A 144,179-nucleotide genomic window follows, 5' to 3' on the forward strand; every position below is an offset into this window, starting at 1 on the left:
CGGGCTTAACTTTCTGGGTGCTGCTCCCCAACACCTGCTTCCTTTTGGCCATGGTAGTGACTCGGAGGCATGATCAATGTCACATCCTTTCACCTCTGGACACCTTTGTTCTGGCTCTTCTCTTTGTCTGGAATGCTCTTTCTCGTCTGCCATGTGGAAAATTTTTTCTGGTCCTTCAAGGCCCCGCTCAAATGTCACCTCCTTCATAAAGTGTTCCTTGATTCCTTCGGTTCTGACCCTTCTAAGTCCATTTGAACTCCAATTGTACATGTAGACGGGGCTCCAGAGTTCACCAAGTTCATCCTTCATATGCCTGTGTGTCGCGAGGACCTACTGTTTATTCGGCGCCTACTATGCTCGGAGCACGTGGTGGGGTCAGTGCTACTTATGAAAGGCCTGCGTCAGGCACTCAACCGTGTTACGCGATGTAAAAGGAGCAAGGGCTCAGATCAGCCCGTCCACACCCCTGGGAGCTTAGAAATGGGGGATCTTGGCCCCACCTTGGGCCTGGGGAATCGGAGTCTGCATTTCTGTGCCATTCTCAGGGGACTCTGTTCATTCCCATCCGACAGGAGCTGGCGTACAGCACCCAGCATAGGGCCAGGGCTCTGATACTCCTGGGTTTGAGTCCTGGACTTGTCCTTTCCAGCTCTGCCCTCTCCTACCCCCACCCCCGCCCATGAGGGCCATCCATTCTTGATCATTCTAGAACTCTCACAAGCCCTCCCACCTTGCTGACCCTCCTAAGGGAAAACTCCTGTCTCCTGCAGGCCACAGAGGAGGTACTGGGTGGGGTGTCTCTGCCACCCCGGCCCCTGGCCCTGGCTGGGGTCTCAGGGCCCCCCACTCAGTTCAGCAGGTCACATTCTCTGCCTGCCTCCCCGTCCCCCAGCGCCCCCGGGAGGTCCCGCTTCCCAGCAGCAGGGACCCCCCGAGGGAGGCACTGGGGGTGCGGGGGAGCGGGCGTGAGGTCAGCCCCACGTCAGCCTCTCTCACTTTCCCCGCCGTGGCTGGGAAGAGGCCGCTGAGCGGGTGCCAGCCATGGGGGAGGTCTGTCCCCTGCTCCCGGGCCAGACCACAGGCAGCCACGCTGGGCTGCAGCCAGGCCTGGGGGGAGGTGTTCTCAGCTCCCAAGTTCCTCTCTGTCTGGCCCTCGGGACCCCTCCCCGACCCCAGATCCAAGCAGCCGCCAAGGGCTCTTCCAAGCAGGTGAGGTCATTGTCTCCACCAGACCAGCCTGACGCAAAGAACTCAGCCACCCACGTGGCAGCCTTCGTGCACCCCAAGTCCCCTCTCCAAACCACCTCCTTTCTGCGGGCAGCCCCGGGAGCCCCAATTCTCTCCACTTAATTCTCTCCGAGGGGCCTCCAGGAATTGGCCCCAAACACCTGCTGGGGGGACAGAGCAGGGCAGGGTGAGGAAGAACACAGAAAAGACAGATTCCGGGACCGGCCCCCCGAGTCCACTTGGGTCCATGGGGAGAGGCCCCAGAACATGTCCCGGGCGGATTCGGTCACAGACAGATCCAGGGAAGCCCTGGCCAAGTGTCACTGGCTGCCTGTGGGACACAGGCTGCAGGACTGGCGTTTCGTCTGTGCTCACGGCGACTTTTGCTGCAGCTTGGCCAAGACAAACCTCACTTCTGCCTTCTGGGATCTCCCACATAGCACCTGGCAGCATTCCGGATGCCCAGAACGTTTCTGCCAACGGCTCGAGGAGGTTCCTGGGCTTCTGGAGGGGAGGATGAGTCCCTTGAGGAGGTTCCAACCTCAGGGGTTCACGATCAGTAGTTCTCAGTCGGAAGCGATTTTTCCTCCCGGAGGGCTCTTGCAACGTCTGGAGACAGTTCTGGTTGTCCCACGTGACTGACTGCTGGGTTCCTGCCCGCATCTCGCGGGTGGAGGTCAGGGACGCTGCTGAACACACTACGATGCACAGGACAGGCCCCATGACACAGATTCACTTGGCCCCAAATGTCCACAGTGCTGAGGTCAAGAAGCCCTGGTCAAAGTGAACCCATCAATCAAGCCACCATCTGTCAGCACCTAATCTGCTGCCAGACTATGGTGACATCTGAGGCACAATCCAGACGCCCTCAAAATTGACAGTCTGGTTCCTTGGCTTCGGGTTTGTGTGTGTGCGCGTGCGCGCGAGGGTGTGCACGTGTGTCCGCACGTGCACGTGACCTACGAGGTCAAAAACAATGCAAGTTCACACACAGAAGCACTGGGCGGTCCCTGGGAAGCTCCAGGGATGGAGAGCTAGGAGGTCTTCCGTCCTGGTCCCAGGCAGGGCTCCCCATTGCTGTGCGGCCTGCACATGTCACTTGACCTCTCTGAGCCTCGGTTTTCCCATCATGAAGTGAGGCTGGTGTAAGGGAGTACAGGCGTTAGAGCCAGACGGCTCTGGGTTTGGAATCTGACTCTGTCCCTGACGAGCTGTGGGAACTGGGACCCCTGACTTTTCTTCTCCAAGTCCCCATTTCCTTGTATGCACAAGGGGGACCCTATGTCTCACCTTACAGGCCTGAGATAATGCACGGAGGGCGCCCGGCCCAGTGCCCCGTGCGGTGGGCATTTCACAATGGTCTTTGCAAGGTTCACACCAACGCAGAGTTCATGCCAAGGGGTCAGCAAACCAAGACCCACCAGCCTAGGGTTACGGATAAAACACAGGACACCAAAATTCAAATTTAACTGGGTGTCCTGAATTTTGATTTGCTAGATCTGGCCCACGGCCTGTTTTTGTAAATAAAGCTTTATTGGAACACGGCCACGCCCATTCTTTGGGTTTTTTTTTTTTTTTTTTAATTTTTTTGGTGCTGTAACAGAATAGAGTAGTCATGACAGAGACCTAATGGTCCATGAAGCCTCAGATAGGTAGTATCTGACCCTTTGCAGAAAAAGTTTGCGGAGCCCTGGTCCGTGTCTAGAAACCACTGCCTGACGGTGGAGGGGGCGTGTGTCTGGGGACCGTGGAATAACTGCCCTGTGTTTGGGGTGGTGGATAGAGGAGATGTGTGCAGAGGAAGGTGGCACTTCAGTCACCCTGGGGACACAGCCTGGAAGAGCCCTGGCCTGGGAGTCCAGGGGCCTGGGTTCTCAAGCCAGCCCTTTGCTGACTTTTAAATGACCTTGGCAATGTCTTTTCCCGTCTCTGGGCCACAGTTCTTACTTCCTTCGTGTGTTCGCCAAATACCTACCAAATGCCTACGACGTGCTAGGTACCGGCTCGACGCGGGTCATTGCTCTTGTTAGGGCGAGAGGTGATGAGCAAGTCCATAAATACACAAGACGGTGCCGCTGGTGACAAGACGCCCTGGCAGAAATGATGAGGATGGTTTCCCAGAGCCTGGGGGTGGGGGCCTGGGTGCCGATTCAGCTGCATTGTTGTGGAAGTGACATTTGAGCAGGGACCTGATGAAGGAGGAGCCTCAGTTTCCCCATCTGCTGCCTCCTCTGGGCAGCCGGGGCCGCTTAGGGCCGGAATGTGGCTCTGTGGAGAGGCAGCGTTTCTTCCTAACCCCTGGGGTTAAGACCCCACGAGAGGTGCCTGTCATCTCACTCTCTGGTCCAAGAGGAGGGGCCACTGGCCAGCGAGGCTGCCACCTGGTGGGGGACGAGGGTGGGGGTGTGGGGGGAAGGGGCGGGGAAGGGGATGGGGAGGAGGGGCCCAGTCCTGACCGAGGCCCGCAGCTACCTCCCTTCCTGTTTGCCCAGAGGGAGCGTCCTGTCCCGAGCCCAAGCTGGCCAGGCTGGCCTGACCCCAGCAGGAGGGTCGTGCTGGTGGGCTTCCTGCAGACCCCTGTGCCACCAGCTGCTCCTGGCAAAATGGGCCAGAGGCCACTCCCAACCATAAGGGACGGCCCTGGCTGGTGCCATTCAAGCCCCCGACTCAGGTGCCCCTGGAGGTAGGAGACAGGGCCCAGGCCTGTCAGTTGAGGGGGGGGGTGTGACAGTGGTCTAGCCCTGCTCCCTGGGGCCCCCAGAACGCGCACCCGTCATCCCATACCCCGCATTCCCTCTCCCGCGTAGGGGCTCTCGGCTCTGAGTCATCCCAGCTGGACCCCTCCTCCGCCCCATGAATCTGGCGGACAAATTGCCAACAATGACGACAGGAGGCCTTGTCAGGGATGCCGGTGGTGGAGCCACCACCATGTCGCACATTTACATTTTAATTGGGGACTTTAGTGCCCTAAGGCGAGCTAGTGACTAATGGTGGAATTTCAGACCCCTGGCAAGACGGTGGGGGGTAAGTCCCCTTGAAACACGACATATATATGAAACAATTGTCCCTTACAGGTGAACAGGGCCTTAAAGTTTACAAACATAAAACTCGTCTCACAGGCATTCACCTACTGAATTCCACCGCAGCCCTACTGGAGAAGCAGTCCTCATTCTGGACTTCCATTCACGTATTCCTGCGGTGCCTGGCCCGGCGACAGCTACTAGTACCTCAGGGTGGAAACGCAAGATTCCTTTTCCAGGGAGGCCGAGAGGCCTGGTCTGGAACTTTCTGCACTGATATTGCCCAAAGTGAGCTCTGCTTTCTCCATTCGCAAGGGAGTTCATCCATGTTCAAAGACAAAAAAAAAAGGCTTTGCATCAAAAAAGTTTGGGCAACACTGGGTTGAATAAAACCAAAACGATGTCTTTGTTGCGAGACTTGTCAGAGCCTTTAGACAGTCAGGTGGGGACTGAGTGTGCAGTGTGTGCAAGGACTCTTCCAGCAGTGCTCTCAGGACGTGCTTCAATCCTCCATGGGTCCCTAGTACCCTTGGGATCAAGTCCAAAGCCTCAGCCTGTGCTCTGCCACCCCTCAGCCTCCTTCCTCCCACTTCTGGCTTTACGTGCCAGCAAAACCGAACTGCTTGTGGTCTCTGGGACATGGCTCGTTGCTGCTTCCTTGCCCATGCCTAGAACATCTTTCCTGGGCTTTGTTCCTCCCCAGAGGGGGTTCAACTCAGGCCTCTTCCCTGCGAGATTTTCCTCCGCACCCCCAGGCTGGCCCTCTCCACCCCCCACCCCCGTGTAATGATCCTGTGTGTGTCTCCCCAGCTAGACAGTGGGCTCCTCTTGTATCCTCCCAAGGCCTCAGGGGCATGCAGAACTCACACACGTGGGGTTCCCAGGGGACAGCACAGGCCCATAGATTGCCTGTGTGACCTTGGGCAAATTCCTAGACCTCTCTGTGCCTCTCTTCCTCCTCTGTAGAATGGGGCTACTCTGATTTGACAGATGTCCAACACAGAACAACGTCTGGCCTGTGCTCAGCGATATGTGCGTTGTGCTTTGATGACAATGGTGGCTTCAGGACAAGGCTCCTGGGGAACCTGGGGAATCCCTGTGTCACCAACTGCAGAATGAGGTTGTTGAACGGTTGGTCCCTGCAGTGGGTTGAAGGGTGGTCCCCTACAAGACATGTCTATATCCTGGAGCCTGTGAATGTGACCTCATTTGGAAAAAGAGGCTTTGTGGGTGTGATTAAGGACCTCTAGATGCCGTCACCCTGGATCATCCAGGTGGGCCCCAGACCCGATGACAAGTGTCCTGACAAGGGAAAGGGAGAAGGAGATTTGAGACACACAGAGGCCGCACGAAAACAGAGGCAGAACCGAGTGATGCAGCCATAGCTCAGGAATGCCTGGAGCACCTTCTGGAAGCCACTTGGAAGAGACGAGGAGGATCCGCCCCTGGAGCCTTGGATGGGTGTGGCCCTGCTGACACCTTGATTTCAGACTTCTGGCCTCGAGAACTGTGAGTGAATAAATGTCTGTTATTTTAAGCCACCCAGTTTGTGGTGATTTATTATGGCAACCACAGGAAACTAATGTAATCTCTAAAAGGCTCTCCCAGCTCCAGCAAGAACTGATTCAGAGATTCTCACAAATGTTAGGAACACTTTCCACGGTCAGCCCCAGCGTCCATGAAGCCTGAGAATTTGACTCTGGAAGGAGAACCCTTATTCCTCCTCTGCGATATTGATCTTGGGACACTCAGTCTTCCTTCCTCCTCATCCCTTAATGGCCCACCAGCACCCTGGGCAGTTAGCTGGAAGAATCCTTCAAAAGGGTTCCTCATGCCTCTTCCCCTTAGCACAGACTGTTTGCTCTGGGGGAAATGCTGTTCCCTGTTGTCTCCTTCTGTTACTTGACTACTCAGCCTCTAGATTGGCTCAGGCATCTCCTTCTCGGCAAAACCTTCTCCAAATAGCCCCGATTTCCAGGTTAGGAGACCAAGCTCAGATTTGCTCGGGCCACTTGGCGGTTGGCCTGGGAGTGCCATGAGGGTGACACTGAGAACTCTGGTCTCAGCCACTTGCGAGCGACTCCACCTCCCCGAGCCTCAGTTTCTTAATCAGTAAAAAAGGGAAAAGGATGCGGTAAACCTCGAAGGGAAGAGAAAATGCTTGTGAGGCCTTTCAGAGCTCCAGCCTTGGGCCAGCTGCTCTCTTGGGGCTGTGGCCACCGCTGTCCCGCTGGGACCAAACACAGCAGCGCCTGCCCGCCTGCCCGAGCGGGCTCACGTCCCTGGTGCGTAACCCTTTCTGGGGTAACGAGTTCCATACGTTTATCTTTGCTGGGTGCTGTAGATTCTTGTCTGCCCAGGGACCCGCAGAAATAAACAGAATGCTCGGATGACCAGAATTTTCCATCTCAGCATGTTCAAGGATAACCCAAGTGACTGCTATCACCCTCAGCCTTGCAAGACCCCGAGGGGCCAATGTTGGGGTGCGTTTCACCATAGATGGGGTCGGTTACAGGATCGCAGGCCACAGCAGCTAGAAGAGCCTCCGAGAAACCCTGGGAGTTTCCAAATGGGCCCTGAGGAGCCCTGTGGGGCCGGGAGGGGACCCGGGGTCACTTCGGGGTGGCGTTTTACATATTGGCATATTACGTGAGATTTTTTTTCTTTAAGAAGCAGAGGCTTCTTTTGCTTAAAAACAAAATAAAAACACCCACGAAAGTTTGGAAACCACCAATGTGGTTCAAATCTTCCTCACTTTACAAAAGAAACCCACGAAGACAGCCCCACGGCTGACCGTGCCCCGGCTGGGACTTCCCTCGATTCTCCTGAAGTGCCCTCCTTCCCGCTTTGCGGAAAGGGACCGGCTATCTGGGGTCTGGAGGACAAGGCTGTGGCCGCCGTCCCTATCCAGGTCATTTCCTCCTCCAGGGGAGGGTCCTGCCCACACGGCCTGTCCCTCGTCCTTCCTGTGGACACTCAGCGGCGTCTGGGTCAGAGACCTGTGCTGTGTGCAGAGGAGCCCAGGCCCCGCCGGGCAGCCGGCTGCTTCCCGAGGGCACGTTCAGGGGACGCGAGCGCTGCACAGTCGGGCGGGGGCACTGACACCGCTGAGCCGATGTCTCTGCCCCGGCCCCTCAGTGCCCGTGTGTCAAGTCCCTGCGACGTGGGGACCCAGAGCTGAGCAAGAGCCAGGCCGCCCCCCAGGAGCCTGACGCCCGGCGGGAAGGCAGACGGGGAGGCACACGGCACACGGACGCCGTGCTGCTTAGGGGAGCGAAGCGGCGCTAGACTATGATAAAAGAGGGGGCTGAGAACGAGATGAGGGACGGGAGGGCCTGCAGCAGCGGTGACACTTAGTCTGGGGTGTCAGGAGGAGCAGGAGAGGCGGCTGAGGAGCCAGGGAGAAGACGCAAGACTAGACCCATCCCAAAGTCTCAGCATCAGACGAGACGAGGCACGCAAGACACTTAGCAGCGTGCACGCCACACGGACCCCCAGAATGACAGTCATTCTTGTGGTTCCTTGTGTAGAATGACAGATTCATAGGCTCTCAGGGAATCCGAAAGGTCATCTAAGCCAGTAGTTCTCAATCAGGGGCGATTCTGCCCCACGGTACCCGTGACAATGTCTGGAAGCCTTTTTGGTGGTCACAGCGGGAGATGCTACTTGACGTCTAGTGGGTAGAGACCAGGGAGGCTGCTCGACGTCCTCCGGTGCAAGGACAGGCCCCAGCTCGGAGTGGCAATCGCGCTGAGGCTGAGGAGCCTGGCCCTCAACTAACCTCTGAGCTACCTCTGCCAAGTAACTGCCAGGCCTGCCCTCGAACACCCCCAGTGACGGGGAGCTCACCACTCCTCAGGCAGCCCGTTCTCTCTGGAACCAGATCAGTGTGTTCAGAATGTCCCTCTCATAATGTTCCTATGACCTCCTAGGGCTGTTGTCCTCATTCTGTCCTTGGGACCACCCAGAACAGGCTTAGTTCAGCTTCTACCTAAGAGGCTTTCAAATATTTGAGGACACCTTTGTGACTCTTCCCTGCCGCAGACTGAACACCCTCCATGTGACCCAGGGAAGTCGGACTTGGGGCGTGGAGTGGTCTCCTGCCTGTGAAAACCGCAAGGATCGCGTCACCCCAGCTTGGGGGCCAACAGGGCCAGAGGGGGTGGCGTCCAGGCCCCAGCCTGGTGCTCCTGCCCGCCGCGTGGTGCCGCTTCTCTGAGCCGCAGTTTTCTGTCCCGGCAGACGGGCATGAGGACACCAGCCTGGCCTCCCTCCCTCGGTGCTGTGCATCTCAGAGGCGGGAACAGACGGGAAGATGCTTTGGAAAGGTGAAGACACTGCGGAAAGCCACACAAGAGGTGAACGTCACGCCCATGATGTGCCCGTCCCTTGGATCTGCGTCGCTGACCGACTGTCCCCATGAACGTTCCTCTCCCTCCTCCAGCGAGTGTGCGGTGCCCGCCGACAGCAGAGGCAGAGCAGCCGTGGTGGCCCCACCTTGCCACTGAGCAGACGGGGCTCAGAGGCCGCCCCTCGGACACGGCAGGGCCACAGCTGAGCCAGATCCTGTGGCTTCAGACTCAGGGCCCATAAATGCCGGCGCCACGGCGACTCAGGGAGGCCATGCAGGGACAAAGAGAGGACAGGGGCTGGGAGGACGGGAGGCTGACGGAGCCATCCGGGACTGTGACCAGGGCCTGCCCCTTCTCCACACACACTGCTTCTGCCCCTCGAAGCCACCTGTCGTTGGGTTCACCGACCCCGACGGGGGAGGTGGCCGTGGGCCGTGGCCGGCGTGGCCTCGCGGGGGCCCCTGTTTCTCTCTCACGCCTACCCTCTTCTTTCGCTTCCTCTCGCGGCTTGGGTTTCCTTCCTCCCTTCAAAGCTCACACGTTTTCTCCTTTAGAGCCACTTTCTTTTCTTTCTTGGAATCTGCCCAGGGAAAGACACCTGTGTCTCTGTTTCGATTTCTCCTCAGTCGCTGTGTTTCCTGGGGAGGCCTGAGGCGAGGGGCACATGGCCCGTCCCCTCCTGATTCCGTCTGCCACCCGTTTGGAAGGGTTCTGTCGGAACCCCGGCCCAGAGAGGGACAGGGGCTTGCTCGAGAGAACACAGGAGAGTAGAGGCAGATGGGGGGCTGCCCTTCCTCTGTACCGGGCAGGAACCCCCTCTCTGTTTCTGCCCCACTCTAGCCCTGCCCCTCAGAACATTCCCTGAGTGGGTTTCCACCCCCTACCCCACTGGGAACATCTTTTTCTGCCTCTTACTTTCTTGCCTGACTTATTCTCTGGGACTCAGCCCAATGCCACCTGCTCCAGGAAGCCCTCCTGGGTTGCCTCTCCCTTCACCCCAGCTCCCTAGGCTGAGCGGTGTCCCCATCTCTTCCCATGGCAAGAGACGTACTAATGTGGCCTCTCACAGGAAACTTATTTTCACACCAGAACACAGACACCTGTCCTCAGCCAGCCCCACTCCCCAGGCCACCACCTGCCCTTCCCCCACATGAGCTTGTGGCTGTGGCGGGAACTGTTGCTTCTCTGTCCTTCCTCACCTGGAAATTCCTTAAAGGCTGCACCTGAATCCTTTTTAAAACAGCGTTATTGAGATTGCATTCACACATCATAAAATTCATGCACTTTAAAATGTACAACTCCATGGTTTCTAGCGTACTCACAGACAGGTGCCACCATCACCCCGGTCAATTTTAGAACATTTTTTGTTTGCTTGTTTTTGAGACAGAGTCTCGCTCTGTCACCCAGGATGGAGTACAGTGGCCTCATCATAGCTCACTGCAGTCTCCAACTCCTGGGCTCAAGTGATCCTCCTGCCTCAGCCTCCCAAGTAGCTGGGACTACAGGTGCGTACCACTATGCCCAGCTAATTTTTCTATTTTTTTGTAGAGAAGAGGTCTCCTTTTTGCTCAGGCTAGTCTTGAACTCCTGGCCTCAAGAGATCCTCCCGCCTTGGTCTCCCTGAGTGCTAGGATTACAGGCGTGAGGCACCGCACCCGGCCTTATCTGGCTTTTTGATTCTAGCCATCCTAGTAGGTATGAAGGGGTGAGGCTTCCATTTTTTATTTGCTGGGCAGTGAGGCCTGGCAGGGGGGCCCTGTGGCAGACCCAGGGCTGGAAGCCCATCTCTCCACTGCTGCTGGGGGACTCCACACATGGGCCTCTCACCTCAGGAGCCATATCGCTCTCTTTTGCAGAACGGGATGGTGGTAGGTGGCTGGGAGATAGTGAATGTTAAGTAGTCAGCAGGTCACTGGCCTGCAACGTGTGCCCGTGAACATGAACTGCAGTCGACGGCTGTGATGATCGCTCCAAAAGCCTCGCATGGGTCCTAGCGCCCAGTGGGCCCTCGTGGGTGTGGGTGGTACGTATGGCCACCAGTGTGGCCCAGCTGAGGGCCTAGGCTGGACAGGAGGGGGCCTGGGGAGGGGCTCCCAGCCTCCCGTGCAGGGGCCCCTCGGCCAAAGCACTGTCCAGGCCAGCTCTTGTCTGGCTTGGGAAGCAGTTTTCTTTCTACGGGTGTTTTGAGACTCAGCACATGTGAGCCTTCTCCTGATGGTTCAAATTAGAAAGCAGCTGATGCATTCTAGAAAACCCAGGGAAAAACATTATTGTTGGAGGCCAGGCTCCTCACTGGCAGAGCTGACTGCCCTGGCCTGGCATTCCAGAGCACAAAAGCCTTCGCTGGCAAAATCGGAGCCTCCCCATCGGGGGCACCCCTCCTCCCCTCCCCTCCTCCCTCCGTCCCACCCGGCCTCCCCCGGGCCTGGCAAACGCTGGCTGCCGGATGGGAGTCGGGACGAGACTCCTCTGGCTGTCTGGGCCCGTCCACCCGGCGGCATGTTGGGAGACCGAGGTCTGACTCAACTCCGGCCTGGCCAGGGCCGGGGTGTCTGGCACGGTGCAAAGGTGGCGTCCTGTGGAGAAAGGGGAGGGCCGGGAGGAAGGTGGCAACAGGCTGGACACGGAGCTCAGAGAAGGACAGATGGTGTCCCGGTTGTCATTTTACAGACGAGGCGCTGTCACCTGCCCACAGTCACGCAGCCAGCAAGCGGTGGCTCAAGGACCTCAGGCTGGCTCTGCGGCCCCACCTTTCTTTGTCACACGGAGAATGGGAGTAAAAGTGCTTCACGACCCAAACGGCACAGCATAAATATTCGGGGGTTTAGAAATCATTGTTGCTGCTGTTTTTCTCGCTGGGCCTACACTTTCCCCCCGACCCCCGCCCCCCCCCGCCCGGAGCAGCCTGGGGACGGAGGCAGAGGACGCCGGAGAGCCTCCCCAGCAGCTGGCCGCGGCCTTGTTAGAGCCCCATGACCGGGGATGCCTTATCTCGGGCCTCCAGGGCGGCAGGCCACGCTCCGAGAAGCCCAGCTTTAGATGGGCCGTGGCGATTGTCCAGGTCTGCAGTGCCCCGATAAAGCCCCTTTGGCACGGGACAGGGACAGGCTAAGTCCCCTCACGCCCCCTCCTTCACCCCTGCAGCCTGGCTTCGTCCTTGGAAGGACGGGCCCCTGAGGGCCCAGGCCACCCGAGCGCAGGGGCCCTGTCCCCAATGTTACCTGTCCCCATCCCAGGCAGCCCCCCTTCCCTTGGGAATGAGCCGGTCCTGGGTCCGAACCTCAGCCCCAGCACGGCCCAGGGGTGCAGGCGCCTCAGTCTCCGCACGCTGAAATGAGGTCACTCTTGTCTCTGCCCCAGGGGTTGTTGGGAAGATCAGGTGACAGAGGCCGCCCGTGGGTAGGTGCTCCGCAAAAGCTCACCGGCCTCGTTCCCCTCCCCAGCCCCCGTGCCCTAGCTGTGCTGTCCCCTCGTCCAAGACCCCTCTCCTTTCCCGGTGGTCTTTTCAAACCCTGCCCCTCTTTGAAGGCCGAGTCTCAATGCCACCTTCTCTCCAAAGCCACCCCGGACCTCCCTGGGCTTCCCGACTGTCAGCACGTGGAACCAGCCTCTGGGGGGGATAAATAAAAGGCGGGAAGGAAGGGCTGCGACAGGCCAGCCGGGGCTGTGGGGGGACGGCTGTAAATGGCTTTCCCCCCATTGTGTGTGTGTGTGTGACATACACGTGTGCGCACGCACAGGTCCCACCTCTTCTGCATTCTGCACAATTTGCATCTCTAATTAGAAAGAAATTCCAAGCAAGTGCTACTGTCGAAGAGGATCCGCTGCAGCGGTGGAGGCTTCGTGAAATGACTCGGCCTTGAGTTTTGCGTCGCTGCGTTGATGGCGACCACCCCCGCAGCGTGTCCTGCCCCTGCCGGTGCAGGGGGACGCTGGCTCCCCGTTAGCCAGGGAGCTCCAACTCCGGCCCCATTGGAGGCGACCCTCACTACCTCGCCAGCCTCGCCCCGCCCGCTCCAGCCCTGGGGACGCCCACGACAAACCGTCCGAGGTGTCTGCAGCGTCCTCGCCCCCTTCTCCATGGCAGCAGTTCAAGCTGCTTTCCAAGGGCAGCTCCGATTCCAGCCCCTGCCGCGCCTGCCCTAGACACTCCCGGAGCCTTGGTCCTTCCTTGGCCCTTTGTTGGCCTCCTCCGGTCACTAATTAACTGCCTCCCCCGAGACTGCAAGTTCCTTAAGAGCAGGGGACGCATCCTATACCTCCCTACTTCCCTCCTGGCTCCTGGCATGGGGCCCAGCACAGTGAGTGTGGGAACCATAAGAACATGATTATGGTCATAATGACAATGACAGCTGCCACCATGTACTGAACCCTGACCTTGAGCCTTTACCTGAGCAGCTCTGCCTGCTTGGCACTTTACCCGGATTATGTCACCTAGCCCTCAGCAACAAAGAGACGAAGGTGCTGGTAAGTGTGTCTTACGGAGGAGAAGAGGCCACCGAGAAAGGAGAGCCTGGACCTCAGACGCTGCTGAGTCTGGCCTCAGTTTCCTCTTCTGTACAGGGGCTGACACCTGCTCTCTTCCCCCCTCTCCGGGTGGTTGTGAGGGTCACACGAGGCAGTGAGCACGTTGTCAAGTGCAAACAGCTGTGTAGACACGTGGTATGGTGGGATAAATGCTTATGGGAGGCCGGGCTCAGTGGCTCATGCCTGTAATCCTAGCACATTGGGAGGCTGAGATGGGAAGGTTGCGTGAGGCCAGGAGTTCCAGACCAGCCTGGGCAACATAGCAAGACCCTATCTCTAAAAAAAAAAAAAAAAAAACCCTTCCTGGATGCTCCACCGAAGCCCAGCCCAGCAACATGGGGAGGAATGAGAACCCTTAACATTGCCTTAGGCCCGGCGCAGTGGCTCGTGCCTATAATCCTAGCACTCTGGGAGGCTGAGGTGGGCGGATTGTTTGAGCTCAGGAGTTCAAGACCAACCTGAGCAAGAGCGAGACCCTGTCTCTACTAAAAATAGAAAGAAATTATATGGACAGTTAAAGATATATAGAAAAAAATTAGCCAGGCATGGTGGCACATGCCTATAGTCCCAGCTACTCGGGAGGCTGAGGCAGTTTGATTGCCTGAGCCCAGGAGTTTGAGGTTGCTGTGAGCTAGGCTGACGCCACGGCACTCTAGTCCGGGCAACAGAGTGAGACTCTGTCTCAAAACAAAACAAAAACAAAAACAAACAAACACATTGCCTTTCCCACTTGCTCTCTAAGGATAATGGTGAAAGTAAAGGTGACAAGGGTAGCCCCAGTTCTGTATGGGGGACTCAGGTACCAGGCAGGTCACTGATGGCCCCCAACCCTTTCCTCCTCTCTCACCAGCACCAACCACACCCACCGTCCTTGCATGCTATGGGACCCGCCCTTCTGCCCGGGCTGTGCCGTCTCTTGCAATGCTGTCCGTCTCTGGTCCTTGACTGCCATCCTCAGGCTCCAGCCCCTCAGCCCTCCCCAGGCCAACAGAGCCTTCACCCTCCCCGTGGCTCTCATCTGTGTGCTAATGAAACAGTGAACTGCATGATTATGTTGTCCTCTCCTGCCTGGCCAAAGGCTCCCCGGGGGCAGGAGGGGTCCTGTCCTGCTCTTGCTGTGTCCTGGGGCCAGACCTTTGGTGGAGCACACAGGTGGGTCTCAGCCAAGGCCAAGACTGAATGAAGGAGAGAATGAATGGATGCTTCCTTCAGCCCCTCCCTCACCAAAACTCAGCCCACCTGTGCCAGGAGTCTCTTGCAGAGGATGCTACTGGGACCTGTTTGCAGCACGTGGCTCATGGGCTCTAGAACCAGATGGAGCCCGAATCTCAGTTCTGTCACTTCTTAGCTGTGTGATGTTGAGGGAGTTACTCAGCCTCTCTGTCTAACAGCGCCCAGCTCGTTGGCGCATTGGTGCATTGGCACCATGGATACGGAGAGTACATGAGTTAAGGGATTATGATTGCGATTGTAATTATTATTATTGTTGCTGGTAATGACTCAAAGGGCTCCTCCTCCCAATTAATATCTTTGTCCTTTACCACCAGGAGCCAAGGTCTGCGTGACAGGATTGGAAAGGCCTGGGAGCGGAGCCAGCAGCCGGAGACTCCAGCTCAGCGGGCTCCGGCCGTGTGACCCGGAGGAAGTCACCCCATCTCGCCCGAGGGCCAGATGACTAAGGCCGGCAGCAACTGTATTTCCTAATGCGCTGCCTCACAGGAGCGTGGGGGAAGATGAAACAGAGACATGAATGAGAGTGATTCTCTCCGCAAATATCTGCGGAACACCTCGTGTGTTGCCGGGCTGGAGGGGGACCGGGCAGGGAACAAGACGACATAAGCCCTGTCCCTGGGAATGTGTAGTCAATGGGGAAGCCAGAGCTTCAGGGATTGCTGCGGAGCGTGCAGTGCCCCTGTGCTGAGGTGCGCATGGTGGCCGGGTGTCTCTGCACATCCCAGCAAGCTAACGGTTCCTCCCTCCTCCTACCTGTGTGATCCGGGCACCTCCTTTGCTCTGAGTCTTCATTTCTGAAATCGACCTGGAATTGGGCATAAAAACATACCTTCCGGCCGGGCGCGGTGGCTCACGCACCTGTAATCCTCGCACTCTGGGAGGCCGAGGCGGGCGGATTGCTTGAGCTCAGGAGTTTGAGACCAGCCTGACCAAGAGCGAGACCCCGTCTCTACTAAAATTAGAAAGAAATTATATGGGCAACTAAAAATACATATAGAAAAAATTAGCCGGGCATGGTGGCACATGCCTGTAGTCCCAGCTACTTGGGAGGCTGAGGCAGGAGGATCCCTTGAGCCCAGGAGTGTGAGGTTGCTGTGAGCTAGGCTGACACCACGGCATTCTAGCCTGGGCAACAGAGTGAGACTCTGTCTCAATGACAACAAAAAACATACCTTCCTCATGGCGCTGGGGTGAGGATTAAGTGAGTCCATGTGCCTAAGGGCTTAGCACTGAGCCTGACATGTCCATGACATCACTGGGTGGTGGCAATTGTCTATGTTCTGATCTTGTCGTGACATTGCCACCCGGCACCTGGGGACGCAGACATGACATTGTCCTTCAAAGAGACAGAGATGAGGAGCTTGGCTGGCACCTGGAGACCACGTTCCCTTCCTACCTCCTCCCTTCTTTCCAAAAACCATGTATGTGTTTTTGCTCACACATACATGATTAGATGGGAACATTAAAAGTTTCGAAAGGAAATATTCCAACCTGTTAATATTAACAACAGAGGGCGAGATTTTGAGCACATCTACTTTTTTGTTTTATATTTTACTTTTATATGCTGTTTGAACAATAGGTTACTTCTGTTTGTTTTCTCTTTATTTTGGTAAAATATACATAATGTAAAATGTTCATTTTAACCATTTTTAACTGTACAGGGTCGGGGGGTATTAAGCACATTAACAATATTGTGCAAACATCACCACCGTCCATCTCCAGAGCTTTTCCATCTTCCCCAGTGGAAAATTCTGCACCCATTAAACACTAACTTCCCCACTCCGGCCCCTGGTAACTTTTTTTTTTTTTTTTTGAGACGGGGTCTTGCTCTGTCACCCACACTACAGTGCAGTGGTGTCATCATAGCTCATTGCAACCTCAAACTCCTGGGCTCAAGCGATCCTCCTGCCTCAGCCTCCTGAGTAGCCGAGACTACAGGTGCTCGCCACTATGCCCAGCTAATTTTTCTACTTTTTGTTGAGATGGGGTCTTGCTATGTTGTCCAGGCTGGTCTCGAACTCCTGGGCTCATGCGATCTTCCCGCCTCAGCCTCATAAAGTGCAGGGATGACAGACATGAGCCACCATGCCTGCCCCCTGGTAACCTTTATTCTACTTTCTGTCTTTATGAATTTGACTACTCTTGGTAGCTCATATAAGTGAAATCATATATTTGGCTTTTTGTGTCGGGCTGATTTCATCTAGCATAATGTTCTCAAGTTCCCTCATGATGTGGCATATGTCAGAATTTTATTCCTTTTGAAGGCTGAATAATATTCAGTAGGTTACTTTTGGGATTGGAAAAAACACAACAACAAAAAGAGCAACCGTGTGAGTGGCTGGAGAAGGAAGGGACGGATGAATGCCTGGGTCTCCCAGGAGTGGCTGCGACGCCGTGGATTTCTGCAGGTCGGTGGGGGTGATGACTTGGGACAGGCACCCGTGACTCAGCCCTGGTCTCCTCGATCACAAGCGGAGGGGGTCAGGCCTCCCGCCAGGGCTCTGGCCCCACTGTCCCAGGGACAGGGGACAATGGGGCAGCTCAGCCGCGGGCCGTGAGTCACTGGCCGCCGAGGCTGGACAGGGCCCCCCGGGCTTGGCCCCCGAGGCCCCGGCCATTCAACCTGGGGAGTGAGTGGCGGGGTTCCCGGTCCCCTTCTGATACCAGGCCTGCTCCCCGGGCTCTGGGGACGACCCAGTTGGCCCGGTGAGTAAGGAGGCCGCACAATCCTCCTTTCATAAAGCTCCACTGCTGACTAATACCTTCCAGTCACACTGGCCCTTCCACCTTCCACCCCGAGACCTCGCCCTGCCCGAGCTGGCCCCTGGGGGTTTGAGGAAGGCCCCCTGTCCTCAGCACCCCCTTTGCCCCATGGGTGCTGCCCCCTTCCCCTCCCCCCCACCTCTGGCCACCGTGGGGCCCTCTGTCTCCTCCTTGCCTCCCGCCATCCCTGAGCCTCCCGAGCTGCACCAAGGGTCTTCCTGTACACGCCCCCCCCCATCCATCCCCAGCCTTTCCCTCATCACCCAAGCCTGGGGTCGCTGGGAGAGGATTTCAGGCACTTGGGCAGGCCGGTGGGGCGTCTCTTTCTGAGCATGTCTGCAGAGACGTCTTGAGCTGCCTCCAATTCCTTCGAGGCACATGGGGAAGCCTTGTGGAAAGAGACAGGCTCTGCGCTGAGAGCTGGGTTTGAATTCTGTCTCCACCACTCACTAGCTGGGTGACCATGTCCAGGTAATTTAATCTCTCTGAGCCTCCATTTCTGCATCTGTTAAAAAACAAATAAAAGGGTGGGGGCGGGGGTAATAATTGCTCCCTTCCAGAATGGATAGGAAGCGCCTTGCAGAGAGCCTGCCACCTCAGCCTGGGTGCGGGGTGACAGTCCCAACAGAGGGGCTCAGGACACGGGGTTGAGACGCCTTGGGGAGGCCCTGGCCAAGGAGAGGGTGGCTGGTCCGGGAAGAGTCGAGTTGCTCTGGATCCTTGGCACTCATGGTGGTTGTGACACCTCAGCTGAGAAATGGCCTCTTGTTCTCAGGGTTGACAGGAGGGTGAATGACATTCTTTCACGCACCATGTGACTGCAGGTGGCTGTGCCCCTGGTGAGGAGCCCTGTGTGGAACATACATCAGATGCCAGAAAAACGATCTCCACTTGGTCCTGGAATAGAATCTCTCTTTCCTTTCTGGGGGGCAGTGATGTCGGGGTGAGAAAGGGCCGCGTGGCCCCACGGAGGGCAACGTGGAAATGACTTGGTGTGACCCAAGAGGAAGCTTGGAAAACCAGGGACAGCTCCGGCCTGGGAGGCGACAGCCACGGTGGGGTCCCAGCTGGGCCCTCTCCCGGCTGTGTGGCCCTGGGCGAGTCACAGCCCGGGTGATCTGTCCCTTACCTACAAGGGAAGAGGGGGGACGGGAGAGCTTCGGAGGCCCCTTCCGGCCCTAAGTTTCTGTCACTCTGCAGCCATCTCTTTAGAGATGCGAGGCAGAGACGCTGAGCTGACAACGACAGGGCAGCTAAAGCCAAGATAATCAGCGCCGTGGTTTCTCTCTCCCCGGTGCCCTGTATCAGCAAGGCCTTGGGCGAGTTCCTGCACTGGCTCATTTTGATAGGTAATCAAGGCGACATCTGCGGGCCCAGGCTTCCGGGAGAAGGGCTGATCCAACAGTTTCTACCCTCAGCCCTTCTCCCTGCCTGAGCAACGTGAGTGTGACGTGGACCTCCCGATCCCCAGGGCCAGGCTGGCCCCCCACCGAGTGTTCCCTAAACATGGTTTCTTTGCTCGGACCCCCACGTCCTCCTGACCTTCCACAATCAGCCGGAGTCTGGGGACCTCATACCCTAAAGAAATATTTAAGGTGCGCCTCCCCCGCGCTTGGCACTGAAATAAAAGGTTCTGGGGCGGTTTGTGTCGGAGAGAATTCCCACGCGGGTTTGCAACCCCGAGAGAGGGGTAAGAAGATGATTCGGTACCCACAGGGCAAGGGGCGAGGCAGGGTCTGGATGGGGGGGGGGCGCACGGCTCCTGGAAGGGTGGGAGGGAAAGGGGACCCAGACGGGGAAATGACGTGTGCTTGGGTGGCGATGTGTCCAGTTGGCAGTCAGGTGACAAATTTAGGCAGCACACAGCTCTGAGGGTTTGATTTCATTTCAAAGGAGCCCATTCCCCAATTTTAGTGGTAGACCTGGTTTCTCGCCATCGCTCTGGTCACCTGCAATCACAGGCTCACTTGTTCGTTGTCCGAACCCCTCTCCAGAAGGAAAGTGCTGTCCCCATCTTCTTCACCACCTCTACCCGGCGCCCAGACAGAGCCCTGCACAGAGAAGGTGCTAGAAAAGCCCGTGGCAGGTGCATCCAGGGTGCTGAGCAGCAGACGGACAGACTCCAAGTCATGTTTCAGGATGGCAGGTGGGAAAGAGGTCGAACATTCTGACTTTTAAGAACCTGGGACATTTTTTTCCTCCTTGCCTGCTAATCAGTGGTTTCTTGGCCTTCAGCAGAGCCCGGGGCACGGGGCATCCAGGCCTGGAACGCGGCCGTGCGTGGGAGGGATGCGAAACTGCGCCCGCAGCCCCAGAAAAGAATCAGTCTTTGTCCTCATCTTCACATGCACCTGTCGTCCCAACCTCTTGACAAACATTGTGTCATTCACCTTCCAAACCCCGCCTGGTGGTGGTGGTGGGGGAGAACACAGAGCCACATTCTCCACATTCCTGCCTCCCGACAGCTCCTGGTACCACGGCCCGGCCGCAGGGCCTGGGATGTCCAGAAATTCCAGCTGACTCATCCACGGGGGAGCAAGGCCAACAGGAGGGGACGGGCAGAATCTCCTGGGGCCCTGTCTCTGTCAAAGTCCCCAATTCACAGAGGAAAGTGGGGCATGGGGTGCTGGCCGGGATCCGTAAGGGCCGTTTCTGCTCGAATGATGCTCGGGTGTCATTTGAGGCTCCAGGAAGGGGTGACAGGTGCAGCAGCACAGCATCGTGGGTGGAAGTCTGGGCTAGGACCTCAGATACCTGGATTTGCGTCCCGGTGCCGTTGTCATCACCCCCGGGGCCTCAGTGTCCCCGTGTGTAGATGGGGGTGGGTAACGGTTCCGTGCAGCGCAGTGGATGAGGCTGAAGCCAGAAAGTGCAGATGCTGAGCCCAGTCCCCGGCACGGGGACGTTGCTCAGCAATGGTGACTTGTGTTAGGACATCACCCCTTGGATGCAATGACGTGAGACTCGCTTCCGGGTGGGCAGGCGGGTGTGTGATCATCCCCGGGACAAAGGCTGCAAAACTGTACTCGGGGAATGTCCCTGCCCTGCCTTGGGATTCGGGGCAGAATTTCTCTCCGATTTCCCTGCCGGGCTGGCGTTGGGCAGTGGCGGAGCCTCCCACGCCCCGAGGACCGTAACCGCAGTCAGGGAACGAGACCAAACAGAGCGGGCAGCTGCCTTTCCGGCCCTGGTGCTGGCCGCCAGATGGTTCAGAGCCTGCTCGCTGCCAGATTCTCTCGCTCCTCCCCCCAGACTCAGCCGAGGCCAAAGCCTTTCTCAAAAGGGGGAAACACACTACTTTCGTCACCGTCACTGCCTCACCTCCTCATCACCGAGTCACAGGAGCCCCTGGCCTGGCCCTGCCTTCCAGCCGTCTTCCCAAGGGGATATCTCGGAAGGTTTTCCCCTAATTCTGCCCTGGGACTGGGGAATGAGGAGTCCGGGAATGAGGAGAGGATATAGGACGCAACGTGACCTTGGGCCGGTCGCGGGGCTACCCTTTTTGGTTCTCCCTATCCCCATCTGTGAAACAGGCCCCAGCTGACGTCATTCTCGCAGTTTCCGGCAGCCTGGTCCCTGGGAGTCCCGGCTCCCCTAGTGTGGGCAGAGCCACCAGGCAGATTGCTGTCCCTCCTCAGCAGGAGAGCACCGGGATTAGCAGGCAAACGGCTCTGGGTTCGAATCCTCACTCTGACCCCTTGCTGGCTCTGCGACCTTAGGCAAGGTGCACACCCTCTCTGAGCAGTTATCCTGTCTGTAAAATGGGCATAATCATTGTCACCTGCAGAGTTTTAAGGACGAAGTGAGTTGATGTGTGTGCAGAACTCGGCATGGTGTCTGAGACGCACCATGTTATATTTTTATTTTGTCCCTGAAGATATTTTGTCCTCAGTTCACCTTCACTGAACTGCCCACCTTACAGAGTGAGAAACTGAGGCCCAAACAGCAGTTGGTGGGAAGAGAATTCAGCCCCCGTGTCCGTGTTACAGGCTCCGCACTGGGCCGGCTCAGAGGAAGCTGCAGTAACTCAGGGAAAAGTCCCACAGTGTCTGTCGCAGCGGCCTGGCCGGCCCTCGGAGCGGTGCCAGGGGACGGCTTGGCGGCTGCTCCCTCCCCTCATGCCCGCAGAGCCATTCCAGATGTTTCAGGCAGCAGCCTGTGGAGCCCGTTTGGTCTCTGTTTCTTTGGCAGTTCTTTCCGGTAGCCTCTCTTCGCTTCTCCCCAACTGGCCGTCATAGCTTTATCTTTCCTGTCACTTTCGAAATCACACCGACCGCAGTTCCTTTCTCAGCAGAGCCCTGGACGTGCCTTGGCCAGCCAGGCCTCGCAAAGGGAGGGTGCGGATGGCCGGGACACACTTCCAGATGGTGCCTGCGAACAGCAGCCTCATGGGTTGCCTGTAGCACGTCACTAGTTCCCGTCCTCAGGGTGCCCGGGGCCCTGGAAAATGGTGGCCTGGGGAGTTCAGGTGACCCCGGGCAGCAAACTGGAATGAGCTCTGTCCTGAATGCCACTTCACCCGTGCCATCTGTCTTCTCAACGCCATGAAGGAAGCGTTAGCAGACCCCTTCTTTGGATGAAAAACTAAGACTCAGGCCGGGCGCGGTGGCTCACGCCTGTAATCCTAGCACTCTGGGAGGCCGAGGCGGGCGGATCATTTGAGCTCAGGAGTTCGAGACCAGCCTGAGCAAGAGCGAGACCCCCGTCTCTACTAAAAATAGAAAGAAATTATATGGACAGCTAAAAATATATATAGAAAAAACTAGCCGGGCATGGTGGCGCATGCCTGTAGTCCCAGCTACTCGGGAGGCTGAGGCAGGAAGATTGCTTGAGCCTAGGAGTTTGAGGTTGCTGTGAGCTAGGCTGATGCCACGGCACTCTAGCCTGGGCAACAGAGACTCTGTCTCAAAAAAAAAAAAAAAAAAAAGCAAGAAAGAAAAACTAAGACTCAGTGAGGCCATGTGACTTGTCCATGGTCACCAAGCCACTGTGAGGACCATACGGGGCCAGCTCCGAAGCCCTGGCTCTTTCCTGATAGGTGGCTGGCCCTTGGCTACCATCTCTCTGCCAAACCAGGTAGCAGCTGCAAGCCTCACTCTGAAAGCTGGCCCCGTCGTTGCCTTGTCACGGAGGACAGCCCCGTCGTTGCCTTGTCACGGAGGAGACAGTCAAATCAACTCTGGGAGAAGCATCAGCAAAAAGGGGTGTGCGTGTGTGTGTGTGTGTGTGTGTGTGTGTAGACGAGCGTGCATGCTTGTGTGAAGGTGTATGTTTGTGCAAGGATGTGTGTGTGCACATACGTGTGTATGCACGTGTGTGAGGGCACTATGTCGTGTGAGACTGCGCGGGCGGCTGTGCACACGTGTGAGGATGTGTGTGTGGGAAGGCAAATGTCTGCACACTGGTGTGTGTGCACATGTGTGTTCACGCGTGTGAGCGTGCTCGGAGAAGGTGCGGGCAAGCGGGGAGAGGGCGGGTGCTGGGGCGGGGACACTGTGGTCGCGACCAGATGGGTTCTTTGGATGTTCGAGACCTCCTTGGTGTTGAGTACCAGTCGTTTCCCAGCACCAGTGACAGATCTTTTAAAAAATGTCCGTATCTTCTCCAACAGTCAAAGGGCAGCATTCGAGCACACAGGGGCTTCCTTTCCTGGAGGACAGGACCTGCTTTCACCCGGGCTTCGCGGAGCAGGTTTACCTTGGCGGCAAGCACCTTGGCAGGCCCAGCTTCCTGGGCCAGACCGTGCCCTGGGCCCACGGCTGCTTCTCCACCTCAGGGAGTGGCCTCCCCTATCTCGGGGCAGATTAACCTCCCTGGCACCGGCTTTGTTTTGGCTCACTAAGGAGGAGCAGCGGCTGAGAGCGGAGGCCGCTCCCTCCACCCTGGGGCCTGGTTCTGCCGAAAACACTTGATTTAGAGCTTCTCCGGCAGCAGGGGAAGCACCTAGGGCCTGGGCTATTTTGTCTGCTGAGATTTGGGAGAAGGATTTGGTTTCCCCACTGTGTGGCCGGAGCAGCCTTTGTTTTGTTTGTTGAGTGTTTCTTACTCCAAGGGGGTAGCCTATGGCTGAGAACTCCGCAGTGGAAGTAGGAGAGTGAAATCTGAGCTTTGTGCAGATAAAGTTGTCTTGGGCCTGCTTTTTCGTATGTGTCTTGCCAGGGAAAGCCCCTGTGTTCATTTAAATCTGTTTTTTTTTTAATTCGTTCCACCCCCAGCCCTCACTCCACACCTCTGCTTTCGTTCACTTATTGCTTCTCAAGCATCACGAAGACCACGATGCCTTAGCTCTGAAACAATTCGAGCAACCTGCCACTCGGGGCCCGCTGGACTGCAAGCTTGCCGAGGGCAAGGCCTGCGTCTCTCGCAAGCCTGTTTTGCACTCATGTCTGGCTCCGTGCCTGCCGCCCGGTGCATACAGTCCTCGTGCATACTTTGCAGGTGAGTAAAGGATGAGGTAAGTCAGTCGCTACTGCTGTAGGCACGCAGCCCTTGGTAGGTGACCTCAATCCAAAGATCCTTTGGATCTCTCAGCCAAAATTATATTGAGCCAAAATCTACTTCCCTCTGAACGCCACCCTCGGAGACAACACAGAGTAGAGGCACCTATGGAAAGACAGACATTCTAGTCCTCCAAAGGCCTGGATTCAAGCTGAACATGGTTCCCATAACCATTCCTCACATTGCACAGATGCGAGATCCTTCACTCGGTGGTCAGTGTCACCTGCATCAGGACACAAGCAAGTTTTCAATGTACATCTTGAAACACGGTTCATGAGCTGGATCCAGAATTCTAGATGTAGCCTGGGCAGAGACAAGCACACTGGAGGTTGTAGGATTGTGTCCCTCAAAAAGATATGTTGAAGTCCTAAGCCCCAGTTCCTGTGAATATGACCTGATTTGGAAATAGGCTTTTTGCAGATATAATCAAGTCAAAATGAGGTCGTACTGGATTAGGGTGGGGCCTAAATCCAATGACTGATGTTTTTATAAGGAGAGAGACTTGGCGATATAGACACATGGGGGAGGAAGCCTTGTGAAGGCCATGGTAGGACAGGAGTGATGTGCCTACAAGCCAAGGATTGCTGGCAGCCACAGGACGCAGAGAGAGAGAGAGAGAGAGAGAGAGAGACAGGCATGGGACAGATTCTCCCTCACGCCCTCCAGACACCTTGATTTTGGACTTCTGGCCCCAGAACTGTGAGAGAATACATTTTTGTGGTTTTAAGTCACTCAGTTTGTGGTACTTTGTTACGGTAGCTGTAGGGACACTAACATAGTGGCCCACTATCCCCCTTGACCGGTGCATCAATGTAAAACAACATTCTTTGCAATCATATGGTTGCACCCTTAAAATACTTAAAGGAACCAGATGGAAACTGCTGAAATTAAAAAAAGGGTTTAGAAAAATGACTGGACACGAGATAAACGCACCAAGGTCAGGCTTTCGTCTTTACCAGGAAGCTACCGAGAACCGCGGTCGCGATACCCCCGTTTACAGTCGCATCCGGAGCCATGAGCCACTTAGCGATAAACCTGTGCAGATTCCCGATAAAGAACGCTACACAATTTGGGAAATTTTAAAAGAGATTTGAATAAAATAAGTATTGTTAAATGGGAAGATTAAATTTAAAACATTTCTTTAGCCCCACATGAATCTGCTGGTTCATTATGATTCCAATCAAAACCCCAGTAGGATTCATTGATTTTTTTTTAAAATCCATATTTCATGGATGAGAGAAAATGACAAAGACATTTCTGAAACAGAGGGGTGAGGTGGGGTTAGGAGAGTCCTGGCCCACCAGATATTAGAACACAGTAACTAAAAATACTTGAGTAGGATACAAAATGGTACCATAAACCGACAGGTGCCATCCAATGTCTATCACCTCCTTCCAGAAACAGGCTCAGGGGGGCTGAGATGGGCAAGACAGGACCCGAAGAAGATAAAACAGTACTGTTGAGAATTTGGGGGACCTTAGGTGTTTATACAGATTAAAGAAAATCCCCTGTTCACCATTTATAATCTACAACATGGAGCATCAACCTCACCCAGAGGGGTCCTGCTTTAAAACACCACCAGCTGAGTTGCTTTCTTGGTGGAAAGGAAGTCCCTGAGCCCTGTGTCTGCAATGACACTATAATGCTATTCCTCAGTGCAGCCATTTCAATTTCCAGAATCAAATCAGGTTGAGGAAGCATCCTGAATTTGCGGAAAACATTCTCGGTTTCATCAGAGGTTTGCTGAGCACCCGTGATGTGCCAAGCTCTGTGCCAGGCCCCAAAGGTTCCTGAAGGTTCTCGACACGTGGCTATTTGTGCCTTGCACAGGATGGATTTGCACCGACTTCTTACACAGACTCGCTGAGGACGGGTCCAGCCAAGCAGTCACACGTCACTGAACACGTCTTGGTTTTTCTCACCTCATTACGTGAGAATGACCAGATTCTTTATAAATACAATCATTTTTATTAAGAAGGAATAACTTAAAATGTTAATTACACCTGAGGGCATTTTAGGGAGAATTTTTTTGCCATGGTATAGTCATAGGAGAGGCCAAGTTCCAGATGCAGAAGTCTGGGGCGAAGCCAGGGTGAGGACCAGGGAGATGAGAGAACGCCAGTGCCCCAAGGAAGAGAGGATATTGCACAAGCAGCTTGCAAATGTGGCTCGATTTTACGAGCGAGTGGAGGGAGACTGGCCTAGTTCAGTGGATGGTGGCCCTGGACACATTATAATCACCTGAGGAGCTTTAAAAAAAAAAAAAAAAATCTGTGCCCAGATCCTAGGCCGGCCCAATTAAATCCTAATCTCTGGGGGACACGCTGGGGCATTCAGGCATCTGTGTGTCGTGGCTAAAGCTCTGTAGGTGATTCTGATGCGAAAGCAAGTCTGAGAACACAGCTATGGCCATGAGCAAGGTGACTACTTCTTGCTCAGTTGGACCCGACCTGGTGCAAATAAAACCACATACACATGCACATAAATACATAAGCAAGTGCAAAACTCTGGTCAACATTGCAATTTTAAAGAAATACATCTTTAGCACATCTGCGGTCAGGCACGATGGCTGATGACGAAGCTGTGTGTGGAAGACAGTCGTGTTGCTAATGCAACCTTACACTAATCTCTCGGTCTTATCCACAGCTTGACTTGATTCTTTCTTAAAAACAAAACAAAACAAAAAACCATTATTGATTTCTTTTCAGATGCGTAGGAAAAAAAGATTCTGAAGATACATACCAAATGAAACAGGGCTTCCTTATCTTACAAAGTTAGTGTCTCTGTTGTTTCCCTCCTAGCTGTCCTTATCTGGTTTCCTTTGACTAAAAGTGGTTTTATCTGAGACCCTTTCTTTGAAGGCTGGGGGCCTCAGCAAGGCGTTTACACTTGTGCTTTCTTTAGAGTGTGGCCTACAGAGTGTGCCTACAGAGTGTGGCGATGAGGAAGCCCATAAGACTTTTTCTAGAAGTTTCTATGCTCCTCAGGGATTTGCTCTAATGGAGGGTAGGGTCATGGTTCTGATTTAGCTGTCTTCTTGCTGGTGCTAGTTGGTCTGATGCATTTTGACTTCCCAAGTCCCAGCCTGATGTTTTCAACCTGGTCACCATGTGGCATATCCCAAGGGGGGGAAAAAAAGCATCATAAGGTTTAGGGAGTTGGGGCTTCTGTGTAATAAACAAACCTCTGTCCAGATCAGAAGGAAGAAACTGAAAAGAGGAAATCCAACCCTTTTCAGAAGATCTGACCCTGCCCTGTCCCTGGGTGGCCCTCACTTAACCCGTCACCCAGCGTCCACTCCAGGGCAAAGCCAGCCTGGAGCTCCGGTCACCTGAGGAAACCTCGACTCTGAGAAAGAAACCGGGCGGCTGCTGCTCTCAAGGAAGAAGCGAGAGTAGGAGCTAGACCAGGGCCGACAAGGCAGGCCTCTGTCAAAATCTTCCAAGGAGGTAAGGGGAAAAAAATAAAGATTCCTCATTTACATTGAGAGTAAACTTCCTGTCCTATTAAACAATGAGGCATTCAAAACCCGCCTGAGTAAAAGTCCCCTGATGCAATGCGAGGGTGAGCAATTTCATGTCAGGCTGTTGTTACGGGATTTATACATGTCCTAGCGAGGGCTTGAGGCGCAAATCAGAGCCAAAAACAATAGCCCTAAACCTCACATGCACACAGACCTCATTCCAGAGGAGTTTCCTTAAAGAGAGCACCGGGCAGACTCTTTGCAAACAAAGTGACTTCAAAGGTAGGCTTGCATCACTGCCCTCCCCCGACTTGACACTTCCCTTTCGCCCCGGACCTGGCCCCTGTCTCTCGGTTTACTTTATGAGGTTCTCACACACACATTGCAAAGCAATTATCCGAGCTCGGCGCAGGCCAACAGGAAAGCAATTGTAACTGAGTACTTCCTTTGTCAAGCGCTGACGCTGGCCTCGGCAACCGTGATGACGCTGGCGGTGGCAATGGTGATAGGAGGTGTGCGAGGCCAGTCAGCACCCAGTGACATGACAGCCGCCCCCCCCCCCCCACACACACAATGCTCTCAGAGCCAATTCCCCAGGGAGGAGGAGGCCGGTGGGACGGAGGAATGGGGGAATTTTCTTACATCACTTGCCGTGCCTGTTTCCCCTCACAAAACCCTGAGTCATGACTGGAGCCGCATCGCCTCGGGTCTCTGGGTGAAACCGGGAGGTTGGAGATTTGGAAAGCCGATTCTACGGCCTGACTCTCATCCAGTTCGTCAGGGGGAACTGTGTCTGATCTCAGGCGACCCTGTTCCAGTCGAAGTGCCTTCTGAGGGAAGGGATTACGTGAGGGAAGTGGCCCCGTAGTGGCTTAGTAAGCTGATGCCACGCTAGTGAACAATATCTGACATTCGGTGAGTTTACAAAAAGGGCAGTCTCTCTGTTTGTTTAAAGCAAGATTAAATGAAAGGAAAAGTTTTTCTTTCCCATCCCAAGACAAATGTGAAACACATGTTTTCCCTTTTGACTTTGCAAGTACAAGGCTCAAACAGTTCTCCCCACCCCCCTCAGCTGTGAGTTTTCAAGGATTGCGGAATGTTTCCTCTCTTTGGTGGCCAAAGCCAACATGAGCCTTTATGTTTCCAGACAGCGGAGCTGATGCTGATAGCCTAGTTGATTCTAGCTAATCGTGTGGGGTGTTCCGGGCCCTACTGTTTTATGGGTAGACAGGATGGTAAGATCTAGAACAAGGAATCCCAGGCCTGGGTTCGAGTCTTTTGATAGGCCTTTGCCCATGTGACCTCAATAAGCCTCATTTTTCTCATCTGCAAAATGAAATTGGTTGAACCTTAAACAAATGTCTTGGGTAATTTCCATCTCCAGAAAGAAGGTTCATTCAGGTTGGTTTTTCTGGCATGTGGGAGACGTTTCTGGCACGAGGGCACCCTTAGCGTGGGTTTGGGGCAGTGTGCAGGCCTGAGAGCTGGGAGACCTCAGTCAAGGAGGCTGCCCTGCCATTGACTCACCATGACCTTGAACAACTCACTTCCCCTCTCTGTGAGTCCTTCTTATCTGAGAGAGGAGGTTTGAAAGTCTTGCCCCTGACATAGCTGTTCAGATATGAGACAAGCCTGAATGAAACTAGGGTGTAAAAGTACTTTGAGTTCTTTGGAATGAAAAGATCATTCATCTTGGAAGATAAGTTAAAAAAAAAAATGCTAGCCCATAAATATTTTTCGGATTATCTCAAGAATAAAGTAAAGAAAATCAATATCCTCTACTCTTGGCTTTCCTTAAACTGCTACTGGTTCAGGGAATATAAGGACAAATGACCAACATGGGCTGTAAAAATCAGAACTTTTCCCCCTGTGTATTGGCCAAAACAATGTTCCTCGCAGATTGCTTTGATTAGGTTGCTATTCTGCTTAGAAACTGTCAAGATTCCACTTGCCTCCAGGATTTGGTCCAAACTGACATCCAGTTCCCATTATGACCTGGCTTCAACCTGCATTATTTACCACCTCTCCTACATAAAATCCTGGAATTCACTGGAATCTCCACAGTGATGTCACAATCACCCCTGCAACGGATCCTCACAAGTGGGTGGCCCATCTCCCTTTGGATGCAAAGCAATCTGGCCTTTTTCTAATCGCCCCTCGTTAGAAACTTTGTCCATATTTTATATATATATATATATATATATATATATTTCTTTCTTTCTTTTCTTTTTTTTTTCTTCTTTTTTTGTAAAGAGATGGTGTCTTGCTATGTTGCCCAGACTTGAACTCCTGGCCTCAAGTGAATCTCCTGCCTCAGTCTCTAGAATAGCAGGGACTATAGTCATGCACCATTATACCCAGCTTCCTTCCCAATATTGAGTCAGAATTTGCTTCCCCATAAATCTCAACCATCCATAGGTCCTACTGGAGCTACCCCAATTCAGTTTCAGGCCTCTCCTCAATGTTTGAAGACAGCTATCGTGTCACCCCCGGGAAATCTCTTCTCCAGGCTAAACAACTGTAATGTCTTTAACAGATTTTCATTGACTTGGTTTGCAGACTCCTAAATGTCATTGCTGTTACCTTTCCCTAGATAGACTTCAAATGGTCAATGTCTCTTTAAAAAAAAGACCCTTCTAACTAAATGCACAGTCCTAAATGTGGACTGCTTGGTGGCACTAGTATCTCCTTTGTTTCAATGACAGGTAAGAGATGTGACAATATTTAAGTGGCTTAAAGAATATAAATTTTTCTCTCCCAGGTCATTGGGGTGAGTGATCCAAGTTAGCAAGCGGTCCTACTCTCTCTGCTGTCATTCAGCGACCCAGGCCCCTTCCAACTGGGGCTCTGCTATTCCACAGGGTGTTCTGGTCCGAGTGGGGTTGCTGTGAAGTCCCAGATGCAGCAAGAAAAGGGAAGAGCATGAGGAAGGGGTTTGCCCATTTCTTAAGGCTCCCAGTTCCCAAAGCAGATCATGGCCGTATTTAACTGCAAGGGAAGCTGGGAAACAGTGCAGCCACGCAGCCTGTGTGGGAACCTCCACCCCCATGGAAGAAGGGACAGTGGATGTCGGGAGCCACGAGAGGGGCTTTTTCCCATCAACTGTGGTTAAGACGTTATTGCTCCACCTGCTTTACGAGAGGTTGGTTTTTTGACCCCAGATACAGTATTTCACTCTGATACCTAATTGTATTTCAGCTGCTTGTTTTTGTCTATCATGCTAGCCCCAAAAGATCTTTCTCGATATATCAATGAATACATTTTATTTATCCCTTCCAGGTTCATATTATCTGAAATTAATCTGTTTCCTTATGTCATTGGCAAACGGGAATGAAGATAGAAAAGAGAAATGGGTGAAACAGAGCCCTGTCATGGTGCTAGAGCCACCGTCCACCCTCCCATCAATCCACCGTTAGCTCTCTTTGGGGACGCATATTTACCTGTACAGACCACAGTCTTTCCAAGAAAGCCACAGAGCCCATGTCAGGTGCCCTGCTGAACTGTGTGGCATAAAGCTACCCAAGGCCTTCCATTCTACTCCCACAAGGACCACAGAAGCTTCGCATTAGAAAACACCAAAGTTCAGCCAATCACAAGAACATCCTCTAGTTTACCAGTCTAGTAACCTTATAAAAAACAGGAAATGACGAGTTCTCAGGTGAACCCATGTTTGACTCTTAACAATTACTGTTCTCTCACAAGTGTTTACAAACGTTTTAATCATAATTTGTTCTGAAACTTTTCCAGGATCTCTTTTCTGGAAATCCTGCTGCTGCACCGGTCCATTTTCTGTCACCAAACCCTCCTCCATCCTCATACCTCAGGGCAGTCGCTTCTCTATTCCTCCTAGGAGGACATGCCCTTCCTGCCCAACTCCAAAGTATCTAAACCCTGACTTCCCCTCCAGATCCAGCTTGACAGTCACCCCCTCTGCGAAGCTTTCCCTCACCCTGCCAGCCCTCTCTCTGCTCTGAGTCCCTGTGGCATTTGTCAACCTTATTCCTCCTCAGGGCTTGTAGGTGCCACCTGGGATGGATCATCTGAATGGCTCAGGCCTTCCTCTCATGGTACCCAGCCGGGGCCTCGTACAGAACTCTCTTCTAACAAGGTGTACGTGTTGAGTTAACCATGGAAAATCAGTATGAGCTGATGCTCAGGGCCTAGACCTTCATGAAAACTTCAGCCAAAGCTGTGTTCAAAGGCCAGATGATGCAATCTTCCAATGTGTTTGGAAAATTTAAAAAATTTTTTGTTCTTTTTTAAAAAAGGGGAAAAATGATATTTGCCTCCTCGTGTGTGCCCATAAAAAGAAAAAAAAAATGTAAAAAATTATAAAGGCCCAAGGAAGCTGCAGAATTATTGGATTTTTTTTATACTAAGGGAAACCAATCTGTTTGATATAACATTCTGGGAAATCAAGTTGGGTATGGACAGATGATTTATTTAAACGATGACATTTACACATCCTGAATGTTCCAGCAACAAGAGAGACACATCAAAATTCAGAGCTATAAGCAAAATGTTTTCAGAAATGTTTATTCACCTTTGAGAGGCACATTTAGATTTATAAAGGGTTTCAAATAGGTCTTCTTTAACGACTTTGTAGGTTGAAAACAATTTAATTTCCATATAACTTTGGAAGAATAAGTCCATGTAATAAAGTGAAGTCCACCTGCATTTAACTTCCCCTTGTAGCACCAGTATCTGGCAGAGATGCTGATGCCACACCATGCCATATTTGAGAGGAAAAAGTTAGCGCTATTAGATCATCGAGTCCAACTCCTTCCAAATGCAAATAAAAACTGTGTACGAGGGAGGGGACTCAGAAAGGACTGAGTCTCCACTGCTGCAGTCCTCCCTCCCCCATGGCATAGTGCTCACGAAAGGAGCCCCCTCCTCTTCCCAGGCTCCCAGGCCAGCCACCTCCTGCAGAAAGTTTCAGAGAGAAACTTTCCTACCAAAATGCTGATGACTCTATTTGCAAAATGTCTCGTTCTAAAAACCCTCTCTGCTGCTTGCTTTCTGAGCTTTAGTAAATCCTGGATTAGTACGAAAACCACCCAGACTCTCCACATTTCCCGACGAGCTGTCTGGAGTTGGTCGCTTCTTCATGAGTAACTTCCCCAAACATTTGGAAAATTGCCCGATGCCAGGAACTTGGGACCACCAGATAAACTTCTCGGAGCAGGAAAAGAAAACTCATTGTAATGGCAGTCCCCAAAGCTGGCACTGACCTCTCCTCCCTTGTTTCTCTCTTGCTCTTTCCTCGCTGTCCTTTCTTGCTCCTAGCGATTCACACAGGTGCCCCCACTTTTTGACGAAGGACAGCGTGCAGGTTCCCAGCTATTGCCTTGAATTTACAGCAGCGGGTTTTCAACCTGCTCTTAGCGTTGCTCTTTCTGACAACTTCTCTGTGACAGGACATTCAGAGCTCAGAAGGAAGCCTCTTTTCCAGTTATTTCCATTCAGTGCTCCACTGTCTTTAAATGTGTCCATCCAGATTTCTAGGAAATTGCAGGGCTACAGCTGTTCTCTCAAAAGGGCCACATTAAAGTTTCCGATCTCAACGCTTTTGCTGGCTTGCACTTCATGTGAGCTCAGGGCCACTTTCACAGTTTCCAAAGTGTCTTTCCAGCCTCCACCTTTCCTTCCCTCATTTCCTTCTGCTTTTCTTTCCCTCTCGGGGGAGCCTCCATGGGACGAGCGCCTCAACCTTACTAGAGCACGCTGCCCCGGTCACGCCCTAGCAGGGGTTAGGCGGAGGCACGAGCAGGTGCTGATGGGGACTGCATAGCGCCATCAAAAGGCAAAGACGGCGGCGGGTCACGGCAGGAGCTAACCATCCCAGGGGTGGCCCAAGTCGTAAGATTAAAGCAGCTGGGGGAACTGAACGTCCCCGAACGTCCAGAAGCCACATTCAGAGGCCAGCTGATTTGTAAATGTGTCTTCCCAACTACAAAATGGTAAATGGAATCTACTTGAACTGCAGAGAAAAATTTGATTCTGTTTTTTTTAATTGTAGTAAAATGCACATAACATACAATATGCCATTTTAACCATTTGTAAGCGTACAGTTCAGTGGTGTTAAGCACATTCATAGTGTTGTGCGTCATCACCACCATCCATCTCCGTAACTCTTCATCTTACAAAACCGACACTCCGTACCCATGCAACGCTAACTCCCCGTGCTCCCCTCCCCATAGCTCCTGGTAACCACCATCCCACCTTCGGTTTCTGAATTTGCCTATTATACATACTTGATGTAAGTGAAATCATACGATATTTGTCCTTTTGTGACTGGCTCATTTCAGTTAGCGTAATGGTTCATCCATGTTGTAGCATGTACAGAATTGTCTTCCTTTCTAAGGCTGAGTAGTGTTCCACTGTTTGGATAGACCACGGTTTGTTTATCCATTCATTGTCCGTTGATTCTGAGTGTTTAAAAATAGTACATGCCAGGAACTCAGCACAGGGGGCGCTGGCGAGGTGAGCAAGGGCCAGAGTGTGCAGGGCTGGTGGCCACACTAAGGCTTCTGGACTTGACCCGAGGCCCAGGGGAGCCGCTGGAAGTTTTAGGCAGGGGGAACCCCTGGCCATGCTTATACTCTAGAGAGATGTCCTTGGCTGGGGTGGAGAACACGTGGTGGGGGGCAGGGCTGGAGGCAGGGAGGCTGGTCAGGAGGCTGTTGAGTAATCTAGGCAGGAGAGAATGGTGCCTGGAAATCTACTTTAGGAGAGAAAGAAGGGTTTGAAGGGAGAGGAGGAATTCAGCTGATATACAGAGCATTCCAAATGATTTCACTTGGTCCTCACTTGTAAAGAGTTATTATCCCCATTTTCATCTCAGGCAGGCTGAATTTCTCACCCAGGCTTGCACAGCTAGTAAGTGGTCCTGAGGGGTTTGGGGTATTAGAATATTCTGCCATTGCCATCTCACTGTCTCTTAGCACAAATTGGCCCCCAAGTAGCACTCAGATGAGACATAGGGCAAGTGGGTTTCAGTGTGGACAAAAGGCCTAGATTCAAGTCACAAGTGGCTTTCCAGGAGAGGAGGGCTGAGCGGGCTGCGGCCTCAGGGAGTCTTGGGGGGTGGGAGGTACAGCGTGAGAGGGTGCAGATAGCAGGCAGCAGGGATGGAGACACGCGCCAAAACCAAACGTCGGTTATTTAACAGCTTCATTTAACCGATCAGTATGTCCTGGAGAAAGACAGACTTTGGCTACAGGACAAGGCGCTACAGCAGAGCTGGGCAAGGCGTGGAGGACGGAGACAAAGGGAGAGGAAAGCAAGGCCACCGGGCACGTGCTGTAGCGCTCAGAGCCGGGGTCCTCCGTGAACCGTGTGATACGGGGCAGCCGACACAGCCCCTCTAGGCTGTGGACAGTGGTCACTACCCACCTCACGAGATCATCGTGAACCTTCAGTGAAATGACCTGCGTTAGAAACACTCTGTAAATTCTAGCAGAGGTGAGCTCTGTACTATCTGGAGTTGTAGTTATTGCCGACTGAAGTCTCTTCTAGAGAAAGGTTGCTAGTCTGGTCCTCGGCACTGGCTGCTCCCCAAACCTTCAACCCCTCCCTCAAAGGAGCCTTGGAATAGCTGATTAGCTCCCTGTCCCAGTGCCTTGTCACTCCCTCAAGGCTAGAAGGGAAGACTCAGGCAGAATTAGAACCAGCTTTCAAAACACTTGAAACAGAAAGAGATTTGACCTTAGTTTTAGGGTGAAAGAAAAAATTCATTTTATCCACTTGATTGTTTGGTGCTATTAATACATCTTAAATTTTAAACAGCTCCTGCCTGCAATGGCTACAAGGGGACCTAGGACCAGTGACTGTGGGAAGTGGGGAAAAGTTATTTTAATGGAAAAAAAATAAAGGGATGGGATTTAGGGGCCTAAGTTAGTGAGTTTTGGTTTCTAAAAAAAAAAGCCAAGTTTGGCTTAGCAATGGAGATACACCTGATTTTCTGGTAACACAGCTCAAGTTAGAACATTGGACAAGAAGCCCAAAAGAAAGACTCAGTTGCATGCAAACTCCAGAAGGTATTTATTGTGGAAATTTATGTGCATATGAAAGCAATTCCCAGAGAGGGCCCTTGGCCTCCACTTCACAGCCTCACCTGAAAATGGGCAAAACAGCCCAGGGACAGAGTGAGGGTCAGTGCAGCCATGCTTCTAATGACTGGATGGTTTTTTTCCCAGAGATGGGGATCATTCTTTGACTTTCCCTTTTGAATATTGTTTTCCGTTTCTGCCTCTTTAATTAGAGACAGAGATTCAGTTAACAAGAAGGAAAAAAGAGAAAGTCTTTTCAAGCCAATTTCCTTGTGCTTCTGAGAGCTTTTGAGGTTAGGTCAGCGTATCTCTGTGCTGTTTACCTCTCTGGCCGTTGACAGGATGGCATGTGACTTGGCCAAGGGCTGTAGCTGCAGCAATGACCACTACTGTCTTGGCTTCAGAGACTGTTCTTTAATATCTTGGCTATAATAACAGTTCACTAGGTAAATTAAATATATACATGTTATTATTATTTTTGCAACACTTATCAAAGAAAGAGAAAGCAGCCCCGCCGAGGCACAAGTAGAGGCCACTGTGCTGTCTCAAGGACTTCGGGTTTCCTGTTGACTAGCTAGCCTACATTCTTCTCTGCGTCAAGACTCAGCCCCCACCCCAAACCCTGCCCCTAAGAAAACTGAACAACGTGAAGGGAAAAGTCGCACTACGATTTTAGGCCAAAACACTTTTTTGGCGGGGGTTGCTTAAAAGAAATTATATTTAGTCCATTTTCAGGGCAGCTCTTTGAGCTTGGGGAAATCAGGCGTTTGCTAAATCAGCAGCCCTGCACCCCACCCCATTCCACCAATCGTAAGTGCTTCCAAACTGGGCTGGGCCTGTGCTTACAAAGCATGCTAAGAAAATGGCTTGAACGTTCAATCAAACTAAGATGTTTCTATGGTAGAATATTCACAAGATATAGTTCATTAAAAAAAAATGAGTATATATGTGACTGTGTGTATAAAAATACACAGAGAGAGTCCATTAATGCTTTTATATACACATACACACACACACAAAGGAAATATGCTAAACTGGCTGGTGGGACTATGGGTAATTTTTTTCTTCTTTATGCTTTTCTTATTTTTACAAACTTTCTACCATAAGCAGATATTGAACTCATAGCAGAGCAGAGTGGTTAAAAGCACAGAATTTGGAACCAAGACTACTAGCTGGTTCAAATTCTGGCTTTACCACTTCCTGTGGTGACAGTACGCAAATTACTGAGTTTCTTTGTGCCTCAGTTTCCTCATCTGTAAAATGGGGGGATAAGGATTGCACCTACCTCAAAGGCTTGTTATAAGAATTAAAGAGATAATATATATAAAATGTTTAGAACACATCCAGCACATAGTAAGAACTAAATATTTGTTAAATGAAGAAAATATTAATTTTTAATTTAGTCAAATTGTGGTAAATTTTCTTTGAAATGCTCCTCGTCATTCTATGACATTCATATATTATGCTATGTGTCGCTGAGTAGAGGACACATATATCCCTAGGCCTACGTTTATCCTCAACTAACAGAGTTAGGGTGGGTGGCTAAAATTCTTAAAGTTATTTGCTAGGCCGGGACAAGGAACAGATGTTTCCCAAGGATATACCGTGACCACCCCTTCCCCAAAGCTGGTCATAGATGAATTATGGCAAACCTCATTCTCTCCTAAACCACAGGTTATAAAATTACAATTTGATTAATGACGTTCACAGAACTGGAAGGACACTTGACCTTTGGTAAATTTTATGCCCCTCGCCCAGGAGTTGAAAGGCCTTGGGTAAACCTGTGTTCAGTGGTACGTGCTCCACTTCCTCACGTAGGCCTGGGAGGAGCAGAGGGAAATGAGAACCGGCTTTGTGGTGGAGAGTCAAATAATTGTGAAATTGTTAATGACTGATAGAAAAATACGAAGGACGTAGCGATGAGACAGAATGAGTTCTGAAGGATCTTTTGCCATCATTAAGAGAATTTCCACCCAAAAGCAAATCCATAGCTTAAAAAATACTCTAATGTTGTGGAAAGCAAGAAACAGAGATACTTTATGTTGTCTTACAGATGAAAACACTGAATGATTAAGCTATTTTATCATTACATAATTTAAAAAATGTTATGTTGGTAAGAGGTAGCCCAAGAACCGACAGAAAGGAGGGAGGGAGAAGGGGTCTCCTGCCCAGGGGAGAGAAGACAAGACGCCACTGAAAAATCATACAAAATCACCACCGATGCTGTTTCCTTTCGGCCAACGGAAAAATATTCCAGAAAAAGGAAACTCCAAATCTCTTGTTTACCCAGCTGTCTGTACAAAGTGAATTATTCATGATTAAATGTGAATAATAAACCTATGCAAATATTTGTTGTATTCTCAATTTTGTGGAGGTTGGGGGAGCAGCAGGAAATGAAGTCACTTTAAAGTGATGTAGTTAACTATCTCCTTTAGAAATAAATCCAAAAAATAGATTTTGATTGTTATTTACATATATCCCCCCCCCAAAAAAACAGGTTGTTTTCCTTAGGAGTCTTATGTCCTATTGGAAATGACAATTTAAAGCATTTCTCTTAGTCATGACCTTTATATAATTTCCTTAGAAACTAATTGTGAAAGTTGGTTTTTTTTTTTTTTATTTTCTTGACTTTAGAGAGCTAAAAAGCTTACAGCAGAAGTTCTTCTATAATGGGAAACCTTAACGGACAAGTTTCCAAGTACCTGCTGATTACTGTAAATTCTTACCTATAAATTTCAGTTATAGGTTTTTGATAAAGGGAATATTACAATAATACTGATACCTGGCAGTTTTAAACTGTTTGTCCTTTTGGTTACAGAATTAACAGTTTCCATCAGAAGTGTTATGTCTTTTAGCTAGAACTATGTTAGATTTTATTTAGCTTATCCATTCTAAGAAGCACGTAAAATCCTGTAATTTTTCTGCCTCTTTACACAGTGTATCATCACCATAATCTCTCAGAGTTTCTAGCATGCAAAAGATTGTTTTATATCCTATAATCGTAAATTAATTTCATTAATAAAAACAACTTCCTCCTGAGCCCCATCCTCAAGGCTGAGTTGTTTCTGACTGAAGCCCATGTTTCAGTTAACCATAGACCAGCTTCTAATGAATTTTGTTTTTGCTCCAGTAACTCTAGTGCTTGCAGGAGGGGCCAGAGAACTGGTCTAGTCCCCCTGATTCCTAGGGATCAGGCTCTCTCTAGAACCACTGATGAATGGGCTGGCCCCACAAGGGAGCTCTCCACCCCTTCTCCAAACTATCCCAGAGCCCAGGCAGAGGGATCCTAGATATTGAGCCAGATTTAAAATAGCGTGTCATAACCCACTGCTTCTACCTCCTGGTTGTTAAAAACCGCAGGTGGGAGCACTCTATCAAAACCCATGTAGACTTCCAGAAAAGACACTGTGTCTCGAATCTGAATGCCACCTAATGCATCCTAAGTCTGTTTTCTTTTATTCTATGTTGACTGAAGATAACTATTTTCTTATTTTAAAAACCACAAAATATTAAAACTGCATTTTAAGTTTAATCAGCAATATTAATAAGTGGCAAACTTAGGCCTCAAATAATAACTTGTAGTTATTACTACTGTAGTATTATTATCAAATAATAACTTGTAGGTAATAACTTGAAGTGTTTGGAAAAATCTGATCTATTTTAATAAAATCCCATCAGTGAGTGAAAAGTGGTTTAATTATTAACATTTTCACTATCCTTTTTCTTATACGGTCTGCAGTTAGTGAATTTGTATTTCACTTTATAGGAACTTGTCTCCATTATGATTTAGTTCAATGGTTTCCTTCTCATACTATTATAGCTAGGGAGACATTTCATTATGCTGGGAAGTTTCTGAACATGCAATGTAATTAATTCCTTTAATAGTCTCCTCTTTAGTGAAGGCCCATTAGTAGACATCAGTATGAATTAACATCTTAGTCCAAGAGAAAAGCTCTTTGGAGGCAACAGTGAAACAGATAAATCTTTGTTGAGAGATGTGACCAGGGGACTTAACCACATTCCTTGTGGTTTCAGAATGACATGCATATTCTGAGACCCACAGATAGGCAGAGATAGTTGTTCTTAGTAATGCCCTGACCACACCAGTTCTTTAACGTAAACAGATAGTTCTAAATGTTATAATTTCTTAGAAGAAAGCAACGTGGCTTGTGTGCACATTGAAGGCAGGGGAACGGAGTGAATTCTGCTCACTGGCTAACGCCTATGAAGAGAGGCTACCAGCTGTTTAAAGCACACTTGAAGGCTGCTGGACAAGCCTTTCTCTATTATTTAATAATCTGCTAAGGATTGTTTTCCCCCCTCGATCTTGCTGAATAGTACTGAAGGCTTTCTGTTGGGGTTTGACTATTTTCTTTATTATTTTCACATATGGTCTCTGGAAGCAGATTGCTTTGGGTTTGAAATTCTGGCTTTGCTATTTATTAGCTGTGCGAACTTGGGCAAGTGATTTAACTGAAATATCTCATCTGAAATTGGGATAACGGCAGTACCTGCTTCAGTGGGGGGTGGAGAGTAAATCAATGAGCACACGTAGGTACTTAGTAGAGTGCCTGGCCCAGGGTAAGTGCCATCGATGTTGACTGACACTGTGATTAGCTCTGCTGAGTAGAAGTCCCACCAAGGGCACGTAGGTCTGTAACACAAAAGCTGAAAAACTCTGACAAAGCAAAGGCGTGGGTGCCTGGGCCTGGGCAGGGTGGACTGGCTGCAAAGGGACTCAAGGGATCTTCTGGGGGTGAGAGAAATGCTCTGTATCTTGATCATAGTGGTGGTTACCCTGGTGTAAGCTAAAAAACACTCAAACATTCAAGACCAGCCTGGGCAATAGCAAGACCCCATCTCTATAAAAAATTTTTAAAAATTAGCCGAGTGTGGTGGCACGCACCTGTAGTCCCAGCTACTTGGGAGCAAGTGGATCACTTGAGCCCAGGAGTTTGAGGCTGCAGTGAACTATGATGACACCACTGCACTCTAGCCCAGGGAACAGAGCAGGACCCTGTCTCAAAAAAACAAAACAAAACAAACAAACAAACAAACAAAAAACCCCACCAAATAAATCTTTCCCTGATAACCCCCTTTAATATACTAGTCCAGACACTAATTGCTTTACATCTGTCTTAAGGCAACAGTCTCCTGGTGATTTTTTGGTCTGTGAGCTCATTCTTCTCTAGTTCCTCCCTAGCATGCCCACGCTCACCCCCACTGCTGGGGTCACTTCAATAATCGTGCCTAGAACAGTGTATGAGCCATTTGTTTAAAAAGCAGGGAGAGAAATGAATGTGCGTAAGCAAGTATGTTTGCTTGTTTATGCCTGAAATAGCTCTGGAAAGACATATGAGAAAGTGGTTGTATTAGTTACCTATGGGGAAGGGAACGGGATGGCTGGGGCACAGGGTGGGAGGGCGCTTTTCTCTATATATCCCTTTGTTCCTTTTGAATTTTAAATCATGTGAACGTATTACCTAATCAAAAATAAATAAATAAAATGTAGGAAATAATAAGATCCCTGCCAAGTTCATCTATTCATCCAGCAAATATTTACTGGGTATCTACCTCTTGCCGGGCACAGAGCAGGGTTAGGGTGTCCACAACCAGGTTCGTGTTTCATTGGTGGGGATTCATAAACGGCACGTCACAGCCCCTGTCTGCTTGTTTAGCTTTAAAGCTTGCTCCTAGGAGATAGAAAGACCACTGGTTAATCACAGTGGCCATGGCTGGCATCTGATTTAGGATAAAACAAGGTCAGGGTCAATTATGCTTCAAGGACCTCCCTTCTCCACATACTGAAAAGACATAAAAAGTTGTAGCTGTGGCATAACTAATGCTTATAGAACATTAACTCTCTATGTGCCAGGCATTCTTCTAAGTGCTTTTCCTGTACTAACTCATTCGGCTCTCACAGCAACTCTGTGAGGAAGACACTACTATTGCCCCCATTTTACAGACGGGGAAACTGATGTCAGAGAGAGCAAATAATTTGCCCAGAGCCATACAGCTAGTGAGTAGGATGACCAGAGTTTGAATCCAGATAATGTCTAACTCGAAAACCCCCTAGTTTTAACCACTTACTACTGCCTTTTGGAAAAAGGATTTATAAAATGTTCGTTTGCTCCAAAATATCTGTTGAAATTCTACTATTAATAAAAAGTCATAGAATCTTGTATCTGGAAGAGGCTTCAGTATTCGGTTGGTTCAATTCTTCTTCAAATACACAACATCCTGGACGACAGGCTTGAACACCTCTGCTGATAAAGGGACTCATTACAGCCAGAAGCAGTCACCATCTGACGGACCTAATTGCTCATAAAATCAGTCAAATGTTGATTGCCTTTGTCTTGACAACCACTTTGCTAGAGCATGGAGCAAAAATGCTTTGATATGTTGAGGCCAAATCTGCCTCCCTGCAACTTCCTCCCACTGGTCCATGTTCTGTTCTTTGGAACACGGAATGTGTCTATGGTTCCCTGCATGCATGACAGCCCTTCATATATTTGAAGACAGCTACAGATTTCTTAAACTTTCTTCTTCCCCTGTTTACTCAATCTGTTCTCATACCAAAGTCCCTAGGTGAGATTCATTTTTCTTATTAACAAGCTTCTGTTTTAAAATGTAAATGTGGGAGGGCAGCACATTAAATGTAACCTGCTGCTTCCCTTCCATCAAACTGTCTTGAGGGAAGGGGAATTTAGATTTGGGGAAAGGAGTGGGGAGGGGGCTGAGAAGAGAGGCAATTGGGAGTGTGGTTCAAGTGCTGGCCCCAGGCTTGGAGAAGGTGTTAGTGTAGGAGCTCTGAGTAGGCAGAAAGCAGCACAGGAATCTTAAGCTCCTGGAGACTAAGGGAGTGGACATGCTAAGGGTTAAAAAGGAGCAATTCTGCTGAGCACTGACTATGTATGTGCTGGGCAGTTTGCTTGAATCCCCTCACTTAATCCTCATAACAATGTTATGAGGTAGGTACCATTATTATCCACGTTTGAGTAAACTGAGGGCCAGAGAGATGAAATAACTAACATAACATCTAGAAGATAACAGTCAGGTTTCGAATCCAGCAGCCTAGGCTTTTTATTAACTAACCTTCTTGGTAAAAGGAAGATGGAAAACTAACTTTGCCTGCTTACCCTTGAGTCAGATAGTCACTACCCAAATGGTTTCTAGATGCCCCCAGACTCCTCCAGCCTTCAGGAGTCCTGAAATACCCAAGTAACAACCTCCCAAATCCACTCTTAGACCAGGTTTCTGCCCATAGTATTTGAGACCCCAAAGAATGCTCCACTAGTGCTCCCTAGACGTTTCTGGCTGTCTCAACTAGCCTGCCTCTGCCCTCCTGCCACGGGGAAACTCCTGTACTGATGAACCTTGTGGCACAGATAAGACCAGACTAAAATGTTTAATGAGACTTTACTGAAGGCTCACAGATAACATAAGGAATTATGACATAGAAAAAAACTCTGAAGCCAAGTAAATCAGTCTATTCCTAGAACTGCTGGCCAAGCCCTTTCCCAGGGTCCTCTACTGAGCAAATCTCATGTGCAACTTCCAGCCAGGTTGCAGGGACCAGTTTACCCAAGTCCCACAGACAGCCAGTAGTACTTGTGAGCCATCACCTGCTACAAGACTGAGTTTGACCCCCGCCCTGCACCAGAGGATGAAACCCTATTTGCAGAGGTGTAGTGCACCCACAGGGATGTTATATGAGCAGATTAGCTCCTTAGGGCCTCAAGCCTCACCATTTCTGAATAGGAGCTTGACTTTACCATTGCATAACCAAGAGGCCCATTAATAAAAGCTTTTTTCCATTTAACCAATACAATGGTGCCCTCATCCTCTGCAGAAACTAAAAAAAAAAAAAAAAATGCATATCAAGTATCAGCCAGGACCTCAGTACAGAAATCAGTCACACTGAAAATATTACCTTTTTTAAAAAACAAACTAATAATTTCTAAAAAGGATACATTTAGACATTTTCTCACTTGTATATTAATAGAATCTAGAATCATACAGTGTGGAGGACCTTACCTTAACTCTTACAAGTACAGTGTGTTAAGTTTCATTTTATTATTTGCGACCTTCTTCTAAATGATGATGATTATAACTGAGAATTAATTTTACTATAAGAATCTGTGGAAGTCCCTAACAATTCAATGCATTCGATTTGAAACCATAAATTGACAGTTTTAAGATACATTGAAAATTGGTTCTAATGGTTAGTGGAATTTTAAAAACACATACACAACCCTGAACTTCTGTGAATGCAACTTTAATACTGATGAATATTTCCAGCCTCTTCCTGGCAGAGATGAGCTGGAGAACGAAAGAACCCAGACACCAGAAGGACCCGCGAGAGGGGAAATGAAGGTGCGGTTTCGGTCCCTGCCTTCAAAGGCTGGCGGCAATCACAAGCCTAACCCTTTCCAGCTAGACCAACTTTCTGTAAAGACAGAAAAACCCCAACCAGCTGAATTCACATTTCCTCTGCATAATTTTTAATTTAACAATGTCCCAGTTTCCAAGCTATCATCGTCTAATCTTTGCAATCACACTGATGACCCAAGCACAGTCGGGGCGAGGGAATGACTAGTCTGGTACAGCTCAGGCTTCCTAGCTTGGGGTCTAGGTTTGCATTCTTTTCACTGAAGCGCCAGCTTCTTGATGCATTTGTGTTTACTCATTCCATGATAATTAAGGACAGAATTGAATGGACTAAAAGGATTTCTTTCCTTCTAATAAATCATTCAGTAAACAGAACTGAATATCCTCTGATACTGACATCTGGTTGCATATATCAAGCTCTGCCGTGTAAAATCAGGTAGTTCACATTTTCATGGTTCTCAGATCCTCTTGATAACAGATCTCCTTCCCTGTGTGCTCAGCCAAGGGCACAAGCCCAGCAACTTCTTTCTGCTGCCTCTCACACACACTGCATCAGAAATACACATTCCAGCCTGTAATCCCAGCACTTTGGGAGGCTGAGGCAGGAGGATCACTTGAGCCCAGGAGTTGATCACTTGAGCTATGATCGTGCCACTGCCTCTTAAATAAATAAAATAAAAAGAAATATACATTTCACCTATTGGCAGTAACAGACTGTTCTAGTGGGGAAGAGGATTTAATAGAGACAAAATCACTATAGAAATTTTCTAGACAGATTTAGATTCTAGACTTTGACTAGGGCCGGGCGTGGTGGCTCACACCTGTAATCCTAGCACTGTGAGAGGCCGAGGCGGGAGGATCACTCGAGGTCAGGAGTTTGAGACCAGCCTGAGCAAGAGTGAGACCCCCGTCTCTACTAAAAAAGAAAAAAAAAAAAAAAAAAAAGAAAGAAATTAGCTGGACAACTAAAAATATATAGAAAAAATTAGCCGGGCATGGTGGCACATGCCTGTAGTCCCCAGCTATTCAGGAGTCTGAGGCAGGAGGATTTCTTGAGCCCAGGAGTTTGAGGTTGCTGTGAGCTAGGCTGATGCCACGGCACTCTAGCCTGGGCAACAGAGTGAGACTCTGTCTCAAAAAAAAAATAAGAAAAAAGAAAAAAAGAAATTTAAATAGACTTTGACTAAAAGGATCTATCAACCTTGGGCTAAGTTTATGAAAATTGTAAATATAGATTGAAGGCTAAATTCCCCTTTTAAACAAAATGGTTCCTTCTGAAATCCAGATTGACTAATTACTCAGTATAACTAATTTGCTTTAAGAGTCAAAGAGTCTTTGTGAAGCTCCTTTGTGTTCAGACACTTGCTGTGAAGGAAGCTCCTAACTCACAAGACAGCCCATTTCAAAATTTTGACAACCTCTGGAGTTAAAAATCTCTTCCTTATACTGAGCCAAATTAACCTCCTGTAGCTTTCACCAATTTGGTCTTAGCTCTGCTCTCTAGAGAGACACAAAATAAACCTAATCCCTCTACTAGACAGCTAATCTCTTTATGTGATTCTCTTAAAAGAAATTATGGTGACTCAGGCCACAATTCTATCAAGAATATAATAAACCCAGTACCCTTCCCCTCCTCCTTTCAGTGGCAGAGCAGGTTTATATCAGTCCAGTTAATATGCCAGAAGAAGGGAAAATGCTCCTCACTGGCAGGCCCTGGTGTCACAGCCCAACTCAAGGCCCCAATTGGTAGGCTGCCCTGGATGATCAGAAGTGGATGAGAGTCTGGCAAGGGACAGTGCTGGACAGGCAGGCTCCCTTGGATTCTCCCCTTTGTTACTGTAACACACAGCTTTCTGCTGGCTCACATGCACATCTGGCCTAGAGCCTCTCCTTAGTCTGCGTCAGAGGTCATGGGTTCTCCATCTGTGTGTGTCTGTTAGAATCTGGAGAGTTTTCCACAGTGTCCACATCCTGAGAGTTTGATTCTGTAGGGTAAGGCAGGCGGGGTAATCCATACCTTGATAAGCACTCCAGGTGCTGATGTCCTGACTAAACTTTACCTCTGGTGAAACACTGATGTAATTGAAGAAACTTTTCCTGGTGTGAAAAAAGATGAGCAAAAAAATATCTTGCATTTTGATTTTATTTAACCATAAAGCACACACACTTAACATTTAACTATTGGTTTTACCCATTTAAATTAAATTACAAAATCCCATGTTACATAAATAATAAAAATAACACTATAAGTCATTTATTATTCATCTCATACTAATCACTAAGCCTATCGAAATTCTACCAGAATAAGGAGGGATTAATAGCATCATCTGTGGGTTACAGACTAATAAACTAAGGTGCTTGCTGGGAAATAAACATAGGCCATAAAAGGGAGCCAGGCTCCTAAATTGCAGCATGTCCCCTGTCTTGGATTGGCTAACGGAATAGGGCCTGGGGCCAGAGTTAAGGAACTTTACAGGGAGAGCATATTTTGGTCCCATAATTAGCTGATCAACCTTGTGATTGAAGTTAACACATAAATCACACCTGGATAAGCACCTTCACACACATCCTATGCAACTCTGTGGGAATTTTAATAAAGCTATAGAGGGATTCCAGTAGACAGGTTACAACAAGTTAAATCATTTCACAGTAGTCTAAATACCTGAAGAGTTTAATTATACAAAAAAAAAAAAAATCCTCCTTTCCTTTGAGAACAACAGCTTATTTCTTTCAAAATAGCTGCCATGGTTCTTTTACAAATATTAACATAAAAGGTGTCTCATCTCTAACTCAGCTTTGAAGTAATGCTATCCCAAGGCAGCCCTGGTGACCTTGTTTTCTTGTGGCAAAGTGAATCTATGTCCTACTCAGTAATTCAGCACTTAGTAAATTGACTAAAAAAGTTGAGCAGTAAATTTAGAAAATGGTTTTGGTAATAGGCACTTGTCTTAATGTCTATTAAGACATTTCATGCATGTTTTTGCAAAATAAAATTATTTTAAAATAAATGTAGCAAAAGCATTGAACTTTCATTTTCTCTAAGGGATGAAGACTTTCACTGGTATGCTGAACTTCCTCTTCTTCCTGGAGCTCTCAGGATTTTGCTGATTGCACAGAAAATTCAATCTTTGAATCTGTGAGAATCACCAGAGAGGGCACAATTCAGCAGAGATTTTGACATCTGCACAAGACATATAAGACAGGTAGACCAAGCATTAATCCCTCAAGCTGCATAACGGATCCAAACCTGCTTTCCTATGGGCTGGTTTGGCCCTGCACAGAGGCCCTGCTGCCAGTATCAGAGTCTGCTATTCCAAGTTTCAGGAGCTGAGGTCCCCTGGAGGCAGTCAGTTTCTGGCTTTCTCTAGCGAATTCAGCACATCCAACTCTTGAGGGAACAGTTGTCAAGGTGTGGGGCCAACAAGGAGCAATTAAGGGTCAGGAGAGATCTAGGGCACTGATTGCTTTAAAGGCAAATATAGGTCCCAATTTCTGTTAGCAGAGACATACAGCCTTGTCCTTGCTATCATTATGTTCAGATTAATGAATTAAGAAGGACCATGACCCTTCTATTGAAGAGAGGTATATGTTATTGATTAAAGGATAGTTGATTAGTGAATCATCATAGATATGTATTTCTCCATTGGGCTTGCTTTGGTAAATATTTAGAACTCACTTTTGCTTAACTGAGTGAACAGTTGGATATATTATAATCTGTCAGACAATCCCTAATGCCTAGAATTCCAAGAAACACATTTCTATATTTTATAGCCACTAGATGGGAGGAAAGGTTTTTCCATGTCCTCTGTTCTTTCTTTGGAAGGAAAATGGAGTAAGATATATATTTCAAAGCAAGACTTGTCAGACTATATAGAAGTTTCAACATTATCCTTTCTTTCTTTTGTAGTAGATGCATGCTATTATTGATATGTTATCATCACAAAATAGTGGGAATGTCAATCAAGCATTTAACTACCATTTAGAAACAAAGATTGGGTCTAAAATGGCTAATTTAAGCAATAATTTATTCTTTAGTTTTAGAAAGCAGTTGAATTCCTGATCTCAGAAACCACAAATTCACTTTGGCTTAAACTAAAACATTAACTATATAAAACAGTAAAACTCTGAGAAAATAAATAAAGCAGTTCATCAAATAATTGGTTTGCTTATACATGTAAAAGTGTGAAATGGCCTTCTCTAAAGGAAAGGAAATAGCAACATAAAAACCCAAAGCACAAAAACCAACTTCTTTATGTAGGAGGTGAATTTGTTATCGTTCGGTTGTAAGAAAAAAAGTATTATACTTGGTAAAAGTCAGCTTGTCTAGAAATGTTGCTTGGGCATGCTTTCCATTAAAACCAAACTACCCTCACTTCTATCAAATCTGGTACAAATTCTCAAATGACCAGTTGACCTGATGCATTTAATAGTTTTGTTCTCTTTTACTTCTATTGTTCAAGTAAACCAGAGTTTTATTGCAAGTTGCAGAGCTTCAATTTTATTGCAGTAAGTTTGTCAAAACATCTTCATTAATGTACACAATCTGAAGGCAACTAGGGAGGCCTGGGAACTCTCAATGGTTTATAGAAAACTAGTGGGTTCAAAAGCAAGTACTCATCAGTCAGGGGACACTTCCAAACATAGACAAATAATCTATATGAATTATATGAACCCATAAGTTTATCCACCCAAAGGAACCTTTGAGAAACATTTTTCAGGTATATTCCAACTGGGTGAGTTTGCAGATTTGATGCCAAAGCCAACCAGCCAAGCAAAAGACTAGCAATCAGGCAGTCTAGAAAGATTATGTGGATGATTTGAGTAATATCAAGGTCATCATGAAATGCCTTCTAATGTATTTCATATTATATTTTAAACATATAGCTTTAAAGTGTTTCTTGACGGAGATGAACAAGAGGCTACTATAATCTGTTTACCAGCAGAGCCTCAGGAGTAGAGTATCCACATACATGTGTGAGAAGAAGCCCTGAAGATATACATTCTGCTGTATGACATGTCCCGACTATTTCCCCACTTTCCATTTTTGGTGTGGTAACATATTCTCCATTTGAGAAGCCAAAGAGCAGGCTTTGCCTGAAGCACAAAGAAGATAGCAGCTGATTTGGTAGCAGTATTTAGCACCGAAAGGGATCCCTTTTTAAAAATGATTGTCATTTATTTCTTTATTCATTCTCTTTAAAAAGTGCTTGTTATTTGAATGTTCTCCCAGAGTTCTGTCTCTGTCTTTTGTCCTTATTCTCCACACTCTCTCTGAGTGATCTCAACCACTCCCAGGAATCAATTACCATTCATAAGCAAAGACCCCTACATTTATGTGTTCAGCCTAGATCTTCCTTCTGAACTCTAGATCCATTTGTGTATTCAACTGCCAACTAAAAGTCTCCACATGGATGTTCCAAACACAACTCAAATGTAGTCTGTCCAAATTGGAATTCATCATCTGCTTCTCTAAGCCTGCTCCCAAGCTTTGTGCTCACTCATCCAAGGTGTCCAAGTTAAAAACTATCCATGAATACACCATCATTCTTTCCCTAACATCCAATTAATCACTAATTCCTGTTATCTTACCTCCTTAATATCTCTCAAATCCATCCACTTTTCTCTGTTCCCATTACCTCTACTGTATTACCGCAGGCCAACATCACCTCTCCCAGTCGCTGGCCTCCCCACCCCCACTATTACTACTTTTCTAATCCATTCTCCACTCTGGAGCACAAGTATTCTTATATGCAAATCTGACCACTTCATTCTTTTGCTTTGTCTTTCGTCCATTAATGACTTCCCATTGTCCTTAGGATAAAGTCTAGGTGCTTTATGGCATGGACCCATCTCTGCAGCTTCATCTTGCCCCATACTTACTTCATCACTTGCAGCTGCAGTCCTAGTGGGCCCTGCTTGCCCACCTCTGGACTTCGCCTGTAATGCCCACTCCCATGCTATGTTCCTCTCTCCTTCCCCTGCCCAGGTGCAGCCCAGGAATTTTCTGCCTGCTGGGCTTCCCTGAAACTCTTAGGGCTGTGTTCTGTTCTTATTCCTTTTATAGCATTTATTACATAGTATTATCAGGCCTACTTATTAGTATTCCCTTCCAGAGTGTAACCTCCTTGAGATTAGTGATGATATTATAATCATCTTTGAATTCTTAGTTCCTGGCATCTGGGAGATGCTCTGTAATTATTGGCTGAACGAATGAATGATAATTGAAACTGATTTTAAGCCAGGCACTGTGCTGAGCACTAATATCTTATCTCTAGTAACACAAAGATGAGTAAGACATAGTTGGTTTTCCATGATTGAGCCTTGCAATGGAGAGGCATTATGCAGATGACTATAACATCATGTAATACAATATAATGCCAAAATAGATACTCATTCATTCAGCAATCATTTATTGAGTGCCAGCTATGTGCATGGCACTGTTCTAGGAGCTTGGGATGTATCAGTGAACAAAAGAGGTAAAAATCCTGGCCCTGTGGATTTTACAATAAGACCATGTTACTTTTTGGCTTAATATTTTCCAATGGCATCCATTGCTTTTAGGACAAAGTCTAAAAATGGCCTTTCATACCCCAGCAGTGGTTCTTCACATTTTTAGGAGAAGGAAAGGCTGTAAGACCTTGATGAAAACTATGTACTCTCTCCTCAGAAAAATGTTCACACCTCCACTCACACACTCATCTACTTTGGCAGGCCTTTTGAGCAGCTACCAGACACTCTGAGTACCCCCCAATTAGATTTACGACTCTTCAGGGCCTGGCTGTGCCCAGTTTCATGACTTGTTTCTCATACCTTGCTTCTTCCTGATTCTGGACCTTTGCACATGATGTTCCTTCTGTCTAAAATGTTCTTTCTCCTGCACCAGCCCTTCCTTTTACCTAGTTGATTCATACTTATTCTTTAGATCTCAGATAAAAAATTATTTCCTCAAAGAAACTTCTCCTACTCCCATCCCAATTAAGTTAGATCTCCTAATCATTAAACTCTATAGAGTTCTAGGAGATCAGGAACATAAATTTCTTGGTCACATTTGTACCACCAACATCTAGCAAGTACCTTGCACATAGTAGGAGCTCAATAAATATTTTTTGAGGAATGAATGAGTGAATGAATGAATGAATCTTCAAAGAGCATTCTGCGGTGTAGAAATGTATCGGAGGCATCAAGTGGATATGGGGTGATGAGTCTGCTATAGTGGTAGTCAGGTGATGACTTGGGTGGCAGTGGAGGTGGAGAAAAGTCAACACTGAGAGAAATATTTAGGAGGTAGAATCAGAAAGATGGCCAATTGGATGCGATGGTAAGAAAGAGGTAGATGAGTTAGCAAGAACTCTTCAGTTTCTAGTTTGGCTAACTGCATGGTTGGTGGTGCTCTTCTCCGAGGTAGAAAACAATGGGAATTTTGAACCTGCTGAGTTTGGAGTTCCTGCAAAACCTCCACGTGGACATGTTGAATAGGCAGCTGTATATGGAAGTCTGAAGCTCAGGAGAGAAGTCTGGGTTGGAGGTGCAAATTTGACAGTCATAAGTATATGGAGGATAATTAATGCAATGGGTGTGGAAGAATTTTCTTATTGAGAGATCAGAGCATGAGAAGGGAAAGGGGCCAGGACATAGCCTTAAGGAACTCCAACATTTAGAGATTAGATAGAGGATGAAGTGGCAAAGGAGACTGAAAAAGAAAGAGAGATAAAAGAAGTCTAGCAGACTGTCATGTCAAGAAAGTTATGGGAGCCGGGGGTGGTGGCTCATGCCTGTAATCCTAGCTCTCTGGGAGACTGAGGCGGGTGGATCATTTGAGCTCAGGAGTTCGAGACCATCCTGAGCAAGAGCAAGACCCTGTCTCTACTAAAAAAAATAGGAAGAAATTAGCTGGACAACTAAAAAAAAAAAAAAAAAGTATATATATATATATATATATATATATATATATATATATATATATAAAATTAGCTGGGCATGGTGGCACATGCCTGTAGTCCCAGTTACTCAGGAAGCTGAGGCAGAAGGATTGCTTAGGCCCAGGAGCTTGAGGTTGCTGTGAGCTAGGCTGATGCCACGGCACCCTAGCCCGGGCAACAGAGCGAGACTCTGTCTCAGGAAAAAGAAAAAACAAAGTAAGTTATGGGAAGAGGGATTTAAGAAGAGAGAGTGGAGAAAATAAGAGGTGGTGGTCAATAGTGTCAAGTGTTGCCGAGATGTCCAGAAAGATGAGATCTGAAATACATCCACTTGACTGAGCCACATGGAGGTTACTGTGTGAATTGGATTAGTGAGGGCAGACGTCACCTTGAAGTCATTTAAGGAGTGCATAAAAGATAAAAGAAATTGAGACAACAAGTACACAAAGTTTATAAAAGTCAGGAGAGAGTGACTAACTCAGCCTGGGTAATTTAGAGAAGGCTTCTTAGAAGAGGGACATTGATCTGGGTCTTGAAGGATGAGTAGCAGTTTACCAGACGGTGGTGGGGGCGGGAGAGGTTATTCCAGGCAGAAAGTTCAGCATGTTTAAAGACAATGAATCATGAAAAGACATGGAAGGTATATGGGAAGTGAAATGACTTATCTGGTTCACACATTTAGTAAGTGCAAGTCTTGAACCCTGATTTCAAATTTAGTGCCCCTTATAATCTGCTTCTTGAACCCAAAGGGGAAAACAAAGGTAGCAAATTGTAAGAGAGGCCATCAGCCTTTGTAAAGCTCTTAGGCTTCTATCTGGGGTTGACCCTTTCTTGGGTATAGCCTAGTGGGACTTCAAACTAAACAAAGACAAAGCTGAATTCATTGTTTTTCCTTTATAACCAATTTTTCCTCATGACTCTACAATTTCTGTTAATCATCATTTCCCAGTCATCAAAGGCGGAAAACATAGTCACCTTAGATTCCTCCCTCATCTCCTAATGCCTACACAGTGTTCTTGTAATGAGTAAATGGAATAGCACAGAGAGAGAATATGGTACAACATCTCACATGTGCAAGTCATTCAGTGACTGACAATGTTATCATTCCTACTGCCACAGGATCCCCAACTCCAGCCAAACTGGATCCTTGAGGTAGGCTGAAAAATAAGCCCCCAAAAGATGTCCATGTCCTAAATCTGGGACCTGTGAATGTGACCTTATATGGCAAAATTAAAAAGGGGGGGGTTCTTTACAGATATAATAAAGGATCTTGAGATAGAGAAATTGCTCTTAATTTTCTAAGCGGGCCCTAAATATAATCATATGTGTCCTATAAGAAGGACACAGAGGGAGATTTGAACACAGAAGAGAAGACAATGTGACTACAGAGGCAGAGACTGGAGTTATGTGACCAGGAATGCTAGCAGCCACTAGAAGCTGGAAGAGGCAAAGAACAGAACCTCCCTTAGATTTCCCGGAGGGAGTATGGCTCTGCCGACACCTTGATTTTAGCCCAGTGATACTGAGTTTGGACTTCTGGCCTCTAGAACTGTGAAAGAAAACATTTCTGTTGTTTCAAGCTATCAAATTAGTGGTAATTTGTTATAGCAGCCAAGGGAACTAATATATTCACAATTCCCCAAACATACCACATTTTTCCCCCTCCACTCTCTTTCATCCACATTTAAGAAAACAGAAATCTTTCATTACTTTCTTTCAAATTTTGAATAGTTCCTTCAAGTTCAATTTCTTAATAGTGTTTCATCCACAAATCCTCTCCTGCTATTTTAATCTGATATGAGCTTTCTTTCTAACAAATACCAACAGCACATTTTTGTAATTGTATTTTTCTGACAACATGAATATTTATAAACAATTTGTCCTATAGCTGGGACTGGGTTTTAAGTTCTTGAGGAATCCATATGTCTTAATTTTATGGTGTTTAGCCTCTCTACAGTGTCTTTCACATAGTAGGTATCGGTAATTCTTTGCTGCCCTAGCTCTACTACTTACCAAAAGTGTTCAAACAGTTATTCATATTTCCAAAAGCTGCACTATCCAATGTGGTAGCTGTTAGCTACATGAGGCCATTTACATTTAAATTAATCAAAACTAAATAAAATTTAAAATTCAGTTCCTCAGTTGCATTAACCAAATTCAAGTGTTCAATAGCCACATGTGGTGAGTGGCAACCTATTAGGAATCACAGATAGAGAACATTTTCATCATCACGGAAAGTTCTACTGGGCAGAGCTGCTCTACAGAGGCAATCTGGGTATAATACAAGCAAATAGAAAATTTCCTAGGGATTATGTTGATAATAGAAATACAGATACTAGAAATAATGTCTCTTCAAAATGCAAAGACATTATTATAAAAAGGTCAATTTTCCCAAGATTAATTTATCAAATCAATGCCATCTCAATCAAAATTCTAATAATATGTCTTCTGGAACTTGTTAAGCTAATTCTCATAATAATCTGGAAGAGAAAATGTATGGGACAACCTTAAAAACACTGAGAAAGAAGAATGAGGGGAAAGAATTGCCCTTCCAGATATCAAAACCTGCTATAAAGTTACAGTAATTAAAACATGACAGCAATAATAATAGCAATAGATATATGGGTAAGTGAAACAGAATAGCAAGTCTAAAAATAAACCTATGAATACATGGGAATTTGGTTTATGACAAAGGTGACATTTCAATTTGCAGAGAACGGGCAGACTATTCAGGTGGTACCAATACAATGGGAAAAAGTTATCATACCAGAAAAAGAATCCCAGCTAGCTTAAGGAACAAAATATAGAAAGCAAAACTATAAACTTATTAGAAGAAAATATGGAAAAATTTGTTTATAACTTTAGCATTGGGAAGATCTTCATAAGCAGTATATAAAATAACAAAACCATGGAAAGACATCCCACATTCATTGATGAGAAAACTTAATATTGTTAAAAATTCAATACTACCCAAAGTAATCTATACATTCAATGCAATCTCTGTCAAAATCCCAATAATATTTTTTGCAGAAATATAAAAACCCTTTCTCAAATTCATATGGAATCTCAAGGATCTCCAACCAGCCAAAACAATCTTGAATAAGAAGCATAAAGTTAGAGGTCTCACATTTCCTGATTTCAAAACTTACTACAAAGCTACAGTAACCAAAACAGTGTGGTACTGGCATAAAGACAGACATATAGACCAATAGAATAGAATAGAGAGCTCAGAAATAAACCCTGACATACATGGCTAAATCATTTTCAACAAGGGTGCCAAGAACATTCAATGAGGAAAGGACAGTCTTTTCAACAAACGCTATTGAGAAAAGTGGATATTCATATGCATAGAATAGAGCTGGACTTGTAGATCATACACAAAAATTAACTCAAAATGGATCAAAGATCTAAACTTAACAGTCTAAACTTGTAAAAGAAAACATAGGGAAAATCTTCGTAACATTGAATTTGGCAAGGATTTCTTGGTTATGAAATCAAAAACACAGGCAACAAAAGAAAAAACAGGTAAATTGGACTTCATCAAGATTGAAAACTTTCGTGCATCAAAGGACACTATGAAAAGGCAACCCATGGAAAAGAAAAAAACATTTGCAAGTCATATATCTGATAAGGGATTAATATCTACAGTATATAAAGAACTCCTACAACTCAATAACAACAACTGAAACAACTTGGTTTTAAAATGGGCAAAGGACTTGAAGAGACATTTATCCAAAGAAGATATACAACTGGCCAATAAGCCCATGAAAATATGTTCAACATCACTAATTAGAGAAATGCAAATCAAAACCACAATGAAATACCATTTCACATCCATTAGGGTGGCTATTATCAAAAACAAAGACAAAAACAAAACACAACAAGTGTTGGGGATGATGTGGAGAAACTGGAACACTTGTGCATTGCTCATAAGAAGGTAAAATGGTGCAGCTGCTATGGAAAGTAGGACAGTTCCTCAAAAATTTAAAAATAGAATTATCATATGATCCAGCAATTCCTCTTCTGGGTATATACCCAAAAGGACTGAAAGCAGGAACTTGAAAAAAAAATACTTGTACACCCATGTTCATAGCAGCATTATTCACAATAGCCAAAAGGTGGAAACAACCCAAGTGTCCATCAGTGGACACTGTAGTATATACATACAATGGAATATTATTTGGCCTTAAAAAGGAGGGATATTCTGATACATGCTAAAACCATGGATAAACCTTAAGGACATTATGCTAAGTGAAATAAGACACAAAGAACAAATATTATACGATTTCACTTGTATGAGGTATTTAGAGTAGTCAGATTCATAGACAGAAAGTAGAATAATGGTTGCCAGGGGCCAGGGAAACACTCAAGCACATACTTGAAGCAATTATAAAAATGAAAAAGTTGCTTCTTGGTTTGTGGCATGAGTGCTGGAAATCTACAGGCAATGACATGATGGTGTTATTATATGTACTACAATTGACATAAGCTTGCTGATTCTTCAAAAAAGAGATGAACAGATAATAGATACAGAATTGGAAATGCAATACCCTGCTTCTCACAGTCTTGCTATGTAGGTCATTTGATTGAATCTAAGTCTCTATAAGTGCTTTAGTAGGTGTTGAAAGGAACATAGTATAACTGTAAGTACAGAAATGACTATAGAGATAGGTTCCATAAAACATACAGAAAAAGACCACTTTGGTATGATGATTGTCTGAGAGGGAAGATCTCTATTGGTGTGATATCCAAACCTCAGGTCAAAACTGCCTACTTTTTCTTCTAGGAAGGAGAAAGAGAAGTAGATAACACTTAGGAACTCTGGCATCCCCTAAAAAGTTCCTCCATACAAGGTGGAGCCACGGTTGCAAGATACAGTCACTAAGAAGTCAAATTTTCACTATAATTTGTGTCTAAATTCACTTGAATAGAAAAAGAAAATGAAAACTCCTTAAAGAGGGTAGTTGGGTTGAGTGTTCAGAGTGAGAATAAGTTTTACATGAGGGTCACACAAATATTTTTCCAGCAAATGATGAAACATTTTCAAAGTTTCTAACACAAAATGAAAATAATATTTCTCTCTTCTTGACCTACTTTTACTTTTTAAGGTATTTGAACACTTTCCTATAATGAACAGAATTTTCTACAGCATCAATTTAGTTTGAGTCTAGTTAATTGTCTGCTTCCATTTTTGTTTACTTGGTTATTTCAATAGCTTATAGTTACATAATATGCAATTCAAAAGGTAATATAAAGGTAAACTCTCCCTGCTATCCCTGAGCCACCTATGTCCCCTCCTAGAAGACAACCACTGTTACTGGTTTCTTGTACATCCTTGTAGAAACTGTCGTCTGTCCTGTATTCATTTTGAAATCAGTTGCACCACTAAAAACTTAAACTGCTACACAATTCATGATACCATTCTCTTCAAATTGTCTTATTAAAGCTGGACCAGGTCTGGCCACAGTAAGCGTAAACAAGGAAGTGTAGGCCTATCTTCAGGGCCACACTTGGTCTCGTACTGGAGGTGAGTTTTCTTCCCATTGCCTTCAGTTATTCTCGCCATCTACAGACTACAAGTTTTCCTCCTGACTAAAGGAAATGGGAGAGAACCAAAGAGTGGAAGGATAAAGGAGGAGCATCAGGAAAGCAGAAGCTTCAAGGTACCATGCTAAGTGCTGTGGTGGTGATGGGGCAGGGCACAGTGGCTGCAGGACAGCAGGGATGAGCAGAAGAGTATTTCAAGGTAGTGAGGGACACAGAGGTGTAAATAACAAACTCTAACTAACATCTAACACAGGTAAGGTGAAGTAAGGGCTAAATAAAGGTACAAGCAGTATGCTGTTGGAATGTAGAGGGAGAAGGAGAATGGAGGGAGGGACTTTATAAATTAGCCTTGGGCTGGTTAAGCACGTCTGACAAGCTTCTTCTCAGAGTGCACACATTTTCCCTTACTCATGAAAACCTAGAGCTGGGAGAATGCCAGACCAGTGTGCTGAAGCTCAGTTAGTAAGGAAGTCTTTCGGAACCAAGGTGGCCAGGAAAAAACTAAGGACCCTGCATACACACACACAAAGAGGAATAATAATAAAAGCCCTCCTGCGGCTCACAACTGGTCTTCAGTTGTGAATCACAGAAAAAAAATGAGCATTTTCAAAAGCTTTACTATTAAGTTAAAATCAGGGCTGCCAGGCATTGCTCAACTCCAGGGGGTGCCATTCACATTTTTGTCCCTGGAACTGTGCAGTGCACAATCAGCATAGCCATACGTGGCAACCCTGCTAGGGCAAATGTCCGATTTGACTAACACTTTCTACATTTCCCTATCACGAAACTTTTACTTGGGATACAGAGTATTCTTTTTGGCTAACATTTTCTATGACAAGAAAAAACAAACATTTGGAATGTTATGAATTTATTTTCTTAAAAACTCAAGGTTGTTGAGAATAAACTGAAGCAAAATTATGCTACAGACTATGGCTAGATTATATAGCTAAAGTATGACATACTATACATATTTTCCAAACCATAAAGATTTTCCATGATGTGGTAGAGCTGCTCAGTTTCAAATTAAACACTATTTATCTAGAAATGTAGGGCTATTTCCAATCTAGCTAGGCCAGAGAGCAGAGTAGAACAGTGTGGTCGCAGAGCATATGGCACATATTTACTGTGAGGCTTTCAGAATTTAATGATTAAAGGTTGAAAGTTTCTGCCTTGTTTTAACAAGAGCTCTTCTGATTTTTCCCCAGTATTTCACATTTCACTGCCATTATCTAATTCAGCAAAGTAAAATGTCCATCAATTTGAAAAACAACATTACAGTAGGTCACATAAAAGAATTTTAAAAATGAGATGTGAAATTTATTTTTGCTAGTGTTTAAAGTTATGCCATTATAGTTCATAATTCCGGGTTGTCATAATCCTGATTAGAAAGTATGTCACAACATGAAATCAAGATTTATTTGTCATCCTTAGGTATGACTGTGTTTAGCTCTTTTCTCTGTGCTTTGCATTAGTTGATTATGCAGGAACCAATCTTTTAAGTTTTTTTTTGACTTTGTGGGTATTGAGCTAATTCCTAGTGATTTTTAGAATTTACCCACATTTTCCCCTTTTGTGGAAATATTTACACTAGAGATTTCCAGTAAGGGAATCAGAATTAATTGAGGGAACTCTTTTTTTTTTGGATATAGCAGCTGAGGCCATATTTCTATTAGTGCCTCTTTTTCTCTTGCCCTACTCTGGGGGGGTGTTTCCATACACCTAGGACTTAAATCTAACAGGTTCACATGGAACACTATATATGTAAAATAAGATCGTGTATTTGAAAATGTTTGGCCCAATATCTGATACATTTTAATCATTCATACAAACTGATTGTATCTAGTTGAATATTACCCAATTTTGGTGAACATGTGATTGCTATAAATGAAATGTGTCCTGAGCTGGCATGGTGGTTAAAAAAAAAAAATCTAACTTCTTTTGGGGTATGAGAAGTGTAAAAGATCTCTGAGTGATAAGTGAAATGACATATTCTACACCAAAGTATTTCACTTCAAATTTCAGATACACACTTCTAGTGTTCCCATAAATGCAACAGGGGAAGATAGACAACATATCTTATGCCTGATATAATGAAGAAGGAAAAGAGGAGCTTCTTAAGTTAGAGACACTGAAAACTGAAATACATACAAACTGAGACATCCTCTCAAATCCCACCCAAGAAGCAATGAGTAAGCTTGAAAAAGTGTTAGTCTGGCTTTTTTCATGCTATAGTGCATAGACTAAGAACCAGGGGGCTGGGTTCCATCTCCGACTTGCAAGTTTCCATCACAGTAAAAAAAAAAAAGGGAGGGGGATAATATTTGCCATGTACCAAACAGGGATGCTTTGAGGATTAATGACATAATGTCTGTAAAGAGGTTGGAGTTCCTTGGAAAAAAGACACTACATAAATATAAAGTAGTATTAATATTTAGGCTTAGTCCACAATGTGAGACCTGGTTTCTTTGGCTCATGAGGTCATCAGCAGTTTTGTAAAATGTGCTCAAACACCCACAGAGGAGCCTTGTTAGCTTCCTCATAAGTGGACTGTAAAGCTAATCTGACCCACCTGGCTGGAGAAGTCACAGAGACCATTTTCCCTTTTCATGGTCTCTGAGAGGATACAGATGGAGAGTGTTGACTCCCTAACGGAGTGAGATGTGGCCAAGAGAGCACTTCAATCAACAGCGTTTAGGGCTTCCAAGGAATGCAGTGGGAGTTTGGGTATGTTCTGGCTTAGAATTAAACAAAAGTCTAATCAGATCATATCTTGATTTAAGGAAAAAGCTAAATTTGCCTCTCAGACAAAGAAAATTTGGAATAAGAGTAGGAATGAGAAAGCTACTACTTGGAATGGTTACTTTAAATGTTGAAAGGATTTGGAGGCAAACATGAATATTTTTGTCCTGGGAAAGTTGTAGTCTCCAGGAGTCTTGCTTCTTTTTTTTTTTTTTTTTTTTGAGACAGCGTCTCACTTTGTTGCCCAGGCTAGAGTGAGTGCCGTGGCGTCAGCCTAGCTCACAGCAACCTCAAACTCCTGAGCTCAAGCAATCCTCCTGTCTCAGCCTCCCAAGTAGCTGGGACTACAGGCATGCGCCACCATGCCCAGCTAATTTTTTTCTATATATATTTTTAGCTGTCCATATAATTTCTTTCTATTTTTAGTAGAGATGGGGTCTCGCTCTTGCTCAGGCTGGTCTTGAACTCCTGAGCTCAAACGATCCGCCCACCTCGGCCTCCCAGAGTGCTAGGATTACAGGCGTGAGCCACCGCGCCCGGCCGAGTCTTGCTTCTTGACAGCAATGTCCTGACTCCTCATCAGTGCCTCAGCTCTGTGAAAAGGTTATCAAGGGCGATCTTGCAGACGTTAAAAGTTCTAAAGTTCCAAGGTACAATCAATTCAATGTAGACATTGCCTTGCAAAATCTTGTGGTATAACCGAATAACAGTAATGTTACTGTTATTAAATATTTGCATTTCTCAGTTTTAAAAGATAAAATTAACTTTTTTTTTTTTTTGAGACAGAGTCTTGCTTTGTTGCCCGGGCTAGAGTGAGTGCCGTGGCGTCAGTCTAGCTCACAGCAACCTCAAACTCCTGGACTTAAGCGATCCTCCTGCCTCAGCCTCCCGAGTAGCTGGGACTACAGGCATGCGCCACCATGCCCGGCTAATTTTTTGTATATATATATATTTCAGTTGTCCATATAATTTCTTTCTATTTTTAGTAGAGACAGGGGTCTCACTCTTGCTCAGGCTGGTCTCGAACTCCTGACCTCGAGCGATCCACCCGCCTTGGCCTCCCAGAGTGCTAGGATTACAGGCGTGAGCCACCGCGCCCGGCCGATAAAATTAACTTTGATCCCAAGGGCATCACGCATCAGAAACCACCCTCTTGAAAATATAAGGTTCATGAACTTATCATTAATCATTATCATGCAATAGTGATTTTGAGACTTTGTCCATAATACCAAAGCATTTGAACAAAACATGAAAAAATATAAAGGAATCTTTCTTTTTTACATGGTTGTTTTGTTTCCCACTGATTTAAGGTAGGTGTTCTTTCAGAAATGATTTGGCTCCTTGTCCATTGTTTGTTTTTTAGGGCAAAGGGAACAGAAATGTTATAGCCATCTTAACTCACAGTCAAATCTACACTAAGAAAAAAGCATTTTCTAAATAAAATATTGACCTTAGTTCTTCTTCCTCTTCCCAACAGCACAGTCCTAAAGTCAGTATTAGGTGTGGCAGAGCACGGTAGGCATCTTCATGGAGGGGAATCAGAGCCTGAGCAAGGTAAGGAGGGCAGCCATGTGGAGGGCAAGCATGGCTTGAGGAGTCAGAGCCCAGATGGAGTAAGGAGGGCATCACAAGTGTGGGTGACACACAGTGGGATGTCAGTGCCTGAGCAGAGCGAGGAGGGCATTTATGTGGGGAAAAGGCCCAGGACGGAGTGTCAAAGCTTGAGCAGGGTGAGAAGGCAGTCTGGGGAGGAGAGTCAGAGTCCTAGAGGTGTGAGATGGGTACATACATGTGTGCAGGGAAGGTGGTGAAGATGGGAGTTTGGTTACATTTGAGGGAACTGATGAAATGAGTAAATATGTTAAGGATAATGGAAGCCAGGTTTCTCACTGATGGAGAAAGAAATTACAAATAAGAAAGTGAGAAAACTAGAATGACCTCTATAGTATTGGATTATAATTGGCGGTATAGAAGTAAACTCATGGATTTTCATACAGAGACATGAATATAGCTGTTTATGTATATATGTGTGTGTATGCCTACATACTTATATTCTCTAGCTCTGCCCACTGAAGGAACCACTAAAAAACCAGGGGTCCTCAGAGAAACGGCTGATTCCAGGACTGAAACAGAGAAAGTACAAGATGAGTCTGGAAGAGCCTGTTGTGACAAAATGTAAGGAAGTGCTCAAAGAATTAGAGGGACATGTCAAAGAACACAGAAGCCAACTTGAAGGGGTTCCCACCGGCAAAATCTTAGAGAATGTGAACATCAAAATAAATAATAACAGTAATGGATAAAATAAGGACTCCTGAGTCTATACTAATATAAATAAATAACAAATAAATGGAAAGTTTGCATATGATCAGGATAATTCACATAGTTTCAAAGTATTTTCCTATAAACTACTTAATAATTGCAAAGTGAAAAAAGAGTAACTTAACAGTAGAGAAGGCTGGCAGACACCACCTTAATCAAATGACCAAATAAACATAATCAGTAATGGGACAAATCAAAATAATGTGCCACTTGAAGGATGTAATGATTACTCAGCACTACTTCTAACTTCTGTTGTATTCTTTAAAAAGACGCATGCCCTGAAAGCCAGGTATGGTGGCAAGTGCCTTTAGTCCTATTTGGGAGGCTGAGGCAGGAGGATTGCTTGAGGCCAGGAGCTTGAGGCTAGCCTGGGCAACACAGCAAGACCCTATCTCTAACAAAAAAAAAAAAGAAAGAAAGAAAGAAAGAAAGAAAGAAAGCATACCCTGGATCTCTAATCAGACAAACACAAATTGAAGGACTTTCTACAAAATAACCAGCTTAGTCTGTTAATACATGTCAAGGTTATGAAAGTCAAGAAAAGACTGAGGACCTATTCTAAGCTAAAGGAGGTTAAAGAAATTTAACAACTCAATGCAACACGTGCTTCTGACCTGGATCCTTTCGCTATCATGGACATCATTGGGACAACTGGTAAAACTTGAATGGAGTCTAGGGGTTAAATGATAATAATGTATCAAAGTTAATTTCCCAGTTTTGATGGACTGTAATTATCTACGATAAAGTCCTTGTTTCTAGGAATCACATACGGCAGTATTCAGGGGTGATGAAGGAAGAAGTTCAGAAAAAACATGATTTGTGCTGTATTTGCAGCTTTTCTGTAAGCTTGAGATTATTTCAGAATAAAAATAAACATATATAAAAATATTGATTTTAGAAAAAAGTTTTTTCTGTTGAGATATATTTTACTGACAAATATTGTGGAAATGGAAGACATTTATGCTTTTCTAATCTATGTAGTGACTGTTTTGAAATATGTCTACATGTAAGTGCGGTGTCGATAAAGTTGGCTTATTCTATTAATAGAAATGAGAAGAAAAGCCAGAGAAACTAGACATGAGAAAATAAGGGGAAAAGAAAGAAGGTAAGGTCAGAGCCTTAGGCTAGAGTAGATCAGGTATGGCCTAAAGGTCACAGCTTGTTGAAGTGACATGAATTGATTCACATCTTTAAAGATGATTTATGACAAATAAACTGTGCAAGGGCAAAAATGAAAGCAGGGAGACCACTGTAGAGGAATTGTTTGCCTGGACTAAAGTAGCAACAGTGAAATAGTGAGAAGTGGTCACATTTGAAATATATTTTGGATGTAAAGTCACTGGACTTGCTGATAGACTGGATGTGGGTCATTTTTATTTTATTTTATTTATTTATTTTGTTTTTAAAATTTATTTATCTATCTACCTATCTATTTATTTAGAGACAGGGTCTCACTCTGTTGCCCAGGCTGGAGTGCAGCGGGACAATCATAGCTCACTGCAGCTTGGGCTCAAGCAATCTCCCTGCCTCAGCCTCCCAAAGTGCTGGGATTGCAGGCGTGAGCCACCACGCCCATCAGATGTAAATTATGAGGAAGAAGAACTAAGGATGGTTCCTAGGGTTTTGGCTGGAGAAAGTAGGTAAATGATAGCATCATTTATTGAGATGAGAAAGAATGAGGAAGTGACTAACAACAGGAAAATAATAAGAACTGTGGCTTTGACAGTGGAATGGTGGTGATAAAAGACTGATTAAAGTGGGTTAAAGAGAATAGAAAGCAGGGAAATAGACATAGGAAGCATAGACAATTCTCTTGCAAGACGGACATGATTTCAATGGAAAGAAGACATTCTAAATAAGAAAAATATGTATTTGTTACAACACAGGGGCAGAAATGAACTTGGCTTTTTCTTGTGACAGTGAGAAAACTGATCTAACCCAAGGAAGGGGAACATGTTGGGTAATAGTGGGAAATGAGACAGGTAAGGTGGAGCTAGATTATGAGCAGCCTGAAAGCCAGGAAAAGATGTTTAGACTTGATGTAGTAGGAAATCAGAGTCATGACATATTTTTGATTAAGGAAGTGATATGATGAAAGTTACATTTAAAGAAGATTAGATGGCAGTGGTATGCAGGACAGAGCAGGAGGCTGTGGGAGAGCCTGGAGGCTGTGGTTGTAATTCAAATGGGAGAGAAGGAAGGTCTGACTCCAGTTTTGGCAATAAGAACAGACTGGAAAGGAAAGGCTTGAGGGAATTCTGATACCTGACTAAATAAGGAGAATGTAGGAAAGCAATTTCAAGATTCTGAACTTAAGACATTGAGATAAAAGTGATGCTGATAGGCAAGGAAACTTGTTCTGTGTGTGGAACAGGGAGGGCAGTGGTGAAAAAAAGATGACCATACCTGATTTGACATGTTAGTGGGACATCAAGGTGGAAATGCCCAATAAAAGGTTGAAAATATAGAACTGGAGCTCTTGGGCATGGTCAGGGCTCAAGATAAAACATTTGGAAGTCAACAGTATACCTGTGATACATGTGAAGCCCTGAGAAAGGAAACCTCCAAAGAAAGCATGTAGAGAATGAAAAACATATGGTCAAAGACCTTGGAGATATTGGGAGATGCCCACAATCCAGGTGGGAGGAGGAACAAAAGCAAAACAGAGAAATGGATGCAGACAGATGGAAAAAGAATGAGAACAGTATAACATCATAAAAATAAGAAGGAATGTTTTAAGATGAGTATATAGTCAATATTATAAAGTAGATCAAGAAGACTGAAAAAGGAACAAAGACTGTGAGATCTATTACGAAGTTAATTAGTTTGGAAAATGAAGGTGGAGGAAGCCAGCTTTCTACATGGAAGAATGGCTAAGGAGGGGTACAGTAAATAGAAAGCATCTTGTGAGAAATTTGGCAAGGAAAGAAGGAAACAGGACAGTAAGTAGAGGGACAATCAAGATCATTTGAAGATTTTTTTCCTACCTTATGTTTAGACCAGCTTCGTTCAAATTTTTCTCCTCTCCTACTGTGACAATTTCAGTGTCTTACTTTTTAACAAAGTCAGAATTATGACACAAAGCATCCAAAAGGAAGTAGAAGAATTTGATCACTCTATGAATTCTTACAAATTAATAGGAAAGTATCTATGTCGACCTTCAAACTATCTTTTACCAATTTTTTGTTGTTGTTGTTGTTATTGAGACCAGAGATGTTCTGGCAAGCTCTGAAAAGATATAGTATGACTGAGAAATAAAAAACATGCAAGTATTTTCAGATAATGTTATTTATTATATTCAGTGGCCTTCTACCTAGCTGAGATATTTATTTCCAAGTGGAAGACTATGAGCTAATATTCTCTTCTTGAGATCATTTAGACTTATATTTTTAAATACATTTTTGTAGTACTATGAAGTTTTTCATGTTAAAATTCTTAAGCAATACTTTACCAAATCTCAGAAATCGTGTATGAAGCAAATAATAGTACCTTTACTCTTCAGACCAAAATGCTTAAAAAAATGCATTGCTTGTCCTATAAACTAACTCTTGACATATTTATATTTTTAGAAATATATTTACTGACTTCTGGATAAAGATGATAGATTGACATATACATTTATTTAATTTCCTCCCCAAACCTGACTAGAATGGCAATAAAGAGATTTCTTTAAAAGGCAGAAATCCAAAAGGACTGAAAGAATAAGAGAGAAGACAGCAGCAATGAAATGTTTATTTGTTTTTAAATTTTTTTTCCTAATGACACATTTCTCAGAAGCAATGACATTTCAGAAGCCAGAAAGCAGATGGAAGAGACATAACTAAGGTAGCAGACCTGAAAAACCTAAACCAGCAGTGGACCAAACCAAGGACCAACCAAATGTACATCATTCTAAGGAACTTCCAGCATTAGGCACTTTTGAAAGAGAGGATAAAGAGGGTGGGTAGAGAAGCTAAAACAAGGAAGACCTACTGGAAAACATTTGTGAAGCAGCTGGAATCCTGAGATCCCCACCCCAACTATGTGGACCATAGATGTTGTTCCTCTCCCACCCTCTCATAAAATCAGAGGTTTATTGTCTAGAGAGGGTGATAAAAAGTCTTTGGATAATGGAATAGAAACTACAGTTGATGCAGGGTTTTGGTACTGGAATCAGGGAATTAAGGGGAAGTATGCATACTGAATGCAGAGACCCTCAGCCCTCTATCTCTATTGGGGTCCCAAAACACTGGCGACCAGCCTAGATTTTGAGGGAACAGACCAAGAGGAAAGATTTAAATACAGATTTTGAGAATTCTCCCAAAGGCCTGGCCAGGTCATTCTGTAATAAAGGCCACAATCAGCAAGCTTCATCCACAAGCTCTGAGCTTCAAAGTCCCCCTACTCTTTAATGTGGGCAGACAACCAAGGACTATAGCCATCGGAGGACCTGTCAGTAGAATGAGGTAGAGGAGCTGAGTGGGGGAAGAGGAGGAAAGAGAGCAAACAGAAGAAACAAAACATATACATACAGAGAGAAAAAAATCTACACAGAGATAATTAATATCCTCTGAGATAAGAGACAATTCTGTAACCATGAACAAGAACAGGATGCGGTAAAAAGGAATGTTCAGAGAATAATAACAAAAGGCTCTTGGAAATGAAAATACAATAGCACAAATGAAAAATCAATAGAAGAGTAGGACTATGTTGAAGAGTTCTCAAGAACAGAATAAAGGCACAAACATATGGAAAACTGGAAAGAAAATATATATTTTTTAAAAAAATAGAGTACCTGTACAGGAGATTGAATATTTAAATACGGAGAGATCCAGAAATAAAAACCAGAGAAATCTGATGGTACATACTTTTCATCAAGGAAATAACTCAAGAAAATTTCCCAGAACTGAAGGAGTGCCTGAGGTACCAGATTGAAACTGGTCACTGAGTGCCTAGCACAAATAATGGATAAAAATAGACCTACATCAAGGCACACCATTACGAAATTTCAGAACCCTGAGGAAAAAGCTTCCAGACAGGAGAAAACAGATAATGCACAGAGACTCAGAATCAGAATGGCTTGGAAATTCTCAACAGCAACACTGGAAGATAGAAGACAGAAGAACAGTGCTTCAAAAATTATCATGAAAAATAACTGTCCTCCCAGCTTTTAATTTCCAGCCAGACTGTCAATCAAACGTAAGGGTAGAATAATGATATTTTTAGGGCATGTCAAATATAAAAAACTTACCTCTCATGCACGCCTCTCTAAGGAAGTTACCAGAGGATATGCTCCACAAAAATGAGGAAGCAAACCAAGAATAGGAAATAAGATCTAACACAGGAGAAGGGCAAAGAATTCCCCGGAAGTTTGTGAAGGAAGATTCTAGTTTGAGAGCCCAATACCAGGTAGAGAGATTTGACCAAAGGTGAAAATTTTCAGAAGAAATTTCTCAGTGAAGATGAAATTGTTGTTTCCGAATATCTGAGAGGCAATTTAGACGAGCATTGTCCATTAGAACTTTCTGCGATGATGGAAATATTCTATATCAGCACTAATACAGTTGCCACTGGCCAGAGCACTTGAAATGTGTCTAGTGTGACTGAAGAACTGAACTTATTGTTTTATTTAATTAAAATTAATTTTAATTTTAATAGCCACACGTGGTTAATGACTACTATTTTGGGCAGATTTAGATAATCAGCACTAAGTTTGGAGTTGAATCAGGAATAAGTAAAAAGAAAACAAAGCAAATGAAAAACAATTACTAACTGTAGGGAAAACAAAAACCTGTACCAGAAAGGAAAAGCAATCATGGCTTACTGCATGATTCAGCTCTGTATAGAATTATATAGTTATAATAATGTAAGTACCAGTTACTGACATAACCCAAATTATATTATACACTGGAAGGTTGTTAGGTGGCTTGTTTTACTTTTTCCTTCAATTACCAAAAAAAAGTACAAATATTTTTTGCCAGGCAGATAATGTTTTTGTCTGATACATTTTGTTTAGTTTGAGACAAGGTCTCACTCTGTCACCCAGTCTAGAGTGCAGTGGCATGATCATAGCTCACTGCAACCTTGAACTCTTGAGCTCAAGTGATCCTCCTGCCACAGCCTCCTGAGTTACTAGGACCATAGGTACGTGCCACCACACCTGGCTAATTTTTAAACTTTTGTAGAGATGGGCGTCTTACCATGTTGCCCGGGCTGGTCTCAAATCCCCAGCCTAAAGCAATCCTCCACCTTGGCCTCCCAAAGTGCTGGGATTACAGACATGATCCACCGCACCAAGCCTGTCTAATATGTTTTTAAAGGCTACATAGTACTTCCTGTTATTATTCTACCAAAATTTATTGAACCAATTCTTCACTGAAGGACATTTAGGTTGTTTCCAATTTGGGACAATTATCAACAGGACTTTAATAATTAACACTGTGGATCACTGCTTTTTTAAATTCAACTGCAATGAGACAATTTACACACAATAAAATGTACAAAATGTATCTAAGGGTATACTTCTTTGTGCTTTGATAAATGTATATATCCTTGTAACCACTACCACAATCAAGATATAAGGCCGGGCGTGGTGGCTCACGCCTGTAATCCTAGCACTCTGGGAGGCCGAGGCGGGTGGATCACTCGAAGTCAGGAGTTCGAGACCAGCCTGAGCAAGAGTGAGACCCCCGTCTCTACTAAAAACAGAAAGAAATGATCTGGCCAACTAAAAATATATATAGAAAAAATTAGCCGGGCCTGGTGGCACATGCCTGTAGTCCCAGCTACTCGGGAGGCTGAGGCAATAGGATCGCTTAAGCCCTGGAATTTGAGGTTGCTGTGAGGTAGGCTGACGCCATGGCCTCTAGGCTGGGCAACAGAGTGAGACTCTGTCTCAAAAAAAAAAAGAAAGATATAGAACATTTCATCACCCTAAAAAGTTCCCTTATGCCCCTTTGCATTAAATCCCTCTCCCCCAAGCAAACACTGATTTGTTTCCTCTCATTATAGATGTAGTTTGCTTCTTCTGGAATTTTATGTAAATGAAATTATATCAATACAATATTTACTCTTTTTGTGTCTGACTTTTTTCTGACTTTTATAATTTATTTTAAGAGCTAAAGATCCTATGACTTTTAAAAATTCATTCACATTTTTGCATGTATTGGTTTTGTTCTTTTTTTATTGCTAGTTATAATTCATTGTACAAAGATACCACAATTTGCTGATTATTCAGCCTACTGATGGACATATGGGTTGATTCCAGTTGGAACTATTATGAATAAAGTTGCTATGAACATTCGTGTACAAGTATTTTTGTGACTATATGTTTTCATTTCCCTTGCGTAAATGCCTAGGCGCGAAAATTGCCAGATCATATAGGAAGTGTACATTTAACTTTATAGGAAATTGATAAAATATTTTCCAAAGTAGTTGTACCATTCTACACACCCACTAGCAATGTATGAGAATCCCCAAAACTTTACATCCTTGACAACACTTAGTAATGTCAGTATTTTTAATTTTGTTCATTCTAGGGAGGTATGCTAGTATACCATTTTGATTTTAATTTGCATTTCCCTGATGACTAATGACACTGAACATCTTTTTCATGAACTTATTTACCCACCGATACATACTTTTTGTGCAGTGTCTTCAAATTCTTGACATTTTAAAAAATGAAGTTGTCTTGTTAGAGTTGTAAATATTCATTATATAGTCTGGGTACAAATTCTCTCCCAGTTTTTGGCTTGCCTTTTCGTTTTCTTAACAATGTCTTTGGGAGGGAAGTTTTTAATTTTAATGAACGCTAATTTATCAGTATTTCTTCTTTTATAGTTAGTGCTTTTAGATAGCTTCACCTCTGGATTTTACCAAACATTTAAGGAAGAATTAATACCAACTCTTCACAAACTCTTCCAAAAAGTAGAAGAGTAAACACTCTTCAACTCATTTTATGAAGCTAGTGTTACCCTGTCACCAAAACCAAAGATATCACAAGAAAACCACAGATCAAGAGTTTAGGAGGGAGGCAGAGCAAGATAGCCAAATAAAAACCTCCAGCAATTCTCCCTCTGCACAAACAACAAATTCAACAACTATGCATGCAACAAGCACCTTCAGAAGAACCAAAAATCAGGTGAGTGATCACAGTAGCTTGTGTGTGTGTTGTTTTTTTTTTGACACAGAGTCTTGCTCTGTTGCCCAGGCTAGAGTGCCATGGTGTCAGCTTAGCTCACATCAACCTCAAACTCCTGGGCTCAAGTGATCCTCCTGCCTCAGCCTCCTGATTAGGTGGGACTACAGGCGTGTGCCACCATGCCCAGCTAATTTTTTCTATTTTTTAGTAAAGACAGGGTCTCACTCTTGCTCAGGCTGGTCTCAAACTCCTGACCTCAAACGATCCTCCTGCCTTGGCCTCCCAGAGTGCTAGGACTATAGGCATGAGCCACCGCACCGGGCCCACAGTACCTGGTTTTAACATTATATCAAGGAAAGAGGCACTGAAGAGGGCAGAAAAGACAGTCTTGCATTGCCTACACTAGGCTTCCCCCATCCCTTGGCAGTGTCTCACCAGTGCCCCCAGTGGAGAGAGACAGAATCTGTGTGCCCCGGGGGAGGGAGAGTGAAGTGATTGTGGGACTTTGCATTGAAACTCAGGGCTGCCCTGGCACAGGGGAACACAACACAAGGCAGAATTTTGCCCGTGTCCACAGAGGGAGCATTTAGACCAGACTGGCCAGAGGGAAATCCTCCACCCCGAAACTTGAGTTTTAGCTAGTCCCACCACCAGCTGACAAAAAGCAGCCTGGGGCCTGGACTAACTTTGTAAAGCAGTCAGGTCACAAAGGCTGTATGTAGTCCATGGGCAATTCCTGTGGCTGTGCTGGCTCTGAGCCAGTGGACTTGGGGTGCGCATGAACTAGTGAGAACTAGCTGTGGTGGCCAAGCTAGTGACTATATCACCCCAGGCCCACAACTATAGGCAGTGCAGCTCAGGAGGTCTTCTTCCACTCAGGGAAAGGAAAGAGAAAAGTCCAGAGGACTTAGTTTTGCAACTTGGGTACCAGCTTAGCCACAGTAAAATAAAGTACCAAGCAGACTGCAGAAGCCTCTGAGTCCAGGCCTCAGTTCCTGGAAGGCATTTCTAGACCCATTCTGGGCCCTGAAGGAAAGGACCCAGTCCTGGTAGGATTCACCACCTACTGACTGAAGAGCTACCCTTTGAATAAACATCAGAGGTAGCCAGGCAACAGTCACCATGGGCTTTGGGTGAGACCGGGTTGGCTTCAGGCGTGACCTGGAGCTGGTTGCCATAGGGAGTGCCCACATCACACCTGCCCCAACTCCAGCAGCCCAGCAGAGAGTGAGGGAAGAGAGTGAGAGACATTGCCTAGGAATCCAGGGAATTCTCCCATATCATTCCCAAGTCCACCAAGGCGGTACCACCAGTAGTCTGCAAGAGTCACAGCATTACTGGACTTGGGGCACCCCCAGTGCAGATATAGCTGCAGTGACCAAAGACTTAGATCACAATACTCAATTCCCTTTGAATATCTGGAAAGCCTTCTCAAGAAGGATGGGTTCAACCAAGTTCAGACTGCAAAGATTAAAATAAATACCTAACTCTTTAATGCCCAGACATCGAAGAACATCCACAAGTGTCAAGAACACCCAGGAAAACATGACCTGACCAAACAAACTAAATAAGGTACCAGTGACCAATCCTGGAGCCATCGAGATATGTGACCTTTCAAACAAAGAATTCAAAATAGCTCTCCTGAAGAAGCTAAATGAAGTTCAAGACAATACAGAGAAGGAATTCAGAAGCCTATCAGAGAAATATAACAAAGAGATTGAAATAATAATAATAATAAAACTAAGCTGAAATTCTGGAGCTTCAGAATTCAGTTGACAGGCTGGGCACAGTGGCTCACGCCTGTAATCCTAGCACTCTGGGAAGCTGAGGCAGGATTGCTTGAGCTCAGGAGTTTGAAACTAGCCTAAGCAAGAGCAAGACCCTATCTCCACTAAAAACAGAAAAATTAGCCAGGCATGGTGGCGCATGCCTGTAGTCCCAGCTACTTGGGAGGCTGAGGCAAGAGGATCACTTGAGCCAGGAGTTTGAGGTTGCAGTGAGCTACAACGGTGCAACTGTACTCTAGTTGAGATGACAGAGTGAGACTCTGTCTCAAAAAAAAAAAAAAAAAAGAATTCAATTGACAAACAGAAATGCATGAGTCTCTTAACAGCAGAACTGATCAAGCAGAAGAAAGAATTAGTGAGCTTGAAGACAGGCTATTTGAAAATACAATCAGAAGAGAGAAAGAAAAAAGAATGAAGCATGCCTACAAAGATCTAGAAAATAGCACCAAAAGGGCAAATCAAAGTGTTATTGTCTGTAAAGAGAAAGACTGGAGTGGAAGGTTTATTTAAAGAAATAATAACAGAGAACTTTCTAAACCTAGAGAAAGATATCAATATTCAGGTACAAGAAGGACCTAGAACACCAAGTAGATTTAACTCAAGAAAGACTACCTCAAGGCATTTAATAATCAAGCTCCCAGAGGTCATGGATAAAGAAAAGGTCCAAAGGGAAAAGAAAATGAAAACAAGAGCCAATAAACACACTGTACCTGTAAAGATACACATAGACTGAAAATAAAGGGATGGAAAAAGATATTCCATGCAAATGGAAACCAAAAAAGAACAGGAGTAGCTATACTTCTATCAGATAAAATAGGTTTCAAGACAAAAACTGCAAAAAAGAGACAAAGTAGGTCATTATATAATGATAAAGGGGTCAATTCAGCAAAAGGATATAATAATTATAAATACATACTTACCCAACACCAGAATACTCAGATATATAAAGCAAACATTATCAGAGCTAAAGAGAGAGATAGACCCCAAATACAATAATCATTGGAGACCTCAACACCCCACTTTCAGCACTGGACAGATCACCCAGACAGAAAATCAACAAAGAAACATTGGACTTAACCTGCACTACAGACCAAAAGGACCTAACAGATATTTACAGAACATTTCAACCAACAGCAGCAGAATACATATCCTTCTCCTCAGGTCACGGATCATTCTCAAGGATAGACCATGTTAGCCCACAAAACAAGTCTTAAGAAATTCAAAAAAATTTAAATCATATCAAGTATTTTCTCTGTCCACAATGGAATAAAACTAGAAATCAATAACAAGAGGAACATTGGAAAATATACAAACACATGGAGATTAAACAATGTGCTCCTGAATGACCAATGATCAATGAAGACATTCAGAAGGAAATTTAAAATTTCTTCAAACAGATGAAAATGAAAACACAACGTATCAAAACCTATTGGGAGGCCGGGCGCGGTGGCTCACGCCTGTAATCCTAGCACTCTGGGAGGCCAAGGTGGGCGGATCGTTTGAGCTCAGGAGTTCGAGACCAGCCTGAGCAAGAGCGAGACCCCATCTCTACTAAAAATAGAAAGAAATTATATAGACAGCTAAATATATATATATAGAAAAAATTAGCCGGGCATGGTGGCACATGCCTGTAGTCCCAGCTACTCGGGAGGCTGAGGCAGGAGGATTGCTTGAGCCCAGGAGTTTGAGGTTGCTGTGAGCTAGGCTGACGCCACGGCACTCACGCTAGCCTGGGCAACAGAGTGAGACTCTGTCTCAAAAAAAAAAAAAAAAAACAAAAAAAACAAAAAAAACAAAACCTATTGGGTATAGAAAAAGCAGTAATGAGAGGAATGTTTATAGCAGTCAGTGCCTACATCAAAAAAGTAGAAAAGCTTCAAATAAACAACCTTATGATGCACCTCAAAGAACTAGAAAAACAAGAGGAAACCAAACCCAAAGTCAGTAGAAAAAAAGAAATAAAGATAAAAGCAGAAATAAATGAAATTGAAACAAAAAATTACAAAAGATCAACAAAACAAAGAGTTGGTTCTTTGAAAGATAAGCAAAATTGACATACCTTTAGCTAGACTAAGAAAAAAAGAGAGAAGACCCAAATATTAATAAATAAAATCAGAGATGAAAAAGGACACAGTACAACTGATACTGCAGAAATCCAAAGGATCATCAGAGACTACCACGAGCGTTACATGCCAATAAACTGGAAAACTAGAAGAGATGGATAAATTCCTAGACACATACTACCATTGAACCAGGAAGAAATCCAAAACCTGAATAAACCAATAACAAGTAATGAGATCGAAGCAGTAAGAAAAAGTCTCCCATCAAAAAGAAGCCCAGGGCCTGATGGCTTCACTGCTGAATTTTATCAAGTATTCAAAAGAAGAAATAATACTAATCCTACTTAAACTATTTCAAAAAACCGAGAAGGAGGGAATACTCCCAAACTCATTCTACAAGGCCTATATCATCTTGATACCAAAACCAGACAAAGATACAACAAAAAAAAGAAAACTATAGGTCAATATCTCTGATAAACATTGATACAACATCCTCAACAAAATACTAGCAAACTGAATTCAACAATACATTAAAATGATTGTTCATCATGATCAAGTGGGATTCATCGCAGGGATGCAAGGATGGTTCAACATACACAAATCAATCGATGTGACACATCACTTTAACAGCATGAAGGACAAAAACCATATGATCATTTCAGTTAATGCTGAAAAAGCACTGGATAAAATTCAACATCCCTTCATGATAAAAAAAAAAAACTCTCAGAAAACTGACTATAGAAGGAACTTCAACACAATAAAAGCCATATATGACAGGCCATAGTGAGTATCATACTGAATAGGGAAAAACTGAAAGCCTTTCCTCTAAAATCTCGAACAGGACAAGGATGCCCACTTTTACCACTATTATTCAACATAGTACTGGAATTTCTAACTAGAGCAATCAGACAAGAGAAACAAATAAAGAGCATCCAAATTAGAATGGGAGAAGTCAAATTATCCTTGTTTACAGACAATAGGCTCTTTTATATAAAGATACCTAAAGACTCCACAAAAAACCTATTAGAACAAATAAACAAATTTAGTAAAGTTGCAGAATGCAAAATTAACATACAAAAATTAGTAGCATTTCTACTTGCCAACAGTAAACCATCTGAAAAAGAAACCAAGAAAGTAATCCCATTTACAACAGCTACAAATAAAATAAAATACCTAGGAATGAATTTAACCAAACAAGTATAATAAAAGAGTTTTATAATGAAAACTATAAAACATTGATGAAAGAAATTGAAGAAGACGGAAAAAAATGTAAAGATATTACATGCTCATGGATTAGAAGACCCAATATTGTTAAAATGTCCATATATTCAAAGCAATCTATAGATTCAATGCAATCTCCATCAAAATGCCAATGACATTCTTCACAGAAATAGAAAAAATAATCCTAAAATTTATATGGAACCACAAGAGACCCAGAATAGCCACAGCCATCCTGAGCAAAAAGAACAAAATTGGAGAATCACATTACCTGACTTCAAATTATACTATAGAGCTAGTAACCAAAGCAGTATGGTACTGGCGTAAAAACAGGCATACAAACCAATGGAACAGACTGGAGTACCCAGAGATAAATCTATACATATATAGTGAACTTATCTTTGACAAAGGTACCAAGAACATACAGTGGGGTATGTACAGTCTCTTCAATAAATGGTGCTGGGAAAACTGGATATCCATATGCAGAAGAATGAAACTGGACCCTTATCTCTCACCATGTACAAAAACCAAATCAAAATGATTAAAGACTTAAATCTAAGACCTGAAACTATGAAACTACTAAAGGAAAACATTGGGGAAGCATTGGTCTGGGCAAGGACTTCTTGAGTAATATACCCTCGAAGCACAGGCAACCAAAGCAAAATTAGACAAATGGGATCACATCAAGCTAAAAGGCTTCTGCACATCAAAGAAAACAATCAACAAAGGGAAGAGACAACCCACAGAATGGGAGACAATATTTGCAAACTACCTGTCTGACAAGGGATTAATAATTAGAATATATAAGGAGCTCTAACAACTTGACAGGAAAAAAAACAAATAATCTGATTAAAAAAATGGGCAAAGGATCTGAATAGCCATTTCTCAAAAGAAGACATACAAATGGTGAAGAAGTATATGATAAAATGCTCAACGTCATTAGTCATCACAGAAATACAAATCAAAACTACAATGAGATATCATCTCACCACAGTTAAAATGGCTTTTATAAAAAAGACAGGCAATAATGAATGCTGGTGAGGATGTGGAAAAAGGGGAACCCTCATACACTGTTGGCGGGAATGTAAATTAGTGCAACTCCTATGGAGACCAGTATGGAGGTTTCTTAAAAAACTAAAAATAGAACTACCATACGATTCAGCAATCCCACTGCTGGGTATATATCCACAAGAAGAGAATTTAGGATATTGACAAGATATCTGTACTCTCATTTTATTGCAGGACTATTCACAATAGCCAAGATTTGGAATCAACCTAAGTGTCTATCAACAGATGAATGGATAAAGAAATTGTGGTACATAAAAATTGGAATATTATATACATGTGACAAATAATCAAATCCTGCCATTTGCAACAACATGGATGGAACTGGAGAACATTATTATGTCAACTGAAATAAGCCAAGTACAGAAAAGACAAACCTTGCATGTTCTCACTGATATGTGGGAGCTAAATATTAAAAACAATTGATCTCATCGAGACAAAGTAGAATGATGGTTACCAGAAACTATGAAGGATAGCAGAGAGGTGGAGATAAAGTGGGGATGGTTAATGAGTGCTAAATATAGTTAGATAGAATGAACAGTATTTGATAGCACAACAAAATGACTATAATAATAATGTTAGGGTATACTTTAAAATAATTAGAACAGTGAAATTGGAATGTTCCTAACACAAAGAAATGATATCCAACAAGATACCTCAATTATCCTGATTTGATTAATTCACAGTGTATGCCTATATCCAAACATCACATGTACCTTATAAAGATATACAACTATTATGTACCCATAATAAAAATTTTTTAAAAAGAAAAAAACACTATAGATCAATATCTCTTAAGTATTGGACACAAAAATCCTCAACAAAATACTAGCAAAACAAATCCAGTAATATAAAAAATATATATACACACTATGACCAAGTGAAATTTATCCCAAGAATGCAAGCTTGGTTTAACATCTGAAAATAAGTTAATGTAAAACATTATATCAAAAGAATAAAAAGCAAAAATCACATCATCATTTCAAGGGGCACAGAAAAAGCCTTTGACAAAACCCAACACCCTTCCATGATTAAAAAAAACACTCAGCAAACTAGGAAGAGACAGGAACTTCCTTAATTTGATAAAGGGTAATCTCAAAAAAAACCCATTGCTAATATCATACCTAATTGTGAAAGATTAAATGCTTCTCCCCTAAGATCAGGAATAAGACAAGGATGTCCACTCTCATCACTTCTATGCAACATTGTAATGGAGGGTCTAGTCATGGCAATTAGACAGGAAAAGGAAATAAAAGGCAACCAGATTGGAAAGGAAGAATTGAAACTATGTCTATTTGCAGGTGACATGCTCTTGTATATAGAAAATCCTAAGGAATCCTCCAAAAAACTATTAGAACCAATAAACAAGTTCAGCAAATCTATCTATCAGGGCTCTCCAGAAAAACGGCACTAGTAGGACGACCATACATATAGAAAGAGATTTATTGTAAGGAATTGGCTCATGCAATTATGGAGACTGGCAAGTCCAAAATCTGCAGTGTGAGCCAATTGGCAAAACCCAAGAAAGTCAATATTGCAGTTCCAGTCTGAAGGAGGGCAGGCTGAAGACTCAGGAGAGTCAATGTTGCAGATGAAGTCTGAAGTCAGTCTGCTGGAGAATAGCCTCTTGCCCAGGGAGGCCAGCCTTTTTGTTCTTTTCAGGTCTTCAACTGATTGGATGAGGCCCACCCACATTATGGATTCTTGGTTTTACTTTACTCAAAATAATCTGCTTTACTTAAAGTTCACTGATTTAAATGTTAACTTCATCCAATACCACCCTCCAAGTTGAAACATCAAATTAACAATCCCAGTAAGGTTGTAGAATACAAAATCAATATACAAAATTCAACTCCATTTCTATATACTTGTGATAATAAAAATGAAAATGAAATTTTAAAAATTCTATTCACGGCCGGGTGTGGTGGCTCACGCCTGTAATCCTAGCACTCTGGGAGGCCGAGGTGGGCGGATCGTTTGAGCTCAGGAGTTCGAGACCAGCCTGAGCAAGAGCGAGACCCCATCTCTACTAAAAATAGAAAGAAATTATATGGACAGCTAAAAATATATACAGAAAACATTAGCCGGGCATAGTGGTGCATGCCTGTAGTCCCAGCTACTCGGGAGGCTGAGGCAGGAGGATCGCTTGAGCCCAGGAGTTTGAGGTTGCTGTGAGCTAGGCTGACGCCACGGCACTCACTCTAGCCCGGGCAACAGAGTGAGACTCTGTCTCAAAAAAAAAAAAAAAATTCTATTCACAATAGTAACAAAAGAATAAAATACTTACGAATAATTTTAACAAAATAGGCACAAAAACTTATACTCTAAAAACTACAAAAAATTGCTGTAAAAAATTAAAGAAAAATCCAAATAAATCAGAGAAAATATTTGTAGATCATATATCTGATAAAGAATCATACCAAGAATATATAAAAAACTCTTATGCCTCAGTAATAAAAGGACAAATAACCCAATTTAAAAATGGGCAAAGCCATCTGAATAAACATTTCTCCAAGGAAGATATGTAAATGTACAAGAAGCACATGAAAAGACACTTGACATTGTTAGTCATCAGAGAAATGCAAGTGAAAACCACAGTGAGATACCACTTACTTCACACCTACTAGGATGGCTAGAATCAAAAAGTGAGACAATACCAAGTGTAAGGATGTAGAGAAATTGTAACTGTTATACACTGATGCTGGGAATGTAAAGTCGTGTAACCACTTTGGAAGACAGTTTTGGAGTTCTTCAGATAATCAAACACAGAGTTACCATATGACCCAGTAATTCCACTCCTAGTTATATACTCAAGAAATTGAAAACAGATGTTCAAAAAGAACTTGCACACAAATGTTTATAGCAGCACCATTCATAATAGCCAAAAGGCGAAAACAACCCAAATGTCCATCATTGACGAATGATCTGTACAATGGACCATTATTCAGCTACAAAAGGGATGATATATGCTATAACATGGATGAACCCTGAAGACATAATGCTAAGTGAACAAAGCCAGTCACAAAAGACAACATATTACATGACTCCATTTATATTAAATGTCCATAATAGGCAATCTACCAGAGACAGAAAATAAATTAATGGTTGTTTAAGGACTGGGGCGGGGGGAGGGGAAATGAGAAGATAGGTAAAAGCTAAAGGGTATGGGCTTTTGTTTTTGTTTTTGAGGTCGTGAAAATGTTCTAAAGTTAACTGTAGTTTTGGTTGCAAAACTCTGAATATACTAAAAATGATTGAATTGTACCTTTTAAACGAGTGCATTCTATGGTATGTGAATTATCTCTGTTACATAAGCTGTTCTACTGCTAAGGTGGAACCTTTCTGGAGTCTCTACTGAATGTTCCAGGTGTTCAACAAGGTCTCTCCATCTGACTGGTCATTATGTGACCATCTCTCCCGTCCTGTGAGAGCGCTGGGAATTTTTAGCTTACAGTTGCAGTTTTCTTTGTCCAACTTTGTGAAGTTTCAACCCACATTTGAAAAGCTGAACATTAAACCAAAGACATCAATGAGCGTTTATGCTGATTTCCGGAACTCTTTCTCTGCATAGCTCTTTCTCCCCTGATACTCTGTCCTCAACTGCCTCAGCCTCCCCTAATGCCAATCTCTCTTCTCAATCCAGCAAGACTGCCATGCTGTATGTACTTGGGTTCTCCCTCCCTGCACCAGTGGTCTGGAATGTGCCTCCTGGCAGAAAGTCAGGGCAATTTTAAAGCTCATCTCATTTTTCTTCTATCAAGAATCACATTCCTGCATTGCCTGTTGTCCAATGTCTGCCTGAAAACAGTTGCTTCATATATTTTGCCCAGATTACTAGTTGGTTACCACAGGAGGGCAACTCTGGTACGTTATTCTTCCATGACTGAAAGTGGAATTTGATCATTCTACTACAGGTTTTTACCTCTCTTGTGAGATTTCTCACATTCTCTCCTACATGGGTGAATGTATGTTTTAATGGATTAGTATGAGCTTTGGAGCCCAGAGAGACCTAGGTTCAAATATTGATTCTGATACTTTCCAGTCGGGCAACCTTGAACATGCTACTTAACATCTTTGAAACTTCTGTTTCTCCAGCTATAAAATGTTATGCAAAGTTGTTGCTGGGATTAATTGAGGTCATATGTATATAAAAGCCCTTTGTGGGCACTTAATAAATGGTGGCTATTATTATTATTCATATAACAGCTGCTATTTGTTTATGCTTCACTTCTCCTAATCAATCTTGAATCAGGGATTTGGCCTATTTCTCTTTGTGTACACTATCTTCATATGGTGACTCATGCATGGTAGGCTTCAATATAAATTTGTTGGCTAAATAAATGCTGATCACTTATCATTGATTAGAATACCTTAGAATATTATTCTAAACTTTCTTCACAATGAACTTCATCTATCCTTGTTTAAATGTCAAAATAGTGCCCTAAGCTGTAACGCTTGTTTGTTCTGAATTTGGTTAACAAAGCAGGAAGAGCCCTCCATCATGCAGGAAAAAGCACATCTGAGGTGGTCCCTTGGTATCCCTGGGGGATTGATTCCAGGACACACTCACCCCCACCCCCTCAGACACCAAAATCCAAGGATGCTCAATTCCCCTATATAAAATGGCATACTATAGGCATATAAACCATGCACATTCTCCTATATAGTTTATTTTTTCCTTATCTTTCATGATGTTAGCTACATATTTTAAATTATCTCTACATTACCTAATACAATGTAAATGCTATATAAATAGTTGTTATACTGTATTATTTAGGGAATAATGACAAGAAAAAAAGTCTGTACACGTTCAGTACAGACACAACCACCTTTTTTTAAAAAATAGTTTCAATCCACAGTTTGGTGAATCCACGATTTGGAACCCTTGGATATGGAGGGCCAACTGTCATTCTAGCTTTGCTTTACCACTGTCCAAAAGACTGGTCTTCTGAAGTCTTAGCTCTCAATTTTGAGATCCTAATATAAATACTAAAAGAATTACTCTCCCTATGAAGCCTAGATTTGTTATAAGCATAATTTCATCTGTGTACCAATAGACAATTTAGCTTCAAATGGAAAACTAGAAGCACATATAACAGTATTAGAAAAATCAGCCAAATGAATATAGTTCTATGTAATTGAGTAACATTATCATATTTTTTCCAATGTGCAATTGAATAAATCTCAATAAAGCCATGTTGAAAAAAATCTGAGTTTAAATAGAACCTAATATTTCACTGGTTTTAGTGTAGTGATAAGATTGTATTATATTATTACAGGTCTCCTTTTTTTTTTTTTAACCAAACAGAACATTCTCAGTCTTACTCTTTTTCTCAAACAAAACTTATTTATTTTAAGGGTAAAATTTAAAAACAGTAACATCCAAAGTGTTTCTATGCCAAGATTATTCACTATGCTTGACTCTTCTGCTATAATATGTATCAATGCTCTTTTTTTTATGTAAATGAAACATATACAGATCATCAGTGTGGCTCTTCCCACTCACAATAGGAAGGAAATAATTCTCTGATATGTTATAGAATGATTCATACAAAAAAAAAGAAATGACTTACAAGACTGATAGGAAAGTCAACTAACTTTCATTTCTCTTTGCGTGGTTGACAGAGGATAACTATTATTTTCTGTATGCAAAAACAGAAAAATAAATTGAAAAAGACTTCCTATTTGACAAAAAGAAACATAATGAAAAGGATTATAGTTCCATGATGAAGAAAGAATGACGTGTGGTTTTTAAGGCTGATATTTTCTGTAGATAATGCACCTCCTCCAATGTTTTCAATAATCAACCCCACTTCCAAGAATCTGAGATATTCTTGCTAACACTACATTGTATCAAAGAACGCATATATGCTTCATGAGATGTGATGCTATGAAAATTATCAAACTATACCTCAAAAAAATGCAAAACTTTAGTTCAGAGTTTAGTAGAAGAAAATATGTTCTGAATGAAAAGGCTCTTGTTTTAAATCTACTAGCTGGAATACAAAGCAATTCTAAGGAATTCAGAAAAGATCTTTCTAGTCCACACTTACGTCTTTCTAGTCTGCAGCCATTTACTTTGGCACCAATATCTTTTACATTCTAATTTCTTAAAAACAAATCATTTGCACTTTAATTAAATGTGTTAGCACAAAAGGGCAAGAAATGGGATTCAGGAGGGAAAAAACATATCCAGGTAAATAATATATTGTTATAATTTATGGATTTTTTTGTGGAATTCATCAAAAAAGAAGAAGCTACCTCAAATCATTTTTAAGTGGAAATAAGATGCAGAAATCTAGGCAAAATGCAAACTTGGAATATAGGATGTATGTTTGGAATATGCTTAAAAAGCAAACCGTTCATTGTAACTAAATCAAATGATAAACTATTGAACAAACTTTAGAAAAGCTTGTGGCTCTTGTAAGAACACAATATTCTCTGTCTTTAGCTCATCCTCAAAAAAAAATCATTTTTATGAATTATTTATGCTTCAGTGAAATTTATGTGTTACAGATAAGAAAACATACAATCCTGGATCAAGATTCCTAGTTACTAAGGGAAGTCCTAGAAAAACAGTCTGTACAGGGTATCTAGCAACTCTTTCTAACATGGTGGTACAAGTCCTCATAAGAATCTCCGTGTCAGTAATTACTAGAGTCTTTTAAGGTGACTGTGTTAACCTTCTCCACTAGAGAACTACTTTTCCCTCAGCATTTAAATTTAGCATAAATTTAAGTAAGATTCTACATCCAATTCCAGAACGTGTTAATTGTCACCATATTGGTCAGTTCTTTGAAAAAGACTAAGGGTCGTTCTCCAGGGAAAGTTGCCTTCAGTGTATTTGACTACTGCTATCTGTCCAGTCAGCTGTGACAGGGAAAACAGGTCAACTTCCCAGAGTTCTGTGATGTGCCATTGTATTTGTGTGCCCTTACTAGCTAGACCTTAGACCCAAACCACCCCTATTAGGAATGAAGACCTGTCCTGAAAGTGTTATGGGGGCAGATAAAATGATAAGGCCACATTTAGGGTAGGGCTTTTCAGATAGTTTTATAGAATCCTGTATTATCCTAGGATTTCTTGGTCTCTTATTTGCATTCCATGTTCTATAATTTAAAAATTTTTAAATTTCAAGTGTGTACGCTTTTATCAATTCCAAATCCTTCATCAAATTACAATCTCACTTTCACATTATTTCTTGTATCTTAAAGATCACACCAGAAAGTGAATAGTACAATTATTGAATAATGTCAATTATTGGTAGAAATTTTATTATATTTGTCTTTCTGCAACTGAGATAAGAAATAACCTGAAAAAGACAATTATATTAAAATCTTTATATTTTCAATTTTATAACAGTCTCACAAGAAGATTGTGTTAAATCCCTTCTTTACTACGGATCATTAGTGCAAAGGTAGTATAAGTTGTTTGAGATTTTGTAAACTTTCTATTTTAATAAAAAATTTATTATTTTAAAATGTTTTTAAAAATCTCTGAGTTAGAGGATAACAAAAGTAAAGAAGTTTCAGCAAAGCCATGTAGGATACAAGAAAGGTATGGAAACCTCAGTATTGGAATTCTAAATCACAAAGACAGAATTTCGGAAGCTACCATATTATACTTTGCAACTTGCCTAGAATGTCCTCTGCCTTAATCTCTGTCAATCAAAATATGATTCATTCATAAAATCACCAACTCAGTGAAAATTTCCCACACAGTGCCAGTTTATCCTTATTTCTGTATCCTAAGAGTATAGACTTTGGAGTCCAACAGTCTTGGTTTGAATTCTGGCTCTGCTACTTATTCACTATGTATGAAGCCTTGGGCTAATTTCTGTCTCAGTTTCCTTACTTGTAAAATCAAGACAACAATAGTATCTACCTCATAAAATAGCTGGGCAGATTAAAAGTGATAATACACGTAAAGCTCTGAGAACAGTGCTCAAAATTGTTAGTTGATATTTGGTTATCAAGTATGAAATGTCCAATTTCCTTAAGTACTAAGTTTGACAGTTGATTTCTCTGACATTTCACTTTGACACTTCTTGTTTTATTCTGATTGTGAAGATGCATCCTCATTCTTTCAAATACATAGTTTGGCTTGTGTTTATCTTTTAAAAAAATTTTAGAGCAATTTTTGTGAAACCATAGATAAGTAAAAAATTCGTATTATTTTCAAATATGAGTTCTGTTGTGGAACCAATGCTGCACAGACAGCTTCATATATCAACGAAGTGTTTGGGAAGGATGTGGCTAATGAATACACAGTACGTTGATGGCTTGCAAAGTTCCATTCTGGTGATTTTAATCTTGAAAATGAGCCACGCGGGTGACCTGAGACTAAGGTGGATAAGCTGAAAGCTGTAGTGGAAGTGAATCCATCTCAACCTATGCATGATTAGCAGCAAGGTTTGATATTACTATTCGAACAATATTGGACCATTTGAAACAAACTGACAAGGTAAAGAAGCTGGATAGATGAGTTCCACATGAATTAAACAAGCATCAGCAGAGAAACTGTCGGGAAGCTTGCCTTTCTTAGTTGTCACGACATAAAAGCAAACCATTTCTACACAATATTGTTATATGTGATGAAAAATGGATTCTTTTTGACAATTGCAAGCATCTGGCACAATGATTGGATAAAGATAAAGTGCCAAAACACAGTCCAAAACCGAATATTCATCAAAAAAAGCTAATGGTGTCTCTTTGGTGGTCCAGCACAGGTATTATTCACTACAGCTTCATGAAACCTCGTCAATCAATTACAGGAGATGTTTACTGCAACCAACTGGACGAAATAATGAGGATGCTTGAGATTAAGCAGCCGAGATTGGTCAATACAGACATGACAATCCTCTTGCAAGAAAACACTCAACCACATGTTGCACAAACAACACTGCTCAAACTATAGAGGCTGGATTTGGAAACTCTCTGTCATCCACCATATTCACCAGACCTTGCACCAACTGACTACCACTTCTTCCAGGCTTTGGATGACTTCTTACAAGGAAAAATATTCAATTCTCAAAAAGCTGTGGAAAACGCCTTTCGCGATTTCATCACCACTCATTCTCTAGGCTTCTTCGCTGCTGGCATAAACAAGCTACTGTTAAGATGGCAAAACTGTGTCGATAGTTTAGGCACATACTTTGATTAGTTGTACTGCTTCTTGTTTGAGATATAATAAACTAAACTTTTGGTTCGAAATTGAACATTTCATATTTAATGACCTAATATTATTTCTATCATTCATATACTCTATATGAGTATTATTTCTCATAATATTATGTAAGTGTTATCTCTTCAGCCACAGTTTTCAAGGGCACAAGCTATATCTTAAACATCTTTGTTTTCCTCATAGTGCTTAGTAGGGCATTATTCTCTTAACAGGAATTCAAAAAATATCCCAGAGAATCTTAGCATGAAAGAGATCTCAGAGGTCAATCTAGTTCAATCTTTCCCCTAAATCATGATTTTCTTTTGCTACACCCTAGAGACAATCATCTATACTCTATCTTGAATACAAGTATATATTTTTACATGAGCACAGCTGGTGACAAGGAGTTCACTACTTCACAAGGCAACCAGATTTATTAAGTAGCTGTCATTGTGCGAAAATCTACCCTGAGGAGGTGGAAAGGCGGGCAGCTTCTGAAAAATGACTTGGTCATACTCATTCAAGAGCTATATAAAGTTTCAAGCTCTGTAAATTTCCCCCTGAAACTACATCCATAGAAAGTAAGAAAAAAAATACTTCCACATGTACAAAGGTATTTATTATGACACTATTTAAAATAGCAAATTCAGGAATGAACCTAAATGTTTAAAAGTAGGGAAATAGTAGAGAACCTAAATGAAACAAAGTCACTAAAATTAAAAAATATGAAGATTAAGGTGGTACATAATTACAAAATTAATATTGTTAAGCATAAAAGTTAAATAAATTTACATGTACCCCACGATTAAAATCATATACAAATGTGTATATCTATGGAAAAATACTGAAGAGGATGGGACATGTGAAAATAAAAAGAGTATTGATAGGATAAGACAGTTGGAAGATTTGCATTACTTTTAAAAAAAAATTTTTTGGGGGGGACGAGGTCTCACTCTGTTGCCCCAGGTAGAGTGCAGTAGCATCATCATAATTCACTGCAACCTGAAACTCCTGGTCTCAAGGGATCCTCCTGCCTCAGCCTCCCAATTAGCTGGTACTACAGGCACACCTGGCTAATTTTTTCTATTTGGTAGAGACAGGGTCTCGGTCTTGCTCAGGCTGTAAATTACTTTAATGTTATTATAATATTGCTTTAAAATCTTTAAAATTTTTAAGAGAAAATTATTCCTTCTATTGAGCCCAAATCAACCTCTGCTCCGCATTGTAATTTTTACCTACTGATTCTCATTCTCCCCTTTGAAATTACACAAAATAAATTAACTTGAAATGTTTGAAAATGATAATCATAGTTTTAATAGCCTCACTCTGGCACTCTGGAAGGATTGGGGGCAATGATGATATCAGGGGGACTCATTTAGGAGACTCAGCTGTCACTCACCAAGAAATCAATGATGACAGCCTGAATCAGCACAGTGGCAATAGTGCCAGACTTGAGACATATGTCAAAGGTAAAGAAAACAGAAACAGTAATCCAAAAGATGTGGGAAATGAGGAAAAATAGGAGTTGAACGCATTCCTGGTCATGTTGCTTGGAAAAGCGATGGTGCAAGGCCGGGCGTGGTAGCTCACGCCTATAATCCTAGCAGTCTGGGAGGCCAACGCGGGAGGATAGCTCTAGGTCAGGAGTTCGAGACCAGCCTGAGCAAGAGTGAGACCCCGTCTCTACTAAAAAATAGAAAGAAATTATATGGACAACTAAAAATATATGTAGAAAAAATTATCCGGGCATGGTGGCACATGCCTGTAGTCCCAGCAACTCGGGAGGCTGAGACAGAAGAATTGCTTAAGCCCAGGAGTTTGAGGTTGCCGTGAGCTACGCTGACGCCACGGCACTCTAGCCTGGGCAACAGAGTGAGACTCTGTCTCAAAAAAAAAAAAAAAAAGTGATGGTGCAATACCAAGATAGGGAATCCAGGAGGAGGAAGAGCAATTTTAGTCAGAAGTTGAAATTCAATTTGAAGATGCTGAATTTGAGGTACTTGTAGGATATACATGTCTATATATTGATGGACATGTATATCAACATACATGGAGTCAGAGAAACAAAACCAAACCAGAGGAGTAGAAAAAGGCAAAGATAAAAGAAAATATGAATGAAATAGAAAACAAACGAAAAAAGCAATAGAAGTGAAGAAGTCATGAAGAAGTCACGAAGATGACTTCTTCACTTCACTACTAAAAGATGATTTCTTGAAAAGACTAATAAAAAAATGCTAAATTTTGGCAAATATAATAAAAAAGGGACACAAATAAATAGCACCAGATATGAAAAGAGGGAAAGAACTACAGAAACAGAAGAGACTTCTAAAATTATAAGACAATTCCATGAATAACTTCCTATCAAAATATACAAATACTTGAAGGTAGAGAGAAAGACTAGGTATTCATATTTTTTGGTATGAAGTTATTCACACAGGTTTCATAATTTTAAAAAAATCTCTTCTTTTTTCTCTAGTTATTTCCCCTTTTTAGAGAAAAACACAAACAGTACATCTCTGTAACTTTGAAGTAGATAAAAATGTCTTAAGCAGTACCAAAAACTGTTGAATATAGCTGAAAAGACTGATAAATTGGAATATATTAAAATTAAGAGCTTTGTTCATAAAACGCCTCAGTAAGAGAGTAAAAAGGCAACTTATACTTCAGCTTAAAGTTGAAGAAGATATTCACAATACATACATCTGACAAAGTACTTATATGCAGAATATATATACAGAACTCCTACAAATCAATAAGAATGAAATTCAACCCAAGAGAAAAAAAAATGGCATACAATTCTAAGAGTTAACCTCACAAAAAAAGATATTCAACATGGCCAATAAACATATGAAAAGGTGTTCCTTTGCATTAGTCATGGGGGAAACGCAAATTAAAACCACAATGACATACCACTGCACACCCACCAGGATGGAAAATGCCAAGGGTTGGTGAGGATGTGAAGCAACAACTCTCATACACTGTCAATGGGAGTGTAAATTGGCACAAATACTTTGGAAACTATTTTGCAGTATCTATTAAAGCTAAATGTACACATTCCCTTTGATCCAGAAATTCTACTCCCAGTAATTCTATTCTCACCAGAAATGTGTACATATGTCACTAAAACACATTCCAAAATTTTCAAAGCAGAATTATTCATACTGGTCAAAAATTAGGAATTATCCAAATGCACATCAACAGTAGAATGGATAAATAAATTGTGAGAATGGTCTACAACAACATGTAAAAATATGATAAATTTCACAACCTAATGTTGACTGAGAATATAGTTCATACTCTATGATTCCACCTCTGTAAAATAAATAGAAGAAGCTAATTTATGCTAATAGAAGTCTAGATAGCAATTTTATTGCTGAGTAGAATGGCGACTGCAAAGTAAGACTGGGTCTCTGAGGGGCTGCTAGTATTCTGTTTCTTGATTTGACTGCTGATTTCACATGTTTATTCAGTAAGGCTACCACAAGGGTAAGATAAGCAAGATACCCTGGGAGCCAAATTTAAGGAGGCTCTCACTTTTGGCACCTGAGATCCTCCTTAAAATGTGCTCCCTAGGTACCTTGCTTGCCTCACCCTCATTCCAGCCCTAGTGTTCAGATGGTTTGTGAATATTTACTGAGCTGTATCATTATGATACATATGTTTTTCTGTATGTATATTATACTTGAATTTTAAAATGCTAACGAAGTCTGTTCTACCTCATACCACAAATAAAAATAAACTCCAAGTGGTTAAAAACCTAAATGTGAAAAGAAAAACTTTAAAATTTTTAAATAAAATGTAGGATAATACTATTAATGACCTCAGGTTGAGAAGGATTTCTTAAGAATATTCAAAAGTATATTAAAGGAAAAGATTAAAATTAAGAACTTATTTTTATAAAAAGATCTCTTAAAGAAAGTGAAAAGACAAGCCACAAACCTGAAAAATTGCAACATAAATAAGTGAAAAAGAATTATTATTCAGAACATATTTTTTAAATCAATAAGGAAAAGATAAATAACCCAATAGAAAAATGTATGAAAGACCTGAACAGCTATTTCATATATAAGAAAACCGGAATGGCCAAAGAAAAAATGCTCAAACTCACTAATAATCAGAGAAAATAAAATAAAATCATGAGGTGTTACCATTTCATATCTAGCAGATTGGCAGAAAATATAAACTCTGACAATACTAACTGTTGACAAGAGTACAAGTTGGCACAATCACTTTGGAAAACAGTTTTGTGTTACCTAACAAAGTAGAAAATATGCAAGCCTAGAACTCTTTGGTATGTTCCCAAGAGACACTCTTTGACGTGTGCACCAGGAGGTAATGTACACGAATGTTTATAACAACTAAAGAAAAGGAAAGAATGTCTATCAAGAGTAAAATACTCTACAGCAGTGAAAATGAAAGAACAACAATCACACATAGAATGAATGTCAATTTTGATGGTCAAGCAAAAGAAGAAAATCATAGACGAACACTCAGGGTACAATTACTTTTATAGAAAATGTTAAAACAAGCAGATATAGATGGTAAAACTATAAAGAAGAGCAAGGGAAGAGTTATTGTAAAAGTCAGGAGAGTGGTTACCTTTGGAGAGGGTGGGTGCAATGGGGGGGGTCACATGGTGCGTTCTAAGGTAGTGGCAATATTCTACTTTTTAGCCTAAATGGATGCTCTCATTATTCTGTAAACTGTATATATTATTTTTATGTATTCTACTGTATGCATGATACATTTCAAAATAAAATAATTTTTAAAAGCAATAAAGGTTCCACATATGTATACACATGTGTGAGTGTGTGTACTCCATGAAGGAATACAATAAGAATCCTTGTGGGAAAATGTCTGTCCACATAACCAAGAGTTGACTATTATTTTGTTTTCACTCTGCCTTGGGTTTATCCACAAACTTTATCTTCCCCAACCCCCTCCCACCCAATTATCACAGTAATCAAGAGCTGATTTATACATCCAGTGAGTATTAATACTTAGAATTTTTTAAACTGTAAAATTATGTTACTTATAAATGAAAGGGAGAAAACCTCAAATTTTCTAAATTTACGGGAAACTTTAATAAAAGAAATATATTGGAAAATCTTTTTTTTCTCCTAATTCTGGACAATTTCATCTAATAAAGTATATTTCCTTCTTGAAGACTATACATTTTTAGATTAAAAACTTCTTGACATCAGGGGCTAGTTTTCTTTCAGTTTTTTTGCCTGGCACACTCTACGTGACATGATCTGTATAGGAACTGAAAAATGTCAATAGTGTTTAACTGAAGTGATAGAGGTCACGAAAGCTTTGGCTTACGTGCTTGTTGCATTCCTCTTCTTCCTCATCACAGTCTAGACCCTGATGGGCAATCTCAGTAGTGTTGTTCTCCTGAAAGAGACTACGCTCCATATCAGACACTCTGGCAGACTCAGTCGTCAGTTTTACTTTCATGCTATGAAAGCCAGTGGAGACCAATCCCACTTGCAGGTCGACAGGCTCCCCCTCAAATAGCAGGAAGCGTGAATTCAACCCTGCTTTAAAACCAGGGGGTTGGTAATCACGTGGAGTCACTGCAAAATGAAAAAGGCAAAAAGCCATGAAAACTGAGTTTCAACAGAACAAGTCAGATTAATCTTTCATGTATAGCAATAGACATCTCTTTCAGATGATTGCAAAATCCTTCTACTTATATGAAACATTACTTTAGCACTTAAGAAGAAATTTGACTAAAGGTCTTCACCTACCTGAGTTATAGTAGTGGAGTTTCATAGTAAGTATAACATCATTAGGAAGGGGTCCAAGGTTCTGCATCAGCATATACAACTTACGGATCATCATAACACTGGCTTTCTTAATATCTTTACTCTTTGTTCCCTTTTCAAAGCTTGCGCTGCTCCTATAACGACACAGAAAAACAGCATACTTCTTAATCATATACAACATTGACAATCTATTCCAAAAGGAACAAAATTTTTGACTATATGATCAAATAAATATAAATTAAACATCAGAACATTTGAGGCTATTTTTAGAATGTAAATAAGGAGAAGAATTGTACTTTTTGCAAGGTATATACAAAAGATTTCTCTTAAGTAGCAAGCAGCCTTAAGGCATTTAAAATATGACCTTATTTTTTTTAAATTTGATTTACAAATAACCACATTCCACAATAGTGAGAACAATGGACATGGAATTAGGTTACTTGGCATCTAATATTGGCTCTGCTGCTAATTAGCTAAGTGACCGCAGTCAAGTCACTTAGACACCCTCTAGGTCAGTTAGCTCATTTGTGAGATAAACTTACAGACATTTCTACAGCTCTCCAAGCATCAAATCAAAAACCAGCTCTTGGTCTTTTTACCATCTGATTATCTTTCAAAAGTAACCCCTCCTCACTCTTTTTTTTTTTTTTTGAGACAGAGTCTCACTCTGTTGCCCAGGCTAGAGTGAGTGCCGTGGCGTCAGCCTAGCTCACAGCAACCTCAAACTCCTGGGCTCAAGCGATCCTACTGCCTCAGCCTCCCGAGTAGCTGGGACTACAGGCATGCACCACCATGCCCGGCTAATTTTTTCTATATATATTTTTAGCTGTCCATATAATTTCTTTCTATTTTTAGTAGAGATGGGGTCTCGCTCTTGCTCAGGCTGGTCTCGAACTCCTGAGCTCAAACGATCCGCCCACCTCGGCCTCCCAGAGTGCTAGGATTACAGGCGTGAGCCACCGCGCCCGGCCCCCTCCTCACTCTTGTATGGATTACCACAGTGGCCATCTAATTATTCTTCCTGCTTTCCTTCTTGTCCACACTGCAAAATATACTTCATATCACTGCCAAAATAATATTCCTAATAGGAAAATATGCTCATGTCACCTTCTTGCTTAAAATTCTTCTATTACATCCATCACCTTCCAATCAAATTCAAGGGTGGTGTGTGTACAATGCCTTTCATGAAAAGTCACACTCTCATCTCCACCCTCAACTGCAGCTACTACCCAGTTTCCTCTTACCCACATGCATTTGTGTATGCTGTTCACTTTGCTTATACTGTGCTTTTCCACTTCTCTTCCTGATTCTCTTAAATTCATCCTTTAATATCTAGCTCATGTGCCACTTCTTCAAGGACGTCTTCCCCGATAATCTCCTCACCTTACCCTCAGGATAACTGTCTCCCTCTAGATTATTAAGTGGCTATATCTTTCATCTCCACAGTACAGAGTTTGGTGCCAGCTACTCAATAAACATTTGTGAATTAATGAATGAATGAACAAGTTGGACTAAATTACTTTCCAATTCTAAACCTTTTTTATTTCTCCCCAAAGTTTTCTTCCCCAATTAGCCTTACATGTGCATAGTTTCCAGGAAGTACTATGACTGCAATATGTTTGCACAGTACATTGCACATAGTAAGCACTCAATACTGAAAAATAATCCTAAGTAATTGAACTGTTGGGTTTTTCCCCAACTGATCTTTGGAGGCAGTGTGAATTTATAAAGCAAACCTTTATTAAGTGAATATATTAGCTCCTTTTCCAATTTTGAACAACTTAAAGTTTTGTCTGCTAGGAGTTAACTGATCTGAACATAGGTAACCAGAGTGAAGGGCTATAGCCATGTAACTCATGGGATCCTCCAGGATCCATGAGTGAAATCATATTCAGGACTCCCATTTAAACAAATGCCGATCTTTGGTTTCTAGGAAATTAGTTATATGCACTACCTTCTCTCCTCCTTAGTATGTAACAGATTTGGCCATTTCTGTTTTACTGCTTACCTCTTGGCACATGTGCTTTCAAAACAAAAGAGATTTATCTGGTCATCAGTAGTACTTATAGTTGAGTTTTGGAGAATAAAAGGCAAGCGTTTTATGTCAGAAAAAAATGTATAAAAAGTGCTGTATAAGCTGTAAATGTTATACATATGTTAGCTAATGATGAATAATATTTTAATTCCCATTTTTGGAACTGACTTTCTCTTCAGATCTTAATGCTGTCTGTAGGTTTTACAAATGGGAGGATGATTAAGGAAGTGAATCTTGGAGAGAAATTCTCATGCTCACAGTAAACAATGAGAATTAGGCCACATTTCTCTTGAGAGTCATTCCTTTCAGCAGCACCCGTGCCCCTTATCTGGAGCCCTCTACTACCCAAGGCTTCTCACCATGCCCACACCTTCCACTACGGTGCCATCTCATCAGCAACACTCAGCTCTCTAGGCCTCCTCCTGGCTGATCTGAATCCAAAAGCTACTGGGAGAAAAATAAATGTTGCCCCAGAATAAAACATCTCCATCTGCACTGGGGACCTTCTGAAGCAAACATTCTTGTCTTTGTCATTTAACCCATTAGTACACCTAAAATGTGGAGTTTTAGACTTGATAGGAAAAGGCAGTGCTTTCCAGTCTTTTCCATACAGGGACACACACACATAGAACATGATATTTGCATGATATCCTGGGGTAAGCAGATGAGAATATTTGTGTATGTAGGCAAACAGCCCAGGGGTTTTATCTAGCCCAGGCCCAGTCTGGCTACATTGAGGGTGGAGACAATCAACATCTTGGCATAGCAATTGAATTGAGAAACTTCGGATTAACAACTAGACAAAGGCTTATGGAGTTCTTCAATCAACCCCATGTAGAAGCCTTATTGATATAATTTCTACTGCTGTGCTGCCCACCATTACCTCCACTCCCACCAGCTTAGTCCATGGGTTTCAGAAATTTAAACAATTATTACAGCCTCTTTTTATTATAGTGGTTTTTTTATAGGGTTTGTGGGGAAGTTACAAAAGAAGTGTAAGACCTTTCTCTGGCCTCAAGAAACTTATGTTTACCTCAGTCCTATTTCTTATGTTCATTAAACAAGTAGATTCTACCTGTCAAAATCCATGGTGGCTCCTTCTTTTGAGTATTTGAATTTAAACTGGTATATTTCAGTCACTTTCTAGGAAAACCAAAAGCAATAGAGAAAGAAATTAATTTAGAAAAGAAATCCAGAATCTTACCTGATAATAATCAAGGAACATTTTCATTATATACCTATTACACTTTCTACATATCTGTTTATTTCACAGCATTACATTATTCAGGAGTAATATTTCCAAATACAAAGACAACTTGGTTTTTCTCTTCCATGCTAAAAATGAGTTAGACAGCAAATATTATCATCACCATCTTAAAGCTGGATAAACTAAGACACTGTGTCAAGTAACCCAACTACGTAAATGACAGTGGAATCAGTTGAGAAAATATTTATTCACGTAACAAATATTTTATTGAATGTCTACTTGTGCCAGGCCCTGGAGTCACAGTGATGAATAAGACAGAAGTCCCTGTTTTTCTGAAATATACAGTCTGGTTGGGGAGATAATAAATAAGTAACCAAATAAAATAAGATAATTTCAGATAGTGTAAGTGCTGTGAACAAGAAGAAGCGGATGCTGTGACAGAGAATACATGAAGGGGAGAAGTGCTGATTTGGTTTGGAAGGGCCAAGGAAGGCCTTGCTGGAAAGGTAATGCTTAAGCTGAGCCTTAAGAGGGGTCAGTCATGGGGGCTGGGGTGCCTCAGGCAGACAGAACAGCAATACAAAGCCTCTAAAGTGGGAAGGGATGCCTCTTCCAAGACCAGAAAGGAGGCCAAGTGGCTGGAGATGAGTGAGCAAGGGGGAGAATGCAGATGAGGTTGTAGGGGAGATTGTGGGGCCTTGTTGGCCGTGGTAAGGGGTTTGGATTTTATTCTAAGTAAACCAGAAGTCTATTGAAGGGTTTTAAGCAGGTGAGATACCCTGGCTACTTTAAGAGTACAGAGAGTGCTATAAACATATTATCCTGGATGGAGGTGGAGCGCATTCTACTAAGTGAAGTATCACAAGAATGGAAAAACAAGCACCGCATGTACACACCATCAAATTGGGATTAACTGATCAACACTTATGTACACATGTGGTAGTAACATTCATCGGGTGTTGGGCAGGTGGAGGCAGGGAGGGGATGGGCATATTCACAACTAATGGGTGTGGTGAACACCATCTGGGGGATGGATACGCTTATAGCTCTGACTCGAGTGAGGCAAAGGCAATATATGTAACCTAAACATTTGTACCCCCGTAATATTCTGAAATAAAATATATATATATATATATATATATATACAGAAAAAAAAAAAAAGAGTACAGGGGGGAAGAAGTGGAAGCCATGAGAGGCATTAAGAGGCTACTGCAGTAATTCAGGGAAGACTAAAATGGAAACAGGAAAATTAGAAGAATTAGAAAACAAACCAGGATCTACAATATTAAGTCTTATTTTTTCAATCCTGCACTAAAAACTAGATAATACAGCTATCTGGTCTCCTCACTGTTAAGAAAGCTAGAAATAAAGAGAGACAAATTTCCTCATAAGAGACATACTCCATTTAAAATAAAATGATTGTCTTAGGCCAGGTGCTGTGGCTCACGCCTGTAATCCCAACATTCTGGAGGCTGAGGTGGGAAAACTGCTTGAGGTTAGGAGTTTAAAACCAGCCTGAGAAAGAGGGAGACTCACATCTCTACAAAAAATAGAAAAAATTAGCTGGGTGTGATGGCACACTCCACTCCTATAGTCCCAGTAACCTGGGAGGCTGAGGCAGGAAGATCTCTTGAGCCCAGGAGTTTGAGGTTGCTGTGAGCTAGGCTGACGACACGGCACTCTAGCCCAGGCAACAGAGTGAGACTCTGTCTCAAAAAAAAAAAAAAAATTAGTCTCCCAGCTCTGCTGATCTTAAACCTTAACATATAACTTAATCACAAGTGATCAGGTCCTACGAAAATTGGCTCATGCTGCCTAAACTCTAAGGAGACTGATTTGTAACAGAGTTAGCTTTAAGAGAAAAGTATTTTTCTAATAAGACAGTCTACCTGAGAAATCAAAGTTCACAAGGCTGCTTTGTGAATATAACAGGAGAGACAAATGAGATTAGAGGTGCCCGCAGGTGCCTACAGCAACAGGGTCACTGCAGATAGGCTAGATACACAGTGTCCTCTCTTGCTGGATTGTAATTGCCCTGTCAAGCAAACTGCCTATTCTTCCTGCCTGCCTGCCTGCCCATGTTTCTCAATCAACTCTAGCTTTTTTAATCCACTGAGCTATCTTTTATTTTTTTAGTTGTGTCAAAAATAGATCTTTTAGTCTTAGTAGGTAATAATTTTGTTTACACTTTATCATTTGATCCTTGAAGCAACTAATAAAAGAGTTAAGTTTATAATTGTTTTATGCTAATCCTTAATAATTTCAATCTGACTCTAGTTTATTAAGGAAAGTATATTTAAGCAGGCACTAATGACTAGCCTCTTCTTAATACCTCATAAGATGCTTATTAGACTAATGTGTTGCATAATAAAGATGAACCTTTAAACAACAACTCATCAACAGTTTCTATTAATCATACTAAATATATTCACTTAGGCCAAAGCAACAGCAACATATGCAGTCTTTCCTTCTTCCTCCACATTCCAATCCACTAGCAAGACATTTCAGGTTTATATCCAAAGAGAATAGCAAGTCCATCTGGTATTTATTCTCTATTCTATAGCCAAAACGAGTTTTTTGGGGAAAAAAAAAAAATAGCATTAGGTTATTAAGTATGAAATGTCCGATTTCCTTAAGTACTAAGTTTGACAGTTGATATCTTTGACACTTCTTGTTTTATTTTGATTGTGAAGGTACCTCCTGTCTTTCAAATGCATGTTGTGGCTTGTGATTATCTTTCAAATTTTTTTTAGAGCAGTTTTTGTGAAACCATGGATAAGTCAAAAATTTGTATTATTTTCAAATATGAGTTCCATCGTAGAACCAATGTAGCACAGACAGCTTGATATATCAGCAAAGTGTTTGGGAAGGACGTAGCTAATGAATGCACAGTACTTCAATGGTTTGAGTTCTGTTCTGGTGATTTTAATCTTGATAATGAACCACATGGGAGACCTGAGACCAAGATGGATAATGATGAGCTGAAAGCTGTAGTGGAAGCAAATCCATCTCAACCTATGTGTGAGCTAGCAGCAAGGTGTGACATTACTATTCTAACAATATTGGACCATTTGAAACAAATCAGCAAGGTAAAGAAGCTGGATAGATGGGTTCTGCATGAATTAAACAAGCGTCAGCAGAGAAATCATCCGGAAGCTTGCCTTTCTTTGCTGTCATGATATAAAGGCGAACCATTTCTACACCGTTTTGTTATGTGTGATGAAAAATAGATTCTTTTTGACAATCACAAGCATTAGGCACAATGGCTGGGTAAAGATGAAATGCCAAAACTCAGTCCAAAACCAAATATTCATCAAAAAAAGCTAATGGTGTCTGTTTGGTGCTCTAACACTGGTATTATCCACTACAGTTTCATGAAACCTGGTCAATTGATTACAGTGGATGTCTACTGCAACCAATTAGATGAAATGTTGAGGATGCTTGCTCTTAAGCAGCTGAGATTGGTCAACAGAGATAGGCCAATCCTCTTGCAAGGCAACGCTTGACCACATGTTGCACAAACAATGCTGCTCAAACTATAGAGGCTGGATTTGGAAACTCTCTGTCATCCACCATATTCACCAGACCTTGCACCAACCAATTATCACTTCTTCCAGGCTTTGGATCACTTCTTGCAAGGAAAAATATTCAATTCTCAACAAGCTGTGGAAAATGCCTTTTGTGATTTCATCACCACTCACTTTCCAGGCTTCTTCACTGCTGGCATAAACAAGCGACCATTAAGACAGCAAAACTGTGTTGACAGTTCAGGCGCATACTTTGATTAACTGTACTGCTTCTAGTTTGAGATATAATAAACTACACTTTGATTCAAAATTGGACATTTCATATTTAATGACTTAATACAAATCAGACCATGTCACTCCTTTGCTTAAAAACCTCCAATGGGCCGGGCGCGGTGGCTCACGCCTGTAATCCTAGCACTCTGGGAGGCCGAGGCGGGTGGATCGCTCGAGGTCAGGAGTTCGAGACCAGCCTGAGCAAGAACGAGACGCCATCTCTACTAAAAATAGAAAGACATTATATGGACAACTAAAAATCTATAGAAAAAATTAGCCGGGCATAGTGGCGCATGCCTGTAGTCCCAGCTACTCGGGAGGCTGAGGCAGTAGGATCGCTTAAGCCGAGGAGTCTGAGGTTGCCGTGAGCTAAGCTGACGCCACGGCACTCACTCTAGCCTGGGCAACAAAGTGAGACTCTGTCTCAACAACAACAAAAAAAAACCTCCAATGGCTTCCCACTGCTCTTAGAATAAAATCCAAAATTTAACTTAATCTACAAGGCCCTATTCATCTGTCCCCTGCCTACCTCTCTGGCCATCTGTAACCACTTTCCCCCTTGCACTTATGGCACCTTTTCTGCTGGCAAACACCCAAGATTCCTTCCTGCCTTAGGGCCTTTGCACAGCTATAATCTGGAACATGCTGTCTCCAGTTGATAATAATATTCAGGCACTGCCCTAAATGCTTTGTATCAGTTCATTCTCACGTAGCCAACACTCTGAAATAGATATTATTATTATTCTCAGTATTGATGAAGCTAGTAAGTGGTAGAGCTGTGACTCCAGCACCAGTGAAGTTAATTACTGTGCTACTCAGCCTGTCACATACCGTTGTTCCTCACAGACCTGCACAGGCTGACTCCTTTAGGTCATTCAGTCTCAGCTCAAACAGTGGCCCCTCAGTTATACTGGGACTGCCCAATATAACACAACCATCCAATCCTTCCTTTTCCACTCTCTACCTCAGCACTCTCCAGCACACCACCTTTTAAATTTTTCATCATAGCATTACATCTGAAACTATTTGCACTAATTTTTATTTACTTATTTATTGTTTATCCTCCCTCATAGGAACGTAAGCTTCTAGAGAGCAGCGACCTTTTCTATCCCATTCACTACTATGTGTTTTTTTACCTTGAACAGTGCTAGGCACATAAAAGGAACCCAATTAATATTTGCTGAATGAATAAATACTCAGCCAGGATAGAGTTCATGCTCAATTAAGATTTCATCTTACATTGGCCGGGCGCGGTGGCTCACGCCTGTAATCCTAGCACTCTGGGAGGCCGAGGTGGGCGGATCGTTTGAGCTCAGGAGTTCGAGACCAGCCTGAGCAAGAGCGAGACCCCATCTCTACTAAAAATAGAAAGAAATTATATGGACAGCTAAAAATATATATAGAAAAAATTAGCCGGGCATGGTGGTGCATGCCTGTAGTCCCAGCTACTCGGGAGGCTGAGACAGGAGGATCCCTTGAGCTCAGGAGTTTGAGGTTGCTGTGAGCTAGGCTGATGCCACGGCACTCACTCTAGCCTGGGCAACAGAGTGAGACTCTGTCTCAAAAAAAAAAAAAAAAAAAAAAAAGATTTCATCTTACAAAGATTTTTTTTTAAAAAACAAAGTCTCTAAAAGTATATTGTGGCTAGAAACAGGGGCAACGTATAGTTCAGTTCCTGAAGCAGTCTATTAAAAGTGAGTGTTAGGCTGCGTGTGGTGGCTCGTGCCTATAATCCTAGCACTTTGGGAGGCCAAGGCGGGAGGATCACTTGAGCCTAGGAGCTGGAGATCAGCCTGGACAACACAGTGAAACCCCATCTCTACAAAAAGTTAAAAAATTAGCCAGATATGGTGGTGCACACCTGTAGTCCCAGCTACTCAGGAGGCTGAGACAGGAGGATTGCTCGAGCCCAGAAGTTTGAGGTTGCAGTGAGCTATGATGACACCACCGCACTCCAGTCTGGGCAACAGAGTGAGACCCTGTCTCAAAAAAAAGACAACAACAACAACAACAAAAAAAATAGTGAGTATTGACCACCTCCATTAGGCACAAAGGAATAGATAGTGAAACAGTAAGATTTATGTCCTCACAATATTCATATATAGTAATTATTTTTGATCTATCATACATTAATTTGTGCAAATCTTTCTTTAACATATTTACATTTTGGCATACATAGCTTACTAATACCTCCCACGCATTTGGTAGTATGCGCCTATAGAAAAGTTACACTATCACTCTTCACTACTTTAGTTACTTTTGCTGTTTCATCTCTTTTTTTTTTTTTTAAGAGAGGAGGGTCTCACTATGTTGCCCAGTCTGGTCGCACACTCCTGAGGTCAAGCCATCCTCTCACCTCAGGCTCCTGAGCATCTGGGACTACCGGAGTGCTCCGCCATGCCTGGCAATGTTGGTTCATCTCTTTCCCGAGATGGAACAACCAGAACAAAACTTCAAGTGCAAAAGCACCACAACTTAGTGCAATGCCAAAAACTCTATTGGCCTTCTGAACTAGGGAAGCACACTTGTTTGATTTAAGGCAGACATCCTCAGCTGTTGTACCATGATATACTCTTCACAAGAGTACTCCAAATTTTAATTCACATATAAAGTGTATTTTTGCTTCAGGTAAATATTAACATTATTATTGTTTGTGAAATTTTATTTCAGAAAGGATATACTTCTAGGCACATGACTCAAGAAACATGGCAGAAGATCAGATAAATGCCAAAGTCTATGTTTATGTGAGAATATTTTGTAAGTATATAAGAGAATGAGATCAGAGAGGTAAACAGTTGTATCAGTCACTTGATGCTAAGCACCAACCATAAAACAATGTAACCTTATGGATGTTTTTTAGGCACTATGAACATTGCTATACCATAGTAGTAGTTGCTCTGTACTTATTGCTGACTTGTTTCATGTTCTTTGGAGTCTTTTAATACCTTTCAGCATGTTACTGAATTTTTTAGTAATCAAAAGTGTGCCATGAACACATGGAGGTTAGGGATCACTACTAAAGGGAACAATCTGTAAACATTCAAAATATTGTTCCTGGGTCATAAATGATACCTCAGAACTTACCATATAATAAGCTTTTTGTTTCCTAACCTCATTATTATATATGTCTACATCAAAAGTAATTTAACAGTTTTCTTCTCACTCTGTAATATTTTTCTGTAGATAAATTCAATTTGCTCAGGATTTCGCTACCCCAAAAACCAGTGGTTTCAAACCAGGAGTTCTGCATGCATAAGAAAACATGATAAACACTGCACTAAGAAAATTACCAATTTATCAGGACGTTTTAGGGTGGGAAACTTCCCCTCAAACCTACTGGGAAAAAAAAGTATTTTGAAACTAAACAAGTGACAAAGATAAAAAGAACTAGTTTGGGCATTGCGGAATTGCTACCACCTATATGCAACAGTTTTCTTTCCCCTTGCTTGAAAAGCTATATGTATCATCAAAGAAAGGATATTAACAGCTAAAAACAATTTAGTCTTCAATACCACCAGTTAGGCTAAATCCATAGGTTTAGAGAAGGAAAATTGAAAGCAAAGAAAAAGGAAAGAAAGATAGGAAGAAGACAAAAAGAATCAGAACAGAGGGATTCTCCCTCCATTTCTGTGCCACAGCCACAGCCACCATTCAAAGTGGCACAAGTAACTATTCTGTGTCTGGGACTGACATTCACTCTGGGAGATAGAAAACAAGACTCTTATTCACAAGAATGTACAATATGGTTGGGAAGATAAAGTAATCTACATGAATCAGTTGAGAGTGTTAAATTGTGAGGGTCTTCCAGAAAAGGAACTTAAAGGAGAAAGAAGTTAATGTAGATAAAACAGCCAAAGAGGCTTTCATGAAAGACTTGAACATAAGGTGGCCTTGAGGATAAGTAGGATTCACTAAGCAGAGAGAAGAAATCTAGAGAGAGAAGTAAAGAGGTAAAGCTCTGAAAATCTATGAAAATGTCAAAAAGAGAGAATTTAGTAGGCAAAAAAAGTTTGGAATTATGCCATATCTCATTTATTTTCCCAAAAGGCCATAACTGAAAAGATTCAGAAACAATTAAAATAAAGTGTGGTCTTATACATGATACATTAAGAGAGTCTTAATGTTAACTAGTTAGGGAATAGGCTCAGTTCTACTCAATGCTTTTTCCCCCCATTACCCCTAGATAGTTTTTGAAAATCTTATGATAAAGGATTGGTCAAGTTTATAATAAAATATACTGAAAGAGTTCACTATGAGTTCCTCTGCTCATACAGTAGTCTAGTAACATAATCTAGATAGCCTCAACTCAGGTAAACATATTTAAATACAATATACATATACTGCCCACCTATATGTGTGTTTTCTTACCTCAGGTTCCTTGGGATTTCTGTAGAGCTGTTTAAGGAAAAATAAACAGCATTTACTTTCTGAAACTTAATAGATTACTCCTCATAGAATATATTTTTTCTATATAAAGAATTTGATTTGTTATCTATTGAGTACTGACATATATTTCAAGCTAGAGATAGGATATGCTTTTATTTTGTAAACAAAATCTATAGAATATTCTATGAACACTGAATAAAAGGAAATTGACAATATGGTATTTATAACTACTATGAGCTACAAATAAATTCTAAATAATTTGTTATAGTTTAAAATTTTTAAATAAATCATATATTTAAGACTCTCAATGGTATCTTCTCATTTTCTACTCTTAAATACATACATCATGATACACCCAGAGGTATACAAAACTTCAAAAAAAGTCTACAAAACTTCAAACCCAAAAATCTCTGAGTCTGTAAAGTTACTAAAAAAAATGAAATCCTGAGAGCCAACAGATGAAGCAGATAGTATATAAGTTTCCCATGTATTATAATATACCAAAGAAATATATCATTTGTAATCTTTTATTAAAACTTTTGATAGATCTTATTTTCTTTTAATTCCAAAATGTCGTTAGACAGATAAAGAAAGGGAGGAAGTGAGAGAGGACTGTTTTAATGTTTCACTTGCCAAAAGACAATGAAGTAGAGACAGAGACTTGGTCTTTAAATGTGTACTTACTGTAAGTACTGCCATGTGTAGCTTCAAGAGAAAGAAAAAAACTATTATTATTATTATATACCTGCACTTATATTATTGTTATTTTCAATAGAGGCTAATTAAAATATTATTTCAGAGAGGTTCCAAAGATTTGGGTAGGAAAAAATGTTATTCAGAAGGTCAGAAAAAGGGATACAGTCAACCCTCGGTATCTGAGGGTGGACTGGTTGCAGAACCCCCTGTGGATACCAAAATCCAAGTATACTCAAATCCTACAGGGAGCATAAAAAACATCGGCCCTCCACATCTGTGGTTTTCGCATCTCACAGATACTCTATTTTCGACCTACTTTTGGTTGCAGATGTAGAATCTACAGATATGGAGGGCTGACTGTATTTATTGGAAAAAATCCATGTATTAGTGGACCTGCACAATTTAATTCCATATTGTTCAAGGGTCAACTGCATTTCTTTGGTCAAAATTAATTTTATTTAAAAAATATATTGTATGTTAACAATCTTATATCAATTTTTTGCATTATAAAGGTGTATTTCCTAGATATCTGAAAACTGATTCTTTCCTATCATTTTTTAATTGATATATAATAGTTGTACATATTTTGGGGGGACATGTGATATTTCAATACCTGTATACAATGTATAATGAGTTCAATTCTACACCTCTAGATTACTTATAATACCAAATACAATATAATAGTTGTTATAATGCATACTTAAATGTGTATCATTTTTTATTATTGTATTGTTATTTTTTATTGGATTTTTTGTGAATAATTTTTGACTTGTGTTTGGCTGAATTTGCAGACTCTTAATGGTCTGATATGGAGGGCTGACTGTACTAATTATTCATTCATTCAAGTGAATGCCTATTATACATACACAGGGTTCTGCTGGAGAGGAGAGAAATACAAAAAAGGTAACTATCCCTATTGGCAAAGTGCTGTATTCTAGTTTGGGAGGCAAAGTTATATAAAATAATTCATTATTACTAAAAATTAAATATGCTACAAGTACAACACAAAAGTACCCCTTCTAAAACTAATCTAATATAAAAATCTAAAAGTGTGATATATCTATAAAACTCTTACCCTCCCTACATATACACTACTATAAACAGATTCTCTCTGCTTGAAAGAGTAATACAATTTATAGATAGAGATATAATCAAGCCTATGATAAATTTTTAAAAAACTTTTAACAAATCAGAAAATTTCGGGAACATAATTTCATATCAGAGGACTAAAACTTTACTGACACTGTGTGGCTATTTTGGTTACTGCATATAATTCATTTTAAGACTACACAGTGAAACTCTAATTAATATTAATTATTTGATTAATAGTTCATTCATTCATTCAAAAATAGACATGGCCCCTGATCTCAGGGAACATGAAGACTAGCAGGGGAGACCTACATTAGAAAAAAAAGTAGCACAGATAGCTACATCATTACAACTGTGTTAACTGCTATGAAGAGGCAGCATAGGGTGCTATGAGAGCATTAAACAGAGGGATAATCTAGGCTGGGGCAGGGGGAGTGCCAGGGAAAGCCTCCTTGGGAAAGTAAATATTTAAGCAGAGACCTGAGGGATAAATTAGGGTTAACCAGGCAAAGTATATGAGGTAGGGGAGAGAAGTTTCCAGACAAAAGAACAATATGTACAAAGGTAAAAGGAACTTGGCATGTTCTAGATTCCTTGTGTGGCTTGAACATAGGAGTGAGAGTGATGCCTCAGAAAGGCAGATAGGGATCATACAAGCCTTGCAGTTCACGTGAAGGACTCCAAACTTTATTTTAAAAACCTTGGAAAATTTTTAGGCAGAAGAATGACATGATCAGACTCAGGTTTCTGAAAGAATATAAGTATGGACAATGGGCTGGAATGGTAGGGATTGAGAATGGGAATAAGGAGACAAGTTAGGTAGCTCTAACAATATAGTCTCTTTTTTATAATAATTTTCTAAAAATACATGTACATGCTTATTTTAAAGAATTCAAGTATAATATAAAGTACAAAAAATTATAAAAATCATCTAATATTTTACAACTAGAAATAATGATTCTCTTCAACAGAACATCTTTCACTATCTCGAGATACTCAAATCTGATTTTACTCAAATTACTTTTATTTTATTATTTATTTATTTATTTTTTAGACAGAGTCTCACTCTGTTGCCCGGGCTAGAGTGCTGTGCCATCAGCCTAGCTCACAGCAACCTCAAACTCTTGGGCTCAAGTGATCCTTCTGCCTCAGCCTCCTGAGTAGCTGGGACTACAGGCATGCGTCACCATGCCCCGCTAATTTTTTTCTATATATATTTTTGGCTGTCCAGATCATTTCTTTCTATTTTTTTTTTTTTTTTTAGTAGAGACAGGGTCTCACTCTTGCTCAGGCTGGTCTTGAACTCCTGACCTTGAGCAATCCTCCTGCCTCGGCCTCCCAAAGTGCTAGGATTACAGGTGTGAGCCACCCTGCCCGGCCTCAAACTACTTTTAAAACATTATGTCTTACTAGCTACAAGATCACCTAAGAAAAGTTGTAAAATATTAATAACTGAAAAACAATATAAATACTATTTACTTAAGAGTCTAAGTCATGGCGGGGCACAGTGGCTCAAGCCTGTAATCTTAGCACTCTGCGAGGCTGAGACAGGAGGATCACTTGAGCCCATGAGTTTGAGGCTGCAGTGAGCTATGATGATGCCACTGTACTCTACCCAGGGCAACAGAGTAAGACTCTGTCTCAAAAAAAAAAAAGAAAAAAAAAGAAAGAAAGAAAGAAATTGAACCCTCCTCTTTACTCCCCACCCTTCACATTAAAAAAAATTTTTTTTAAAGAGTCTAAGTTATTTATCTAAAATTTTGTCTTTTGCTGTCCCCAGTTAATTTGATTGAGTCAATCATACAGGTAGTCATTTAGTAAAATAAATTCATCAAACTAGCTAGATACTCTTTGTACATTACATTGCTGTGTTAGTACACCTAATACTGTAATTATTTATTTAAGAAATGACTCTTTCTATTAGACTGTGACCTCCTTGAGAGGGTGAATCACATATTACTCTCATTTTTATCTCATCCAGTGCCTAGGCACAATGTCTGGTACAGATTAAACAGCCAATGTATAAAGAATGAACGAATGAATGGTTAACATTTACGTAGTGTTTATTATGTTCCAGGCACTCTTCTAAACATTTTAAATCAGTGGTTCTCAAAATATGGCCCCTAGACCAGCAGTCAGAGCACCATCTAGAATTTATCTGAAATTCAAATTCTCACATTAGAAATTTTGGGGTGGGAGGCTTAGTAATCTGTGTTTTAGCAAGCCCTTCAGGTGATTCTGATGCAAGCTACAGTTTGTGGACCACAGCTTTAGATTATTAATTTATTTAATTATCAAATAATCTAAGAGGTAGGTTCCACTATTATCCTCATTTTATATGTAAAGAAACTAAGGTACCAAGAGGTACATTACTTGCCCAAAGTCACACAGGCATTTAGTGACAGAACTGGGATTCATCTCAGACTGTCTGACTCCAAAACTTGAGCTTCTAACTATATTGTACCACCCCTCAATGATGGACACCCAAGAAACGTTGCTAAATGAATGGAGGAAGGAGAATAAATGAGCACTGTTCAGTATGCCAGTGATGGCTTTCTTTCCCTCTCCAGCTGTCCAAATACTCAGGGCTTTCAAAGCCCAAAAGCTATTTTCTCTCAAAGATTTCCCTCATGTCACTCATTGGTTAGCCCCTCCTTTTCCATACACTCCATTGTACATGATCACTATTTTTCCTTTGGCATGCATCATTTTCTAATGAGTGTTATGGTTAAACTTGTATAGGGGTGATAGTCAAAATATCTGATGTTTTTACATAAAAATATCAAACTGATATAAAAAATCAATATTTAAAGCCTAATATGGCATAGGTACTGACCAATCAGAAAGGATGCCAATTTAGCTCTAGAGCTGGGTTCCTGGAAGCAACCTTTGCAGTATGTATTAATCCTTTAGTTGCTGGATTTTGGAGCAGTCTGGGGAGACCCCAAAAGAGACACTGCTGAGGTAAGGAGAATATTGGTGGGGATCACATGAGGTCTCAGAAAAACAGCTATTTACTACTCCATACAGAATATTTTAACAGCAGGTACAGGTGGGCCAGTGTGTAACAGCTGATGATCAGCCCTGTATATGAATATCACTTATCTCCTCCCATGGTCTATCAGCTCTTTCCCACATCTATTTTATCTTTGTATCCCTCAGTCCCTCTGGTCAGTGTTGAATAATCATAAGTAATAACTGTACAGTGAAAAGAGAAATATATAAATGTGCTAAATAATCCAATGTAAGGCTTACTCACCTCAAGATTTCTTAAAGGAACTTTAAGAATTTCTTGAATTGTGGAATAAAAAGAAGCCACAGACAGGGAAAAGGGAGAAAAGCAGTGGTAGAAATTCATTTATATATATCTTATCTCTTCAATGAGGACTAGAGCCTCCATTTTTAACACCCTTCATGAAAGATCAGATGCACTTAAAATTTAAGCTGTTTTTTTTTTAAATTCAAGATACAATACTAGCTATTTTCAGGGAATAGGTTATATGCATAAACCAAACATAGTTACCAAAATAACTAAGATAGAATAAAAACTGATTATTCAAGTCCATTTCTTTCCTTTCATATCTGCAAATTGAATCACCACTATCTGAACATGTTCAACGCACTAAATGCAAAATTCTTGTCTCCCCTGTCCCACATCCTGTGGATCTCTTCCAGTGACTTCAGAGGAAATTCTGTGGTCAAAAAGATATGAGTATGTAAAACAGAAAAATGAGGGTTTTCTCTTTTTTCTTTTTTTCAATATTCTTTTTACCTTTTTCTTTTTTTTTTTTTTTTTTGGTCCAGCTCTTTACAGAAAGGATTTTTATTTCTAATTGATGTAAAGGAGACATCAACAGGACAAGAAAGACATAAACTAAAAAGATACTGGTTTATGAACACAAATATAGGCACTATTACACTGCTAAACACAACAACAAAATAAAAGTCTGAACTTCTTTTCTTAAGGGATAAAAGACAAGTTTTTGATCCTGGTGTAAATTTAAAAACATTCTTACGTATCTCTTTTCCAAAGCATCAAAACAACCTTGAATCCTGTCAAGAAATAAATGTTTGATGTCAGTTTGGACCCAATGCAAAGCCAAAAAATTCCAAGTACATTCATTTACGTGTTTTGCTTTGAAGTGCATTAAATCGATAACCATTTTACCTTTCCCATTTAATCATTTTTTTAAAACTCCCAGTATCTTTTAATATATTGATAGTGCTTTAAAAATAATAGGTAAGTAATTTTGAGGTAGGGAACCACATCTTTTTTTTTTTTTACCCCCATAATATTTAGTATACTGACATGTACATGATGAATAATCAAATTTTAATTGATATTTTTATTATCCTTAAACAAGTCCATTTTCTTTTAAAAAACAATCTTAAAATAATATTAAATAATGGTTATAAATTTCTGGAAAATTATTTTAAAAAGAAAGAAAGAAGAAATGGTTTTAAGGAAATATCTTACCAAATGAAGTCTTATGGGTAATTTTAGCCATGATAAAAATAATGTTGTTAAACTTCTGTGGAATTCCAATTACTTACCACTTGACAATATGCACTGATCCAGGGCATCTTTTGTCTTCTCGGAGGATTTTTAAGCGGAGGCCTACAAAAATAGAAACACAATCTATTTTCATCTACTAAATGACTACTATACTGAAATTGCCCATGCTAAATAGGGTATTTCCTTTAACTATTTTACTTATATAACTTATTTGGTTTTATAGCTTATAAAAACATTTAGAATCTCTATCTACTTTAAAAATAAATCTTATGTTGATTATCAGCTTAGTCCCAATTTTGATTATAGTTCAGTAGTCTGCCCCTTCTACAATGTAGCACAACTGAGTTGGATGCAAAATGAATTTGTGCCTCTTCTTTGCCTCTGTTAATTTCTAAGTAATCATGAGGTAGTATTCAGACCATCCCCGCTGACCAATTTAAAACATACACCTCTATCTCAGTCATTTCTGTTTTTTCTCTCCCTCTCAATGTAAAAAAAGGAATGAAAAATTTTTATATGGATTATCCTCAAATATTTATTTCCATCTAAAATCTACCTATTTTCTTTACTTAAGGAATAAGAAGAATATCTTATTAAAAGAGTTTTGGTTTAGATCAGTCTAAGATCAATCACTGATTCATGTATGACTTTTGATGAGTCACTTCATGTTTTCATATTGTTTTCCTATCTTAAAATTGACGTCACTCTATCTCTATTGAGGGATATGAAAGTTATTCCATATTGGTGTAACATTTAGAGATTCCCAGAAAGAGTGACACAGGAGTAGTGAACATTTTTATGATGGACATTAAAGACAAACATTGAGAGAGAGAGAGACGTATAACTTCCTCTATAACTGCCACAAGAAATTAAAAAATGGTATAAGAATGCTGTAAGAATGGCATTATCCACATGCCTAGGGTAGTGACTGGTACATAATAAGTGCTTAATTATCAAAAACATATCTTTTTTTCAATTCTATGTTCCAAACAAGAGGGGAAACCGCAACTCTATGCTAGATATAAACACAGTCACTATTACAGATTTGGATCCCATAGACCAAAGGAGATCATATACAAATGAGGTTGTCATGATTGCAAATATCCTGCTTATATACTCATGGTACACATGTATTTTATTGATGCTTATAAAAAGAATCAAATATTGCTTAAGAATATTAAACTGGAATGAGGCTAAGGTATATCATTAAATATAGATGTGAGAAATTTAAAATTAGATTTTGAAAAATAACATTTTACAAAGAAATTTGTATCTGTCTATATTTATTTCCAAATGACAGTTCCCATTTTAGTGACAAATCAACAAGATTCACAATCCAGCTTTTTAAACAAATAGTAAGATTTTGAAAAATTGATGAGTCTTAGGTAGATTTTTTTTAATACAAGAGAAGGAAAGTAGTCAGAAACAGCGTGTAATATAAAGCAATGAGATGAAAAGTCTAAGGCACAAGAAACAAAAGGAATAAAAGTAGAAGACCTGGCAATTAAGAAAAGTACAGAACTGATTAAAATAATGATTATTTAAATATCCATGCTAATCAAAAGTGAGCTTGGCATTTTTTTCCCAGCATATTTATATATGTTAACAGGGAGAAGAGTTTTTTACCTGGCTCCTTTGAACTTCCTCAATGCCAAAGTATACCTCAAAGAATAAATTCAACTGAAGCACAAAATTGTGCAAATCTACAGCATTCAAACAGATTTTGATCTGGCTGTTGCTTTCATAAGCATTGTTTAGAATTACTGGCCTTGTCCATGCAGATTTCTTTTTTCCTCAGTCTGTCATTTGATATCTAGCCAGGAACTAATGGTTCCTATTAGTAAATCACTAAAAGTAGTAAAATTAAAATGGTTAATGTATTAGCAAATTGGTCTTGAAGAACAGGCCCAGGGGTTAGAATCAGCATACTCTGTGAGAAATGAAAGTTTTACTCCTGCTAAATAGAGGAAAGGGCTACAACAGCCAATGTAACCATTTAGTTTAACTTTACCATCCAAATGGCGCTCTCCATAAGAGCTCTCTGGAAACAGGCCCCTTAGATATGTTATACACGAGACAGAAGTAGCAAAAAGTTTCTTCACCATTATCACGGACTCATGCTCATTAGTGATTTGAGTTGGAAAAACTGTTTCCTGGAAAAAAAAAAGTGAAAAAAAGATTAGTATTCTTTAATATATTCAGTCCATCACACCACTACCACAGATAGGATGAAGAGATTTTTCAAGATTTCCAATTTGATACCTTTATAGGTAATCAAAAGGAAACAGAACTTTGAATATTGCATTAGATTAGATCTTCACAAGCAAGGCAGACAATTACCCAAAGAATTCAAGATTAAAATAATGTATTTCACAATGATCCATGGATTTGAGGCAAAAGTGAAATTTTATTATGATTATATAATCTCCTTCCCTCTCATAGACTCTTCAGACCCCCCTGCAATCTGGCTTTTACACCCCTCCATTCTACACTGTTCTCTCCAAAGTCACCAAGTACATCCTATCATTGACTTCTTCTCATTCCTCATAATATGTAAACTTCTTTGCAGTATCGGACACTATTGCCCACATATTCTCTTTTCTTCTTCAAGCTACCATAACTCTATTTTGGTTTTTTACCTACCCCTACAAATCTATCTCAGTATCTTTTATTTTTTCCAGTTGTTCTTCCCTTTAAATGTTGGTTATCTCCCAGGATTCTGTCTTCAATTCTTTTCCCTTTTCATAGCTCTCTTCTTAGATAATCTCATTCAGTCTCACAGCTTCAGCTACGGCCTATACAGAGAGGACTTCAAGTCACTATTTCTGTTCTGAGTCTCACTTCTATACTTCTATCTTCTGAACATCTGCACCTAGAACACTTTGTAGATCCCTGAAACTCAGCTTATTTCTACCACCCCCAAAACCTGATCTCAAGTTTCATTCTCAGACAAATGAATCGGCATCCCCTGCAGTCATCCAGGCTAGAAGCAGCTTAATCTTTGGCTTCTCTCTTTCCTTTATACCTCATATCCAATTGCTAAATTCTATTAATTCTCTCTAAAAGAGTTCTCAAATCTGTTTTCTCCTTTCCCTTCTCATTGTCACTGCCTTGGCTCAAGATATACTCAATTCTCCCCTTGACTATTGCAGTAACCCCTGATCTCTCTGCCAACAGTTCCTTTTATTCAATCTGTCTTCCATCTTGCCATCAGAACTAATTTTCAAGAATACAAATTTTGGCCGAGTGTGGTAGCTCACATGTGTAATCCCAGCACTTTGGGAGGCCAAGGTGGGAGGATTGTTTGAGGCCAGCCTGGGCAATATAATGAGGCCCTATCTCTGGAAAAAATTAGCTGAGTAGAGTAGTCCCAGCTACTCAGGAGGCAGAGGCCTGAGGATCGCTTGAGCTCAGGAGTTTGAGGTTGCAGTGAGCTATGATTACACCACTGCACTCCAGCCTGAGTGAAAGAGCAGGAGTCTGTCTCAAAAAAAAAAAAAAGAACACAAATCTTATCATGACACTCCCAGTGTTCATACAGGATAGAGTTCAAGTACCTTAGTGTGAGACTTAAGAACTGTTAAAATCTTATTCTTATTTAGCTCTCCCACTCCTTCCTTTCTGTCTCCACCCCCTTATTTTCTCCCACAGATACGATGTACCCTACTCTCTAGACATCTACTATTCTACTACCATATATTTCCATACTTTTGTGCTTTGCTTAAGCTAGAGCTCTGAGGAATACAAAGGTGTTCCATAAAAAGTATCAATGCTAGCAATAGTTTCCTGTTAAATTTTATGTTTGTGTGTGTATATGACAGATTAAGCAAATTTATATAGTTCTTAAATGATTGGATAGTCTGCCTTAAGAAATAGTGTGCCATGTGAGGAATGTCATAAGAAAGTGACAGATATATGAATTTTTGCTTCACTATGTAAGGAGTATCTACCAACAGTCATCTTGCATATAGAATATTTGCTAATGGACAGTTGATGTTGGGTATCTTGAGTTATTTTAACATATGTTTGTCATACTCTTCGATGTATATTATGTATCTATATTAACATAAAAATAAGAATTTAATCATTTTTGTCATAATTAATTATTCTATGAGGCTGCTTTTTGCTGTCTTCTATAAGCCAAGCACAAAACATGTCTCATAAACTCCAGCTAATGGTGTGTCAATACAGTATAATTTAAAAGTATTTTCCAAATATTGATGAATTAGACTATATTAAACCTAAGAACTTTTGTTCATTAATACACTATTAAGAGCAAAGAGGCAACTCAAGCGTGGGAGGAAATATTCTCAATACATATGTCTGAAAAAGGGATTCATATCCAGGATGTATAGAGATCTCTCAAAATTCCTTAAGAGAAACAACCAAATAGAAAAGTAAGGAAAAGACTTGAACAGACACTTCACAAAAGAGCAGATCAAAATGGCCAATAAACAAATGAAAAAGTATTTGAACTTCATCAAGGAAATGAACATTAAAATCACAATCAGAGAACACTATACAGCCACCAAAATAGCTAAAAGTTTTAAATATCAGAAAATACCATTTGTTGTTATGGATGTGTAACAATCAAAACTCTTAAACATTTGTTGTGGGACTGTAAATGGGCATAACCTCTTTGGAAAATTGTTTGGTGGTATCTCATAAAGCTAAATATATACATATCCTATGACCCATATTCCACTCATGGGTATCAACCCAACACATATGCTTACATATGTTCACCGAAGGACATGTATTAGAACATTCATAACAGCATTATTTGTAAAAGCCCCAAACTGAAACTACCTAAATGCTCATCAACAGAATAGATAAACAAATTGTGGCATATTCCCCCAATGGAATACTATATAGCAATGAGAATAAATGATCTACAACTGTACTGAACAATATAGATGATTCTCACACGTAATGCTGAGCAAAAGAAACCAGATACAAATGAGTACTACCATGTACTCATTTGTCATTTATCAAGTTCTAAAGTAGGTGAATCTAATCTATGCTGACAGGTGTCAGGACAGTGGTTTCTCTTGGTGAGAAGCGGGGATAACAACTAGAAGGGAGCACGTCTGGCTTCTGGTTACAAGAATGTGTTGTTTGTAAAAATTCATTTAGTTGTACATTTATATGAATTTAATGAACATATACTCTCAGTAAAAGTTTTAAGTGTTTGCTGGTCAAATAAGTTCAGAAAATATGGTCTTATACAGTTCTTTTCAGCCAGGAATGCATTTCTTTCCATTCCCTAAGTCTTACTTTCTCCACAAATTCTTCCTACCCAGGCCCATTTTCAGCTAACCAATCGCTCCCATAGCCCATAATGTCTCTACACTCATTTGACATTAAGTTTCTGCTGTTTTGTGTGGTAAATCTTCTATTATGTCCAAGTCTTTTCTCTCCAGCTGGACTGTAAATTCCACAAGGGCACATGCACTTAGCTGGGCCCTGAAGAAAGGTAGAATTCAGAGAAGTAGCAAGGACAAAGAATGGCATTAGTAAATGCAAGAGGGCACGAATGCTATGACATATCAGGGGCACAAGGATCAGACCAGTTTAGCTGAGGCTGAGAGTTTGAGCAGGGGAGAGTGGGAGAGAAGAGAAGAAGTAGGTAGAAGCCAAAATGTGGCAAATTTAGAGTGCCACATTAAAGAAACTGGATATAATCCTTAAAGCAATAGAAAAACCCCAAAACTTGAATAATGAAGATTTTCTTCCATAATTAAATGCTTTAGTAAAAAAATCACTCCAGTTCTAGGGCTGCCAGAAGTATCTTACATGTGTGGCAAAGTACTAGTCCTCAAAAGTTGATGAAGTTCTTTTTAAGAACAAGTCTTACAACTTACCATTACCAGCAAGCCTCCAAATGCTAAAATGTATTTGGTTAGCTTCCAGGGGATTCTAAAATTTAGTGACAGAATAAGTTTATAGCTGTTACAATTTTACTGAGAATACACTAATCTATTTGGAATTATTTTAATGTTAGTAGTCAAGGCCTTAATAACAAACAGGCAGAAGAGTATCACTCTTTCTTTATCAGATTAAAGCTGAGACAACTGCCTGGGTAGATCAAATCTAAATTCCTTTTTTGGCCTTGCACAATATTTTAAAGTTGGAAGGACCTTAGAAATAATCTACTATAATGCACTCATTTTACAGGTGCCAAAAAGAAATCTAGAAAGTAAGTGATAGTGCCAGATCACAGAGCTAGCAAGTGCTAGAACTCTTAAGTCTCTGATTGCCTCTCTTATTCAAATTCAGGGGTCTTTTTTACTATACTACACAGTTACAACTGTTGAAGTTTTAATAAGTCTGTTACTTAGAGGCAGGTATTGCCCACAAACAGACCTTCAGATGAAAAAGGACTTCCAAAAATATTTTCCATATTTGTATATCTGGTTCTAGAATATCTTTTGGACATTCTAGACATGATTTTGCTATATAAGAATGCCTCTCCTTTGGTACATTATATAGTGGCAAATATATTACTACTTCATCCTTTTTGTCAAATCATATTATATTCAGTTGTTTAAAAGGTATATGATAACATTATTACCTTGCATATATGATGTGTTGGATGTGTGTGTGCATAAAATTTTTCAGAAAATTGCTTTTTGTATCCATAGATACCGAAAAATGAAGGTTTTTTTAGAGTAATTGGATAATAACTAGCATAGCGTGCATATAATAACTTACTGAAAACATTCAAAAACTTAGAGGCAAGGTTTGAATAACTCATTTGTAAAACTAAATAACTTGAAAGTATAAAGACATTTAATTTAAATATAAAATCAAAAGGCCATTTGTAGTAATGAAGATCAACGGTTGGAAAAAGCCTCTAGAGTTCTCTATACTCCAGGGATATTTTTCTCAGCTCAGCTGGCCTCATACTTTAAGAGTTATTATTGATGTTTTTATAAATGTCTAATACATGAAAACACTATGGCTTGATAATAGAAAACACTATTGTAAATTATTTTAATAAGATACTGTGCTAATATAAGTGATGTTTGACAGCTTACCTGTCAAGTTACATGATCTTGGGCAAGTTACTTTATTTCTCTGAGCTTTAGTTTCCTCCTTATTGCAAGGTTTACTTGAAATAGTAACATAAAACCCTTGGCACAGTGCCTGGCACATGATAAGTGCTGAATAAATGTTAGATCCTATAATTATTATTATTGTTGTTTTTAGTATTAAATAGCAAAAATCATATAGTCACTTAAACTTTATTACGGCAAGTAGCTCATGCAGTCCAAACAACAAAGATTTGTTTGTACTAAAAGATCAATTTGTTAATTTACAGTGAGAAAATAACTGCTAAGCTGACTGCAATTCATATACCCAGCTCAGTATTTTCCCCCAGGAAGTAAGCACACTTAGGAAACAAATGAGATCAGGCATCTGCTTGGTGAGTATATTGAATATGACCCAGAAAAACGATGCTTTCTCTCTGTCCTAATTCCCCTTCAACTCCAATCTTTTCTACCTCTGCTACAGCTTAATAATTGTAAAATAATTATTTTACTCTAATAAAACCATCTGACTTTCCATTCGCTACGGAATAAAGCATAAATTCCTTAGCCTGGCTTTTAAGATCCATATTAATTTGTCCCCAAAGTTCCTATCCAATTTTATTTCCTACTTTTGTCCAACATAATGAGCCCTTCACTCCAGTAAGGATGGGTTCTTTGCTATTCCCTGAAATATGCCATGCTTATTTCCTACTCTAAGCCAAGGCACATGCTAGGTTTTCCTCATAGAATTTTCTCTACTCTACCCAAATTCTTTTTATCATTCAGGGTCCACCTTAAATCCTACCTCTTTCAAGATGAATATATAAACCATTCCAGTCCGCACTAACTCTCTAAATTACTATAATTTGTATTGCCTTACTCTTTTTCATATGTATGTAAATCATATACTGCTTTTCATATTGACTTAACTCCCATAAATCTTATTTCCTTAACCAGATTATAAATTTCTAGATGATCTTTTTTTTGTATTCTCTCAGTGAATAACATAGTATTACATATATATTAAATATTATTGAGTCTCAGTGAATAAACAAATGACATATTAATGAATGTCATGGGACAAGTTAAACTTGTCCAGGTGAATCCAGCAAGGTCACCTGGCCAGGTCATGCTCCCCCAGGCTCCTAGCATGTGTTTCTCTCAGTGCTCTTCCCCTTCAGTTCTTATAATTACATCACGGTGTGTAACAAAAGTTTCCTAATTTCTTCACGAAGTAAATGTCTAACAAAGAACCACTTTCTTTCTTTCTTTCTTTTTTTTTTTTTTTTGAGACAGAGTCTCACTCTGTTGCCCAGGCTAGAGTGAGTGCCGTGGCGTCAGCCTAGCTCACAGCAACCTCTAACTCCTGGGCTTAAGGGATCCTACTGCCTCAGCCTCCCTAGTAGCTGGGACTGTGGGCATGCACCACCATGCCCGGCTAATTTTTTCTATATATATTTTTAGCTGTCCATATAATTTCTTTCTATTTTTAGTAGAGATGGGGTCTCGCTCTTGCTCAGGCTGGTCTTGAACTCTTGAGCTCAAACGATCCGCCCACCTCGGCCTCCCAGAGTGCTAGGATTACAGGCATGAGCCACCGCGCACGGCCTAAGAACCACTTTCTTTAAACATCTATTTGTTTCTGATTTCTTTTACTCTAGAAGATCTAAATATATTAATACTATATGGACATGAAACAAGCAATCGGTAAGTTACTTTGTAGAAGAAATCTATTTTAATTTTCCGTATATCTTCAGTCCATTAGGCAGTTAAAATGAACATATACTCTCCCAGAATATTATGTGCCAATTAACTGATAAAATTGCTGCTTAAAAAAAAAAAACACAAAGATTAAAGTTATGATTCTGAACTAACTCACTAAATGGTCATTGATTTTCTTTTAATTCTTAACAAATACCTTAGATGCCTTGTGTACTGTGAGGGAGTGAGAGAGCTGGGCAGTGGCCATTGTAGGAATGTATCAGGATTCTTTCAACAATTCTAACCTGTAAAAAAAAAAAAAAATTAATTAGAGACTGTGGCTAACATAATACTTCCAGTCTTATTCTGCCCAATAATGGAACTGAAAAATTCTGGAAACAAACATAAAAACTAAAATCAAGGGCAGTTAAGTATAAACCATTTCCCATTCTGTTCAGAATAGAGAGCAATTTACCAAGCTCAATTTTGAAGAAGCAATGGAAGAATGAATACTAAAATAGTTCTATCAGGCCCTATCTAAACTATAAAATGAATTTGAGTTGGAAAAATCCCTACCGTGAATTTTCCAAATGAGAACTATATAATTAGAATTTGACCATATTCACTGGGAAATAAGTTTAATAAACATTTTTATCTCCACCACCAATTTTCGATAAATTTGGCTTAAGGTCTCTGGATTAATTTTTCCAACCACCCAGTGAAATTATAAGATGATTTACTTGTTCACAAATATGTTGAGAGGACAAAAATAAACTGAAAATCACCTAAAGACTCAATATATATTATTTATCCTCGTTATTCCCACAGAGTGTAACAGTGCTCTGTATATAGCCGGGGCTCAAAGCATTTCTTGAATTAACTTCATGTGTGATTTATTTGCAAATTCAACTCTAAAGTTAATGTTTACACTTCATGCCCATTAAAATGGTTATTCATCAAATTAGCTAAAAAAGAAATCAAGAAAGCAATCCCATTTACAATAGCCATGAAAAAAATCTAGGATAAATTTAACCAGGGAAGTGAAAGATCTCTATAACAGAGCTACAAAACACTGATAAAAGAAATTAAAGAGGACAAAAAAAAAAAAAAGGAAAAGCATCCCTTATTCATGGATTAGAATAATTAATATTGTTAAATAACCATAATACCTAAAGCAATCTACAGATTCAGTGCAATCCCTATCAAAATACCAATGGCATTCTTTACAGAAATAGAAAATACAATCCTAAAATTCCTATGGTACCACAATAGACCCCAAATAGCTAAAGCAACCCTGAACAAAAAGAACAAAGTGGGAGGCATCACACTACCCACCTTCAAAATATATCACAAGGCTATAGTAACCCAAACAGCATAGTACTGGTATAAAAACAGACACATAAACCAATGGAACAGAGCAGAGAACTCAGAAATAAATCCACATGTAAACAAACAACCGATTTTTTTTTTACAAAGGCACCAAGAACACACATTTTGGGGAAAGGACAACCTTTTCAATAAACGGTACTGGGAAAACTGAATATCCACATGCAGAAGAATGAAACCAGACCCCTATCTCACACCATCTACAAAAAATCAACTCAAAATGGATTAAAGACTTAAATATAAGACTCAGAAATACAAAACTACTTGGGGAAAAAAAACCAGAGGAAATGTTTCAGGACATTGGTCTGGGTGAATGTTTTATAGATAAGACTTCAAAACCACAGGCAACAAAAGCAAAAATAGACAAATGGGATTATAGCAAACTAAAAAGCTCTACATAGCAAAGTAAACAATCAACAGAGTGAAGAGGCAACCTGTAGAATGGAAGAAAATATTTACAAACTCTCCATCCAATAAGGGGTTAACATCCAGAACATAAAAGAAACTGAAGCAACTCAACAGCAAAAACCCCAAATAATCCAATTAAAAAATAGGCAAAGGATCTGAATAGACATTTCTCAAAAGAAGACATACAAATGGCCAAACAAGTATGTGAAAAAATGCTCAATATCACTAATCATCAGAGAAAGACAAATCAAAACCACAATAAGATATCATCTCACGTGAGTCAGAATGGCTATTATCAAAAGGACAAAAAAATAACAAATGCTGCCAAAGATGGATAGAAAAGTGAACTCTTACACAGTGTGGGTAGGAATGCAAATTAGTACAACCAAAATGAAAAACAGTATGGAGGGTCCTCAAAAAACTTAGAAATACTATATGATGCAGTAATCCCACTACTGGGCATTTATCCAAAGGAAAAGAAATCAATATATCAAAGAGATATCTATACCCCCTATATTTATTGCAGGACTATTCACAATAGCCAAGATATGGAATCCACCTAAGAGTCCATTAATAGATGAATGGATAAAGAAAATGTGGCATGTATACACAGTGGAATACTATTCAGCCATAAAAAAGAATGAAATCCTGTCATTCTCGGCAACATGGATAAGCGTAGAGGACATTATGTTAAGTGAAATAAACCAGGCACAGAAAGATACATACCACATGTTCTCCCTCATATATGGAGCTAAAAAGTTGAGCTCACAGAAGTAGAGAGTAGAATTGTGGTTATTAGAGGCTGGAAAGGGTGCAGGGAGGGGATGATAGGGAAAGGTTGGTTAATGGATACTAAATTACAACTAGACAGGAGGAATGAGTTTTATTGTTCTATAGCACTGTAACATGACTACAGTTAACAATACATTTATTGTATATTTTCAAAGAGCTAGAAGAGAGGATTTTGAATGTTCCCAACACAAAGAAATAAATGTTTGAAGTGATAGATACGCTAATTACTCCGATATGATCATTACACAGTGTATATCTGTATCGTAATATCATTGTGTACCCTATAAATATGTACAATTATGTGTCAATTAAAATCTTATAAATAGCTATTCAAAAAACTGAAAATAGTAAGTGTTGGTGAGGATAAGAAATTACATTTCCACTGCTGGTGGAAATGTAAAATGGTGCAGCCATTGTGGAAAACAAAAAATGAAGCAGAATTACCATATTATCCAGCATTTCCATCTGAGAAAAGAACTTTTATCTGAGGAATGGGAGTCCATTTAAATGGTCAGGCACAAAGAGAAATTGAAATCACACAGCAATCACGTCCTACTCCCCACCTTTGAGCTATGTATTCATCTCTTGAAACTGCATGCTATTGCCACAAGTAGGTATAAATTAACCTAATAATGTTGCAGCGGAACTATAACCCATACCCTATAGTTTAACAATGTACAGCCAATCAATGTTATTTCTGTAACCAATGAGAATTCCTGACAAACAACTTTGTATCAGCCCACTCTCTGTCCCTCTTTTTTTTTTTTTTTTTTTTGCATTTGAGATTAGCCACCAGCCCGGGCAACATAGCAAGAACTTGTCTCTACAAAAAATTTTAAAATTAGCTGGGAATGGTGGTGCGTGACTGTAGTCACAGCTATTTGGGAGGCTGAGACAGGAGGATTGCTTGAACCCAAGAGTTCGAGGTTAGAGTGAGCTATGATTGTGCCACTGCACTCCAGCCTGGGTGGCAGAGCAAGACCCTGTCTCTAAAAAATAAAATAAGTTATATTTTATGCCTCAGCCTCTTCCTTTTAGGTTGACACATCTCTAGTTATATATCCAAAAGAACTGAAAGCAAGGACTGAAACAGGTACTTGTATACTAATGTCCATAGTAGCATCATTCACACTAGCCAAAAGATGGAAACAATCAAAATGTCTATCAACAAATGAATGGATAAACAAAATGTGGTATATACAGTGCAATATTATTCAATCTTAAAAAGGAATGAAATTCCAATTCATGGTATAGTGTGAATGAACCTTGAAAACATCATGCTAAGTGAAAAAAGTCAGATGCAAAAGGACAAATATTGTGTGATTCCACTTACATGAGGTACCTGCAGTAGACAAATTCACAGAGACAGAAAGTAGAATAGAGGTTACTAGGGGTTAGGGGAGTGGAAGGAATAAGGTATTTAACTGGTACAGAGTTTCTGTTCTGGATGATGAAAACATTTTAGAAATTGATAGTGGTGATGGCTGCAAAACATTGTAAATGCGTTTAGTGCCACTGAATTGTACACTTGATGTGGTTGAGTTTGATGCTATGCATAGTTTACTACAATAAAATAAATGTTTAAAATACATCTAGGCTGGGCGAGGTGGCTCACACCTGTAATCCTAGCACTCTGGGAGGCCAAGGTGGGAGGATCGCTTGAGCTCAGGAGTTCGAGACCAGCCTGAGCAAGAGAGAGATCCTCTCTCTACTAAAAACAGAAAAAAATTAGCCAGGCATAGTGGCACACACCTGTAGTCCCAGATACTTGGGAGGCTGAGGCAGGAGGATCGCGCTTGAGCCCATGAGTTTGATGTTGCTGTGAGCTAGGCTGACGCCACAGCACTCTTGCCTGGGCAACAGGGCAAGACTGTATCAAAAAATAAATAAATAAAAATAAAATGAAATAAAATAAAATACAGCTAGCTTTTAACCTCTATTGTTTCATTAACATAAAAAAGAAGCATGGCAAGACGAAGGAAAAAAGACCACAGATAAGAAAAAAAAAGAAGCAAATTCCTTTTCCTTTCAAAGGACTTAATTTAATTTCAACTGGGGCTTCTTTTCAAGTTTTTATGGAGTTCTGACCAAAATACTTGTCAAATAATCCCTTTAGAGAAATTTCATTCTGGATCACCAGGATAGCTTATGACCTATTTTTGCACATTGATTAATGCAAGATTCTGGAAGATTTTGCCAATAAAAGAGGGCAGAATTATTTGAGGACATTGCCACAAGGTGGTGATAGAGATTACAAACAGGTAATAGTTAATTTCTTTCAAATTACTTCTTAAGAGCGGCACTAGAGGACACTCTTTGACAATATTTTATATGAGACTGAAAACCACCTAATAGTCCCCTGGTTATTAAAAATTCCAACGTATCTTTTGTTGACTTCAGAGTATTACCTTCAAATCTGACTCAACACTTCAGATGCCTACCCTTAAATTTCAGGAGATAAAATGGCAATGGGTGGGGTGGCTCACACCTATAGTCCCAGCACTTTTGGGAGGCCAAGGCAGGAAGATTGCTTGAGGCCAGGAATTCAAGACCAGCCTGGGCAACATCATGAGATCCCATATCTACAAAAAAAATTTGTAAAAAGTTAGCTGGACTAATAGCACATTTATAGTCCCAGCTATTGGGAGGCTGATATGGAAAGATCACTTGAGCCCAGGAGTTAGAGGCTGCAGTGAGCTATGATTGCCCCAGTGGATCACAACCTAGGCAACGAAGCAAGACCCTGTCTCTAAAAATTAAAAATAAAATTAAAAATAAATAAAATGAGAAAAAAGTAGCTATAAGCATTTAAGTTCTAGTCTTAACCCATTAAACCAGGGTAAATTACCCCCTACTGGGGTGGTTATTCGTTTTAGAGACAATAAATAAGAGAAAAAATGATTTTTAAGTAGCTTTCTATATTGGTGGGTTTTTTTTTTTAATTTCTCTATGATCAGAAGACATTCTAATGGCATTTCTAGAGAACCAAGCTCTGAAAATAGCATCAGTCAACTAGAACACAATGCATTACTTACACTCATATTTTTGCAATGCATGGATAGCCTGGATTAAATTGATATTATCACTGAAAAGTTTGAAACATCCAGAACACTTGCTTTTGAGGAAGGATTCAAACTAGTTACTATTAGCATTTGGTAAATTCCTTAGGAATTAAGATTTATAAAAGTCAATTTAAATTTGATATACACATATATGTACATAGAGAAAAATAACCAGCAGTATAATTTAGTAGAAAGAGGCTTTGGAGTTAAGGAACCTAGGTTCAAATTCTGACTCAGTTACCTAGCAGCTGTGTGATCCTGGCCAAATTACTTAATCTCTTTGGGTTTTAGTTTCCTTTTATAAAATGGAGACAATAAATCCAACCTTTCAGGGCACTTTCGGTGTTTATCCAAACATGTGTTTATCTGAAGTAGCATAGCATAGTGGTTAAGCACATGGACTTTTCTGGAGCCAAACTGCCCAGCATCAAATCTCAGTCTGAAATGCACTCACCACATGACCTTGGGAAAATTGTGTGCCTCCATTTTTTCATCTGTAGAGATAATAATAGTACCCTACCTCATGGGGTTGTTTTGAGGATTTGTCATTATTTCATTATTTGGAAAGCACTTGGAACACTCTCTTTTTTAGATTGTGTTTATCCTTAACCTTTTTTCTAATTTATTTTATTTTTTTTAAATTGACATATAAAATTGTATGTATTTATTGTGTACAACATGATGTTCTGAAGTACATATACATTGTGGAATGGTTAAATCTAGCGAATTAACAAATGTATTACCTCCCATTGTTATCATTTTTGTGGTAAGAACACTTAACATCCAGTCTCTTAGCATTTTTTAAGAATATAATATATCATTATTAACTATAGTCACCATGCTGTCCAAGATCTCTTGAATTTATTCCTCGTAACTATAAATATGTATTCATTGACCAGTATCTCCCCAATTCCACCCACTCTGAACACTTTCTGACACACACTTTGTTATATGTAATAAGGCATGTTTGCTTTTAAAAATCTCAGATTAGGGTTCAGTCTCCTGGTTTTTCTCCAGCCTTCCAGTTGTTCCTTCTTACTGTCCTCTCCAGACTTTTTTCTCTGCCCATTTTTTCCCCTGCCATTCAGGTGTTCTTCGGGGTTCTGTACTAGGAGCTCTTCTTTTTTTATGTCTAAACACACTACCTGGATGAACAAATACACTCCTGTTGTTTCAATTACTATTTCTAGTCTAATGACTCTTAGGTGTATTATGCCCAGCCCAGGTCTCTCCCAGGAGTTGCTGACTGGTTCCTCTAACTGACCACAAGACAGTTCTACTCTGATGTTCTCAACGCATCCAAATGTGAATTCCCACATTTGGGAAAACAGATTTCCCCCAAAATCTATTTCTGTTCCCTAGCTCAGTGAATGACATCTTCAAATACCTAGTTGCCCAAGCTCAAAACCTGTGACTCAACCCTTCCTCATTCCCATGTTCAATCACCTTAATATTTTTCAAATGTGTCCACTCCTCACTTTATCCATGTTGTTGTTATCTCTACTTCAGATCAAGCACCCCCATCTTTTGCCTGGGCTGCTGCAACCACCAATCTGCCTGTCACTGGTCTTACCCTCCTCTAGTCTACTCTTTATATTGCAGTCAGAGTTTTATTTTAAATTACAAACTTGATTATCTAATTTTCCACATTGAAATACTTCAATAGCTTCCCACCACCCTCAGGATAAAATCTAAAATCATTATTATGGCTTCAAGATTTGGCTTATGCCTCCCTAGCCTCATCTCTAACCATTTTGCCTTACACTTGTATGCACCAGCCATTCTTATCTACTTTAATTACCCTAAAAGGACTATATTCCCTCTAGCTTGCAAGCTTTTGCAATATTCCATCTGCCTGAAACATTCTCCTCCATTCGCAATTCCTACTCATCTCCTAGATACGGCCTAGTTTAATTTTCTCAAGGAATGATTTCCTGATTAACCACCACTACCAAGTCTGGGTTGTGTGCCCATTGCAATATATAATGTATCATAGCTGCCTTTACGTATTCCCCCACCTACTGTGAGCTAACATGAGGGCAAAATTGTGTTTGTCTAGCTCATTATGTATTTTTAAAAGTTTTTTACAGGTACAATTCAGTTGGTTTTTGTATATTTACAAAATCATGCAACCATCACCACTATATAATTGCAGAACATTTTCATCACCCCACATCATCAACCCTATGCCTATTAGCAGTTACTCCTATTCCCTCCTTCCCCCATCCCACACAGCCACTAATCTACCTTTCGTCTGTATGGAATTGACTATTCTGAACATTTCATGTAAATGGATTCATACCACGTGTGACCTGTTGTGTCTTGTTTAGTTCATTCTTGAATCCTAAGCATCATCACAATACTGGAACAAAGTAGATGCTCAAAAAATATTTGCTAAGTTAATAGATTAGAGAAGCACTAGAAGAACAAGGAAGAATTAAGGGTCTAGGGGGAAAGTCACAAAATTTTAGAAGTAGGAGGAATTTTAAATGTCATTGCCATGGTTTGACTATGTCCCCCAAAGTTTGTGTGTTGGAAACATAATCCCCAATGCAGTGCTGAGAGGTGGGACCTTAAGAGATAATTAGGTCACAAGAGCTCTGCCTTCATGAATGGATTAATGTTATCCCAGGAGTGGGTTCATTATCGAGAAAGTGGATTTGTTATAAAAGTGAGTTCAGTGCCCTTGCAATCTCCCTGCTGCCACTACTGTGTGATGCCTTCTGCCATGTTATGACACAGCCCCTCAAACTTGGACTTCCCAGACTCCAGAACCATGAGTCAATAAATTTCTGTCCTTTATAAATTACCCAGTCTAGGGTATTCTGTTATAACAGCACAAAATGGACTAAGACAGTCATCTAGTCCAAATATCTATTTTCTAGATGAGGAAATCAAGATCCAGAAAAATCATTGACTTACCCAGGGTTAGTCATCCAGTTAATGGCAGAGCTGAGACTAAAACTCCAGAGGTATGACTCATAGTTTAGGAGTATTTCTAGACTGACTCCCCCAAATTAAATTCCCTTTGCTTTCATTCTATCTAATATGATGTACTACCAGTGCCGCCTTAGTTGTTGAGCTTGTTTATTTCTAAACATGGTAGAGTCTGTTTCTGGTATTCTAGAATGAGCTTGCTTCAGGAAGACAAAAAGATCTAAATCATTTTTCAAAATAGCCAAACTCCTTTTAACTTCTGACTATTCTGTTGCTACGGTTGTTTTCCCTTTGAGCAGGTGTTCCGTGGAGGTCTCCTATTCAAGTACAAACCCTGCTTAATTTTGAAAGCTCACACATTGACAGCCCCAGGATGTATGACTCTAGAGATCATGCATTCTCAGAGAATAGGTCTAATTTTTTTTTGTTATCACTTTGTTCTGACTCATTATTTAAAAACCTAGAAGAGATTTCATAACTATGGATTGTAAGAACTGAACTCTAACTTTCAAATGTCTTTCACTTATATATTTGCTTGCAAATTAGATCCACAAACATCTGAAACTTCACAGGGCATCAATACCATTCACTCTTATGTTTGATATGTCCACTTTGTGACAAGGATTATGATCTTGAGAAACAGTCAAGATTTCTGTGTTTTTCTGATAAAGATTCACTCCAGGCTTACTTCTTGACCTACATCTCAATTGCCCTATTTTAAATGATGGCACAGTTACTTACTATTTTATCCCTTCTATTTGTGAATTCAAGGTTCAGATAAAGATTAACCAGCTGTTCTTTAGTTTATTAAGGCCTAAATCAACTTTTCTATTTTTTTTTCCATTTCAAGTGAAGCAAAAACCAAAGTTTTATTCCATTTGCCCAAAGATAATCGTAGTTGATTTATGATGGGTCTCTACCCATCTTTCTCAATCCTCCAAAACCATTCTTTTTTTTTTTTTTTTTTTTACAAGAAAATACCCTTCCTATCTAGTGAACAATATCCCATAGCTGGATTCTGAAATGCAACTAGATGACCTTCCTTACATGTGTATGAATGAAGGATGGTTTTACTCACAGGAAGTGCATGTCAACATACATGAGATCAATAGATTCGTAAAGCTAGAAAGGAGCAGCTCTACTCCTCCTCTACTACTAATCCAACCCCTTCATTTTAAGGAAGAGAAAAGCCAATTCAGTGGAGGAAGGCTAGTCTTTTAAACAAATGGTGCTGGAACAAGAGGACATCCATAGGCAAAAGGAAGGAAGGAAGGGTGGGTGACATTAATACCTTCAAATGAAGAAAGAAAGAAAGAAAGAGAGAAAAAAGAAAAAGAGAGAAGGAAAAGAACCTCAACCTAAATCTCACACTATATACAAATTTTAACTCAAAATGGATCATGGATCTAAACATAAACAAAAAACTACAAAGAAAAGGAAAGTGAAGCTCAGCAAGGGAACTTGGTTTGCCAAAGTTCACCCAGTTACTTAGACCTTCCAAGAGCTTGCTTCAATAAATTATTATTCACCATTTTAACAAATTCCATTTGGCCCTGATAATTCCCTTACTGCATGCTCACTCAGAGTAAACGGTTTCCACCATATTAATTGGTTATTTGTTCATGCTCTTTTGATTTTTTAATACCTTTTTCATGCTACTTCAATTATTCGTTCCTTCAACATTTACTAGGCAACAACAATGTGCCAGGCATCGTGCAGGATTACAGAATGTAAAATCCTGTTCCCATCTCAAGAGATTCATGGTCCAATGGGGGAGAGATTCGATTATGATCCTAATGAAATTAAAAACCCCTTTAGGGGCAAGAACCGTACCATTTTCGCCAGCGAAGGGCACGACGTGCTGCACAGCCTGTCCAATGCCCTGCACTCTCCAACACACTTTGGTGGTTGGTTAATCTGGAGTTTCGAGACACTCTCTTCCCTGCACTGCTTAGGGAACCAAAATCCACAGAGATTAAAGGTCAAATCCTCCAGAAAGTGAAAGAGGAGCTGAGGTCGTGGGGAGGCGGGGAGGGGGCTCATCCCACCTCTCCCCCATCTGGGTCTGTACCGGGCATTGGTTATGACAGAACTTTTCCACGGCCGGAGAAAAACCTGCCCCGGCGAAGATAAGCCCCCAAAGTTCCCCACACGACTCCTTCCAATATGGTGACACAGACGTCGTCCGCGTGACCAACTGACTAATTATGCTTCCTCACGAAGATTGATTCCTTCTTCTCCACAAAAATCTGAATTTTAAAGCTACCCCTGGACGGTGGGCATGCGGCCGGCCCTTCCCAATCCAGGTCAATTCTCTCCCGATTCTCCATTTTGTTCTCCTCCTCAGTCCCAGCCCTCCCACTTCAGAGTACTTTTTGGCCCCCGCGAAATACTTGCAAATCAAACTTAAAAGACATAAGTAAAAAGAAAAGGGGGATAAGAATTCAACATAAAGACAACAGAACTGGGACGCCAAGCGCCCTACTCGGCGGGCGATCTCGCGTCTGAAGCGCCCTCACCTCAGGCCGTCGACGCGTCCCTCCGACCTGGCCTCAACCGCTCCTCGGGCTCATAAATAACCCACGAGCTCCTTCTGGGCGGGGCCAGACGCTTCCTCATGAATAATTCATTATCTCTCTACGGCCGGCTGAGGTGGCCGGCCTTGCTCGGCTTCATGAATATGCAAAGAGGCGAGGGGCGGCCCACGGGCCCCTGGGCCTCAGCCTCTCAGCGTCGCCAGACTCTGGCCGCGAGCGCCTCGTCCCTCCCATCGCGTTTCCCGCCCTTCCGAGGGCTTGCGCCTCGCGCCCCCGAGCCTGAGGTACCCGAGCCGAGCTCGTGCTGCCGCGAGCGCCGGGATGCGTGGGGCTGCGCACGACAACGACGACAGCCTGCTCCGGGTGAGGCGACGGGCTAGGCTGGGGGTGGCGCCCGGAGGACCGTGGGGCCAATGCGGGCCAGAGCCCTGGGCCAAAGAGCCCCAGAGATGGCGGAGGCCAGCACGGGGCGGCGTGGGGGAGGAAAGCTGCAGCCTGGAGGTCCAGGGGGCAGAACTTTCCAGTCTTTGAGGACATCTCCAACCTTGTCAACCTAAGCTGGACCTGACTTTCTATTCTTCTTGACAATAATCTGTAATTATGCAGATTATGCAAATGACACATGACCGAGTTCTCCTCTTTACCCAACCCCTGATCTCGGTCCCATGCGCCATGGTAACCCCTGGGACCAGCTGGGGGGGGGGGTCGGTGTCTCCTCAGATCCTTTCCCCCGTGTTTAGGTAGGTATTTAGTACCCTGTGGAGTTTTCCAAAGGTTCCGGGAGTCCCTTGAACCTCTGCAATGGGATTTCCCAAAAGAGTGGGTGAAAGAGTAGGCCACTTGAACCCTGTTCTTGTATCGATTCTGCAGGAAGGGGGAAAAAGATCCAAGTTGGTGAGAACATAATGACTAAAACCAAAATTTGGGCAGAAATATTCCTTCAGTGCAAGTTTTCCCAACCTCAGCAATGGTATTCCCCCCTCCCCCCCCCCGCAGTTGTGACAACCAGAAACGTCTCTAGACTTTCTTTGCCACATGTCCCCTGAGGGGGCAAAATCGCCCTCTGTTGAGAACTGCTGCTTTCATCCTATACTGTCTGCAGGTAACTGCTTTTTAAGCCCCAGCACACAGATGGCCTTTCTGCACCGGCCCTTTCTAGCATTTACCTGCGTCTCTGGCTGGACCACGGGCCCCTCTGTGTCGGCCGTTCTGATTCTCGTCTGCCTTCGGGTCTGAGCTTAGTCAGCCACCACCATGTGCAAAGACCAACCGCCTCTGCCCTGTAGTATGGCAGTCTACCCCCTCGCAAACGCAGTTAGTCTCTCTCACTTATTATTCTGTTTCCTTCGCAGAATTTATCTCAATATGGATTTCATTTCGTTTCTTTGTTAACCCGTTTTGTTTGTTTATTTGGTTTTTTGAGGCAGAGACTCACTCTGTCACCCGGGCTAGAGTGCTGTGGCGTCAGCCTAACTCACAGCAACCTCAAACTCTTGGGTTCAAGCGATCCTCCTGCCTCAGCCTCCCAAGTAGCTGGGACTACAGGTGTGCGCCACCACGACTGGCTAATTTTTTCTATTTTTTCTAGAGACGGGGGGGGGGGGGGGGGGTCTCACTCTTGCTCAGGCTGGTCTCGAACTCCTGACCTCAAGCAATTCTCTCGCCTCAGCCTCCCAGAGTGCTAGACTCACAGGAATGAGCCACTGTGCCTGGCCTGTTTTCTTTCTCCACTACCTTGGAATACGTAGGTAAGTTCCATCAGAGGCCTGGTCTGGCTGAGTCACCCCAGGATCTCCAGTGCTGGCACACAGCAGGCACTCAATAAACACTGGTGAACTGGAGCAATAAATTACCCTCTTCTCCTAAGAGCTTCTGTGGAGTTTGTCTTACTCCTTTCCTTGCTCATTCCTGGCTGGGTTCCTGTGATCTTTGTTTAGAACCTGAATGGGTGAATGAGCAACTGTGCCTGGCCCCGTGCTAGGAGCTGTGGGTAGACCCTTCACCTTTCCCACTGGCTTATCAACTCCTGAGGGCTGGAGCTGTAATTTTCACTTCTTTTATTATGTTCACTGAAGTATTCAAATGGATTGTTGAATAAACTAATCAATGGCTTAAGGAACAACTTTAGATAATTAAAAATTGATAGTACTACAGGGGGCTTTAGAAATCATCAAAGTCTAGTCCTTCACTTTACAGATGAGAGTTTCAGTAATGTGCTCAAGGTCCCTCAGCTTGTTAATAGACCAAGTCACAAGTACAACCCATGGTCTCACACCTCTTATTTCAAGGCTCTTTCTTGTCTCCAGCCAAGCTAGTTTCTGATTACTTTTCTGTGAACCTGACTTACAACCCAAACACAGAAATCCCAAGCCATATATACTTGCTTCTTGTCAACTAAAAGGCTTTGAGCCTGTACTCTTCATCTTTTGATTAAAGCCAGCCCTGGGGATAATGGCCTAATGAACTCAGAAGTGCTCTATGATATTCAAATAATTTCCCAGCTTCTTTTGTACTTTTCAGTAATAAGAGACTGGAAATTGTCCCTGTCAAAGCAAAGTATTTTTGTTTGCTTTGGAAGGGGAAACTGTGTATGGTGGTAGAAATTGATCATTGTTTAGAAATTTCCAAATTACCAGAAATTTGGCCTTTGTCCAAATTCTCCAGTTGTTAAAAGTTTTGTCAAATCCTGTACCCAGTGGTATAATAAAATGACACATGAAACAGGTGAAAAGAGAGGGGGAAAATCTTATGTGAGATGACTTTCATTGGCTAAATTTGACCTTTCTCTCTTTAAACACATTTGTGTCAATTGATTGTGTACCTGAAACACTTGTCACTTATCAGATAGCAGTCCCTACTTAGACCTTTGTCCTTTGAGGGCTAAGGGCCATTTTTCCTTCTCAGTTAGAAGGAATTCAGTGTTTCTTTGTAAGAACATTTCATCTAGGCCGCACCTGGTTAATAGAGTCTTATGGAATCATGCTCTCAGCGTTTAGAATCGTGGAGTTTTTTGTGAGGCATCTGACAGCGTACTGTGTCACAGGACGCAGAGTTATCTTTTGCCTAATTAGAATGATTGGAACTTTCCCCATCAAGTTCAGTTTAACCTTGGAAATCTTCTCCAAAAGATGGTTTATTTGAGGGTATCAAGATTGACATATTGAATATAAAATGTATTCCCAGGGGGATATCTCCCAGGAGATGTGTCTCCCTCTTCAGTGTGCACAATCATGACACCAAATACAGAGAAAAGAGATTGGAGGGAACAGCTAAGTAGGAAGGATGGTTCCTTTATCCTATTTGCTTTCAACTTTTATTAGAACTCCTAGAACCATCATAACTTCCAGTCATCATGAAGCTGACACCACCATATTTATTCTTTCATCAAGCATTTATTTTGTACCTACCATTTATAAAAGCACTCTACTTGGCACTGCAAGGATCAGAGATAATGACTTGGTCCTTGAGCTATGGAAGTTTACAGTTTAGGGAGAGAGGGAGACCTGTAAACACATTACTCACATAGAAAATATGTGCAAATATTAATGGAGGTATAAAGTATATGATAGAGTGTAGAGAAGGAAGCTATATATTCTGAGCTGGAAATCAAGACAGCTTCACAAAGGAGGTGGCATTTTAGGAGGAGAGCATGTGTATATCATTGCTTTTATATGTTCTTTGGCAATGGCTAAACCACTTCAATAAAAATCAGATCTTTTGCCTACTGCTTTAGAGCCAGGAGAGAAAAGGAGGCTTAAGATCCTTTCCACTCCTGGCAGCAACATGCTCCTGAAAGCTACATGTTGCCTTTGCAATTCCAAGGGCCTCACTCATGGTTAAGAGGAGAGCTGGTTAGAGAGAGGCCACCTTCATCCTTGTCTCCGTCCTCACTAAGGTTAAATCAAATGTGACTCTTTTCGGCTCCATTGTTTTAAACCCACCTGTTTCTGTGTAAGGATGTTATTTTATTCTGGCTTCCATGGGGGCACGCAGTAGCCATGTGATTGGGGGAGTGGTCAGTGGTGTTTATAAATATATTTATGAATGTGATTCTGGAGTCCTAGAATTTTAATTATCACTGAGAAGAAAAGAGAAGCAAAATGATTTAGAGAACTGAACTGGATATATTGCTAACTTATTTGGGATATCTATTAGAAAGAAAGACAAAGATAAAAGGTTGCCAGCTTGGCTGTAGCCTCTGAACTTTATCCATCCTTTGTCAGCCAAGGAGAAGCCAGTCAATATGAAATAAGTCCCCAACTATGAGGTCTAAACATAAGCTCCTGCAGCTTCTGCCCACATATTGTCAACCTACAAAATATAAGTCCATGTGTAAGTGGCAATTTATTACGACCTTCATGCGCACTCAGAGTTGCATATCAATTTCTACCTCCTTTGAATTGATCTTTTCTGAGAGGCAGAAGGATCTCCATGTGACTGTGTGTTTCTGGGGGAAGCCTAGGGTTTAATGAACTGGAACAGGAAATGACAGGGGCTGTAAGTGACAGGCTGCTGCCTGCTTGAGTGCTCAGACTAAGAAATGATGTCAAGGAAGATGTTGAATTCGCAAGCATTATAGAAATGTTCTGTTTGGTTACTTGGCTCAGCCTTCTGCTGAATATGAAGTTTTGGTGACATATAAAATGATGTTATTCCTCCTACTGATTATCATTTAATAGAAAAAAGTTTCAGATGAAATAGATTTTAAACTGGCTTTCCATGTTTGCTACTTGGTACATCTGCACAGAGATGTAACATGTAGTGATGTTCAAAATTCACCACACTATTGACAGCCCATAATTCGAAGCCCTTTATCCCCCCCCCCTTTATTTTCTATACTTCTTGGTACTTGGAACATGACAGTTACCAAAAAAACGGTTTAGAACTCCTATGAGAACATATTGCAGCCTCGGCCTGCAATATGACAGGCTTTTTTATTGCCTTAGTTTATCCTAACAATGATAAATTAAATTTGTAAGTATTCATGATTTCTGATTGAGAAGGTCCCTAATTTAAGATTCAGAATTCTTCTAATCTTAGCATAAACTGAGCACAATAATATGAGATATCTGAGGCAGGTTTTTCTTACATTTCTTTTCATTAAACACACAAAAACCATTTCCTTCCTTCCTTCCAAAAGAAAGGATAAACAGCTGGAAAGTGTTTATGACATCACAGAAAAATTACCTACCTACCTTTAAAAATGGGAGAAGGAGGACTGGCAGAAGGCATCATTTATAGATTAGCTAGAACTTACACCTAAGGAAACTGTCTTTCTCACAGAAAGCGAGATTTCTGTGAAAGCCATATTCTTAAATGTGCCAGGGACTATGTTAACCTCAGTCACATCAGTGCATAGCACAGAAAGATGTACTATAGTAAGAGGCATTGGGAGAATCCAAAGTATGACCTCTACTCATCAATAACTTGTGGACCTTTCCTTTTTTGTTGAAGAATGCCTAGATATGACATGCTCTATAAACATATACTGAGCATGGTGGCTCATGCCTATAATCTCAGCACTTTGGGAGGCCGAGGTAGGAGGATCGTTTGAGCTTAGGAGTTTGAGACCAGCCTGGGCAATACAGTAAGACCCCATCTCTACAAAACATAGAAAAATTATGTGAGCATGGTAGCTTGTGCCTGTTGTCCCAGATACTTGGGAGGCTGAGGCAGGAGGATCACTTTAGCCCAGGAGGTCGAGGCTACAGTAAGCTGTGATCGCACCACTGCACTCCAGCATGAGTGACAGGGCGACACCCTGTCTCTAAATGACAAAAAGGAAAAATAATACATGTTGACTGAATGCACATATGTTGTTGGAAGAATCCTAAACACTGAGATTAACTGATTAACTAGGATATGTTCAAATTATGCATAATAGGGTTGATCTCTGAAAAGATACATTGCAAATGTACTATTTCTGTCCATTGTTTTATTATTTTTCCACTTATCTTAATTTGAAACCATTATCTTTTTGTGTATAAATTTTTTATTCAAGTATAGTGTACATACCAAGAAGCCATCCTCTTTTTAAAATGTACTTTTTATTGACATACGCATAAAATTCACCAGGTTAAAATGTATGAATCAGTGTGTGTCAGTATATTCACAAAGTTGTGCAACCATCACCAAAATCTAATTCCAGAACATTATCATCACTCTGAAAGGTAACTTGCATGCTTACTAGCAGTTGTTCCCCACTCCTCCCCCCCAACCTTTGTCAACTGTTAATCTACTTTCTATCTCTAAGTATTTGCTTATTCCGGACATTTCAGTCTAACGCTCTCCCAACTGAGCTATTTTGGCTGATTCTGGACATTTCGTATAAATGGAATCATGCATTATCACCTGACTTCTTTCTTAGTATAATAATTAAAGCATGATATTCATATTGTAGCATGTGTTCCTTTTTATGGCTGAGTAATATTCCATTGTTTCTCATATTTTCCATCAGTTGATGGACATTTGGGTTTTGTTTTCACCTTTTTGCTGTTAATAATCCTGCTCTGAACATTCATGTACAAGTTTTTATGTGGACATATGTTTTCATTTTTCTTAGGTATATACCTAGGAGTGGAATTTCCGGATCATATGGTAATTTTATGTTTAACTTTTCAAGGAACTGCCAAACTGTTTCCAAAGCAACTGCACCATTTTACATTCATACCAGCTGTGCATGAGAGTTCTAATTTCTCCACATCCTTGCCTTGTCATTCACCCTTTTTAAAAAAAAAAAATTGGAGTGGGTGTGAAGTGATATCTCATTGTGGTTGTGTATTTTCTAATGATCCTCTTGTTATTGATTTTCTCAGTTTTTGTTTGTCTTAGAGAGTCTTTTTCCAGGATATTAGTGTTAGGTTTTTTTCCTTCAGCACTTTGAATATGTCATGCCACTCTCTCCTGGCCTGTAAGGTTTCCACTGAGAAGTCTGCTGCTAGATGTATCAGCACTCCTTTATATGTTATTTTTTCCTTTTTTCTTGCTTCCCCTTAGGACCTTTTCTTTATCTGTGACCTTTGGGAGCTTGATTATTAAATGCCTTGAGGAGGTCTTGTTTGGGTTAAATCTGCTTGGTGTTCTATGACCTTCTTGTACCTGAATATGGATAGATTTGGAAAGTTGTATGTTATTATTTCTTTGAATAAACTTTCTACTCCAATCTCTCTTCCTCTTTAAGGCCAATAACTCTTAGATTTGTCCTTTGGAAGGTATTTTCTAGATATTGTAGGCATGCTTCACCCTTTTTTTCTTCTTTTTTCTTTTCTGTGTATTTTAAATAGCTTGTCTTCAAGCGCACTAATTCTTTCTTCTGCTTTATCAAGTCTGCTGTTGAGAGATTCTGATGCATTTCTCAGTTTGCCAATTGAATTTTTCAGGTCCAGAATTTCTGCTTGATTTTTTATTTTTCAATATTTGTTAAATTTCTCTAATAGGCTTCTGAATTCCTTCTCTGTGTTGTCTTGAAGTTCACTGAGCTTCTTCAGGAGGCTATCTTGAGTTCTTTGTCTGAAAGGTCACATACCTCCATCACTCTGGGATTGATCACTGATTCCTTATTTAGTTCATGTGGCGAACCCATGTTTTCGTGGATGTTCTTGATGCTGGTGGATGTTCAGCAATATTTATTTTAATCTTCACAGTCTGGGCTTATTTGAACCTGTCCTTCTTGAGAAGGCTTTCCAGATATTCAAAGGGAATTGAGTGTTGTGATCTAAGTCTTTGGTCGACACAGCCTTATCAGCTCTGAGGGTGCTCCAAGCCCAGTAATGCTGTGACTCTTGCAGACTACTGGTGGTACCGCCTTGGTGGACTTGGGAAAGATATGGGAGAACTCCCTGGATTCCCAGGCAATGTCTCTCACTCTCTTCCCTCACTCTCTGCTGGGCTGCTGGAGTTGGGGCAGGAGTGACATGCGTGCTTCCTCTTGGTCACCAGCACCAGGTTATACCTGAAACCATCCCGGTGGTCTCACCAAAGCCCATGGTGACTGTTGCCTGGCTACCTCTGATATTTATTCAAAGCCCAAGGCCTCTTTGGTCAGTAGGTGGTGAATCCTGCCAGGACTGGATCCTCTCCTTCGAGGCCCAGGATGAGTCTAGAAATGCCTTCCAGGAACTAAGGCCCAGACTCAGAGGCTTCTGGAGTCTGCTTGGTACTTTATTTTACTGTGGCTGATCTGGTACCCAAGTTGCAAAACAAAGTCCTCTGGAGTTTTCCCTTTCCTTTCCCCAAGTGGAAGAAGGCTCCCTGAGCTGCACTGCCTATAGTTGGGGGGTTGGGGTGATACAAGCACTGGCTTGATTGGGCTCGATTGCCATCACTGGTGTTTCACTGAGTCATGTGCACCCCAAGACCACTGGCTTCAAGCCAGCACAGCCACAGGAATTGCCCACGGACTGCAGCCTTTGTCGCCTGACTGCCGTACGAATTTAGTCCAGGCCCCAGGCTGCTTTCTGTCAGCAGGTGGTGGGGCTAGCTAAAACTGGGGTTTCAGAGTGGAGGATTTCCCTCTGGCCAGGCTCGTCTAAATGCGCCATCCGTGGGTGCCAGCAGAGTTCTGCCTGTGCTGTGTTCCCCTGTCCCACAGTGGGCCTGAGTTTCAATGCAAAGTCCCACAATCACTTCACTCTCCCTCCCCCGGGCGCGCAGATTCTGTCTCTCTCCACTGGGGGCACTGGTGAGGCACTGCCAGGGGATGGGGAAGCCTAGTGTAGGCAATGCAAGACTGTCTTTTCTGCCCTCTTCAGTGCCTCTTTCCTTGATATAATGTTAAAACCAGGTACTGTGATCACTCACCTGATTTTTGGTTCTTCTGAAGGTGTTTCCTTATGTGGACAGTTGTTGAATTGGTGTTTGTGTGGAGGGTCGATCGCTGGAGGTTTCTATTCAGCCATCTTGCTCTGTCCCCTGTTACTATATTTTCCTAGGGGTTTCTTGGAGATTCCAATTAACATCTTAATTTATAGTAATCTATTTCAGATTAATATAATTTATTGAATTATTTCAATAATATACAAAAGCTGTAGCTTCCCCCTTCCTTTATGCTATTACCATACATAAACATCTTTATACATTGTAAGCCTTCCAACAGTTTTATTATTATTACTTTATGCAGTTTTCTTTTAAATCAGATAGGAGAAAACAAAAATACACTTATGTTAACTTTGATATTTACCTATATAGTTACTTTTACCAAACTGTTCTTTATTTCTTCATGTCAATTCAAGTTACCATCTAGTGTTCTTCCATTTCAGCCTGAAGGACTCCCTTCAGTGTTTCTCGTAGAGCAGGTCTGTTAGTGACCAATTCTCTCAAGTTTTGTTTATTTAGGAATGTCTTAATCTTTTTTTTGTTTGTTTGTTTGTTTGAAGGATAGTTTTTCTGGACATAGAATTCTAGGTTGACAGTCTTTTTCTTTCAGACCTTGAATATGCTCTCCCACTGCCTTCTGACCTACGTGGTTTCTGAAGAGAAGTAAGTTAATCCTATTGAGGATCCTTTGTATGCAATTAATGACTTCTTTCTTGTTGGTTTCAAAATTCTCTCCTTGTCTTTGACTATAAAGAGTTTGATTATGATGTATCTAAGTTTAGGTCTCTTTGATTTTATTCTCTTTGGAGTTTGTTGAGCTTTTTGGATGTGTTAATGTTTTCCACTACATTTGGGAAGTCTGGAGCTATTATGCCTTTGAATATTCTTTATTTCTCATCTCTCCTAGGTCTCCCATTATGCATATATGGCTACACTTCATAGGGTGCCACAGGTCTCTGAAGCTGTGTTCATTTTTCTTCTTCTTCCTTTGTTTTTTGGTAGACTGGGTAACCTCCCATGACCTATTTTCACATTCACTGATTCTTCTGTCAGCTCAAATCTGTGTTGAGCCCCTCTAACAAATTTTTTTTTAGAGTCAGGGTCTTCCTATGTTGTCCAGGTTGGGCTTGAACCCCAGCAATCCTCCTGCCTCGGCTTCCTGAGTAGCCGGGACTGCAGGTGCACAATGCCACACCCAGGTCCCCTTCTAGATGTTTTATAGTTTCAGCACTTACGCTTTGGTCAGTGATCCACACTGAATTAATTTCTGTCTATGATGCAAGGTAAGGGTTGATGTTCATCTTCTGCACATGAATATCCTATTATTCCAGCACCTCAATTTTTAAAACTTTTAAATAAAATTATCGAGGACCCCTAAATAGCCTTTGTTTATGTAACAGCTATCAGATTTTACCATATTAGAAATTGAAATGGAGAAATTTAAAAATATTTAACTCATTTAAAAATAACAATAAGCTCATTACACATTAACATAACATCTTTATGAAAAATAGCTATGTTGTCTAAAACAAACCAAATTAATGAGAAGAGTGACATTTTTTCTTTTTTTTCTTTTTTCAGACTCCAATGATAGCAAGAAGAGTGACATTTTTACATCTTTGCAAATTTTTTTAATGTCTGGCTTAAAAGAAGACAGCTGGATGCTCAAACCTGCCTCTGTGTTTGTTAAAAATCTCCTATGTCGTGCAGCTTTGGAAATTTCACTGTACACTTGTAAGAGAAAGCAAGTGAAAAGACAAATGATAGCTTGGTATTACTCATATTATGAAAATAGTTTAGACCACATGACCCTCTGAAAGAGTCTCAGAGCCCATTGGGTCCCCCTTACCACCCATTGGGAACTGCTGCTCTGATCCGCCCCTGAAGCTGTTTTTTAGCATGTTGCTAGAAGAAAAATAAAATACCCAAGTACAGAATGGGGTTCATGTTAGCTACTGTTTATTACACAGCTTCCCTAGTATCTTTCTCATTTTCCACAGTTCTACGCCTGCCTCCCCTATATTTTCCAGGTTCAACAGCTTTGGAGAACAGGACCTCTTTTCCTCTCAGCCCAGCCCTCGGCCGTGGAGGCGATATTCCAGCAGGCTGCTAGATGGAAGCCTCAGGACGTGTGAGCATGGCAGGGGCTGAGCTCTGATTCAAGGTGACTTTGACCACTTTTTACACTCTCAAGCATAACGATCACCATAACTTGCTATTAGAATTAGTCTTTGTTTTGACAAATGTATTCACATATGTATCCTGTATCCAATTGTAAAGTATGACTATCACTGCAGAAAGTTCTCTCATGCCCCTTCTCAATTAAACCCTGTCCTCACCATACTCTCAGAGTATTAATTAATAAAAATCAATCCCAGAATAACTTTTAACTAATAGCCAGTGAAATTGTTTTTCAAATTTAGGAAATTTCTGGATGTCTCAGGCCCACTGTTCTTGGTTGCAGACTCTACAAAAAGTCACAGAAATTTTCTAGCTTTTCCTCAGATAATAGATATCTTGGGTTTATTTTTTCCTGTAAGTTATTTTAAATTATAAAACAAGAGAATTGATCTTCAAAATGTCAAACAGGTGTTCAGAAAAAGCTTCTTATTTCCATCATACTGAATTGCATGAATCTAAGGAATAATATATTTAATGGGCCAAATTCTCAAAAGCAAAGAAAAAGCAGGTCACTATTGCTCATTCCCATTTGTCAATAATCCAGCGAGGCAAAGCTCGAGTTGTATTGTGCAAGGTGAAAAGAAAGCTCTCAGGCTTCAGAGTCGCAGGATATGATTAAAGCCCCTTGAAAATAAACCAGGCTGGCCTCGGGACCCGTTTCCCAGACAGTCCTATTCAACATCGGCACTCCAGGCAGACGGGAACCTTTCAGAGCTGGGGGAAATACATCCTGCGATGCTTAATCATACACATCTTGAGGCTTGCAGATAAACGCCCTTATCAAAAGAAGACTTGAGTCCCAAACAAGTATTGAGTGGCTCACTTATTCCTTCCTCTGTCCCAGGAAAATGGCTTTTTAGTGCAGAGGACAATTCTGTACACATTTATTAAGTCCTTGCATGGACCTATCCCTGGAGAGCACACATGGATGAAAATGATTCCCAGTTTCAAGGGGTCTGCAGTCTGTGTGGTTCTCCATTTTATGGGGAGCACCAGGTAGAGAATAATTTTAACTAAGAGGTCAGGTAAGGTGGGGAAGGTACTTGTGGGAGAAGGACATTTGAGCGAGGCCTTAGAAAATCGGTAAGATTTTTGACAAATATGTATGAGAAGAGCGAGCCAACCATTCTTCATGCTGCAGCCCAAGGGATCTTTCTCAAGCACAAATCTGATCATCCTCCTTCCCTGCTTAAAGCCCTTCAGGGATGAGAAACATTAACTTTGTTTTGTGAGATAATGGTGCCCAGCACACAGTGGGTGAAGAAACTGAGGGCAAGAGAGGGACGATGCTGTCTCCAACAGCAGAACCAGACTAGAACTCAGGGCCCCAGGGGACACTGCTCTCCTCAAGCACCTCAACAGCCATTCTTGGCTTAACTCACTGAGCTACAAACCAAGGTACCGGCAGGGCTGTGTTCCTTTCTGGAGGTGCTTGGGAAAAGTCCATTTTCTTGCCTTTTCTGGGCTTCTAGAGGTCACCCACATTCCTTGGCTTATGGCTCCTTCCCTCATCCTCAAAGCCAGCAATGGCCAGTTGAGTCCTTCCCACATCATCACTCTGACACTGACCCTTCTGCCCTCCTTGTCCACTTTTTTTTTTTTTTTTTTTGAGATAGAGCCTTGCTCTGTCGCCCTGGGTAGAATGCAGTGGCATCCTTATAGCTCACTGCAACCTCCAACTCCTGGGCTCAAGTGATCCTCTTGCCTCAGCCTCCCGAGTAGCTGGGACTACAGGCGCGCACCTCTTCCACTTTTAAAGCCCCCTATGATAACATTGGGCCCAGTCCAATTACTCAGGATCATTTCCTCACCTTGATCACATCTGCAACATATTTTACAGTGTTGGGTAACATGTTCACCAGGTTCCAGGAATTAGAATGTGGACATCTCTGGAGGGCCATTTTTCTGCCTACCACAGGTACAGCCTAGTTGGTACCTCCAAGAGTTGCAACGAGATTCATCCTGGGATTGCTACAAGAGGCTGGAAACTGGAACCAAGTGTTGCCTTCATGGTAAGGAGCCAATACTGGAGCTACACTGCCTGGAACATCAAGCAAAACAGGTAGGAGCAACTCCCTCTGCTGTCCTCCTGTCTTCTAGTCTCCAGCGCCTTGCTGGGGAGACCTATCAGGAAGCCAGCTGGCTAAGAGTTGTAGTTTTGCAGTTTCAGTTTCAGCATCGCAGAACAGAGTGTAGAAGGGCAGGTTGGAGGCTGAGAGACATAACTTAGTAACTAACAAAGATGCCACTAAAAAAATTGTTACAGCCTAGGATCACGTTATATTTAATAAAAAGTTCATAACGCCAATATATCGTGGTTTTTATAAACCAGTATGAGAGATAATCCAATAAAAATGGGCAAAGATAATAAAAAGTTCACAATTTTTATTGGCAGTAAACAAATGAGAATACCCTTAACCCCATTAGTGAGCAGGGAGATGCCTTAGTGCCTAGAGCCAGGGGAAGGAGCTCATTTTTTTTGTTTAGAAGATAATCCTGATCCTTCGTTTTGGCACAGCCAAAACACAAGTTGGCACACCAAGAGTTAATGGATAAGCCAGGTGTGGCGGTACATGCCTATAATCCCAGCTATTCTTGAGGCTGAGATAGGAGGATTGCTTGAAGCTGGCCTGGGAAATGTAGCTAGACCTCATCTCCAAAAAAACCCAAAAAGAGTTAATGGATCAATGAATAGCAAGAGTTCTCCAGGTAGGAAATAGAAGACCACAGCATTAGCATACAAGCCATGCTACATGAAGAGCCTTCTTTGGCAACGTCCAGATATATGAAATTTAATCTTCAGAACAACAGTCCTTGTAGTATCTGCTCATTAAAGAGCTCTCAGTTCAGAAACAACCGCCACTTCAGAGAGCACTACCAGAGAGGTAGCTTGGCCTTCTCTTGAGAACCCCAGCCCAGTCCCATACCGCACAAGACAGCTATAAGCAGCTATGAGGAGGGGTACGTCTGGGGTACCAGGTGTAGTGTGTCAGGCAGACCTGGGAAGGGCAGAGCCAGGAGAAAGCAGTTAGAGAGTGTCTAGGTGATGATGAGTCACGTAGATCACATCATAAATCAGTGTCAAATGAGGTAGAATAAATTACTAAAGCGGCTAGGTACTTCTAGGTTAGCACATAGTCGTGGAAAAAGAGGTTTTTCTTTTATCTTATTTCCAAACCAGCACAATTTGTGTTCGGTGACCCTTGCAGAGTTCTTTGTGCTGACAATGAATGGGTCAGCTTTGTCTTTCCCACATGATGGACATAGAGCTAAACGTATCCAAAGAACCCCAAATAAAGAAAAGTCAAAGACTGGTAAAATTGTTCTTGTATGTCAAAGTCCTATTTTAGACCCTGTTGAAGGCTCGCTAGCCAACATGTTATATTAATAGTATGGACTTTCAACCCTGCCCCATCTAGAAGCAGCTGTCCCTCACCAGCAGGAAAACAGCCTACTCAGAGTCAGTCTCCAGCACCCGTGGATTCCAGGTGGTGGTGAAAATGTTTCTTGACTTTCCCACTTTTGGTCTTTCTGCAGAGTCACCCTGGATACCGATTTCTCTTCTGGTTTCCTTCCTCTTTCTCTGCCCATGCCTGCCCCACTGCCCACCCCATCCCCAGCCTGGCCTCCTGGTTCAGTCTAGACTGTAGGACCAGTTCTGGGCCTTCCTCTAAGTGAAGCATGAACCGACCTACAAACCTTCCTTTTGAAGGTTCTGGATAGTCCCAGGCACAGCCTTCTGTGACTCACGCTGAACGGCTCTCTCTCGGGTAAAAGGGGAAGAAAGAAAAGGGTTCTGTGGAACAGGAAACACTTTTCTTCCACAAAGTCAAACCAGACACTGGACCTGTAGGGCTGTCCTAAGGTTTGTTTGCATGTTTGGACGCTGCTATGCTTTTATGCTTCAGAAGCTAAGCTGGGATTGCAGGCTGAATATGCCTTCCCCAAAATGCTTGGGACCTTTTAAGTGTTTCAGATTTTGGATTTTTTGTTTTTGGCTTTTGGAATATTTGTATTATACTTACCAGTTCAGCATTTCTAATCCAAAAATCCAAAATGCTCCAATGAACATCTCCTTTGAGTGTCACGTCAGTGCTCAAAAACTTTCAGATTTTGGAGCATTTCAGATTTCAGATGCTGAACTTGTGCTAAATTGCTCCCTCCTCCTCTGCCTGCCCAGGGGCCCTAGGGTGTCTCTAGCAGACCCACCTCCCTACCTGTAACTGTGAGTGCCAAAGCAACTCACGTGTGCCTCCACTCTAAGCTGTAAAGAAACAATTAGCCACAGTTAATGGAGCAAAATTTGTTATTTTCATATTCTGTTCCCAAGGGTTCCCTCCTAAATTATTACCCATAAAACTACA

The 144,179-nt window shown here is 41.9% G+C and overlaps 1 protein-coding gene across 1 annotated transcript; it reads right to left on the minus strand.

The window, feature by feature from the left end:
* Positions 1-46,566: 46,566 nt before the first annotated feature.
* On the minus strand, positions 46,567-117,966 carry HORMAD2 (HORMA domain containing 2). Its single transcript, XM_069497450.1, has 10 exons — positions 117,916-117,966; positions 110,975-111,116; positions 109,002-109,065; positions 108,464-108,500; positions 103,347-103,367; positions 102,645-102,671; positions 94,345-94,412; positions 91,217-91,368; positions 90,789-91,042; positions 46,567-46,662 (listed from the first exon to the last, which is right to left on the minus strand). The coding sequence occupies exons 1-10, from the start codon at positions 117,964-117,966 to the stop codon at positions 46,567-46,569; spliced, it is 912 nt and encodes a 303-aa protein (XP_069353551.1).
* Positions 117,967-144,179: the final 26,213 nt, after the last annotated feature.

This window comes from Eulemur rufifrons, chromosome 21, assembly GCF_041146395.1.
Source record: "Eulemur rufifrons isolate Redbay chromosome 21, OSU_ERuf_1, whole genome shotgun sequence".
Classification (NCBI taxonomy): domain Eukaryota; kingdom Metazoa; phylum Chordata; class Mammalia; order Primates; family Lemuridae; genus Eulemur; species Eulemur rufifrons.

What these genes read in the sequence shown, in the direction of transcription:
- HORMAD2 (XM_069497450.1), bottom strand. Translation starts at nt 117,966, where the DNA reads ATGGCCACTGCCCAGCTCTCTCACTCCCTCACAGTACACAAGGCATCT. An exon ending in TCAGTGCATATTGTCAAGTG is followed by an intron (nt 108,501 to 109,001) that starts GTAAGTAATTGG and finishes ATTTCTTGACAG; the next exon opens with GATTCAAGGTTGTTTTGATG. An exon ending in AAGAGGAATGCAACAAGCAC is followed by an intron (nt 46,663 to 90,788) that starts GTAAGCCAAAGC and finishes TGATTCTCACAG; the next exon opens with ATTCAAAGATTGAATTTTCT.